The sequence below is a fragment of the Varanus komodoensis genome, unplaced genomic scaffold (assembly GCF_004798865.1).
Source record: "Varanus komodoensis strain SLA01 unplaced genomic scaffold, ASM479886v1 scaffold1, whole genome shotgun sequence".
NCBI classification, from domain to species: domain Eukaryota; kingdom Metazoa; phylum Chordata; class Lepidosauria; order Squamata; family Varanidae; genus Varanus; species Varanus komodoensis.
In genome coordinates this window covers 51,527,806-51,656,603 of record NW_025335268.1, presented here as the reverse complement: position 1 = coordinate 51,656,603, position 128,798 = coordinate 51,527,806, and the positions used below count along the sequence as shown (strand labels likewise).

Sequence of the window (128,798 nt, the reverse complement as noted above, 5' to 3'; positions counted from 1 at the left end):
CAGATCAGAAACAAAATGCCCCCGAGACTGAACTTTTGCAGCACCAAGCTCAGAAGGGAGTGCAGAGTACCCTGGTGTACCTTTTTCTTCCTGACGACCATAAGGAGTGTCTTCATGGCTTCTGTGGCATGCAACACCATTGTCTTTTCCTGAGGGTTCTCCAGCATCTTCCACAAGAGAAATCCAACAAGAGTGTGGTTTGCTGGATTACCACATTGTATGATTGCCTGCCATATCTGTTAGCATTCCATAAATGGATAAGTGAAGAGGAAAACTGCCATCTTCACCGAGTGACAACAATGGTAGGAGTAATAACATGATTCCTGTCCATTGTGCTCTGTCCTTTCACCTTGAGAAGGCCACTTCTATCTGTGCTTTGATCTTTCCCACCTTGCTCCTGACATGCTTGACAAGCCTTCTAAGCAGGGAGCAGATGGCAGAACACTCAGATGACATGGGTGTCAGCAGCTCCTCTAGACACTGTTCCGGAGGGGAAAGTATGTGTGAAAAACTCAGCAAGGTGCTGGCCTGAATGATGCTCAGTACAGCGTAGGAAGAGCTGAAGCATTTACAGGTGTCCCCATACAAATTGCTAGGCTCACGTGAAGCATAGCTCTGTCCCAAAAGGCAGCAGGAAAGTTTAGACATTTCTCCAGCTTCTGGTTGCTCTATGGTGGAACCCCAAAGTGCCCATCCTTGGCTTCTGTTATATGTTATACCATTGTCTTCTTCCGTGGGTTCTCCTGCATTTCCCAACTTCATCACTGTATTCAGTAAAGTGTATATCACCTTTGGCACAGGTGGTTTTGTTTTGTCCCTCCGCCCCCATATCTTTGAATCTAAAGCGAGATGCCATGGAAGGTCCAGGCCCACAAGGGTTAATGCCGTGGGGAAAGAAGGGTACCAACATACCATTGAGAAGCTGATCATCTGTCAGACTTATCATAGGTTCCTTGCACAACAACCAACCCACCATGGTTTATTGACATGTGAATATGCACTGTGTACGTGGGTTCAGAATTCTGTTTAGAAATGTAATCTTGTTCAAATTAAGGCAGGCCACCATGGCTTTTAGAAAGCAGATCTTTTCGCAGCCGGTACCTTCATCATTTCTTAAATATGGTCCACAATCTTTCATTATCGAGCATCAAAACTCAACTGCTGTGATAAACTGTTGTCCAATTACAAGTCTGTTCATATCATTACCCTTGGACACATACATTTATATCTGCAAGGCACAGAGCAGATTATGCAGCTCATTTCCCAAGAGTACCCTGTCAGCACCTGTGAGGAACCTGTTCAATCAATGAACAGGTAGCAGATCATGATAAACATCCCAAAACAGACAGGATGATTATTCATTTAAGACAAGGCCACGGGAAATGATTGGCTGTAGCTGTCTGCGAAACAGGCAAACACCACATCAGAAAGCCTACTGAGCACAGGACAGTAGTTAGAAAAGCTTTACCTTAGCCCTTAAGCTAAAGCTGGAGCTTCAGAACAATAGCCCAGTGATGTTTTTATACTCGTTTCTATGGAAGTGCATCACTCATAAGTAAACCAAGCCCAAATAGCCTGTAGAGATTATATCCTAATAAAACAAACTTGTCCATCATTCTGAAGCAGGCTGTTGTTATGGCTATGCTTGAATTTTGATATATCTGCAATTAATGTTCTACCATTACATGTTGGACATTAGCCAATTACACTGAATTCTGAAATGGAAGATAGCTCAGATTTCAGAAGCTGACATTTCTGAGAAAGTCAAAAACAGATGGGATACAGATTCAGATTACAAACTATGTTACAATCTGTTTTTGTGAAAGAAGGAATTATAGTGCTCAGCTCGGTAATTCCTTCATTATTTCCCTATGCCCCCTATTATTTCCTTTTCACACTATCACCCTTCTGAGTGTGATGATGTGAGCACTTGTTTCTGTTTTCCATCTATGGGCATTTTATGAGGCTTCAGCACTTCAGCCACACAACAAGCAAGCCGCACATTCGTAACAACTCAGCTTATCATGTTCTTATGTCTCACACATATTACAAAGCACCAGAGGAGATACACATCTGGCAATCACACAGACTTGCTTAATTGACTCTGACTTTTAATAAACCTTTTACCCAATAGATTTGATAAGAGGTTCATGAATATATTTAAATACATTTATCTCAAATTATATGACACCTTGCTTATTATTAAGAATAATCAAGCAATATTTATTTTATTTATTTATTTAGAAAATTTCTGTGCCGCCCCATTCGCCGAAGCCTCAGGGCATCTCACAAAACATCAATTAAAATATAATACACTAATGCAATCATTTTTAATACTGTACTCAGCTTGTGGAGTCATGCTTGTAGCTAATTAATCCCAGTTGGTTTGATATTCTCCAAAATTCAAAGGGAGAGAAATAATATGCACAATTCTCCCCCACCCCCCAATTCACCACCTTATGCTATTCCCTCCTTTGTCAGTGTGACTGAGGTGAAGCAGTGATTATATTAATTATCAAAGGATCTGTTTGGCTCTTCATCATACTAATCATTTAAAATGCATGTCTTTGTCTCTAATTGTACTTACACATGACATTGTAATTGCCTGTTCACTGCAGGGAGCAGTTTGGATGTGGAAATGCTTACCACGATATGGCTCTTGATCATCCAACTCGGGGATGCCATAAATAATCATTAACACTGAGGCCCTGACCTAGCTAAAATTACTTCTCACCATGTATCACTGACAGTGACTGACCTGTTTCACATTTTGGCTTTGTTTTGTTTTAGTAGAACATACAATGTAAAGGTGTGTATACTCAGAAGTGAATCCCACTGTGTAAAGTTAATGGGTGCATAGGATGGCACCATTAGTCTCAACTTTCACTGAACTGGGGTCTAGGATGTTCCATACAACTGATTTATTAATTCCTTACATTTACATGCCACCCAAAGCCAAAGCCCTCTGAACAGTTCACAGAAATAATAACCCACAAATAAAAGACAGTAATCTGAAGATACAGCATTCCAGGTACTCTTTTAGGAGTCTCAGCTGATAAGGCTCAGCTTATGGAATTGATCTACAATTCAGATACATTGCTAGATCAATCTTTAATTGTGAAATCTAAAGCAGCTCCTTGGTACAAATTAATCAAATCTGATCACTCTAAATAGAGCTATTTAGCCAATATCCCCAATTATAAGCTCAGAGGGTCCTTCACTGCTTTGCATTTTCAAACCATGCAAACAGTCCTTTGACAGGTTGTTATTCTCACACTCCAATAGAACATTGTCTATGTATTTGTGGTTCTCCTCTGCTAGAAAATCTTCCTCATTTTGTGATATCTTGTGATATCTAGCTCCAAGAGATACATAGAAATATAAAGCGAGTCAGAATGGGTCTCCCGGGCCATCTAGTCTGACCCCCAGCTCCAGCCGGCTCTGCTCACAACATGCCCACCATTTTTAGCTTGAATTTTATCTGCCATTTATGCATACTTGGAATCTGAGAAGCTTGTTTTTATGTTATCCAATAACAATGCTTACATATCCTATCGAGTGTCTCTGTTCACTTTGGCAGCTATGATCAAAGGTGGTATCAAAGAGGATAGCTAATTGATAGCGATTCAACTGGTTTTATTTTACTTTTATTTTTTTTTTCAATTTTAACATCTGTCATTAACTAATTTCCCTAACTTTTCACTGTTATCTTTTGGAAATTTTGTAACAACCTATGGCTAGATACAATAAAACTTGACTTGAATGCAATACAGTAAAAACACCATAAAAAGCTTTAACATGAAACATTTTTAAAATCTCAAAACAGTTCTAAAGGGGAAAAAGATATCAGGACTGATGAAAGAACTGGCATTCGTGCTAAATCATATGTTGTCAAATGCCAGGGCGTAGAGGAAAGCGTTAACTTGGCACCAAAACAGCAATGCTAGTAGATGCATGGCAATGCTAAACACACCTCCCCAAATTCAGTTGTCTCCTTTTTCTTATATCTGTTTAGGCCAAGCCTACCAATGGCAGTCCAAGGGTATATAAAACAGGGTGTCCTAGGAAATACCAGGAATAAGATTGGAGAGATTCTACTTGCAAATCATATGCGCTACCAATGGGCTCTGGCCAAATCAGTCCTTTAAACCATTACTTTTGAGGCATTTTGTTACTCTTGAAAACATAGTGCCTCTGTGATTGACAAGCCAATCAGCATTACGCAAATCTACCACCGGTTGCAAATTAGATTAGCAAGTCCCGGAGTTCAGTCTAGGATTAGGGTGAAAAGGCAGCTGGCTGTAAAACTGCACCACCCTCAATCCACAAAGAGGCCATGGAAAAGTAGCATCACAGCATGTAAACCACAGTCTTAAGCCTGCACCCTTGGAGTGAGTTCTGTTGAACTCAGTGGATTTCAGTGGTAGCAAGCGGGCTCAATCAGGCACAAGCTCAGCATGCAGTGACCCTGGGGTACTGCTGGACTTTCAGTGTCTTGATGGGGGCTCCTGCCAAGGCATGTCTGGTTCTCTCTTAAGTGACATTCTGATCTCATGACTGCCAGGCAGCTGGGCAAGGAAGAAGCCAGTTTAATTTTCCACACTGCCTCTGACGTCAGTTTGGAAATTAAAGTGGGGGCTCCATCAGTGTGTGGCTATGATCCACTAATGTTGCTACCATCAGCCAAGATCACGCAGGAGAGAGAGAACCAGAGGGGATTTTGCCGAGGACCCTCGCAAACCTGCAGCCTTGCCTTATTATCTTGCAGTCTTTCTTTTTCGTTTTTGCACAAAAAGAACTGAAAAAGTGCGATGAGACAGAAACAAAACCAAGACAGATACTTAGACACAATGTAAATGGAAAGCAGAAGCACATCAAACACATTTGCCATCCTTAACTTCTTTATAATATGCATAACCCTTTCTTTCCTCTACTCGCCCCCTATTGACTCATATCCTGCTTCTTATACACCACTGTTTTCCAAGGTTGTGTCTTTCAAGAACTTCATCTTCATGTAATCCTGATCTTTGACTGCTCTTATATAATTCTTTGCAAACACTGCACATCAGACACAAGCTGGGCTGAGTGAATTTATGGAAATTAGCTAGTGAAGAAAAATCTTGGCAAGAACATTAATACATCTGAGGAGGGGGGGGGAAGCATCAAGGAGGGGAAAAATCAGCTTGTCTCTAGGAGTTTGCTGAATATATTAAAAGGGAACGTGTGGAGGGGAGGGTGGGGCTTGCCAACGCATTATGGTAAAGCTAAACCAGCCTAAAGATGACTCAGATAGTGAAGTGGGATAGTGATGCTCAGCTGTATTACAAATCAAACACAATTTCCCCTAATGTTCTTCTGCTCAGAAGAATACAAAATGCATTACTCTTTCTGAAATTCTCATTATTTTATTTTTAACACACGTTTATCCGGTGCTTACAGTGGCTTGTATGAAATTGTGTGTGTGTGTGTGTGTGTGTGTGTAGAGAGAGAGAGCGAGTGAACGAGCACACATAAGGAAGTAATGGGGGTGGATGAGGAAAGCATTGAACCTCTCAGCCGGACTCAGGATGCGCTGCCTCTGCACATCAGGCTCGAATAGCTGGTAGTGGTGTCTGCTGTGGGTGAAGAGCTTTCACAAAGGAAGCCTTTCTGCAGAGCTGGTACAAAGCCGCTGCTCCCTCTCTTTCCTCCAGGGCTGGTACAAGCTCCCCCACCTCCTGCAGCACACATGCCTCTGCTGCATCTGCCCATCCCCTTTCCTCTGTCGCACAGTGTCTCCCTTGCGCACCTACCTCTGCCAGCCTCCTGCTGCATCTCCTATTCACCTGCTGCCATGTCTCCAGCCCCTCCTGCTGTGTTTCCCACTTACCCTCCAGAAGCCAAGGCATGATTTTCAGGGACAACCACTCTCATGAGGCCTGTCTCTGCGAAAAGTCCCATCAGAGCCAAGCACTTATCATAGAAGAGTTGGAAGGGGCCAAGGCCTTTGGGTCCACCCCACTGCTGTTGCACCATCTCACTTGGTCGACTCCGGTTTCGACTTGAATGTCTCTTGGGTGGGAGAGCCCATGCCTCTCTAGGCAATTGCTTCCACTGTCTTTTGCTCTGACAGTGAGGAAACTTTTCCTGATATCTAGCCTGCATTTGGTTTGTCACAGCTTGAGCTGATTATTCCGTGTCCTACACGCTGGGATGAGTGAGAAGAGATCTTGGCTCTGGCTGGCTCTCAACAAAGCTGCACTGGCCAATTTTGCAGCCAACAGGGCTCGTCAAAGAATAAGCCTGCCCACCTACCCAGGGGCTCACTCTGACAGAATTGACAGAGCCAGCCAGAGGATGGGTGGGATTGCCTGGAAGACTACCAGCAGCTGTTCTCCCACTTTGGTGTTTGCCACAGTGAGCAAATAAGAACAGCAGAGCTCCCTGGAGAAACTTCTGTAGCGTTACCAGATGGCACCTCTTGGCTCTACTCTGTGGCCATGGCAGACACCACAGCGGGAGAGAGGCTGGGGAAACTCTCCGGCACATCCACCTGCCCACCCAGGCACCTCTCTGCTGTCACTGTAGCTCATGGGATGATTGGCCCTGCTCATCTGTCTCTGATTACCATGAGCTTCATCAAGGGTGGTTGTGGCCCTCAAGAAGTCTTGGCCTACAACTCCTACAATCCCTCATGAGAGCCTCAGGTTGTAAGCTGGAGGGCAACACATGGCTCCCTGAACCACATGCCCCTAATCATGTAATCAAGCAGCCACTTGTCTGGCTAGTATCTGCTTGGGTATTTTCTTGTTTCTTGCAAATGCTGTATGCTTTCCCTCAATCATATCTAAAATCATTTCTTGTTCCCGGATGTGTTTGACCGGCTTTCTTCTGCAGAGCTGGTGCTGGGGACTGCCCAGGGAGTCCTGTGGGGAACTTTTGGGTGTGGTTAATAAATCCATTAAATAAAAAAATAACTATAATTCCCAGCAGATGATACAAATGGGGCTAACATGGATGTGCCCACATTGTAAAAAGGAAAGAACCCTTAGAAAATTGCTAGCATTTTCCAAACACTTGCTGAGAACTTGCAATTACTTTAGGAATAAGACAGGGTGGAGTGCCAGGGTGCGGCTATAACTTTTAAAAAATATGTTCTTATTTCTTTGCCACTTTATAATGCTGGCCCATTTTGTGCTCAGATCCTTTCATAAATATGTACAGAGGCATGGAAGTAGGAATGAGCTAATTTTGGAAGTGTATACTTAGAACAGATGCTTCAGTAAAGAAAATGTAATCTCTTCCTCCTGAAGCTGTGAACTTTATTTAATTGGCTCTGCTCTTCTCCCTGCTACTGTTAGCCTGACACTTAGAGATGCTAGATCAAAGCAGAACTCCTTTCAAGATCCTGGATCCTCTGAAAATGAAAGCTATAATCCTATGCCCTTTTACTTGAAAGTAAGCCTCACTGAATTCAGTGGGACTTACTTTCTAGAGAAAGAGGCAGGACAAGCTGAGGCTTCGCTGCAGGTGCAGTACTTCAGGATCTCTGTCTGGGCTGGGATCTGACGCAGGGCAGGGTACCTTCTGCAACACAGAAATGTATGTTTGCTCTTGTTTATGCATTGCTTATATTTTTGTATATCAAGCATATGGGTTTCTCTACATGAAGTTTTTGACTTACCACTTTAGTGAGGCTTCCACTTCTGGATTTTTGCAGGGATTAAGATTGGCTCCTTTACATGTGGGGGTGGGGGGCATTTCCCAGAATGTTTCTTCCTCTGCCTTTCCGTATGTTCTTTACATAATCAACAGTTGGTGATGTGGTACAGCAGGATTGCAAACATGATCAGGAGTGAAAAGCATTTTCAGATCATGCCCCACTATAAACCATGTTGCAGAAATGATTGGAAAACATGGGAGAGGCCCTGGAAGGTGATAATGTTGTGTAGCTCACCTGCAAATTACCATGAGTGAGGAATCAAAAACCCACAAGAAATGCCTAATGTAGAGAAGCCCCGAGTCTCCAGTGGTCTTTCTTTGAAATTATACCAAAGTTGCAATCCTCAACCTACTTACTTGGAAGGAAACAAGACTTACTGACTTCAGTGGGACTGATTTGGAGTAGTCACATATTGGATTGCAATGTAAACCAGAAGCTCTCTTCTTGAGTCTTCTTACCACAAAGAAGTGGGACAGTCCTAACAATATCCTGTTAAACTAACAAAGGAATTTTGTCTTTACTCATGGATTGTAGTTAATTCTGAAATAAGAGGATCCAGAACTGCTCAATGCTTCCCATAAGTCACATCCTGTGATCTTTAATCCCATTTCCTAATCTTGTGGGCTAAGATTAGTTACTGGTGAAACAGTTATGCACTGAGGTAATTTCAGACAATAGGACATAAATAAAATATGGTTAAATAAAATAAGACCGATTGGACTCAGTGGGTTTTAATTCTGAGTAAACATGCATGCATTCACTGTTAATAGTCTAACAGGGGACTGTCTCTTTAGAGTGAAAAGTGTATCATTTCATTTACCAACCTCATTACATTTGTGGGCCCCAAACTTCTGCCACAAACCTGATTTTGTGAGGCAAGGTCAATACACTCAAAATGAATACTATGCCTGAGATTGTATGCAAGATTCTATTAGAAGAGCCATACTGGATTGGACCAGTATTCAGTTCACACAGTGGGCAAGCAGCTGCCCATGGGAGAACCACAAGCAAGATGAGTGCAGCAGCACCCTCCCACCCAAGTTCCCCATAACCTGGTGTACACAGGTAAACTGCCCCTGATACTGGAGGTAGCACACAACCATCAGGACTAGTAACCACTGATAGCTCCTCAATAACTGTGTCCAGTCTCAGTTTAAAGCCGTCAACACCCACCTATCTATACGTGGCAAATATTTTCTAACATGCTTTGTTTCACAAATTTGCTGGGATGGCTATCTCTGCCAAGTTTATCGTGTCCAGGATGCATCTTCCAATTAAAGAAGGTGGATTTGGTTTTCTGGATCTCATTTTTGGCATTTTGAAATCCCCTTGTCTGATTCCTCTTTCTAAACAGATAGCATCAGCTTATGGTTGCCGATGTAAGGCATGCAATGTCACATCAATTACACTTTGGTCCATGTTTTCATGCTGAATTGATTTTATGGAGCAATCCAAATCTAAAAATTGGCAAAAAAGTGTTTTAGTGGCAGACATGGACAGATAAGGGAACTTTTACTTTGGTTTAACTGATGGGTGTTGGTGAGTTTTTGTCATTTTCTGTCCCATGTGTCAGGTATGACTTGCCATCTATGGCTGAGTGGCAATACCTGAAACTGCAGTCTTTGTTAGTTTCCAGGTTTGGCCTGGCTGCTTTTATTCTCTGTCATTATTGGAACATTTATTGAGGCTGGTCAGGCAAAGTCAACCATGTCTAAATATGTGTTATTGGTGAATTAATATACAGGATCTTAAGCAGGAAATGCATAGGGAATTGGATTGTCTCATTCTGCCCTCATTGGATTCTGGATTGCCACTTTGGCCATCTATACCTATTGTATTTATGACTCTTAGGTTGTTTCTCCTTCACCCCAAAAATAAAATAAAATAAAATCATTTGCTTTGTGTCCATTGCACAGTGCAAGACCCCTTGTATAGGGGATTGTTTAATTCATCTAACTGCTGGGAGTATATGCATCTAGTGCTTCTCTTCACCATATTTTGGCAATGTTGGGTAGGTGCTTCTTTTGAAGAGGAGGTTATTCGTAGGGAAAAATTTGCACTGAGATATCCTTTGATGGACACCACACTTTTAAATTATTTACCTGCTTTATGAAAAGGAAGGAATGTTCTGCTAAGATTCTTTGAGCATTTTGATAGCCAAAAATCTGTTATTACAATACTGGAAGGAAAAACATTCACAACCTACGACACAAGGGATTTGGACCTTACAACACACTCTGTATTTGAATAAATGGTATACAGAGGCTACCTTCAAATGGATAGTACTTTGGAGATCTGGAATCCTTTTGTTAAGGCCTGTGTATTTTGCTAAAAAGCTGCATTTATATATACATGCATTTCATATGTATTCATTGCTATGGATATAGATAAATGTTTGTCTAGATATTAAAGCAACAAGAACAACAACTTGTAAATATTGAGGCAAGCCAATCTTGCTAGATTGGAGCCTGGACTTTTGCCTGATTGCACCATAACTGGATTGTAAAGCTGCAGGCAGGAACCATACACTTGTTGACCTTTGCAGGCTGCTCTGGGAGCCTTCTTGCTAAAATGCCATAGTAGAAATCCTGCAAAAATAAATGCACTTTGCACTTACTTTCTCTGGGACTACAAGCTTTGATTGATAAATATATCAGGTGAATTAATCAATAATTTACCTTCTGACTGACTAAAAAGATGCCCTGAAAGGCAGTATTTGTATAAGGAAATTTTATAATTGTATTACAACTCCCCATGAAAACTGTTGCCAAATGGTAAGTTCCATCTTTAAAAGGTACATGCTACATTTCTTCTCACATAAGGACTGTTTCTCTTGGAAGATTAGGCTTGCTGTGACACATACACAACTGACACACACAAAAAATCTAAAATCAATATATGTTTACACTTCAGAACTATTGTTCCTCTTATATGAGAATTTAACCACTTAGCTGGACCAACCTCATTTGATTAAAGACCAGCATTCTGTGAATGTATACTCAGACGTCTGCACATAAAATCACTAAAGGTGCAATTCTAGACAGACAAGGAAACAACTGTAGACAGGAAAAAGTCCTACAGCTCCCAGCATTCCCCAGCCAGCTGGGAATTATAGGACTTTTTTCTGCCCGCGTTTGCAAAGCATGGCGCCCTGCCATAAATTAACGTAATGAAAGCCTTCATGATTACATGGCATGTCATGCCATTGACGGAACAGTCTCATCGCAGTTTGAACGCGGCAAGCCTGCGTTAAAAGACAGAGAAACCCAACCCAGTTCTTGCTCACGGGATCTAACGGATCCATCTTCCATTTGACATTGGACCAATTCCCTCTCGTTATCGCAGCGCCAGAGTACCTTCTCCCAACTCAAACTCCCGAGTATTTTAAATACTCTTCGTAACGCACTTCCGCCTGATCCCGCCCACAGACAAACAGGGATTTACTATTCGGCAGTCCTGGGGGCGAGCGGGGAAGAGAGAGAAAAGCAGCTCACAGTAAACCGGTCGCACGCAAGGCAAGGAAAGTTTAGGTCCCTCTGTGCTCGCCTTCTCCGTGCATTCAGGGGATCCAGCTTCGGTAGCATATGGATTTTTACAGCGCCCGCGCTGCAAGCAGAAACGCAGGGGCAGCCTGTAATCCCGTCCCCCTGAGGACCGGCGCGAAGGATTTCATAGGATCACCTAACGAAACCGCCGAGATCGAGTTCCCGCCTCCTCCTCCTCCGCCGCCGCCTCCTCTCCCCCTTCCTCATTCATCCCTATCGCCAGCCGCCTGGTACATTATGAGCGGCTCCTTCCTGGTTGTTCGCGAGATTGCCTCTTTGGACTTCCAGCGTCGGAGGCTTGCGAGCTAAGCGAGGCAAAGCCGGGAAGGGGAATCCCTTTGCTGCCAGCGCCTCCCGGGGCTACTCCATTCGTCCTCAAAACGTGTGGTAAGTCCAGGACGAGGGCTCGTCGCCCAGAAGCTGGCTCGAGTTAAAGTTTTCCCTTGCGGTCGGCTGTGCGCCGGCGCTACGTGCGGGTCCGGCGGGGCGCAAGGCTCGCGAACGGGGCTGCCAGCAAGAATGCCTTCCTTTCGCCCTGCCCGTCCAGGCTGTCGTTGCGCTCTCGCAGACCTGCTGAGCCCCCCCACGCACACGCCACCGGCGACTCGTGTCAAGTGCCTTAGCAGAAGAGTTCACGATTGCTCGCTCCCTTTCTCTCGGCGGCGAAAGCTTTCGCCACCCGAGCAAGGAACGACTTCCCCGGCGGAGGATTTCCTCCGTGCAAACGCGTTCGCGTGAAGAACGCTTCTGGGGTTCTTGCCTTAGATTCAAAGGCATTGGCGGTACTTTGGGATGGTCCACTCTCGGGAACTTGAGAGTTTGCGACACGGAAGCCTACAGGATGCCTGGCACGACCCGGAGGGTGGGGTCTCCTTTGCACTGTTGGGTTTTCTGTATGTGAGTGCGCGCGCACGTGTGAACCCTGGTAACATTGACTAGAAAGCAGAAGAGAGAGTCATTGTTAAATGGAAGGTATGATCTAACAGCAGGCGCTGGAAGGCAAATGCCCACCAAAGATTCTCCTATAAAATTCTGAGCTAAATCTCACAGGTGGCAAATTCTGACCACAGTCTCATACACGCTTATCCTAGAGCAGGTCCCACTGAATCTAGTGCGAATTTCTTTTGAGTAGACATTCCTAGGGTTGCACCATTCATATGTCACTGCCCCCTTTTGAGGGGCTCTTTGCAACTAACTGTTCTTTTCTTTATGCTTTTCTGGAGTGTAAAGTTGTTTTTCAATGCATCAACCCTGCAATATAGTTTTGGCTAAGAGATCATGTCTTGGCCAGGACCACGCTATTATCCTTTCAGCTTAATTTCTAGAATAATTGCCATGATCTTGTACTGTGTAAATGAGGAGTGTCATAATTTGTAAGTCTTATCAGCTGCCATCATTTGGTAGTAAAGGAAGAAGATTCTGCACATGACCAGAGGCACTCTTTTATTAAACAGGCTTTGTGATTTGGGTCTTGTTGAGCACCACAATGTAGCAGAGTTATGTAGTGCACTTGCTGATGGGTGAGCTGAAGAGTCCTGGTTGAAATTTCTTCTCTGCTATGTCCTTCCTAGCCAAATCACTGCTAACTTCCCTTCCATCATTGACAATATGGGGGGTATTAATAATGGCCTGCCTTGCAGGATTGTTGTTTGGATCACTGAATTGATTGCCAGAGCAAAGGCCTGTTGTCACCTTGGGCTGCCTTTTGCTTTCCTAGGTATGTAGTCAGACGTTTTCCAAGTCTTGCTACTACAGGCTAGTGTATTTTTCTCAGCCCACCTTGGTAATTTCTTGTAGAAATCATGTTGCACAAACTTTGGCTGTACAGTAGATGTGCTGCTAAGGGCTTTTTCACAGGGGGTGATGCAGATGAAGTAATCTTTTTTCAAGGGTAATTGCTCTTGTTTGGGGTGCTATTCCTCACAGGAAGGAAGCAGCTTTACAAAAAGTGCTGATGCTACTGACACATTCTTCTTTAACCAAGAAGATAAGTATGTACATACAAAGAAAAAAGAGTGCAGTTATCTTGATGCATTCAGTTGCACAGCTGGGGAGAAAAAGAGTTATATTGCCGTAAATGCTAATTGGTTGAATTCAGGTGGTCATCTGGCAGTGACGCTTGGGAAGGAAAGATGGCTTCGTTTTCTTGCAATGCTCTTTAAAGGAGAGCCTTCCCCAACTGGATACTTTCCAAATGTGTTTGACTGCTACTCCCATTATCCCCATCCAGCACTAAAATTGCAGTCCAATATATCTGGAGAGCACCAGGATGGGAAAGACTGCTTTAGGACCTGCCCGATTATTATGGGAGGAGTGAGACATCCCACTGTCTTGAAAACTCTCTAATGTGCAACCCAGAATGGAGGCAAGTTCTATTTATTGATTGTGAGCAAAAGGGAGTTTATTATTGGTCAACAACACTTCCTCTTTGGGCTTATTGCCCTTGTTCCATTCCAGGATCTGGCACAGAAATGCTTTCTGGCGTCTAACCAAATTACAAATGCCAACAGTGAATTCAGTTGTCACAATGGCACCTCCATGCACCCCCCCCCCACAAATTGCTCAAGTACCAAAATGACACCACACTCCTTTTTTTTAGGAGGCAACCTAAGGTAGGGGTTCTTTCCCCACTGAGAACTGAGCATGCTTAATGGACACAGAAAGCTAACTGACAGGAGTGTGTGTGAGACTGAAGAAGCAGGGTGGGATGGACTGTCTTATAAAAGAGCATGGCTGGCTGGCTAGAACCCTAAAAGAACACTCCATGCAACATTTTGCTACAAGTTCCTCTTTTATGTTAATTAAATAAATCTTCAATAAATAGTAATTCATCTTTAGGTAATATGTGAATTTGAGTTTCTTGTTTTCCTTTTGCCCTGTGGTGATTGTAGTCATGTAGGGTTTATAGCACCAAGGCAAGAGACCAGTCCATCCTGGTGTAAGTGCCCAGAGAGAAGCCTGGTTCTGCACCAAGCCTTCCCTGGCAGAGGAGGTGTGCACCTGCATTCCTCTTGAAAAGCACGTAGTGAGGAAAGAGCTGTTTGCTCAGCAAAGTTTGGATCATCATCAGTGTTTTCCATTGTAGAAATGGCAATGATATCATAACTTGATCTCTCAAATTCAAATAGTTCTTCTGTTCCGTGATCAGTGCAGTCAGAGGAAGCACATAATTCCCCATGTCTTGTTTACATAAGCTGTAAAATAACCCACAGGCTCACCATGGATACAGCACCTTTCCCCATAGCACAAAGTGCAGAACCTCAGAACTGAAAGGCAGATTTGGCCCTGCTGGATGCCTGGTCTAGCTATCAATGGTTCTCCAAATGATCGTTCCACCTAGTCCCAACCCTGTTCCCTCCAGCAGCTCCCCCCCTTCTCGGTGGGTGGGTGGTTTCTTGACTTTTATGCAGGATTTTCCCCTTTCTAAAAATGGAGAAAATTCTTTAGCTTGCTAGCAGGGAATGAGGAGCTTCAAGCTCCTCTTCCATGACTGAGTGAAAGGAGGAGCATTTTGGTCAGGGATTTGGGAGGTGCACAGCGACCTTACACAGGTGTACGTGAAGATCTGGTGCGGTGCCTGTGTCAATGGGAGGGAGTAGGGAGGAGGCAGGGCTCTTTCATTTGCTCTGAGGAGCTCTTGCACCTCCAGTGGATGGCTCAAGTCCAGGGTATTTCTTCAAAATGTGTTTTTAATTCAGAACGGCTGTCTTTCAAATAATGTGATTATTGGGCTATAATCTTCCAAGTCCAGTCTTTGGTGATGTGAAGTTTATCTCTTTCTTCTGGCTTACTGAATTTCTTCACATGGCAACTATGTTCAACATCATTTTTTAATTGAATGAGCGGGCAGACATTCAAGAGGTGCAGCATCTTTTAGCATGGGTGCTATGGTAATAGGAGAAATGGTGCATCTCTTAAATTTTTGCTTTTTCTGAGGCTGAAAGAAACACAAGAATACTTTCTCCTCAGTGGCTCCAAGTACAAATGTGCCCTGGATTACTTAGGAATAGTTCCCTTGCCACCCCTGCTCAAATATTAAAACAATAAATGCAAAAAAATCCTTTTGAACTTAGAGTGATGTCTTCTGGATTGTACCTTGAATAATGCATACCCCATTTTCCTTTTAACAAGTTATCATTGGTTTTTGTTCTTTACAAAGCAAATTTTAAACCAGAATTTTCACTTAATGTGAAATAATATACTGTGCTATCAGGTTTAGTTATTTCATGATAAACTTCGTATTTAGAGTCTACACATACACAGAGCAACTTGTTAATCTTATGTTCAAAGCCTGTTGAAGTTTATACAGTGCCCTGAGAATGTGAATATGTTCTGTTCAATCAGATGCCTTGGGGATGAAACTTCCCTTGACTTGGTTTTTATTTGAATTGCTAATGTTCCCTTTGAAAAGGCTAAGTCAAGTCACATGAGTATCTCTGTATGTTTTGACCTTAATGAAAAGCAGGATTGTAACAGATACAAGCACCTTAAAATATGCAAAGAATCCCCCTCTCCATCCCTCTACCCAAACTGATTTTTAAGGCAATGTAAAAACAAGTGATATGGGATATTTTACACCAACTTACAATGCAATCCTATGCATGTCCACTCAGAAGTAAGCCCCACTGAGTTCAGTGGGATGTGCTTTCAGGTAAGGCTGTATGCATGGATTGCAGTCTCAATCTTCTTAAATGAGTTGCAAACCCCCTAACAAAAATGTTATTTCTCTGAAATTCAGCATAATGAATGAATAATTGTGCCTTACAAAGTACTGCATTTAAAGCTGTGCTGCTTCTACAGAATGGGTGGTCATCATCCCCAATACAGCAAGGGCCACTTCCTGGGGCAGTGAACTATCCTCTGCATTGGACCACTGGTGTGCCACACCCTGCATATATTGCAGCATTTCCGCTTGCTCCCCCTTCTTGCCTTGAATGAACCCAGTTCTGTCTGTCTGTTGTATTCCACATTTCCTTAAGAAACCCAAGGTAGTTTCCAATTCGGAAGGCACATGGCACAATAAACTGGAATCTCCCCACTGAAAGCAGAGCTCAAATAATTAAAAGGCATTGAATAAAGGAAGGGTCAGGCAGAGGCATATCAAAACTGAACATCAGACATTTCACAGTAGAATAGAATGGCAAGCAGACTTATCAGTTTTTATGGCCAAAGAGCATTATTAAAAGGGATGCCTGTTGCATATGGTGGAAGATCATGTTGCTGAAGCATATTCATTTCATGTAAACAATTGAGAAAAAGCGTGGACATTTCAGAAAAAAATATTTAAGAATATTGAAAATTGCACATCCTTTCATGGGGGAATCTGAATTGTCCATATATGACAACATTAAAGAAAATCTGAAGACACAGACCTAATACATGGCTGGACATACTCAGTTTGTTTTTAACAGGATAGGTTTCAATACTCAGTGAGGATAAATTTAATTACATAGATAGGAAGACTGCCTAGACAGAAAAGCCTGAAAAGACCATGGTTTCACCACTTTAAAGGCAGTTTGTTTACATTAAAACCACATGAGCTATTTTGACAAATGTATTTTTCTTAATTTATATTGTAAATTTTGAAATATAAACAAAAAAAAGGAAAACGGGAAAATAAAATTAAATGTTGCCATTTTCTTACATGAAACTTAAGTATATCAATTAGAATGAATGCATATGTATTCTATGTCCTTAAATGCTGTATATGTAGAAAACATACCAGAGATAATTATGCATAAATGTCACCAAAGGCAGCCCAAATATCATTATATTTTCACATTTGCAAATTGCAAATATAATGAAAAACCATTAGTTCAAAAACAAACTAAAAATACTAGTTCAAAAGTTGAATGTTGCATTAAATCTTCTACTCCTGGTGCTGTTGTGGGGGGACATTTATACTTCAAATACCGTATGTACTATTAGTCATTTAACTGTTAAAGGGGCACAGAAAATCCATTTACATTGACCTTGTATTAAATTCCAAGAAACAGGTAGATAGTTAAGAAGGTGTTGCTGTTGTTGTTACTATGTCCCATCAAGTCATCTCTGACTTGTGGCAACCCTGGGAATGAAAACCCTCCAAAATGTACCATCCATTGCATCCATGATAAGCTGTTCCAAATTCAAGGCTGTGGCTTCCTTTATGGAGTCCATCCAGCTCTTCTTTGGTCTTCCTTTTCTTTTGTCTCCAATTTCCCCTAGCATGATGGTCTTCTCTAGTGAGTCTTCCCTTCTCATGGTGTGTCCAAAGTATAGCAGACTCAGTTTTGTCATTTTTGCTTCAAAGAAAATTTTGGATTGAGTTGATCTAGGACCCTCCGATTTGTCTTTCTGTTGATTCAGGGTATTTACAAAGCTGTCCTCCAGCATGCATATCCATAAATATGAAAGAACTTTCCATCACAAATTTTATTCATACATTAGCCCCTCCCAAAAGAAAGTAGCCATTTGGCATTTCCAGAACACATGGTTCAGAAAAATGTTAGCCGTGTACACCTTCAACACTTAGCTTGTTTAATTGTATTCAGTATATAAAAACATCCATTTTTGCTAAATTGAAAGTAACCTAACACCTATTATTCCCACCAAAAAGTACTCCATTGACTGGGAAAAACAGGATGCTCTGATTCATTATTCCATTCTTGTTTAAGACCCTGTGTTTCATATTAGTTTACCAACAACAGATGCTTGTAAACATGAATTATGGACTGAGCTTGCTCTTCAGCCTTGATCAATACTTGCAATAACAAAGGAAGCTCTGAAAATGTAAAAGTGGCAGGGCTGAGCCTTGATTTGAACAGATGTTGCCATGGTGTATATTGCCTTTCAGTAACAGCTGGGAAATCATATTTATCATTCTAAACAGAAAATGGTGGAAAGTTATCATCAGGACCTATTAACTGATCCAAATTAAAATCAGTCTGTCTAAGTCGTGTCTGTCTAAAAGTCTCTTACCAATTGTTAAGTCTGGATTTCTCCACTAAGTTAATTTTGAATGTGAAAATAAATTAAACTAATTAGCATGAAAATATCAACTACAAGTCTCCAGGTTCCATTTATTACCCTCCTCCTGGCTATTAGCACAGTCAGACATGCTGGTTTAGCACATCCACAGCCTCTGCTGATGGGTATCCAAAGAAGCAGAGCTGCATGACACCGGCAGACTGATGACAGCACACTCCAAAACTCCAGAGGACCCCACTGAGCCATTGTATGTAGATGTCAAAAAGAATGGGGAGCAAAACACACCCCTGAGGAACCCTATGGGGCTGAGCAGTGTTCTCCAAGGAGCACCCTCTGAAGTTGGTCAACCAGGTAGGAGCAGACCCATTAGATGCTGTACACCCCACTCCCATTCTCAGACAGACATGGCCAATGGTATCGAAAGTCACAGGTCCAGGGGTAGAAACAGGGACACTCTCCCCCTGGTTCTCTCCCAATGTAGGTCATCTTACAGGGTGACTAACGTTGTTTCCATGTCAAAATCTGGCCTGAATCCTGACTGAAACTGCACAAAATACATGCATTTTAGACACACTTTCTCCTAAAAGGCACATTTTCTGTGCATTTCCCCTATAATGTATTAGAAACCTTAGAAAGAAAGGGTTTTGGAACACAACTCTGTCTTGACTTGCGGAAAGATTCAGGAGATGCGTATGGGCTAAAAACAAGAAAGCAAGAGCAGCAGCAGCACAGCTCAGAGGAAATCTCACCCATCCTTATCACTGCACCGACAATTTGCATCAACATAACTCTAGGTAGTTGGTTTTGTTCCTGAATGACAGGCTAGTAGAATACTAACACACCAAACAAATAACCCTGTGCATCTGTCTGTTAAACATCATGAGTGCTGCATGAAATCCTATAACAAGCGAGAGCTTTCTGCATGTCTCATTTCTTGTACTTAAATTTGACCTTAATACTGCATCACTGTGCGACATTCAAGTGCATTACTGCTGTTGAGCTTCTCGTTTGTGATGTTCCTCTGAGATGTCTTAATATTTTGCTGCACTCACATTCTTGGATTTCCTTTAATGGTAGCAAAAGTAGTGTAGCTTTTCATTAAGAACCAAACTCTGCGTGGTGATAATTTTCCTAAATATTGTTGATAAAACCCTCAATAATGTATAGGCAGTTCCTGGGTTATGAATGAGTGCCATTCCTGAGAAATCTGAAATTTGTCTTTAAATTAAATTTGTATGTAAGTTGGATAATGCATAGTTGGCCCTCCACATTCACAGGAGCAGGAGGCATAGGACCCCTATGAAAGTGGAAGAACTGTGAATATCTAACCCTCCTGCACCCAAACTCACCAATACTGCCTCTTTGCAGCAAGGAAATGCCAGAAAGATTTCTCTCTCTGGACTGGCAGAGTAGATGACTATACTTTGGAGGCCCCCCCCCCGGCCCCCTGCTTTCTCTTTCCCTATGGTGATACTGATTTTCTGCATTAATTAATAGGTTGAATTTTTTTTTAGGTTGAAATTTTTTATTTAAATAAAAACATACTACAAAAATAATTAATTAATAGGCTTTATGGTAATCTGTTCATAAGAATGGGTTGTTTGTAATTCAGATGTTCATAACTCACAAGGAAAGAACCCAAAGCAGAGTTGTTAGAGTAGGGTCTTCCAATACAGCTATACCACTGGATCTGCTGGAAGTATCTTCAAGCCCCTTGTAGTGTGGCAGGTTTTGATAGCTGTCTAATTGGGTAAAAATGCTTTTTAATCAATTACTGGTCATTTGAAGCACTAAAAGAATGTGATTTCAAGCAATCCCAGTCAATTTAAATAGTAGCCAGTTCAGGAAGTTTCAATGCCAAACATCACTTGAGGCCCCATCGGTGCGGGTGTTCAAGGATAGGCTGGACGTCCACATGGTGGGCATGTCGTGAGCAGAGCCGGCTGGTGCCGGAGGTCAGACTAGATGGCCTGGGAGACCCCTTCTGACTCGCTCTGTTTTCTATGTTTCTATCACTTCCTTCCCTCTTGTTCAGTTAAAATAGCATGGAAGGATTTATAACCACTTAGCTGGTTATAAATACAATTGGGTGTTTTTAGGTGCACCATTGAGGACAACAGAATAATGCAGAGGCAGCCCCTTGGGTCTTAACACCCTCAGCATCCCAGAAATTGCCAGTAATCAAGCTCAGCTTTCTTTTTTCCTAAGTGTCAGAAGCATGACTTTTTATCCTAGTTATGGTGGTCTTGGTGCACCAGGTTCCCTCCCTCAGTTTCTCTTACAGTGGACTCTAAACCCCAAATTAAAAGGGATTTGCAAATTCATTTCATGGCTAATTTTACCTCCCCCAAAAAGGGGCACCCAAGAGTGTTAAATCTGTTTCAGCCTGACATTGTACCCTAAAACAGTGCTCACATGACAAATTTAAATTTGATTCTAACTTCCTTAAACTGGGACTGTCATCTCCTAGTCAAGGACTTTTGAGATTTTCAGTTCTATGAGGGGGAAAGGAAAGTCTTATCAAAGTTTTCCGAATAGTCTGTCACTGCTGCATTCCCAGAGGTATTTGGGAAATATCCATTAAACTGACTTAAATTTGATGCATAGAAGTACTTTGTTGTGACCCAACTACAATGAAATAAGCAAAGAGTTTTAGTTTGAAAGATGCAACATTTTGACTGGTGGGGAAAAAAGGAACTGTATAGGAAAGAAATACCATGAAATTTGTAAATCAAAATACAGACATATTTTATGTCTTGCCTTAAGAATAATGATAAAGAAAAATGAATATGAGATATTTTTTGCCCCCTCCCCAACACCTGGAAACTGTAATTTGAAATATCATGGAACTAGTAGTGACTGAAGAAATGTTGAGTTTTGAAATAGCCATAGAATCTAAAGTGCGCTACATTCCCATTTTGACTTCCACTTTTGTTCAGGTGTTTGCTTCAGGTTCTGCGTTTCTTTTCTGGAGTAAAACATTAGTCCATTCAGTTTTGGAAGTTATTATCTCTTCTGACAATACTCTTCATTCTCATTGTTCAGTGTCATTTCCAAGTTTTCCTTTTTGTCTACTTGAATAAAAGGAAGGAATACAGCCAAACAAAGGAGAGACTTTTGCTTTCTCTATTTTGAAACTTTGCCTTTTGATCACAAATCTTTGTTTATGGTTTATCAGCCAGATTAAAGCCATGTGACAGCAGGTGTAGCCAAGCTGATTAGAAGATTTGGAGAATGGCTTTTATAAGGCACTGAATCAGAAGCTTAACTGGACTAAAAAACAATGACCCGGCTCACATAAACTGACAGGCCATTATGGTTAACAGTAGGTTGTCGTGTTGTCCAAACTCTGATTACTAATTGTAAGATGCCTTTTTCAGCAGCAAGGCACAAAAAGGTTAAAAATATGGATACATTCATACAATTTTATGTGGCCAGAAAGTCATGAAAGAAATGTGAACCTAATTATGCATTTTGAAGACACTGAGATTTTATTTTTAGAAATGGCAAAGAAAGGGGAATTAGACAGCTGAGTAGGGAGGGTTCTGCTGTGAAGGATGCTGACTGGAGAACCGAGGGAGGGGGAGAACAAGTCATGGTAAGCCCAATCATCTGTCAGCTACACCATGGGTCGTTCCATGAACAACCCACCCTGTGTGGCTCATTGACCAGGTGGCTTAATGTGTGGTGTGAACCCATCCAATATATCTAATACTTTTCAATCTCCTGTTACTTTGACTGAATCAGGGAAATGTGCCAGAAACCCATTTGGTTAACTCTGGTGCTTTTGAAATCTTACATGTGTAGAGGTTTTTCTTTATATTTGAAGAAGGGAGTTGAAGTGCTTATGGTATGTTATGAAAGCAGGACTGCTTTTTTAGTTTTTCCATGTTAAAATGATGTACTCTTTCCTAGTTTTCTAGTTTTCTTGTATAATCTACTGATATCCCACCCCAAATCTTTCTCCCAGTTGCTTTGACTGAATGTCTTTGTGGTGGCTGCGTTGAGTACATTTTTACACTATGCTGATTTATTCAAAGAAAATTTCGTATCCGTTTGCTGAATTGTTGAGGTGACTGGCCATCATCCTCTTGGATCCAATGTTCATTAGGTTTTAAAGCCTTCCATTAGAAATGGCTACAAATGCCAGTTCAGAGCTAATGCCACAGTAATAAGCAAGGAAGCCACAGAAATACTTTGCTATAAACACTACACAGCCTGGCAGGTGTTGAGTGTGAATAAAGGAAATCACTGTATGACTAATGCTTTGTGTTTGAGTTGACGTCACTGGCAGCTATGTTACTGAGAGAGATCATGCCATAACAACACAGTCCAAAGTCAAAGTCAGGAGATGCACACATTCCCCAACATGTTGATTTCTGAGAATGATGCTGAAACTCTCTGCCTGAACCCCTTTACCCCGATGAATAATAATAAGAATCATGTTTAAACTGCAGATTCTGAACTATTTCCTGCAAGCCTTCAGAATAGAACTAGGAGCCAGTTCTAGATCTAGAATATTTAGTTATACAGCTGATGAAATATGAGTGAAAGTCACAAAGCTATCCAAGTTTCCATTCTTTCATAAGGGTTGACCTGGACAAGAAGCGGTAATATCCTAACGTGGTGTGTTGTTGTTAGCAAAGATTAACGCATGACCCAAGGACAGCTCTCATAAGTTTCCATCTTTGAGTGCTTTTCTCCTGTACTAAAGTGCTTTCTAGTGTTCAAGCTATGACATTAATAGTCTGTAGTCTTGAATTTTATATGTATAAGCATTGGGCACTTGCAGAAATTAAGATATAAGCTGTCAAGTTGCTAGCAGTTTCAGATTGTAAGACCTGTGTCTGCTTCAAGGGAAGGACATTCACAGAAAAAAGCTGTATTTAAGTTTCATTTCATTTCTTTTTAATTAGAAAAAGAGAACGAAGTTTGATATGTGGTAGGAGGAACACTTTCCTTTTTCATGTTCATAGCCCAGATCTTTGAAGAGAAAAACCAAAAATAGAGTCCATCATGTAAACAGGTCCTTTCGGTACTCCCAAGGTCAGCATCAAGAGTAGTCATTCTTGGGCGCCTACCAGGGGTCCAGGAACAAGGCCCCCTGGAGCTGCTCGTCCTCTTCAGTATTGGCACCTTCATGTTCTCCTGCTTCTTGTTCTGGACTAGCTACCGGTGGTTGTGAGAAGGATCAGAAGTACATGCTGCTGTTGACCTACTCTATCGCTCTGCCTGTCAAACAAGCAACTGATGAGAAAGAGAATGAGGAAACAGAGCAGCTGAGGCCAGTGGTGGTAAGAAGGTCTTCAACTCACTGAAGGAGGAACCCATTAAAGATGTCTTCTCCAAGAACTCTTAGGACCCTGGAGCATGGAATACTCTGGGTATCCCCAAAGACTTGGACATGCTTTTGACTTTTTCTTTTGTTAACACCCTTTCTAGCCACGTGAAAGATTTTGGAATTCATATCAGTAGCAAGGGAATGAATAGTGGTGGAGGTAACTGTTGGGAAAAAAGTATAAAATATTAGCAGAGTTGGTGCAATTGACAGTACAGCCCTGTGCTGGTGTACTTGGCTGCAAGTCACTATGTTTGTGACTGTTTAGGATAACAGTCTAATAGCACAAAGTTGTGCACATTGATTCAGAAGAAAGCCCAGCTGTGTTGAGTGGGGTTCCTCCCAGGTAAGCCTGCAAAGGATTGAAAAAATTGCATAGAATTGCACAGTAGGTATTTCAATTTCTGAACTGGATCCATAATTTAGAAATATAATTTCCTTGTTACAGTGGTGATAACAGTGAAAATTACAAGGTAGGGAGCCAGTAGTGCAGTACATAGACTGGGCTCACAATTAATGAATAACCCATGAATTGTTAACCATGGACATGATGGAAGTGTATGGGAGCGAGTGCATGTGTTGTTCTCTGTCCTTGGGCCAAAACTCTGGGTGGTTTCTCCCTCAGCAACCCATAGTTCCAGGTTTGTATTTCAGAGAGATCAACTAGTGAAGGATGTCTTTGAGTATATTGTGCAATGGAAATGAGGTTAGCATGCTCCCAGACAAGTCACTCTTTCCAGTGATGGGTTCCAGTGTGAACCAGGTCGTATTATAAACATACGGAACTGGCACTGGTTTCCCAAAACTTTACAAGCTGCACAGTTAGTTATGGTTTTCAGGTTTTTTGATTCTTCAAAACTCATTCTGATTCTTTGCAACCCATGTTTTTCTAATAAAAACAATCATGTTTTCTTTTCGTTTGTTTTCTCCCTGCATGACAAAATGCAGAATTTACATGAGAGTCATGAGCTGAATATTTATTATTGTGCGCTGTCATGAGTCATAAAAAGGAAGAGGTCAGCCAATTCTGGTTCTTTATTTGAATGCTGGCTTCAACAAAGTAGACCAAGTTCCTGCATAGCAGTTTCATGTTTTCCTTTTTAAAGTAGTACGATTGAAGCATAAGGCAGTTGTCCTAAGCTTGCATAAGTGTGCCAGTGTGGTATAGTGGCTGAAAGCATGGTACTGGGACTCAGGTGATGTGGGTTCTAGTCCCCATTTGGCCATGGAGCCAACTAGGTGACATTGAGCCAGTCCCAGACTCTCAGCCTAACCCACCTCACAGGGCTGTTACTGTGGGGATAAGATTGAGAGCAGCAAGAGGAGAATGATGTAAACTGCTTTGAGTTCTTTGAAAGAAAACAGGTGAGATACAAATGCAACAAATAAGTAATTGGCCATCAGAGATAAAATCAGTTAAAATCGTGAAGATGGAACAAACTGAAAAAGTGATAATTCATACTGAATTTTAAAGAGGAGATGATGATGATGAAATGGCTTCTGACAAGTACAGTCTAAAAAGAATGCTTGTTCTAGGTTTGATTCATAGTGGGATTTCTTCTGATGTTTGCACAGCAGAGTTTGTCTTCCTAGCTCAATGTTATTCCATTGCTTGCATGTTGTGAAATGTGGCAAAGTACACACACACTAATTCAAGTCCTTGAATCACAACTTTTATCATAGTTTGTTTTTAATATAGCAAATGGCTCTGTTTGTTCTATTGATAATGTCCTTTATCCAAAGTCTCAAGAAACAAAAAGTCCAGATATATATTGCGCGCATATAATGGATTGATTTCATACATAGATGGAAACACTCTAATGCCTTACTTTTGAGTAGCTTGCCCAGTTTCTACAACTATGCAAACTACCAATGTCTGCATTTTTCATATATCTAGCATGCTCTAGATCTTGCATTCTTATTTCCTACAGTTAGCACTGAGCATTCCTCAGAAGTAGAACTCATTGCATAAAGGATTCTGCACTTCTCTGCCCAGTCCTGTCCACCACTGCAGCCTTTTGCCTGTTGCTGGACAGACAGTGAAACATTTGCCTTCTGATATAGAGATACCCCAAACAAATCACCATGGCTTGAATAATGTAATACATAAGGTATAATGACATTTCATTTGTATGTTTTGAAAAGACCTTTCTCTTATGCGCTTAGGGCTTTTAGAAAAACATCAGCCAGATGTTTTTGTATGTGGAGAAGAGCAAATATAAAAAATTCAGCAGCACCGGTACTCTTGTTCTTTGCTCTTAACACACAGTCTTTAAAGGGCTTCTTAGAGTGGGAGAGTGCCCTGTAAGCTCATGCTAATGAAGTCTCTAGAGGAAATCGGAGTACTTTGCTAATCTCCTATTAGGATTTATTTAAGGCTGCCAGAAAGATGGATTGCATCTATTACTGATCTGGCCACAGTTACATAAGCAGGTGGAAAGCTCTGCCCCATTTCAAAGTTGTAGGGTACAGCTAGGTATTTTATAAAATGTAGTTGAATAAAACTGTCTGACATGTATATCAAAATAATAATAATATCATCATCATCATTGTTACTGTTATATTCCTCCTTTTTTCTTTTCTAAGAACTCAAAGTGGCTTATACCTCCTCCTGCTCTCAATCGTACTCCCCCAACAACAGCCCTGTGAGGCAGGTTGGGCTGAGAGTCTGTGACTGGCCCAAAGTCACCCAGTTGGCTCCATGGCTGTGTGGGGACTAGAACCCAGGTCGTCTGAGTCCCAGTCCTACACTCTTAACCGTTACACCACACTGGCTCTGAGGAGGTTATATCTGCCTCCCAATTCCTTAGAAATTTTCATAAAGCCTATTTGCCTTGGAGGAGTTTAAAAACTTTAAAGGATCTGTTGTGTTTGCACCTTGAATAGTATTTTCTGTTCTTGGCTTGTCAAAATGTTGTGAATGAACTGTATCAAGGCTCCCTTAAAAAAAACAACTTAGCACATTTCTGATCTATTTTTATTCTGCATGTTACTTTAGAGGTTTGGAATCCAAACAAACTTGAGAGAGATTACCAAGCAAATTATGCCACAGAATGTGCTATCGATGTGAATAGGATGCCTTCAGTGAGGAACAGGTGGCCTTGCTCTATCTCCATTCTTTTTGTTTGCTTTTTGAAGCTCCATTCCTATCTAATCCTTCCACATAGAAAGGACTGATCCAGATTCTGCTTTCAGTGTAAAATAATGGCTTTCAAGGACCTAGCTTCAAAAAAGGTAGAGGAAATCATATTGATTGGGGCCTCTACTGAATCATGGTGTATTGAAGTATGGCACGTCGATCCACTTTATGTTTTATGGTGGTTTCATTTTTTTTCTTTTGTAATAAACAATTTTAGAATTAGTTATGGAATTCATATGGAATGCCCATATGCTGATGCTCCAAGAGCCCAGATGAGGTGTAGGGCAGGATGGGAAGGGCATGAGATGCTCATGTTGGATAAGCATATTAGTGGATGAGAAAGAGGCCTTGCCTCCCCCCCAGGCTCCAGCAAACACCTACAGAAGGAAGGTAGTGCACCTGAGCTTTCTCCAGGTGGTGCGATTCCCACTGCCCAAGGATGGTGTGCAAGAGCTTTGACGAACAAGAAATGGTGCTGTCAAAGATGAGCGTGTGGCCTATCAGTCAGGATAACACCCTCTAGTTCAGTCTCAGGGCCCAGTCCCAAATTCAGCTGCCATGTCTTGAGCTGGTGGGTCAAAAGGAGCGCAGCAATCCTTGATCTCTATTTGTGCCCTGGCCTTCCTCACAAGGGGCCCAGGGCAGGCAGCAACCCATAAAAAAACAAGATGATGCATGAATACAGTTAAAATCAGAACTCTAGCATTAGGAATAAACATTAGTAAAATAGAACTGTACTGTACAGTACGCTAGAGCACCTGGGCTTGTGTATATCTGCATAGCTTGTTCAAGTACATCTTTGTTTATTCATTTATGTGAAATGGCAATCATGGCAGCTCAGTCTTTAACTGGTGCCTGAGTGTGTGTGTGTGTGGGGGGGGGGGAATCCTGCCATTGGAGTGCCACAACTGAGAAGCCTCTGCCACATGTGGTGATCCCACAGGCCACATTCCTCAAGAGCACAGCAAGCAGAGACTTTCTAGCTAATGTCCTCTTTTTTCCTGGCTCAAATCATTCTCCATTCTTCCCTTCAGTTTCCCTGCATAATTAATTGGGGTGTTGAGCATACCTGCCTGGTTTCATCTTCTGCAGTATCTTTTGGGAACAGGTACCTCCAGAGTAAGCAGTAGGGGAATAGGCTATGTTTCAGGGAAGGATCACCCCTGAGCTGCATATATCCACCTTAACTACAGATTCCCTGAACGAGTAGAATTAGTGGGAAGATAGGAACAAAGAAACAAATCTTCCCCCTTGTCAATTTTCACGTCTCTCTACTTGTGCATCAGACTAATTAAAAAGGAAAAATCGTGCTTTTAACAATATAAGTAAGGCTTAGATTTAAAAAAAAAATCCACAATGCTTTTCTGTGAGAGTTTTCACTAAAAGCATTATGTGCTGAGACATACAGATGTTTCTCTTATGCGCTGTTATGTTACACAGTTAATATTATTTTTCTTCCAAAATAGTTAGCACGTGCCCTGTAAAATACAACTTGGCCTGGTGTGCAGTATAGATCCCGTCTCACCCACCCCCCGCCCCCGTGCTGTGAGTGATGTCCTAGAAAAGAGGAGTAAGAAAGTTGCACCAACAGTTGAGCCACCTGGGTTGCTTGTCAGCTTTCAGTTCACTTCTGTCCCCTGTGTACTTGCTGAAGCAGGACCTCAGTGCTTCTTTTGCAGCATTGTCTGTGAAGCTAGGAAGTCCTATGTTCTACTTGGAGGATTCAGAAAGGTTCCTGATTAGTGGTGGTCTTCTTCAAAGCCCTGTCTTAAACTGTAAGTACATTGCTGTATATCAGTACATTAAGTGGCAGCTACACAATGAAGCAATTTGGGGACCTAGTTTTGTGCATATTTTTGTTGATACGGACTGCCAACTTATCACAGTGGCTCTTGGGTCAGAGAACAACAGCAGCAATAGTAGCTAAGAGAGCGTCAGGTCTTCAGTCCTCCGTGAGTCTTATACAATGGGCATGATCCATGCACACATACATCCCATTAATTCTCATGGGAAAGATGAGTAGGTGCTCAGCTTTCTGTATTGAAATGGATTGGACAGGCTTGATTTTGTTTTCCGCACAATTACCTTACAATTTGCCTCATTGCTTATTTTGGCATTGCTTATTCTGGTTCAAGAAATCAGATGTCTCTTAGTAAATTGTTCCCTACGTCACCACCTCACTCTCCTTTCTGCTCTGCTCTGCTTTTCGCTGCAGCTGTCTTTTTTGTAGGGTCTCACATAATCTGTTACAGAGCATCCAGCTTCCTTAAAGCATTGTTGAAGTGGTCAGCCAATTATGGGCCAGCTCATACATTTGTCCATTATGCATCTAAATGGAGGTTGTTCTGTGATGCATTTATCTTTAAGAACTTTAGTAGTAAATGCCAAAAGAATAATATGTAACAAAAAGCTTATACAGCAAAAGAGGAGGAAAATAAGCTTTTAGCTGTGGCCTGGAGTGACTCTTCTCTGTATATGTACTTGGAGAGTTTTCTGACTCGTAGTGGAATATAAGTTGAATAAATACATGAATATAAATATGTACTTGTTTTTTAAATGTGCATATAAAAGTCAAGCATCCTTACAAATTCAGCAGACTTATTGAGCCCTCTTTTGATGGGATATAATAAAAACTTGAGCAAAAGTTCTTCCCATAACGGAAAAATTGGCTCTCAATGTTTAAGAGTCATTGGTGTAAGTGGAGAGGGTTAACAATAGTAAAGTATGAAAAAAGAGAAGGTTGTGAATTCTTTGTTCCCCTAGTACCTTAAACTCTGTTCTTCCACATTTCCCATCACTTTTGTGGTTTGCTGGCCAGATCACAAATAGTTGGCAGAGTTTTGTATTCAAGAATGTAAGAACTGTGCTGATTCAGACCAAAGGCCTGAAAACCAACTCAACATCCTGTTTCCCACAGTGACCACCTCACAATATAAAAGAGGTCAGGGGCAGGGGACCCTGCAAATGTTAGTCAAAACATTTCTTTACAAAATAAACACAGTAATAAAATTGAATATAAATAGGTTAACAACCAAGTATTTCAGCTGGTGAACAGCAGCAGGACTACGTTTAGACTGAGTGATCAGGAAAGTCTTGGTTTGACTTGGGTTCTGTATGATGCCCATGAGAAGTGCCTCAGCATGACTTCCCTGATGTTACTGGTATTTGGAGGCATATTAAAAAAACAGTGCACAGCAGTTGGTGCTTCGTCGAAGCGCAGATTGTGGTTTCATAATTAAATGGACCTCTTTTTCAGTTTCCCAAACTTGGTTAGCTGAAGTAGAAGCAAACATCTAGGAAGTATATTTGAAGCCTGTTGTGATAAAGGGATGCTGCCACAGGGAAAGCCAAGATGGCCTCCAGTAAATCATAGTATGGCAGTTGCTGCATTGAGAGATTTGTCATGGCATCGGGGATGGAAAGCTGGCTCAGTGAGCTTGGCAGAGGCAGATGGTTCGTCTGGAGGTGCTGGCTTAGCTTGCAAAGGGCAGTGAAAAAGCCTGAAAGCAGGTGGATCACGAAAACACCAGAAAAGACTCAATCCTTTGTTAGTAAATTAACCTTGTAGTTAATGCAAAATATAACACTTCAGTGGAGGGACCTTAGGGAAATGGAAAAGTTTATGCAAACAGAGTTTGCCTCATTCTTGTGATCAAGAGGCAGTGCTGACGTACATGCTTCTTTGGAGAGGGGGAAGCCTTAATGTCCTGGCCAACCCAAGGCACAAACTGGGGGATGTTGAGATAGCAGCTGGTCACACCACCACTGGCCAGCCAAAGTGTCTGTCTCTGGACACTACCACCATCAGGGAATGACTGCACTGCAGCAGTGTACTTGCCTAGCTCTTTAAGACTTTTGTCCAAATTATTTTATTGAAATCCCCTTTTACTTTTGCCTTACCAGGCCAAGCCTTTTACTGATAGTGGAAGCAAAAATAGTTGAGTTAATATTGTGAGAGGACTGGTAAGGTTTCATTAGAACTCTGAAAGTTACCACGGTTGGTGTTCTACCCACCAGATTTTTACAGTGAAACTTGAGCAACCTTGTTAGGTGTTCACTCTTTTTGTCATACTCTCCACTTTTCCCAGTGGTGAACCAAATGTCTTCATCACTATTCCCAAGCTGCGCACCATACATTGTAAACTCCATTTGCATACTTAAGACAAAACTAGAACGGGCATCAGGAGAATGGTGATCAGTTTTTTTCACTGTTTTTAGAAGGCCCAATAGCAAGGAAGGGACACTGCAAATCCAGTTGGGAACTTGGCACTGCAGGAGGGCCATATTTCCAATGAAAATCTCTGGTCAGTTTTACAGGTATGTGATAGAATCCCTTGCTCTATGGTAAGTCACATGGAAATTTGTATATGACACCATTTGGTGTCTGGCTGTAGGTGGAAGATCTTGGCACTCTGTTAAAAAGCTAACTGGATCACACACACCTGAAGGCTGCCCGCCCCAGTCCAAAATGAATGTTAGAGACACTCTCCAACCAGAGTGGTTGGAGGTATAATTTTCCATGCTCTTTCTACCACAGCTTGAAGTATCCTACATTCTAGCTTAAGCTGGGTTCAAAAGAGTTGATGTTGCAAAATCTTTGTGAAAAGACGAAAGGAAACAAGAGAGGATTCAATAGTGAACTCATATGGCCAACTCATATTGGCCAGAAATGAAGCCAATCTGTGGCCATTGAGAAACAAGAGGGGGGACCCATTATGCTTGGAGGAACCCCATGGTTTGCAGAAGTAGAAAAGTTCTTAAACCCTGAGGGCAGGTAGGCTGCCCTCCTCATGTAGCCTGATGAGCACTGAGGACTGACAGCCTGAACTGACATACTCCTGTTTGCAATGGTGATACACTGCAACATTTTATTGCAGATCCCGCTGGTACTGTATTACCATGGAACAATGTTGTGAGCAAACCAAGGCAATGCAAAGCACATGCAAAATTGGGAAATGCTGAGCACACTCGTGAAATATAAAGCTAAGAAGCCAGAGGGTTAAAACCAAAGGGACGAATGAGTGGAATGTACGTTTATGACTCACCTTTCGGATTAGCAATATCCTATCAACCTATCTCTTCCCCTGCATTGTTCATATGTATGTGCAGGTGGAAGGCAGTGAGCCAGAGCACAAGGCAGCCCTGTGATTGAGATAAAATCGGCACTCGCTTCATTTAACTGTGTGCAAAGCAGTTGGAAACGGCACAGGCACCGCTGAGGCTGGGCTAAGTGACGCTTGCTTAATTGCATGTCAAGTGGAAGGCTGTCACTTAGCAGGCAACCACACTTACAAAATGACTTTCAAAAGCCAGAACTTTAAAGAAAGCATGATCATCCATTAAGGTATGGAGGAGAGGAAGGTATTTTTCAAGGGAGGAGGGTGTATTAATTACGGTGAGCAAAGCCATGCAGTTAAGATTTAACGGAGACTGGCCTTCAGATCTCTATTATCTGGAAGCAGCAGAATTACACTAAATGCCTCCTCTGTTGATTCTCTTGACAACACTTTTAAAATAAGAGTGAAAGTTTAATAAATAATTGCTACGATTCTTTATTTGCTTTGAGAGAGAGAAAAAGAAGAGATTAAAAATAGGGAGGGGGCATCAACTAATGTTCTGTTTTATAGCTGAGGGCCAGTGGCATCAGAAAGTATCTGCATGTGCTTCAGAAGGGCTTATGGTGGGAAGAGGTCGCCCTGTTGTTGGTGTCTGGTAGGTTAGGTGTCCTTCAGTGCCTCTGCAATGAGTCCATTAGCAGTGCAGTCTCTAACCCTGGCAGGCCCCACTGGGGCAAACATGCAAGAGGAGAGAGAGAACATCCTCTCTCATGGCAGGTGACTCTGAAGAAGGGAGCCTCCTCTGCCCTGGAAGCCAGGAAGGCTTGCCCTGTGAGGCAGAACACTGGAAAATCAGTAGATATGTCACCATGATGTAATCCTCTGTAGTGTCCAATCCCACAGAGCACGGAACTTGTTTCAATAGCATTTGAGTAAGAAGAGTGCTTATGAGCACAACATATTTTTAGAGTGGATATGGGTGCAATATGTATAAATCACATGACCACTTAGGTTAAAAGGTTATGTGGCAAATAACATCATACTGCAAGTAATCAATACAGCACTTTTACAAAACTGTATAATCAAAAATTCCTTCACTACCAAACATTAAGCCTAGTCACCGCTTTCAAGCTTATTCTGTTTTTTAGAAGGATATTTTTCTTGGGGCAACTCTCACTGGCACCAGTCACAATCCCATACTCTAGCAGTCGTAGTTCAGGTGTGCCACTTTACTTTGAGAGTAGTTATTGTCCCACAACCGCTTATAGCTGCTTCTAATTTTAGTTCTCCTTACACATAAATTTTAAAAGTATATAGTTCTGTTTCACATGTTTCACTTGCTAAGACTGGAAGATGTAAAACAGCCCTGAATCTTTCTGAGGCGCAGGGGAGAGGGGTACTCTCTAGTTTAATGTCTGCATTGAGCACACCTCTCATTCCAAGATCTTTGTGTGTGCAAGAGAGAGAGTGCACATGTATGTGTAACCTGCTTCTGAATATACTGTACAAAATTCTCCCTTGCATTCCTTGACCCTTCTGTGTACTTCTGTGGCTGCAGTACTAATGCACTTTATCCTGTTTGTATTATGATGCACGGGTTTGTAATCGTAATGAATGTATGTAAACATGGGAGTTGCTCAGAGGAGCTATTTGATTTCTGTTGAATGTGCTGGATGAGCAAGCATGCCTTGATAGTGGTAAAATGTATACACAGTGGCAGGCTTTGAAAAACAAACCAAAGCCCCCTCCAAGCTTCATTTGCCACTTTCCCACATTTCTTTAACAAGGCTAAATTTTGTTTAACTCTTCAGATTCCTCAGTCCAGATCAGTGCAGATTTAATATCCCTGTTCAGTGAAATCATATGCATGCTTGCATGCAGATTTACCAGTAAGTAGATTTTTATTGACTAATCTGGAAATTAGTAGTGTCATTATTAGTTAATCAGCAAGTGCTAGATCGACAAGGATGGATTGTACTAATTTTTGCAGAGTTGTTCTGGGACTGGGGCAGAGCTCTTCCACAGCCTGCTTGCTGTGAGCCAACAGCAATCCAGACTCACTAAAGTAGCAGCTCTATTTTCAATATTTGCATGAATTTGCCACATGGCAGAATGTGGACCTTAACAGTTTGAACATCCTTGTTCTTGGCAAAGAGAAGCATTTATTTATTTGAGCTTTTAACCTGCCTTTTGAAGTTGTACCATTCCAAAAGGATGTTATCATATTGCTTTTCTGAATGTGAGGATTTACTGTCTGCTGACTGGAACTCATTAATTTAGGGTAGAATCCTATGTATGTTTAGACAGAAAAAAGTCTTACAACTGTGGAAGCACAGGATTGCACCCTTGCTAAATTACCCCAGGTCAGTATTTTCATGCTGCTGACTGAAGGCTGCTTTTTGGGCATGCCACATGTAGAAATAAATGTTCTTGTTTTCCCCCCCTCGTTATTAGTTATAATAGAAACACAAAGCTCTCTACCATAATGATATTGCTCATTTCCTTCTCTCCCATTAGACTGGAAATGCAGGACTAAAAGTAGGGCGATGAAACAACCTTTTTTGTTACATTATTGAAGAAGCATGGATCATTCACTCTACGAAATGACACAGACATGGCCATGTGTGCAGCTAATTGCAGTAGATGAAGAAGCTTCCTTTTAAAGGCTGTGAGATATAAGCATATCTGAAGGAGGCAAGTGCCCTAAATTGGATCACACCAGATTTGTGTTGCTAAATATATTGCAAAACCTGAGAGTTTTTGGAGTGCATTAATAATACATTATCTAGAAAACAAATAGAGGGCCATGCACTGCCTCCTTTTCCTTATTTGATGAAGGCAAAATATTGTCATCTCTCTTGAAGTATTTTACCCTTCCCTAATGAGCACCCCAACATTGCAGGCTCATAAATATCTCCTGAGCTGGTGTTCCTGCTTTTGTGTGAAACTTTGGAAAACCAGTGCCTTTTTGTTTACCATTAAGTGCCTTCTTGTTTACACTTTTTATTGGCTTCCTTCATTGTTGTGCATAGTCTTCCCCTTCTAAATATTGCCAGAATTCTTCATTCTCACTTGGGTAAAATAAGATGGGTGTAGACTATTTCTGTCTTCTCCTTTGCAGTAACTTCATAGTTGGAATAGGAATATTATACTGCCAGTTTTTAATTGTCCAAATTCTATAGGACATCTTCCATACACTTTGAAGACAAGCATCCCATCTTTTCCCAAATTTGTATAGTACCTGTTTAACTTGATCAGTTCTATTAATGGTCATTACAATTGCTGGATAACCTTGCTTCTGCTAATAAGTAATGTTGTTAAACAACAATGCAATTTTGATTATAATTGCTGTTTCTAAAAACTGTGTTCATTGCAGTTATCAAAAGATAACACATTTCTTCTCCCTATATTAATATATATTTGCAATATTTTATGGCTATTTTTCGTTTCAGTATAATTGCATTTAAAGCAAAGACTGAAGAAAATTTAAAATGTTACAAATATCATACTTAAAGTATTATGACCTGCTATAGTATTTCTATTATTAAATTCTTAATATATGTTTGAATAGGAAACACTATTAATTGAAAATTATCTTCTCTGTATGCTGTAGAGTAACAATGCAATTGTGTGCATGCAACTCGGAAGGAAGTCTCACTGAGCTCAGTTATATTTAAAACCACAGAAGTGTGTATAGGATCTAATTTCAGTGGTTTGGTTACCAACTAGGACTTGTGTAATCATTGATGAACAATAAATCTTCTGCTTTCATTAATCCTGGTGATATCACTGCATGAAAATGAGCTTAACTTAATTTCCCTCTTTCATCCAGCTTCATTTTCATTGAGTCCACATTACAGTTTACATACCTATATATGGATATAATTGTTGTAGTTGGATAGGTTCTTGTAATTGACCTGCAGTACGTAGGCAGTTGTAGGTTGTCTGAAAGACCCTGGAGCGCAATAAACTTTGCTGCTGCTCTACTTCCAGCAAGCTTTATGTGTCTATTTATTGCATTTTCATCCCATCTTCTAGAAGCAGCTCACATCAGTAAAAAAAGGAAGCAAGAGGCCCTACTCTGTCTTACAAACTAAAATTATGAGACACACCAGGAAGTGGGAGTAGAGGGAAAGGGAAGAGAAGACCAAGGCCAGAGATATAAGCAAGCATTTAAATTTACAAACTAAATGCCAGGTTGGTTTTCCCCTTCTGGTGTTTTCCCCCTTCCTTCTGCACTCCTAGGGTAAACTGTCAGTTGCAGCCAAGAGCTCGTTCTGACTGGGGGAAATGATCCCCACACAATTGCTCCTTGTGTGTCCAGCGGATGAGCCAGATTGGTCTCCCAAAGGTTTTATTCTTGGGAGGCAGTGAATGCAGCCTCCCAGTGGTCCCAGATAGCCATGTTGAGACAGCTTGCCATCAGCCAGGGGAAAGATGTAAGAGCCGTGCTGGATCAGAGCAGTGGTCCATCGGGTCCAGCTTTTTGTGCACACAAGAGGCAGCCACCTGCTCATGGGATCCCCCACACAGGACATGAGTGCAACAGCACCCTCCTGCCCAAGTTCCCCAGCAGCTGGGGTACATGGGCATACTGCCTTGATACTGAAGGTAACATAGAGTCATGAGGACTAGTAACCACTGATAGCTGCCGCCACCTCCATGAATTTTCCCAGTCCCCCTTTAAAGCTTTCCAGATTGGTAGCCATCACTACATTTCATGGAAGTGAATTCCATAGTTTAAATATGTGCTATGTGAAGAAATACATCCTTTTGTCTATCCTGAATTTCCCACCAGTCAGCTTCCTAGGCTGACCCCATGTTCTAGTAGTGTGAAAAGAAAAAAAATATTTCCTTTGCTACATTTTCCACACAATGCATAACTTGCACAATTCTATTATGTGTATTTATATATTAAATTTATATCCCCCCATTTTCTTTTGGAAAATTGGAAAGTGGAAAGAATATTCTTCTTTCAACACAAGGCAGCTTATATAATTCTCTTCCTCCTGATCTCAATCTTATCCCCACAACAACAACCCTGTGAGGCAGGTTGGGCTGAAAGGCTGTGACTGACCCAGAGTCACTCAGCTGGTTCCATGACTGAGCAGGAATTAGAACCCAGATTGCCTGAGTCCCAATCCGTGCACTTAACCACTGCCCCACACTGGCTCCCCCCTTAGGTCTCCCCCACTTGCCATTTTTTAAAATTAAACAATCTCAGTAACCTTTACTCATAGGGGCAGTACTCCAAACCCTAGTTCATTTTAGTTGCACTTTTCTGCACTTTTCCCAACTCTGCTATTGCCACAAAGTTCATCATCTCTTGGATATCTTGAGAAAATCTATTTCTACTACATTCTGACTCCATAACTGCTTAACATAATTGACATACAGAGTCATTCAGCCTGGAAACCTTGTCGCAAAGGTTGCATACATATTAACAGTTCTCCTCAACCTTGCGAATGAGACATGAATGAAAAAAGCAGAGCGTTCTAGAGAACCCTGAACACTTTACTCTCCTGAGGATAAAATGGAATATGTGGAGGGGGAGGGGGATCATCGGTGACTTTGTGGCAGGACACAGAAGGGAAGAGTGACTGCCAGAGGTAACAGCCCCATGTTATCCTCGTGACAACTGCATCATGTACTTTAGTCTCCTGAAGGATAAGGCTATCATCAGCTCCTGGTTATGATGGCTGGACGCTGCCTCCAGTATTGGAAGCAGCGTGTTTACTTGTACGATTGCAGGGGCGCATGGGGCAGATGATGCTTTTGCATTCATGTCTTGCCATGCGCTGTCTATCAGGGATGTAGGTAGTTAACGTGAAAACAGGATACTGGACTTGATAGCCCTTTAGTTTGACCTAGAGGGGCTTATCTTAGGCTCTTCGTCCTGGGACTGCTCTCACAGGAGCCTGGTCAGCTCCATACTTGCCTACCAAACATTCAGATGAACACCAGGGAACTGACCTCACCCTAATGCATCTAAGATAAGATGGATGGGTTCATAAGACAGGGCAAAGAGGGCAAAGCTGGATCATTATGTAGTTCAAGCAGAAGGGTTTATAGTATACTTTTGTTGCTGTAACTGGTTATCTTTGCCTTGGCTTTAAAAATGGTTTAACAAAATTGTATAATTCCATTATTACTATTTTTATTATTAGCTGCCTGGGGTGGAGGAGTTCAAATGGAAAGGCACTAATATTTTTAATAACCCCACTCTGCAAAAAGAAAAATGGATTTGCATGGAATGTTTGTGAACCTGTTATTTTCTACCACTTCCAATACCTTGTGAAGGAAATCTTTAATTAGCTTTTTTGACATTTATGCTGCCAACCATGGCTAATTAAAGTACATGTAGCACATATTCAGTTTAGTATTGACAAATATATTCTATCTCTTTGATCCAAGGTGTTGTGAAATGCTCTTTTTGTCTATTTGTCTCAATTTGATTCCTTTACTGGCTAATAGCAGATAATATGTTGTCAACAACATTCAGCAGAATGGTCATCAATTATCTTTTTGGATGTTAAGATTTAGGGAGTTTGGGGTGGTAATGGAGAACAATGATCCATACAGTGGCCAAGCATCAGACATGACTGAATGGTTGACTACAATGGGGTGGTAATAAAGATGCTGTGCAATTGAAGTTGTGCGTTTTAGGAAGGAAGCTGTATATGCACAAATGTTAGAAAAGGGTGAGCAACCAATATTCTCCGTTCCTCATAGACATGCACCTGTGCCAGTGCTCCTTCACATTGACCTGGTTTTGGCTGACGTGACAACCCATCGTGGGTAACAAGGCATGGTGAGTTGTCATGTCATCCACGGCACCCATCTCTTTTCATTTCAAAGAAGACATCCTGAGAGCGCATAGAGTTCCTTTTAGGGTGTTGTGTCATCCAAAGCACAGGGACGGATCTCAGTGTGGGTAAAGTGAGCACAAGGCAGGAGCAATGCATGAAGCAAAAGTAGCGAGAAGCACTTGCCAGTTTTGCTGTTCTCTCCCACTGGCCCAGTTGCAATTGCCCTGTCAGAATATCCTTTTAAAGGGGACCTGGACTTTTCCCCTGAAAGAAGGGGGTGGGGTGCAGTTTTGCATTTTCCTAGGCAACTAGAGTCTTGGTAAAAGTACAAAATGCACATCACCCTGAGGGCAAAACAATAACATAGAATAAGCATCTCACAGTAAGAGATGTCATTCTTGCCACTGCCTCGTTGCAACATAAGCCTTTGCTTTCCCTTAACGGATTGCCTTTTGATCAGTATCAATGGAAAGCAAAGAGGGGGAAATACACCATTTGGAGTCTCCGCAGGTCAATGGACAGAGTTGGTGCCTGCTCTACTTTGGTAACAGGTACCCCCTCCCTCAGCTTTCCAGACCTATGAAAGCGCGCAAACTTGCACTTGTACAAGTCCGACTATCAAAAGAATTTTAAAAATTTCTGGAAAACTCACACGCATCTGAGGCGTGGCTTTTTTAAAGGGTGGCCAACTGGTGACAGCTCCATGGTGTGCCACTTGGGACACCTCAGAGAGGTCGTCACTGGCTGAAATCATGAAAGGAAATGCTTCCAAAAGAAGAAGAAAGGGGAAGATGCTGAGGTCAGCTGAAAAAGGGGCTTGTGATTGCCTTAGGGAGGAAGAGATGTTCATGCTGCTGCCATGTCTCCGGGGTTAATGGCTGGAGGACCAAGGGGGCAACAGGAAGAGAACGGCCTGTGGTGAGTCAGATCGTTGTTCACAAATCAGCCTACCAGCTGTGGCTTATTGCCAGGGTGGAATAGCATAAAGGTGCCCATTATGTTAATTTCACATGCACATTAAGAGACAAAACATGCAGTGTTGGGCTGCAACACATAACAATAACCTGCTGGGTAAGAAAATTTGTTGTTTCTATGGGAGCCAATGTTATGCAGTGGCCATTTTGGATTTTTAACCAGAGAACGAAGTCCAAAATTCCCCAGCTTCTTGAGTATTCGTAGACCACTCAAGAACCCAGATCCCTAGAGCACCCTTCAGGCATTCACCTGGATGTGCAAGGGTGTATAGGGAGACAGGGCTGCACAAACTGGTCTCAGTATAGGTATATATAACCCCATATAGCCCCAGCCTACTGCCCATGTGTGTCAGGAAAAAGAAGAAACCTGTGTAATTTATTCTGCACTTCTTGAAGACCAAGATGTCAAAAACTTGGCAATGCTTCCTGTAAGAGCACACACAGTTACAAGCTAATGGAAGCTCTATCCATGTTTTGAATAAGGGGATAAATGCCACAGCTGCCAAGTTCGCATATTAAGGGTCACAATTTCTTATAACAGTTTATTATAACACTCTGTTGTTATAAACAGATATTGGGGGAGGGGCAGTAGGTTCTGTGCCTTATACAGCAGGACCCCCCAATGTATATATATATAGGTTCCAAGCCTGAAACTGGAGATAATAGCAAACATTATATGCTTGGAACCTATATATATACATTTCTTTGTTCACAATTTCAGCGATAGAAGTTTAATTCATCCTAGCAACCTCAGCATATGATTTTTTCCCTTTCTCTATTAAATCAAAAATGTTTAGTTAAAGGAAGCACTGTATGACTTCTCTTTGGCACTTTACAGCTTATCTTTCGAACTGAGGTTGACTCAGGTTAAGTGAAAACACAGTAACTGAACCATCAGATATGGGCTCCTGCTGTGCTTGGAGAATGACTGAGAGGATTGGAAAGGGACAGTATGGGAAAGGTTGGCTTGAGGATGCTCCATACTAATTTTGAAGTAGAATGTATAGGAAATGGTGTATCTGTAGCAATTTAATTCTGGGGAAAGACTTCCAGCAGTTGGACAAATATTGTCAGTTTTTCTCCATAGACTTTGCTGGGGTTAAATTTACTGGCCAACTCCCTTAGTCTGTTATGCATCTTTGCAGAGAAGGTTTGTTGTGACAGGTCTTAGGAAAGCTCTATTTTGGGTCTGGCCTTGACCTCAACAGATGTAATTTCCCAGCATTGTGGAGTCACAATTTTTAAAGTAAAACCATTTAAAAAAACTTAATTGAACATGGACACTGCTGATGCCTGGAATTATGGAAGATACAGAAAACTAGTTGCTGTTTATTTGGCCTTCAGTGACATTTATACCTCTGGCTGTGTAGTTTTTGTGGAGGTGACCTTGGGGATTTCTATTGCATTGAGGCAGGTGGTGGTTATACTGGGATGGGCTTGATATAGGGATTCATGAGTTTAATTACGCAGCACTTGAGTAACAGCAGACTGGACTTTGCAAGTGGAAATGATTTATTACCTATCGATTCACAGGAGGCTAGGAATACTAAATGTGAAATGCTGACTGAGTAACCGTGCAGGTGCGATTATTTACAAAAGTCTTCATTTCTGAGGTAGAAACTCCCACAACTGGAAACATATTTGTGGGGTCTGAGCTTCTGCAGAAGATAAACTCCCCAATTGCTGGCCTGTTTGCTGACTTGCTATTTGGTTCTGTCCAAATGTGCTGTTCCATAAGTATCGTGAAATTGTAGCCCTGACGTTACATGAGAGGAGGAGAATTTTTTTATACATACATACATACATACATACATACATACATACTTTCATTTGTATGCTGTGTATTACCGTAATCTTGAGGTGGCATACAATAAGGATAAAGATAGAGGTTCGCTTGAGGATGCTTCATACCAATCTTGAAATAGAATGGGTAGGAAATGTTGTATCTATAGGAGTTTAATTCTGGAGAGTGACACATAAAATACATAATATAAAGATAAAAACAGATATGAAAGAAAAATAAAACTTCACTATCAAGATTTAAAACCTAACAGTAATAACCAAACAAAGCAGCAATGCAGGGGAGGGCAAGATCCATTACTAAAAAGATACTAAAAAGAAAACTTTTTGCCTACCGCTGAAAGTGTAATAGAGGCAGCAGCAGGAAACCATTCCAGGGGAGGCTATTCCAGAGGCAGGGAGCAGCCACCAAGAAGGCCCTTCTTCTGTTTGCCATACCGCTCACCTCTTTGAGGGATGACCCTTGCAGAAGGGCCTCCTGGCCTGATCTTAAGGGACAGGCAGGTTTGTAGGGGAGGAGGTGATCCTTCAGGATAAGAAAAACAAGTCAATGAAAAGGCTTCAGTGAAGGAAGGGATGTCTAATTCGTCTCTGAAATGAGAGCATTTGGCACTCAAATCCAACAGCAGCTTTAGTGGAGACTACAGACCAAAAAGAGTTAAGCACTATATTGAAAAAATAGTTTGGCAGCAAAGAAATGAGTTTCTTTCTAACTCACATCTTACTGCATGTGAAAAATGTAATTGGCCGTGTGTGTTTAAGCATTTGAAAGTACAGTATATCTGCGTGACGTCAACAGAGACGGGGTTCCTACACAGTGCAGAAAGCAGCTTAAGTTTGCTGCCCTAGTATATTGAACCATGTTACTGTCTATAACAAAGAATTCACTGCATTTGTAGCCCCCTTTTTGACTCAATTCATTCCTAAAATATAACAAGTTAAACAACAAAACCATGAGCAGCCATACAATAGTTTTTTTTTTTGCCTGCCTCTCTTCCTCTTGCACGCAGCAGCTGGTTTCCTTAGACGGCCACTGTGGTAGAGACGCCTGGGAGCACCCGGAGCAGACATGCAGTGGTTTGCCTGCTTCCCTCCCTTTCCTCTGCACAATTGCAAATGTGTGTGATAAAATAAGAGGACTGTATGACTGTGTGATGACATTTTTTGGAAAGTACTTTTTTTGGAAAACAGAATCCTGGAGAAAATAGCACTCTCTGATTATTTTGCAAAGGAAAGCTACTGCTAAAAAATATTGAAAATATCCCTATGTGTTCCATGTTTTTTTATCTCTCGGAAACGTGTTGGCATGTAGAAATGGTAAGAAATAAGTGTGCCACCAGAATAGTCTTCTCCAGCCTGCTCTCCTGGTGTGTTGGACTACAGCTCCCATCCATCTGCATGCTGACCGAGGATGCCGGGAGTTGTCATCCAAAACATCTGCAGAGTACCAGATTGGGGTAAGCTGCACTGAAAGGAAAAAAGATGTGATGGTAAATTATGTAATCCAACAGGAAGCATGAAAGTGGGATAGAACATTGCAGTCAGAATGCTCCTGTGCAGGGTGCCAGCCAGCCATGCCCTTCTCCAAGATACTCCATTGTATTCCCCTTCTTCCCTGGTTTGCCATTCTTCTCCTTCCCAAGACATCCAGCAGTCATCCAGCATTCTCTGTCCTCCCTGGGCTGTTTGGGAGGATCCCTTCTCTCTTAAGAGTGCTTTCTGACTAAATATTTTGAGCTTGGCAAATATTGGGATTTTGCCAAGCCTACTGATACTTTTATGTGTGTCAGAGCTTTTTCTGGATATAAAAGATCCTCATTCAGAGGAAGAGTGCATTATTACTATGTAGGATAGCAGCTGCCCCACCATAGAAGGGGAGCTGAAATTGGGGGAATCATATATAATTAGCAGTCCTCCTTTGCACAATATACACTACAATTAATCCTGATGGTTCTGTTCACATCTCTTCTGTTCACAGGGTTTGGATGCAGAAAGAAGGAAAGGGAAATGGAAGAGGGGATGGGCAGGGGGTGATGGAGGGAAGAGAGAAAGGATGCTGAGGAATGAGAAGCAAATCAAGAAACATTATCTGCAACCAAGTTATTTGCCTGCTATGTCCTTAGCAGAAAGAATAAGGAATAAGGAATGCAAAATAAGGAATCTTTTTTTTTAAAAAAAACCCAGTATTTTAATTGCATTGTACACAAGAACTCATGGGGGGATTCTTGCAGTCCCTTACCTCCAAGAAGTGTTTAAAAGACTGATCAATATCAGGTGTTCAGTGAAAGGTGATTAAGAAGTTCTATTAAATTAGATGACAAAATTAGATGACAAAATTAGATGACAAAAACTATAAATTAGATGACAAAACTATATTGGTAGTAGAAAAACATCCAAGCCCAGGGTAATAACAAGGCAGAAAGCAAGTTCTCTATATTCCTCATTCCACCCCTTTTGAAGTAATTGCACTCTCACTTTCTTTAAAGGCTTATATTCCATTTAGAAGAAGGTTGCAGAGGAAGGAGAGTTCTCTTCTGAGATTTTTATGTTGAATTGATTCCATATTGACCCTTTGGCACTTGTTTATATGATGGCTGAAACTAGCTCAGAATTAATGAATACTGAAAGCACTCTGTTCTGACCTTTGAGTTAGTGGAAGATGTCTTACAAAATCAAGTCCCTGAAGGTCCTGTTGCCATGATGGGCAACAGGGCCTGGAAATGTGGCCTTCCTCTCTTTGTAAAGCGAAGAGGAAGGCTGTGGCTAAACGGAACACAAGAAATGGCATTCTGTTGGGTCAGTGTACTGGTTCAGCAAGCCCTGCAGTGTCTACACTGACTAGCAGTGACTCTCCAGGGTTTCAGAGGGCTTTTCCCACCCCAGGAAATGAACTTGGGAGCATCTGGAAGCAAAGAATGTCCTCTAATACTCAGATAAAGGCTTTCCCAGTGATGTTCTTATGTTTTCCTTACCCTTTGGCAACGATAGCATCTTAAGCTGTACTGTAACATACAGTGCAAAACAATTCACGTTCCTTGGATGTTTCTGAGTTGTGTTGTGTCGCAGCCAGGAACTGTGCTGTGCTGTGAAGGTGCACAATGCTTTTACTTTAGCACAAAGTTAAGAAAACGAAAACAAACCGACACATGTTGGTTGCAAAAGTAAATCTCCGCCTTTGCAATGGCATGCCTGCAGAAGTCACATACCATACTGTAGGCACTTGGATGGAGTCCACCTGCATTCATGATATATAATTAGATTAAATACACCTGTTTCATGAAGGTACCACAGTTTGTTTGGAGATGGTATCTAAGCAAACTGCATCATGGATGCCAGGGAGCTAGCAAAGTAACTTTGGGATGAAGTTGTGCCGAAGCAACCAATCAGGGTTGGGTTATTTAAGAAAGTCCCAAATGATGAACTTTTCTCAGAGCACCGTTAACTTCATTGTGACAATATGGAAAGAATGGCTGAACCAGAATTCTGCCTAGGAAGACCATTGACCCAAACTTAGTGACTAGGTGAGGAGGGTATTAGTCAGAGAAGCAAGCAAGAAACCTAGTGGTAACTCTGAAGGATCTGGAGAATGCTGCACTGGTCTCTGTACCCATCCCCAAAATTCTGCTCCTGGGAGTGAGGGCGGGGGGAGGCCTTCTGAGAAGGGTGCATGGGTTACAGAGAAGTTTGTGGAAACTGATCCCTTTTAGGTTCACAGCAGCACAGGAGGATCCAGCCTCCTGTGTCTAAGTATGCAGTTCTGATTCTGCAATGCCTGGGAGCCAAGCAATGGTCAAAGGTTTGATTCTGACTAAACAGCTGAAGATGTGCAGCCACATCTGCTACAAGTTCCTACAGCAGAGGGCAAAAGTTGGGATGAACAGAGACAGAAGGTATAGGAATCTGGAATGCTCATTATCCAGATTCCAACACCCCAGATTACTCATACTACTTTATATAAAATGTTGGGTGCTTCCAGACAAGGCTTTTTTCTGGAACGATTGCCCTGCCTCAATCACAAATTTTTGTGGGGTTTCCATCCAAGGGACATGTTCTCCCTCCCATTGATCCTCCCACACTTTCCATCTTTTTTCTTCTTGCAAAAAATGTGTTAATGGTAGCAGCTCTGCTCCCATCTTGCCACACTGCTAGTTAAGGACCCAGTTCCAAGAGGTCTGTGGGCAAAGAAACTGTCGATATCAAAGCAGGATGTGATGTTTCTAGAACCTCCCAGAAGTGTCACTTGACCTGGAAATGACAAATAAGTCTATTTGTGGCCTAGGAAGACTGACAGGTAAAGAACAAGCACTGTGTCCCAGAAAGCAAGAAGGAATTATTAAAGCAACTGCTGTATGCTTACCTGCTTCTGTTGCTCTTATTTATTAGCAGCTTTCAATATTAGTAATGTTTTAGACTCCCTTTCAGGGTAAAACTTCTCTGCATGATTTGCATCTGTTGCATTTAGGGAACATCAGAAGCTTGGAGTCAGACCCTTGGTCTATCTAGTCCAATGTTGCCAACACTGACTGGCAGCCACTTTCCAGGGTTTTAGGCAGAAATTGTTCCTGCTGTACCTGGGGATGCCAAGTACTGAACCTGGGACCTTGAGTCATTGCCTTTCCCACATTGTCTGCCCCAGATAGCACATTTTCAAGTATGGTAATTAATGAGTTTATTCCTGGGTCCATTTACAAGTGAGAAATGTCACCTCACTGATTCTTGGGCTAAGAGCAGAGGACAATTATAAACTAACAAAAGAAGCAAAGTCTCTCCCCTGCCCCCAGGAAAAGGTAATGATTTTATCTGTAAAAATAATAATGATCTCAAGTTGTTTCTTGTGTCTATTGTTTGGAAATTGACCAGGGACTTCGCCTGAATCATTACATGCTTAAGATACCTAGTGATGGGTTAGGTTTAAAATATAGGTATAATGCTTTTGGCACTCACATTTTGGCTGTGTAGCTGCTCCTGGCATGGTGTAGTGAGCCTTGTACTCTTACTCCAAGCAGTACTTCTTCCTCATCTCTCAAGCCCAGCAAGTCAGCCTTGTCCTGGGGAAGGATTGATGGGGCTGAAGCATCCGGCAAACAGATGCCTGCTTGATGCTCCCTAGCTTGGCATAAAGGCCTGTCCAGCCCTGGGAAATAGGCTTTGTGAATGTAAGAATCGGGAAAGCTGCTTTTAAAGAGAAAAGGCCCATTATTCTGGCAGAACAGCTGGTACCAGCAAAGAGGTACAATCAGGATTATACAGTCTTGGACGGATGTTGGGCTTTTGTATGTAGTAAGGGTCTCTGTTTAGGTGACTCCATTTTGATGAAACAGACTTATAGAGCAGCTTCTTTATCTGTAGCACAGGCGGACAGCATACATTATTAAAAGGTGGAGTTGCCCTCAGTGAGTCATCATTTTAGAAGCGATGATAACAGGTGAAGAAATCTTTCCTTCAGCGAAATGTTAATGGGAACCATGTGAGTGTCAGGCTCTTGCATAATGTATTTTAAGAGCAGGCACGTTCCAAGTGCAGCTCAGAACAGCAAAACCTGCAGCAATAATACAGCTTTGGACTGAAGCCCTTTCTCTCCAGTCCTACAATGGATATGTTTACCTGCTTTTGTATTGTGTTTGTTATGGTGCAGCTGCTGTCATGCTCTTCACAAGGGGCAGGGACTAAGGCAATGGTCATAACACTTAAAGGTCAGAAGGAACGAAATGCTACATGGGGATGGAGGAATCAGGAGTTCAAGGAAGCCTGGATGAGAGAAAGGCTGTGTGGTCCAAAGCCACCCAGGGTTCAGTTCCAGAGCAGGCAGACCAGCATCCAAAGGGCCAGAGGCAGATAACAGGGTTAAAGATGGGCCCAGACAAGAGGAGCCTCTTCAGCAACCTTGACCCATAGAGCTTAGTCTGTTGGACTTGCTGAAGAGCCAGGACCCCGGGGGGGGGGGGGGGGGGGACTGTCTAAAGGGTACCATAGACTGCCTGGGGGGTGGGGGGGTTCCCCTGGTTTCAGCTGCCCGGCCACTATATTACGCTGGCCAAGAAATCAACTGGCTAAAGGAAGTGGGGCAAAGGAGACAATGGGCTGAGAAAGAGTTGTGCAAGAAGACCAGAGGTGCTGGAGAGATCAGCTTACAATAAGGATAAGGAGCCAGGGAGAAGGTAGAAACTTCCCAGGGTGCCAGCAACAGGAGGGGTTCTGCACCCTTGAGAGGAAACAGGAAAGCAAGCAAGAAGAGGTTGCAGGTGGGTGATTGTGGCAGTTTCTGTGGCCTCCTGTATAGACTGGCAGGACTGCTGTTCTTCTAAGACAGGGCTGCAGGAGCTCTGTCAGCCCCGTTTCCATTTTAGAGAAGCTCTGGTGGGCAGTGTCACGCACAAAAGAGAACCTTGCAGGGCTATAGAGCAGTATAGATAGATAAATAAACTGGGAAGTGGTATGGGTGAGAGCTCTGTTTGAAATATTAAGCCTTGCTGATCCCCTGGATTGCAGTGTATCTGTAAGATGTCCATAGGTGTAGTTGCCCTCCTTTGTCCCATTCTCTCAGAAGTTGATTCTCTTGATTCATTTTGTTTTTTGTATATATGAAAAACAAATGAAGACAGCCTCTCAACTGGATTTCAGGATAGTAGCAAAAACATTTGCAGCCAAAACTGTTCAGTAGGTCTGTAAGGCAACGCTTGACAAATGTCCTTGTAAAAGAAAGTTATAAGAGCCAGGTACTAGAAGCGGATAAATGAACAGCCTGAACCATCATTGTATTATTTATTTCAGTGTTTATAGATATAGTTCACATTCCTCTTCCTCTGAAAGCAAAAAGTGTTCTTTTCCAGAGGGCATTTGTCTTGCTGCAACACTAACATTGCTACTATGCTTTTAATGGTTGCAGGGTTTTAGGGCATGATTTAATTCTTGTCTAGTATTTATCGTCATGTACCATTACAACTGGTTTAGTGTGAAATCTTTTGGCAGTGCTGGTACCTGAAGCTGTGTATAGACAAGAAAATAAGTCACTGAATTCTTCCATGGAGCAAAGATGGCAAGCCACCCTTTCAGCAGGTTCAGCCAGGAACAAATTTCTTGTACATGGCCTTATTCAACAAATTTCTTGTTCAGTGGTCACCCACTGAACTCCATGGCTAAAGCATGGATACGAATGCAGGTTTCCCTGTGGAAACTTCAACAGGAGTGTGGTGAGGTGATTTTAGACTTTGGACTCAGTACTAAGCGCCTCAGTAACTGGTGTACGCATGCATGCCAGCTCTGCTAAAGGAGGTAGCACGTAGCTAGCAAGGCTGAGAACCTGATCATCTTGGGGGGGACTATCCTTGACTTGATCTTGACCAACAGGGAGGAGCTGATAGATGGGGTGCAGATTAGGGGAGCTCTGGATGCGAGTGATCACTCCATCCTTTGCTTTGAGATCAGGGAAATGAGGACGAGCAGCAGGTCGAGCACTAGAAGCTGGGACTTCAAGAGGGCCAACTTTGGCCAACTGAAGGGCAGACTGGGGAAAGTCTTCTGGGGGAGGATACCGGAAGGCAAGGGAGTTCAGGAGGGGTGCGTGGCACTCAAGGGAGGTCTTGGAGGCACAAGCCTTGGTGATACTGTTAGTTAGCAAGGCATACTGTTAGTTGGCAAGGCTGTTAGTTAACAAGGAAGAGAGCACCACCATGGCTGTGGTAAGAGGGATTAGACATAAGAGGACCCTCCATAGGAAATGGGCACTGGGGCAAGTAGACAAAAGGGTATACTGGGAGGAGGAGGCCTGTTGCAAAAGGATTCTTTGCAAGACTGAGGCTGATTATGAGCTGAGACTTGCAAAGAATATCAGGAGCAACAAAAGGGGCTTCTATCAACATGTAAATAGCAAGAGGAAAGGGAGACAGGCAGAGGGACTGCTTAATAAGGAAGAAGAGGATTCAGTGACTGATGTGAGGGAACAGGCACAGATGCTAAATGATTATTTTGCCTCTGTGTTCTCTTCAAAGCAGGACAGGGGAGATCTACATGGGAGACCAGATGAGGGCAGGGATTTAGGGGCACAGGTTAGAGTCAGCCCCCTAGAAGTTGAGGTGCTTCTTGGGTCACTGAACATTACAAGGGTGACAGGCCCTGACAGATTACACCAGAGGGTATTTTGGGAGTTGCTGGGGGTACTCTCGCACCCGTTGGCTTCCATTTTTGAGGCCTTGTGGAGAATGGGTGAGGTTCCAGAGGATTGGAGGGTGGTGTCAGTGGTCGCAATTTTCAAAAAGGTTAGTAAAAGGGAGATGGGGAATTACAGACTGGTTAGCCTTACGTCCATTGTAGGAAAGACAATGGAAAGGGTCATAATAGCAAGAGATCTAGTAACTCTAGATAGGGAAGGGAGGGTGGCAGCCACGCAACACGGCTTCCGCAAAAACAGGTCCTGCCAGACAAACCTTGTGGAATTCTATGGCAAGGTTTCAAGGCGGCTAGATGGAGGGGATGCAGTGGATGTGGTTTACCTGGATTTCAGCAAGGCCTTTGACAAAGTGCCACATGATACCCTGGTTGAGAAATTGAGGAGTTTTGGGATAGACCAATGCACTGTCCAATGGATTAGAGGGTCACTTTTATTGGAGAATCATTGAGATTACAGCCAGTGATGAGTGGGGGTCCCTCAGGGCTCTGTCCTGAGACCGATCCTATCAGTGACCTGGATGAAGGGGTGACCTGCCTGCTGATCATATTTGCAGATGATACTAAAGTGTGGATGATGGCACAACTGAGGAGCAGATACTCCAGATCCAGAAGGATCTGGACAGACTATAGAAGTGGGCAGGGAATAACAGGATGGCATTCAATGTGGATAAGTGCAAGGTCTTGCACTTGGGGCATAGGAATGGGTGCCAAAAGTACAGGTTAGGGGACAAGTGACAAGTCAGTAGACCTCAGTTTTGCTTTAGTACATGATAACTAATGCTACCTATTAGTTTAAAGGCACATTTTTCCCAGCAAATGAATCCATAGACCTTTTCTATAAAGATCTTTTGTCTGGTCTTTCTCATTGCTTTCTCCCAAAGGGGATGTGGACATATTAGTGTATGCAGTCTTGACTCAGTTGTTAGCTGCAGTTCATAAGTTGGAAAAACAATGGTCAAAAGGAGCAATTAGGATGGCACTCTCCATAATTCCCTTTGCATGCAGTTACGCTCCTATAAAACTGAATGGAAGTTTTGCAGTTCATTTAAATAAATCTTAATGGTGGAGTGTTGAAGCACCTCTCTGATTTTATTAGAAAATTGAAGTGCGGGCAGTTCAGGAAAAAAGGTCTGCTTTCTGTGATCTTTTAGTTGTTGGTGCTAAACGTTTTAAAATGTGGGTTTTTAGTAGGAAAAGGAACTGCAACACTGATATTTCTTTGCACGTCATATAATATTTTGCGAGGTGCATAAAGAACTGGAAAAGCCAGAATAACACAGAAGCTGTAGGAGGTATTAGTTTCTGTTCCCATATCTAAACCCCACTTCTTCTATGTGGGCTTCCTTGTTGCTCAGCTTCTGAAATACTGAGCAAAGCTGACAGTATCAGTTTTGACATGAAAGCCCTGAAGAACTTAGGGCCAATATTATCTTCCCTTATAAAGACCTGTTAGATGACTATGATCTTCAAGGAAGGCCTTGCTGTCTGTTGACCTGCCTGGCAGCAACACAGCAATGGGCCTTCCTTTTCCTTTCCACCCTCCCTCTGGAATGACCCTGTGACAGACCAGGGACACAGGATCATGTGTCTGTGATGATCATTAAAAACTTCCTTGGTTACCCTGACTTTTCCCAAGCATTAATTTGTCTAACTGTAATTGTGCTTGTATAATGATGCACCTTTAAAATGGTTTGTCCACCGCTTTGAGATTTTTGAAATATATTTTTTTTAAAAATAAATATTACAGTCTCTGAGCCCTACTGACTCTTTAGCTCAGCCTTCTCACAAGAACTTAAGAAGAGCCCTGTTGAGGTCTATCCAGGTCTATCCAGTCCAGCATTCTGTTCACACTGTGGCCAAGCAGCTGCCCTTTGGGAACCCACCAGCAGGATAAATGCAGCCGTTCACTCTTCCAAAAGTTCCCCAGCAACTGGTGTACACAAGCACACTGCCTCTGATGGCAGGGTTACCACACAGCGATCAAGATGAGTAGCCACTGAAAACTTCTCCATTGATTTGTCTAAATCTCCTTTTAGAGCTGTCCCAATGGGTGGCCATCACTATTACCGTGGCAGTAAATTCTATAGTTTTAACTGCATGCTGCATGAAGAAGTACTTTCTTTTCTCTGTCCCACAGTCAGTTCCATGGAGTAACTCCGGGTTCTGGTATTATGGGAGAAAGAGAAAAATCCCTCCCTCTCCACTTTTTCCACACCATGCAAAATTTTCAACTCCTCCGTCATGTATCCCTTTACCTGTTCTTTTTTCTAAGCTGCAGCCACTTGATCATTTTTATTATCTTCCCCTGTACTTTTTCCAATGAAATAATGTTATTTTTCAGGTGCAGCAAGAGGACTATACACAATATTTGCACCAAACATTTGCACCAAAGTGCATTTGGACCCAAGATTTGTATAAGGGGAAATTTAATTTTGGAAATTTAATTTTCTGTTTTCCTAATTATGCCTCATGTGGGGTTTCTCTTTCTTATAGTAGCTGTGCAGTGTATTGACATTTTCATCAAGCTGTCCACTACAACCCTCAAATCTTTTTGCCAATCAGTCACTACTACCTGAGATCCCATCAGTTTACACCTGAAGTTGGAACTTTCTGCCCCAATAAGTGTTATTTTATATGCAGTTGCCATTTTGATGCCCATTCTCCTCACTTGGAGAGATTTTTCTGGAGCTCCTAACAATCTCTTTTGAATCTAACCACTGGAAGTAGTTTGGTGTCCTTAGCAAACTTGCCCTTTCACTGCTCACTCCTAATTGCAGCTCATTTATGAATAGATCAAAAAGCATTGGTCCCAATACAGAACCCTGTAGGACCTCACTATTTACATCTCTCCATTCAGAAAAAATATAATTTATTCCCACTGTCTGCTTTCTATTCTTTAATAAGTAACCAGTCCATAACAAGATCCCCCCTCTTATTTCATGACTGCTAAATTTGTGTTGTTTTTAATGAGAGACTTTACCAAAAGCTTTCTGGAAGCCCAAGTACCCAGTTCTCCAAGATCACACCTGTCCATTTTAAATATATAAATAAACCAAAGTTCAGACTCAAGACTATGGCTTGTGTCCCAAATGGTCAGGCAGGAAGCCATCCCATTCCAGCTTTTCCCCACCTTCTCAACAGTATTGCTAGATGCCATCTCAGATAGTGGCTTATGTGAATCACATTCCAAGCTCTTGTCTCTTAGTGCAGATGAAATGCAAAAATTGTGCCCATACTACAGTTTGGTGGATGATGTCAGTACAGAAATAATGACCAGCTATAATTCAGTATGACATCTCGACTGTCTCTTGGTATTATTCAGTAGCCTACCATGTTAGCTCAGAGTTTCAATTAGTCTGCAGAAGTTTATAGCCCACTTGAAAAAATGCCTCTGCACACTTTATATTAATAACTTTTGACACACCCAAAACCTGGGGTTGGGAGATAGGGATTACAGATAGGCTTTAGGTACCCTCCCTAAATCGAGAGATAAGCCATACCTGAAAGAAGGAGCCATATTGGCCTGCAGCCAATTTCCAGTTTTCTAACATATTATTTTTCAGGATCATCTGAACAGAGTATGAAAATATGTCAATGAAAAAGGTAAACATAAATGGCACTGTTGTTTCTACTGGTGCACTCTATATAGTAAGGGTTTTTTTCTTTTGCAGATACCTTGCATATGAGTTTAATACATGGTGTCATTTCATCTATTTCCAGTGGCAGTTTTTTCTGTGGTCAGATTAACATGCAGGATTCATTTTTTGGTTTTCACTTAAGATGCCTACCCATCTGCTTTCATATTTAGATATATTTTTGTAAAATAGATCTCCCATCTTTCTGCCTGGCAGGCCTCCAGTGTGGGTTACAACAGAAGAAAATGAGTACTAAAATTAACATTTAAATAATCCTTGTAAGTCTTTTTAAAAAGCAGTGGCAATGGAAAGGATACTTTTTTTTTAATGGCTCCTGTCAAAGAAATCATTCACTCAGTTTTAAGAGATAGTCCATCAGACCTTGATTCTGCAGCTGATCAGACTGCAGGGAGAGAACATAACACCACATTTGCAGGAGAAGCCTGGAGTAGCTTGTTTCTCTTACATAAACAAAGCACATATGTTTATAGGATGTAGCATTAAAAAGCAGAAATGAAAGCAGCATAACTGGCTTACAGCTTGCCTTCTTGTCTAGACTCCCACTGTGAAAACTATCTTACTTCCTTATTTTTGAGATAACTTTTTATAACTTCCTTCCAATACCTCTTCACTTCCTTGTCCTGCTGTTCTTACTGAGGCTTAACTTTACCATTTAGGCCTTAGCATGACTTTTAATATCTATTTAAGTGAGCTTTAAGATGATTTATACTTACTTATCTAAACTAATACCAACAGAAGAGCATGTCCTAGCCATGGAAGATGAGAAAATCACTCAATGGAAGAGTGGTTTTTTTCTGCTTTATAGGATGAACAATTGGGAAGCTTGAGTTCGAGAAAAGAATTAATTGCAAAAAGATCAATGAAAGAACAAATATGACATAATATAGGTGCAAATACAGTAGATTTCCTTTTCCACTAGAATATATATTTCATTAATTTATGGTATTATGATTTAGAAAAAGCTTCATGGCTGTCCAAATAATTAAAAGAAATTGAACAATTTACTGTAAAAGGCCCTAAAAAAGATAATCCTAGAAAGGCTTTCCTTCAATATAGTGATCTTAGCTTGTTTAGAGAAAGAACATCCTGTTGAAGGAAAGCTTTCTGGAGTGGATCCAGAGAGCAGAAGAACCAGATCAGCAGCTGTTTGCCTGAACTGAACATATTTATACCTGCAAGTTTTAATTTAAATGAAGGTAGAACTCAGAGTACAGGTAGTCCCTGGGTTAAAAAGTTCTATTCCTGAGAATGTCCTTAAGTCAAATTTGGATGTAAGTTGGATCATGTGAATAAGCCAAATGTTTGTCTTAGTATATTTTTCTATGCATATAAAACACTTAAACATGTCCATATTCACTAAAACATTTTAAATATAGTACATTTAAAATATATTACATAATACAGTACTGTAATAATGATAATAATACAGTGATAATAAAGTAATTAGAGGTACTGAAGAGAGAAGGTGAAAACATTTGGTCGAAGAGAATGGGTTTCTGTGACTATCTAGGAAACTATGTGGCCACTGAGAGATGCATTGCCAAATACATTCCATAGTTCCCTGGAATTATTCATGGCTTAATGCTAGAGATACTCATATAAGCTTTATGGCAGTCTGTGTGTTTGTAAGTATGGGATGTTTGTAACCTCGACATTCGTAATCCGGGAACTAGCTGCATAGCTCTTAGAGTGACTTAGTTGACAAACTTAAAAGATGCGTGCAACTTCTTAGAAAGGTGCATTAAAACAGGGGCACTGAGGAACCTTCAAAGAAATTTACAGATGGCACCAGCTCCAGTGGGTGCTAGAGATCTGAGTAGGACTGGTTCATAGGAGGTATTTTTCCAGCTGAAATGAATGTTCTCAATGTGGGGCCATAGGATCCCCAGGGGTCGTGTCATATTTCTAAGGGGCCACAATAAGTTTCCAGCGGGGCTACCCAAGCTTAACTGCAGGTGTGTGATCATTTTGTCATAATCTTCACTTTGCATTCTCTCTGCTAATTTCAACAGCATAAATATTGAAAATTACTGAAGTTTACAATACAACTACATTACATTACAACTTAATGAAAAAAGTGGTATGTAATAAATGAAAATTTATATTCATTAGAAACCACCCATAATGTTGTAAATGCTTTGAGGTGGAAAAACCTGGCAACTAGATGGTAAAGTGTCTTTTTCTAGCTAGCAGTGACTATGAGGAGAGTCACAGAGGTAAAGGAGGCTCAGAAGGAGGCCATGAGCAAAATAGAAAGGTTGAGAACCCCTGACCTAGAGCAAGCATTGCAGCCATCTGGCAGTTTCCAAGCAACTCTTACAAGTCCTTCAACTGGGGTGACCACAGGCTGAATCATAAAGTATTTAATCCTCTAGCCAATGGCAACATAAATGCCATTTATTCTTCCTTTAAATTGTTTTCTTTCTTCTACAGAGAGCAGGTACTTCACATTTCTCATACCATAGCAACTAGGAATAGTGAAGAAAATCAGTGCTTGAAAGACAAAAGCAATTCTGATTTTTGTAGTCGTTTATTCCTTAGTAAGTGCTGTGTGCCTCATTTTGTAAAAGAACTAGAACACCCTGAGCGTTTCCCCTTGCAGATAAGAGCAATTATATCAAAATATGTGATACTGTGAAACGAGGGTATCTATCTTGCTAGCTAAAGTAGATAGATAACATTAAGTAACAAGGCTAGAGGCCTCAAAGGGGGCAATGTAGAAGAAAATGTATATAATACCAGCTTAAAGCTCTGTTATTTCAAGTGTTATTAATTTTTTTGTACCGTCCTCAGTGCCCTTCCACACACATAACACGCACACACTCACATGCTTAATTTTACCCTTGGAACTGAAGCCAGCTATTTTGGGCAGCAGGATAATCTGTTGTGTTGGTGTTATGTGCCATAACAGTGACCCTGGAAATGAAAACACTCCAAAATGCCCATCCATGACACCCCTGCTCAACCCTTGTAAATTCAAGGTTGTGGCTTCCTTTATGAGGCCAGTTCATCTCATATTTGGCCTTCCTTTCCTTCTTCTACCTTGAACTGTCCCTAGCATGGTGCTCTTCTCCAAGGAGTTTTGCCTTCTCATGATGTGCCCAAGGTATGACAGCCTCAGTTTTGTCAAGTTTGCTTCTGCGGAAAGTTCTAGCTTGCTTTGAGGTAGGACCCACTTGTTTGTCTTTCTGTTAGCCCAGGGTACTCGCACAGCTCTCTGTGACTTCCATTTATTCCTAACAGCGTTGATGATTCAGGGTGCAATCCAGTGCCCTTCACTTAATAGACGCTTAAGTCTCCTAATTCAGGGGCTTACATGAATCCAGTGCACGGAGTATGGCCCAATAGCAAACACCACCACTTCGACATTTGCACCATCTATTGTATCTTGAGAGTCATGTTCGGACATCCAGATCAATTGCTAGGGAGGCAAGTGGGAGAACGGGAGGCTAGGGTGTCAAGAGGAATTGGCAGAAGCCATCAGCCCCAGCACACCTTCACTCAGAGAGGCAGTCGGCACAGTGTTTTCTTTGCCACCTATGAGTGAGGCAGGGCCAAGGCTCAGCTTTTGGAGTTCAAGGTCCAAGGTCTCAGGACATCAGAGCTGAGTCTCCAAATAGTCCAGTGACTTCCCAGATAATGTCCAGAAGCTGTAGGTTTGTCCCCTGAAGCAGTACTGAGTCAGTGATGCTACATGCCTGCTCCCCAGTAGTAAGCCAATTAACTTCGGGCCAATCTTGGTTGAGACTGATTATCTGGATCTATTTCAGTCAGGTTCAGGCCTGGTTGTGGCACAGAAGCAGACTTGGTCATCTTGAAAGATCATCTATGCTGGGACTGAGACAGGGGGAATACAGCCCTGTATTTTCTTACACCCTCCTGGACCTCTCATCAGCTTTTGATACCCTCAACCATGGTATCCTTCTGGGGTGACTGAGTTGGAAGTGAGGGGCACTCACTGTGGTGGTTCCAGTCTTATTTGGAGGACTGTCTCCAAAAGATAGTCAGCCCCATGGATTCTCCAGCAAGGAATTCTCCAGGGGTCTGTTCTGACCCCCATGTTGTTTAACATCTAATTGGAGCTGCGGAGTGGGTCATCTGGAGTTTTGGAGTGTATTGTCATCAGTATACTGATGACACACAGCTGTACCTCTCTTTTTCATTGTCATCAGGTGAGGCTGTGGATGTAGTAAACAGGTGCCTGGCTGTGACAATGGACTAGACGAGGGCTAACAAGCTGAAACTCAATCCAGACAAGACTGAGATGCTGTTGGTGGCTGGTACTTGTGACCGGATGGAGGGTGCTCAACCTGTTCTAGATGGGGTTGCACTTCCCCTGAAGGAACAGGTTCATAGCTTGGGGGGTACTGCTTGATTCATCTTTGTCACTTGAGGCCCAGGTGGCCTCAGTGGCTCAGAGTGCTTTCTACCAGCTTTGGCTGGTGGTCCAGCTACCTCCCTCTCTGGACAGCTATAGCCTAACTTTAGTAATCTATACACTGGTAATCTCTAAACTAGATTACTGCAATGCACTCTCTGTGGGGTTGCCCTTGAAGCTGGTTCAGAAGCTGTAGCTGGTGCAGAACATGGCAGCCAGATTAATAACTGAGACGCACAGGTCTGAACACATAAGACCAGTTCTGGTCTGCTTGCACTGGCTGCTTGTATGCTTCCAGGCCAAAACAAGGTGCTGGTTTTAACCTGAAAAGCCTTACCTGGCTTAGGACTGTGATACCTGCCAGATTCCTCCTCCCAGCCATGGACTATTCAGATGCTATGCTCAAACTCTGGGGCCTTCCTCCAATTGCCAACTCCAAGGGAAATGTGGAGGGTGGCAAAAAGGGCTTTCTTGGTAGTGGCCCCTCACTTATGAAAGCCTCCCCTCTGTGGCCCGACTGGTGACAAATTTGTCATCTTTTTGGCACCAGGTTAAGATAGCCCTTTTAGCTATTTTAAACTTTTAATGTTTCAAGCTTTGTAATGTTTTCCTGATTTTATATATTTTATTATATTGCCTGTTTTATGGATTTTGTAAGCTGTCCAGAGAGCTTTGGCTGTGGGGCAGTATCAGAATGAAAATAATAATAAACAGCAGCAGCCTAGGGAGCTTTTTAGATATTGTGGGCCTCAGCTTCTGTAATTCCTGTCCACTGTTCATACTGGCAGTGCCTTCAAGGAGCCAAAGTCCAAGATATCTGAATGTTGTCTATCCCTGCCTTAGATACTACCTATTTGCCCTTACAAAGAAAAAAAGAAATGATCTAAAGCATGGGCCCGCAAACGACGGCCTGCGAGCCGGATCCAGCCTGCCACGCTCATTTATCTTCCATAGATGTTTTGGACTTGCCGCGCACATGCGTGCGGCGAGGCAGCGGCTTGCTCCTGTGGAGATCGTTTTGGACTTGCTTGGAGAAAATGATCCCTGCGCGTGCCCGCCCTTGTCCCACCGTGCTCATGCCACCTGCCCCAGCCTGTGCCCTCCCCCACCCGCAACGCCTTGGCAGCCCGCGCCCATCGCCGGCACCTTTCAACTGGCCCCCTGTTGAAAAAGTTTGAGGACCCCTGATCTAAAGTCACTACAATAGTTGTTTATCCTAAATCAATACTTTCATATCCTGTTGATTCTGTGCAGGTTATGTTACTTGCATTCTTTTATAAACAGTTGTCATCACTGAATCTTTTCTCAGCACTTGTTGGTGGCTGGTTTGCAGGGGATGGGGTATGAGGCGAGACTGAGGGAACTGGGTCTCTTCAGCCTGGAGAAGGAGACTCAGAGGGGATATGTTGGTGACATACAGGTATGTGAGGGGATGTCACACGGAGATGAGTAGGGACCTGTTCTCCCCTGCAGAGGAAGGCAGGACGTGCTCCAACGAAGCAAAGCCCAGGGAACCAAGGTTCCATTTAGATGCCAGGAAGCACTTCCTGACAGTCAGGACCCCGAGGGTGTGGAATGGGCTTCCGCTGGAGGTGGTTGAGGCCCCATCGGAGAGGGTTTTCAAGGATAGGCTGGACGTGCACATGGTGGGCATGTCGTGAATGGAGCTGGCTGGAGCCGGGGGTCAGACTAGATGGCACGGGAGATCCCTTCTGACTCGCTCTGTTTCTATGTTTCTATGGTTATGCTAGATGAATTCTAGTTCAAGATCTCTCTCTCTCTCTCTCTCTCTCTCTCTCTCTCTCTCTCTCTCTCTCAATACCTGATGTACAAATTTGACTAAACAGTTGGAGGGGGGTCATGGAGAGGACAGTTAATGCCATTAAAGATGCATCTCAGATGTTGGTGTCACTTATTTTCCCCATCTTCCATCCTTAAATATGCATAGATTCCAGGCTTTTAAAATATAGATGCTTTATTATTCCATTAGTAAGCTGCATAGCAGGACTATTCCGGAAGAAAGATACATATAAGATGGCAAAGAGACCTCTAAGGATAATTAAGAGAATACGTATATGCATTATAGAAAATGAAGTTATAGGGAAAGGCAAACAGTGTTGACCAGTTTATTTGGAAAAAATATAGACACAGTACCAGAAGTGCAATTTGCAGCAAAGTAGAGGATCTGGTCTGAAGGGGACCCAAGACTGACATAAACCATAAAAATGAATGTAGAAGAAACAGAACAATAAATTTAGATGGAGGGAAGAGGAGAACCATAATTACAAAATCAAAAGAAAACTAATAGACAAAATTGGAAGGTGAAATTACTGTAATGACAGGAAGAGAAGAAAGACGTGATAATTGAAATAACTGAGTATACTACCACATGCCAAATGACTGTAATAAACAGTTCAGCAAGCTCCTGATAAAGTAAATATGAAATTGGCCTTTTAAGGAAAGAAACAAGGGAGAGAGTTTTGGATTTGTCTGGGTGATAAAGAACGGAAAACTAGATGTTTGCCTTGCCTAATTTGCTTGGATAGGAGGAGGCAGGAAATGGGTAAGTTTGCATAACAACCCACCTTGATAGGCAGCATGGGTTGTTTGTAAAACAACCCATGGTGTGCCAAAGAGATGATCAGGCCCACCAAGGGTCGTCCCCAGTCCTTCTCCTGCCTCTCATAGATATCCCAGAGACCTGTGGTGGTCCCCACCTTGTCTCCTTCCCCTGTTGTGATCTCCAGATTGGAAAGCCAATGACAGCCCCTCCAAAGTGCCCAAGTAGAACACTGGAGCAGCCTTCAGTGGTTTACCACCTACTGTTACTATTATGGCAGCAGATAGGTGTGCAGATGACAAGTGAAAGAAAGCAAAGTTGTAAGAACTTCAATTGCAGAGGGAGATTATGAATGGATGGGATCGTAGTGGGACCCTCTCCAGGTTTTAAGTGTGGACCTGAGAGTTGTCCACATACTCCTTCTTTTCCACTTTCCCATGACTCTGGATGTTCAGGAAGGTAGAAGAGTGCAGCTTGTCCCATGTATAAGAGTGTACAAAGGGGGCTCAGCTCTAGTATGTTACAGACTGTTCAGACAGGTTTGTCCAGTTCTGAGGAGGTAGCAGATGGACAGAATTAGGGCAATTCACAGCAAAGTAGAGGTATCCTTGCAGTTTCAAGGTTACCTAGTGAACATTCTCAGACAGAGCATGAGAACCAGCCTGCATCGGAAAAGAAGGGAGATGTTTCAGAATTGGGGTGTGGGGGGGGGCAGATTTGGAGGGTGTTCCTTGACCTCATTGGGAAATGCATGTGAAATGAGAAGACTAATTAAGAAGTGCCCAGCATTCCTGCTGTCTAGTTCCGAAGCAGCAGAAGCCACACTGACAGTGCAGCCAAAAGCTTTTTGGAAAAGGAGGGGAGGAGGGGAAGTTTCAATTCTTTACATAGGCATCTCAAAGGGAACTCCAAATTGATTTATAATATTTTGTTACTGTTAAAACTTTAGAAGCACTGTCCTTTTATTAAAACTTATCTGAGCCTGCTGGAGTGAAAAAGAGGGAGGGAGAATCCTGCACATGAGTCGGAGCACTTGCATTTGACAGCTGTCAAGACTTCCACAGCTCTGAACTACCAACCACCCTTTAAAAAAAACCAAATATTTGTGCATACTTCTGGTATAACTAAAAAAGTATAGATGGTGAACCAGAATTGCAATGGTCCCTCCAATGCATGAACTTCAGAGATCACAAAATGTTATCTCCCCCTCAAAAAAAAAAAGGTGGGGGGAGAATGGGGAAGCTGCAGCTACCACAAATGGGGTTGCAGTCACAACAAGGAAAGTGAACTGCTGATGTTCCAAAGTGCTGCTTGGGCCCTTGATGGAGCAGCTGTCACCAGAGGCAGCCTGAGTCAATTTGCTGCTGAATCCATGGTAGGATTAGTATGCTGGGTTCAGATGACACATGACCCTTTGTGGCTCCAGCAACCTGTACAATAAGCCATGGAGTTTGAGGGTGGCTTGTTGCTCCACGAAGTACCCAGCATTGTGTGATGCAGTCCAGGTTTTTATGATACAGTGACCCACTGTAACTACTTACCAAAAGCAGCGTGAGGGCAGAAATAACAAACTAGCATATTTGTGATGCTCAGCACAAAAGAGAGCTAGGCAAGTTCAATCTACTATGCAGAGGAAAGGGCACTGATGCTCAGTGAATGCAGCTGTGGATCTTTAGAATGCAGCTGATACAAATTCAGGTAATGCCAAGAGTATATTAATTGTCCCAAATATCTAAGCACATGTCCCTCTGTGCTCACTTTCTCTTCCTCAGTTGTTTGGCAAGCACAGGCAGGAAATGTACGGTCAGAAAGCTGCAAAACATGGAAAGGAAAACAGAAAAACCCACTACCACTGTTGAGTGCATCATGTTCCTGGGACAGTGAGAAGGCAAAGGCTATTTCAATGTGGAGTGAAGGGTCATTATGATGGCAGCAGCCAACCTTCTCAACCCTTTTTGACAATTTAGTGCTCAGTCCAAAACCCAAGTTATACTTTCAGAAATGCCCATGAGCATGTCAGAGTAGGCAAACCTTGTAAGCCACTTGGATTCCTTGCACAAATGCTGCAGCAGCAGCAAGTATAGACTAGAGATGACATTTATTGTATGAATGCACTTAACTCACACACATTTCTTAAAATTTTAGGCAGTCATCTTGAGTAGCATTAGGAATACACCAGCTGGAGGGAAAATTAAAACTTTTCCCTTTTCAGTGGTACTGATGAAAATTTTATCCTGAAGTTGCTGTTTGCACTGAGAAAGAAACCTCCATCCTTGCTAATGGTTTGCATATGGAATGACTGGAGGGAGCAAAACCCTTCTGAAATAGCAACTCAGTTCCACCCAGCTGTGGTTTGTAGGATCAGGAGCAGCACACTGGCGCCTCATCTCATTCAATGCTTCTGAGGACTGCTAGCAGAGGTGAGGAGACTGACAGAGAGATGGCAACCATCTCTCTCTCTCTCTCTCTGTCTCTCTCTCTCTCTGTCTGTCTCTCTCTCTCTCTGTGTGTGTGTGTCTGTTGCACTTATGCCTAAGTGGGCTAGTTGGGGAGGACTGACTGAACAGGGCCTTTTCCCCTTGCATCCCCATGGCAACAATGTAGTTTAGCTCCTGTGAGGCAAGTCCTTTTTAGTTGTGATAAAAGCCTGATCTGGAAGTCCCCTCCAAGACAGCTGCCACCACCCCTGGAAAAGTGGATTCCATTTGAAATAGGCCCATGCATCTTTACGGAGGTGAATAGAGTCTTTGTCGTATAGCAGAATTACTAAATGAACACAGGGCAAATCTGCAAACTGTCCACACAGGATCATGTCTCTGCTGCAGCCTATTATTATTGCAATACACAAACATCACATCAGCTGTTAGACAGACATTCCATTGCTTGCAGAGGTAGACTGAGCTGAGTTATCCAGATTTGCTCTGTATTTCTTGCACAATGGACTGCAGGATGTTTAGCAGGTAACCCTAAACCATGGGTCCTCAAACTATGGCCCATAGGCTGGATACAGCCCACCATGCCCACTTATCCAGCCCACCTAAGAGGTTTTGGACTCACTCAGAGAAAATGATCTCTGAGCAAGTCCAAAAGCTCTGAGCTGGCGCAGGCGTACTCAGTGGGAAGATGGTAGAGATCACGATCATGCTCCTGCAGGGAAGATGGGCATGATTGCGGTCGTGCATGGGGGGGGTGAGATGGCCGCGATCGCGCCCTCATTCCTTGCACGAGCGCACCCATGATCGTGCCCACCTTCCCTGCATGATCATGCAGGGGAGGGGCGTAGGGCGATAGCCGCAGTTGGGGTCATGCTCGTGCAGAGAAGATGGGTGCAATCGCGGTCGTGCTCGGGGCGGGAGATGGCTGCAATTGCGCACGCCTTCCCTGCATGAGCACGATCGCGCCCATCTCTTCCCTCCCCACCAGCAGGCTCATGGACATTGTAGCTACGTCCCTTGAATATTGACATGCTCTTCCTCACCTCATCTTGGGCTTCTGCTGCAGCCCAAGCAAGTGGAGCAAACATTTTTTAATTATTTTTTAAATTTGTAATTAATTTGTAATTTATTTTAATTTTAATTACTTTTTTAAATGTATTTTAATTTTAATTAATTTTAATGTGCAGTGTACATAGGAATTTGTTCATATTTTTTTCAAACTATAGTCTGGCCCCCCAACAGTCTGAGGGACAGTGAACTGGCCCCCTGTTTAAAAAGTTTGAGGACCCCTGCCGTAAACTCTCCAGATGCAAAACTTTTAAATTCATATATTGGGAGCTAAAAGCTATCTGGATATATGTGACTTCATTTACCAGACCCTGTGCAGACTGAATTAATAATAAACTTACTTTGAATTAGAGTTAAAGTTTGATCCATTTGGGCAGGAGACAAATTTTCCTGTTTAGAATTTCATTTTAATGATCAAAGCAAGTCAGCATTATGGAGATGAAGCTGAGGTCGTGTATTATTACAATACAAAAGAGAGATGAGATTATATGTGATGAGCACCTATGCCATGTGTGGAAAAATCCAGCAAATGCCATGTTGACATAAAATGCATCTATATGTTATGATTTCATGCTAAATAAAAATGTATTCAGGTTATTTCAGCAATTTCCATGAGATGGGGACAACCAGCATTACATTTTCTTAACTCAGTGGCATAAATGTTAGCAAATGTTAAGATTTCAGAAATCTAGCAATGCTTATTTTCTCCACACAACTATTTGGTATGTACAAGGAAAAAAACTCACTTTTAAATACAGTGAAGCCTGAACGTGTTGATTCCAGGAATGTAGACCAAGACACAGAGGCCCACTTTTCCTTGGCAGAAGCTGGCCTCTTTCAATTCATTGCAACTACAGAAATGGATTTAGTTGTCATTTTAAGGAGTCTCTTCACACTAATTTTTTTCATGTGGTAATGCAACTCAAGGACATCGTGGGTATGTGTGTATGCTACACTTACTTGCAATCAGTCCTTCGGCATTTATTTCTAAATAAACATGCTCAAAATCATAATGCAACTGTCACCAAGATATGATTCATTTTTCATTTCTTTGCCTCAGTAGTGCACAAACTCTGGGCCACATTATGGTTTTGTGAAGTGCTTTACAGAGTACAAATTGTAGAGTTGAAAAAAAATCTATTTATGAGATAATTTAATGTTCTCTGCTTCTAAATGTACACTTAAAGCACTTCAGCTAAACCCTGAAACATCTGAAGTGTGAATGCGACAAACATGTGCTCATGTGTTTAACAGAAATGCATTTCTCTGGGAGCTGATTGGCTGTAACTCCTTGTTTAGCATCACTCCATAGCAACCATCCAGGTAATATGTGAAATTTCCTAGAAATTAACTGGCACTTGGGTTTTTTCTTTTTGTCTCCAAGGAGTTTTGTTGCACACCTACAAATGTACATTCCTTACCAAAATACAGAACCTCTTAAATTATCTTTTTTTTAATAGACCAGCACAATAGCCACATGGCTCTCTGGATGGTTAACACAACTGAAACTATCAACAAAACATAAACAACAACAGATCAGGAATAAAACATCAGTGCAAATAAAAACTTCAATTCCAGCAGCAGGAGCAGCAACCATGTTGGACAACATCTTATAAATAACAGATTGGACAACATCTTATAACAATTAAAATGTTAATATTCATCTGTTAAAAATATTATCTTGTTTACTCAGATCCCTCCAGGTGCCAAGGTAGTGCCTGCTCATACATTTGAGTGAATATCCTTATTAGATGTGCAATGTGATATTTTCTGCCATTTTATCTTAGTCAACTCTTACAATCTTTTTATAAAGGAACAATTAAGTGAAATCTTCTAGATAACTTCAACAAGAATGCTTTGTGCAAGCCTAGAAAATATTACGGTGACCAAAAAAAGTATCTTTATCAAAAATATCTTTAAAAGGGCAACCAAGTCAGCTTGACATGAGAAGATCTGATAATCAGGTTCAGTAGAGAGCAGTTCAGTTCTGCTGGAAGGTGAAGTTTTGGTGATGGCCTTTATGCCTTTGATATGCCTTCTTTGATAGTCACTTTAGGAGTGTGATGGTTCAGACATGAGTCAAGTATCATTAATAAGAAATAATGAACCAATGGATGAATGGCATTAAAAAGTTGAAATGTGTTGGCATTTGTTTCTGAATAGAATCACAAAGGATTCTGATCTTTCTTTTACTGGACTATCTATATCACCAAGGTAGAATAACCCCTCAACTGGACAGGCTTCTTGTCCAGGAAGCTCTATCTGGGTCTTGTTCAGAGCTGCCATGAGGGCAGCTGTTGAATGTTACTTCTAGAGGTTTGCAGTTTTGCATGGGGGCCACTGTCAGTCTCCAAATATCTTGTCCCTGCTGCTGTGCCTCCCTGTTGCCTCTGGTTGCCCAGTTGCTGTCAGCTGCAGACAGTGGCAAGTGTAAGGAGAAAGAACAGCATCCGCCCTTGACTTGTGCTTTCTCCTGGGGCAGTTGTTGTATAGGTTGGGTTCCAGAGGGACAGGGCAAGTGAACCGGGTGTTGCGATTGTAACACCGCCTCAGGGCATCTTGCTGTAGCTGAGTCTTGTAGTTCAGTGGTAGGACCTGCACTTTGCCTGCAGAAGGTTTTATACTCAGATGGGGTAGAACAGACTCCAGCCTGAAATCCTTGAGAGCCACTGACAGTCAATGGCACCCCACCATGGCTTGTGTTGTGCAAACCCAGAACAGCTTTGTCATCACTTTATCTCTTGGAGCTAATTTAAGTGTTGATGAGACCCTTGTTGCTGTTCAGTGCCACCCAAAAGTCCATGGTGGAACTCTATGAAACTGCTGTAATGTGGAAGAGGTTTTACCCTGTGTTGGCCAACCCATATGCATGCAGCTGCTGCATGCCATCGCACAGGAAAGAGTTTTCCCCAATATTACAGCAGCTGAATAGAACAGCCACCAATCTGGTGACATTGCAAGCAACTTGGATCATATATAAAGCCTACAGTTCAGGGTAAGATAGTCCATTAGTAACAGGTATGCATGTCAGAAGGTACAAATCCCTTGGTTTAAAGAAAAAAAATAGGGAGGTGACTATTTTACCCGTGCTAATTACATTGCTGTATTTTAATCATAAAGTATATCCTTAAAATACACTTCAGACTCCTTTTGAATATATGGAAGACTTTAAATTAATCCAATAATTTCACTCCAATGAAATATGAAATGTTTGTTCTAACATATTACGCAAATCCTGCCTTTCCCATATGTAAATATTGACTTCTCTTTAAGGGGTCAAGAAGAGTGCATCATCCTTAGTGCAGAGAAGGATTTCAATAAGGACCGGAGCAATAAAAAAAGAACAAGTCATGATGTGTTTCCTTTCAAGCTTCCTCTGTAAAATGGAAGCATTTGAGCTGTATGACATTTCCCAAGGAGTTGTTTCCTTTCCCAGTTGCATTTTTATCAGTCCGTTCCCACCAGCAGTGTTTGTGAGACAGAAGGAGAGGGTGGGGTTGACAATGTATGTCAAACTTCTCCAAGCAGGGGAAGAGAGGGGGGTGCCCTGAGATTAAAACCTTTAGCGAAGAACTCTCCAGCCCAGCCCTCTATGAACAATTTTGGGTCCTGAGATTTCGAGTGCTTCCAGACAGATGAATTCTTGTTTTACCAATGAAAAGGTTCTGTTAGATGTCCGGTGGTAAGAAAAAAGACAGAAGAGGGAGTGGGAAAATGTGGCATAGTTACAAGGGCTATCCAGTGTTGACTGGGCTTCCGGGGCAAGTTAGTAAATGAGGCAGGATGACTGCACAAGAACAACCTCAGCCCAAACACCTTGTAAGCTGAAAATTTCAGTAAGCTGGAAATGAATTTGCTTGCTGTTGCAGTTCAGACAACATAACCCACACTCAAGTGCTCACTGAGGAATTGGGTTGCTGTTGAAGTATGAGTTACTGTGTTGTCTGAACCCAGATAATCCATGGTGAATCACCCACAGTTCACAACCAAACAAAAGGCATGTGTCCTCTATGGGTTGCTTGTGAGTAACAGGGCATGTCTCTTTACCGCAGCACAATAGCCTATGGGTCAACAACAGCCCTTGGTTCAACAGCAATCCACACTCTCAGGCCTCTCAGACATTGCTTGTTTTGCTTATTGCCTGAACCCAGTCAGTGCCTGATACTTTTATTCAGCTGAGGAAATACGTAGTATCCTTGCCCCAGTGCTAATGACATTGCACTAGTTAAACCAGTAACATAACTGCAAAGTTGATTTGCAAAGCTCAGTGGTGAATTACTGGGTTTTTCCCCTGTTGCAGTAGTCACATGGTGCATGCATTGGTTTTCATCAGTGCAGTGCTGCTGCTCACACTGGGTCATGATTGCACACTGCTCAGATAGTGCCAAAAATTCTGGAAAAGAAACAGCAATCCAGTCCTCCTTATTATATCCGTGCCATAATTCAACCTGTGTTTTGAGCCACTGTGGGATCAAAAAGAAATGGTAACCCAAATGTGGATGTGGACAGTTTACTGGAAATGCTGGCCTTGCTACTCTGCACTTGGAAAATACATATTTTAGCTCCTGGAAAGTTTGAGAACTCAAACAGCTGACAGTGAATTCTTAAGCATTTATCTTTATGACTCACAGCTTGACAGAAAATCCCCCTTTTTAATGATCCTGTTCTGAAAATCCTTGCAGTGGTGTCTGTATGTGCCAACATGTTAAAATTCCAAAGACAAATAAAAAGCATGCATTTATATTGATGACAACTTAACCAATATATTATTTTGAGGATTTATTAATGCTTTAATTGACAAGCTATTAAAGATTGTCCAGTTGTGCCCAAGTTCATCAGTACTATGATTGTGTGAAATTATTACCACCTTTTAAAATGGCAGTGAAAATTGTGTGAGCCAAATAAAACTGATTTTCCTGATAAAAGGTACAGGAATGAAACAAGAACTCCTTCACTGCAAGCAGACCATAACCACAAGCTAACAGAATCAAGAAAATATTATATACAAATTACATGTGTAATATATAAATAAAATTATATGTTATATTCATAATTGCATGCTGTAGTAGTTAAGTCAAATCTTATGTCAGAAAATTGTAACACATTTAGTTTAGTTTATGTTTTTAATTTGCTTTGATTTATTGCAATCCCCATTTTTTAAAAAATGGGAAAATAGAAGAAAAATATGTTACTATGACACCAGCTTACAAATATTAATAACTTTATAGCAAAGAAAGATCCTGAATGGAGTTATGCTAGTTCCTGTTCCTATTTACTGCCCATCAGCTCCTTTCTCCCATGAGAATGTAGAGTGCTTAGAATAGTGATGCAATATTTACCATTTCTATCTTTATTTTGCCTTTATTTTCAACTGCTAAAGTGCCACTGTTCCACAGGGCTATTGACTCAAGTTTTTTCCCATTACTTAGTAATCTTACTTTTAACATAGTGATTGATTAGACCAGTTGAAATCAACAGTAATCATAATCCACATCTTGATTGCCTTTTCCGGAAATAGGTTTCAGGTGCTGACTGACTGCTTGCTGGATTAGGTTGGTTGTCAAAGCTGTCAGCTCTGTACCGGTCCCCTCTTGGGAGGGGGTGAATCGAATTCAGGACTCCTTTCTACCTCACACCCACTCCCATTTCATCACTGAAGATGTTGAAGCCCAGCTAGAGTGACCTACAAATCAATCAGTGTGGTTTCTTTATCCAAGTGATATTTAATTAAGATAGGATATTGTATACCAGAATAGTGCATGCAATAATGGCTTGGATCCCAACTTTCCTGATGTGAATGGCTCAAGGACTTTCCCACCACATGCCTAACCAGGAATGAATCCACTCCTGGGGGTTGGAGGACTCTTGGGATTAGGATGGGACATGGTGTGTGTGTGCTTGTGTTGAAAGAGAGCAGAGAGTTGGCAAATTTGTCCCCTGATTTTTGTGAGGCACAAGCAACCTAAGAGCCAGACCAATACATGGTTGAGGAAATCTTTTATTTCTTCTAATAGTGAACTCCTGTGAGCAAAAAGCCTTCAAGTCTGTCCTGGGGCCATGGAGAAACAAGAGGAAACTAGTCGTATCCTTGGGGGAACAAAAAATATTTTTAAATGAAAACCCAAATTATACTCCTTTCCTTGTATGGATGTGGTCTGCCTTCAGCTCTGATATCTACTGCTGCCACCAGGAATTCAATTCCAATCCTATTAATTAACCTTCCAGAGTATTATGCCACAGCTGTAAGGCTCCTTCATTGAACTGTGTGGTCATGAGGATGAGACTCTAGTATACCCAACAGCCTATGATGCTGAATTTAACACTAATCAAAATAAAATTTATCTGTACAATAAACAATGGTTTCAAGATGTTCAATAACTTCTTTTTTGGTAAATAAAACAATGTATAGTAATAATGTCTGACTGAGATATTTCATTCTTTGTCTTCATAAACACTCCTCACACAGAGATCCTCCTTTCCCTTCTGCACTCAGGTCTCTGTCAGCTTTTCTCTCCCACCCTTGACAATATTAGGTTTGGATGCTCCCTAGTCACTAATAAGTGTTCTAAGTATTCTACTTCCTTCCTTTCCTTTTGACTCTTAAATGCTTTTCACAGCACTACATTGGATCCTAATGAGAAGGCTGCCTCTGCTGACAACCCACAACTGCTGACAGATCACACTTGACTATAACTGCTTGACAGACCACAACTCTCTTGTAACTCTCTCTGACCACAACCCTGACAAACCGCTCTTTGCACACTTCCAGGCTCTGCTCACATACACTCAGTCACCAACTAATCATCTCACTCATGCATCCCCCTCTTACCCCACACCTGGTCTCTGAATCTTACAAACATTTAAAGGAAGACAGTTGAATAGCACTTTAAATCATTACACCAAGGAATACAAAAAGCAAACACCAAACCAGTGAAGATTACACACAATCAGTAGCCACAGGATATGAAAACAGGGCCAGAGACAGTGATGGGGCTATTGTAATTCTCTCCTTGGAGACAATGGCTGGCTGGAACCTGGTGCAAAGTTAACCCTTTTAGGAGGTGGGATTGCTGCAGTATTTTATTGATGGTGCTAGACATGGCTCCTTATTAGAACACCATTCAGGACTGAACATTCTCATCAAGGGAATGCCTCTAGTTTTAAATCCAAAAGAAAACATTCATTACTGATCAGCACATAATGAACGGGTCCCTCATTTATGTCAATTAAACAATGAGGATGGTTCTTTGTGGTCAGACAATCATGGAATGGCAGCTGTCTGGCCTTCCTGCTTTTCATGGCCATCTCAAATAGTAGCTCAAGTGTTTCATCACCTGTTTAGCCATTTAGATCATTTTTTGCCTTTGTGTGTATGCCTGTGTGCGTATACATAAAGCACATAATACTTTACCTTCACACTTCCATCAGAATAGGATCTAGTCCACACTATTTGTATCACAGTAAATCTGTTAATCTTGAGAATGCAGCTAAGGAACATAAAACCTGTTGTGCCAATTCCGGTATGTCAAGTGCCCGCAGCTGGCAAGCTACTTGATCTCAGTGACATACATTTGAAACAAAGCATCCTTTTTGCATCTCTTTCAAATTGTGGAAAGGTTTTGTTTCCGTATGAAAATAATACATGAAATATTCCTCTGAGATACACTCAGATTGTCAGCATTCTTCCTACTGATTTGTGTAAAAATCCCACAAAATGCACAGAAAGAAGCTGTTCACACAAAAATGTCAATTCTCAGGAAGTCTCTGGGTGCGTCTCTTTCTATTATTCATTCATGCAGAAAATCATATATTATGCCTACTTAATCTTGGTGGTTGCAATACCAACAGAAACTAAAGCACAAAATAAAAAATGTACAGTGAATAGATTCTTGGGATAAAGTTTCAGCAGTGGTTCATTGAAACCTCTGACATTTACCAAGAAACGACTGGTTCGGTGCTTCCTTCAGCCGATTGACATTTTGGCTTTTAAAAGACCAACTGCCTTGCTCTGTTGAAAAGCAGGTTTGCTTTGTGTTCTGACACCAGACTTCAGAAGCTGAGAATCTTCCTTGTATTCTGTGGTTTTCAGTAGATGTTGCTATGAAGAAAGAAGCCAGAGATGACTGAGGTGGAGCCCGTGGTCACGGATTTTGCAGCATCAGGAAGGGCAGGCCGCCGAAATGCCTTACCGGATATTCTGGGTTCTTCTGCTGGGGCTGGAACATCGGACCTGCCACACAAATTAGCAGAGCTTTCTGTGTCAAAAGGTGATGACTTGCAAATATTTGAGAATGAGGCATTGTGCATCCTTGATAACTAAGGGCTTTATCATTTAGCCACTTTGAGAAATTGTATTTGAAGAGCGATATATAAAAAAATTCCTAGTGACTCTTAAAATTGTATTTGAAGCCAACACTCAACATTTGTTTAATTTGTATCTTTGTGACAGCAGTAAAAAAGAACATATTACCTTTGATGGATCACATGATATAATCACTGTTTGTTCGTTGTTCTCCTGAGTGGTTCTGTAGTGTACATTGGATAATGGAAGTGATACTATTATCCAAAGCTTATTATAGAACTTCACAAATTGTTGGAATTCTGAGCAGTGCAAGATATGTAAACTCAAAATTCTGAAAATAATAAGCTCAGGCGATAATTTTATTTCTGTATCATCCAATAACCAAAGTTCTCTGGGCAGTTTACAGCAATTGATCAGCATATCTACAATGATAAAAATTCAAAAACAAATAACATATACATTCTAATATAAAACAGTTTATTTTCATTTTTATACCACCCAATAGCCAAGGCTCTCTGGACAGTTAACAAAACATGAAACAAAATCATTTCAATAAAAACTAGATCTGTTAAAACAGCTGATATGACACATCACATGCCATTAAATGCCTATGAGTAGAGGGTGTTTTTAACCTGATGCCTAAAAGGAGACAATACTGAAACCAAGCAGGCCTCAGTGAGGAAATAATTTCATAATTCGGGGGCCACAACTGAGAAGCCCCCCTCCTTGTTGCCACCTTCGAGGCCTCCCTTAGAGGTGGCAATCAGAAGATACAGAATGTAGTATTTTGATTAACTATTCAGCATAAATCTAATACGTTGTTTCTTATGTACACATTTCTTTAGATGAAGGAGCTGAAGGTGGAGGAACACCATCATCTGACACCACAATGGGAAATCAAGGAACAGAAGGAAAGGGTGTAGATTCCTAATGTTAATGAAATGTTTACTTTTTGGTGATGACGAATAGATATGATTCCCTGTGTGTACAGGACTCTGACTTATTCAATGCTTTTAGCTGGGTGACATGAATAAGGGGCTATTGAATGTTTTCAGTGGTATTACCTAATCAGTCAGATAATAAGTTTTATATCAACCTCAGACCATAGCTACAGAATGCATGTAAAGCTGCAGACTTGTTTTCAGCCTTGTAACAAAATTAGCTCGACCGTGTCCATTTGGATAACATAAATAATCCAGTGCAACAAATGCACTGCAGTTTAATTAATCGCTTGAGGCTTCACAGATAATAAATATAAATCCTCTGATCCTGAGGTGGACATACACTATAGCAGCAAAATGTGCATAGGTTTTTTCTTGGGGCATAGCAGCTTGGTGAGAGGTGCCCTGAAAGAATGGGTGTGTCTAAAAGGACAAAAGTTGCACAATGGTAGAGCACTGATGGAGTTGGAGATAGCCTCTCACCACAACACATTCTTTGTGTTGAGAGCTTGGCCTGGCCTACCATTAAGCAGAGTAAAAGTTGTTGCTCTGGCAGATGACATCTGTGAAGTGATCAACAGACCCCTGCAGCTGTTCCCTTCTTTTGGAGGACAGGAGCTGCATGTTCCCCACAGCCTATCTGCAGCGGCTGAACTAGCTTGCTTCTCTCAGGTGAGGTGGAGGATGCTGTTCCCATCACCTTTGTGGCAGTTAGATTGACTGGCTAGTCCTGTCAGCTTCTCAGGTAGCAAAGTGTCTTGGACAGGCCTTGGTTAAGAGGTTCATGATAACCCCCCACACCAGCAGGAACCCTCAATTCTAAAAATGTATCTGACTTCTAGAAGCTCCCCAAGGCCTTGGGCACAGATCCTCAATGTATATATCCTACCGCATCTTCACAAAATGTTTCAGGCATGGAGGTACAACAAGGACATCACTGGCACAATGTGGTAGGCATGAATGATTCCCATACAGTCACATGCCACAGAAAAAGCAAAATGGCAGATGCACACTTTTACATCAAGGAAGTAGTGAAGGCTGAATTCTGGGTATGTGGCCCTCCTTGAAATGGAGAAAAGATCCCCTAGATCCCCCATGACAGCTTCACATGCATTGTGTTATTGCAACAGCCCTACTTTTTGGATTTGAGAATAACATTTTTTTTGTTCATGGCTATATAAGACCCAATATATTTCTAACACAGCACAGTGTTTGATCTTGAAAGCAAATGGAATGGAAGGTCATCTGTCTATAACCTCATGAGGCCCTTTTGAAGTTGGAAAGTACAGAGAAAAAATGAAAAATGTTATTTCCTCACGCCTTCAAAATGTCAAGATGCGCTGAGATCACCTAAGACTTTAAAATCCCTTTGAGTGCATTGTGTGTCCCCACTTTCTTAAATCTGCCTTCCGTGGTCTCAACATTTTCATGCGTTCTTAACTTTTGGAGGTAAACTTGTGGTATTTGTAACTGATTTAAAATTTTAAGTTCAGCATGAAAAATTGAATTGGCTATCATTTTTTGGTCTTATAGTAGCTTTTTGCAACCAGGTACCCTCCAGATACATTGGATTACAAATCCCATAATTCTCAACTGGCATACTGTCTAGGAATATGGGGGTTGTAGTAGCTGTACCCTCAACATACCTGAACAGGTTGGAATCAGCTGGCTATTGTGTCTTTCACCAATTTTTAACAAATACAGGAAACAAGTTTTTCATTTGAGGTGGGTTTAAGTTTATCAGCTCATAACTGAATCTGATAAAATCATGATTGTTAAAGCATTTTCCCTATATATTTTGCCAGTACCAAAGGATTGATTCATGTTTTATAATACAAACTGTATTATTTAAAATAAACTATATATATTATTTGTATGATGATTCCATGACCCAGTTATGTAAGTTCTTGCATCAAGAATAATGGGTTGCATCCATACTAGAGTAGACCCACTGAAATTGATGGAATTTAATTCATGAGTGACTTATTCCATGGATTTTTAGGATCTATTCTAAGTATTGTAGAAACCTTGTGATGTAGTGGTTAGAGTGTGGGACTGGGAACCTGGGAAAAACCCGGGAACCTGGGAAATCTGGGTTCCAATCCCTATTCAGCCAGAAGCTCACTGGGTGACTTTAGGCTAGCCATAAACTCTCAGCATAACCTACCTACTTGGTGTCCTGCAGCAGCAGGGGTTTGGACCCGATGACCTTCATGGCCCCTTCCAACTCTACTATTCTATGATTCTATACCTCACAGGGTTGTTGTAAGGATGAAATGGAGAGTGCGAGCTTGTAAACCACCTTGTATTACTTGTAAGAGGAATAAAGGTGGTGTGTATATGTATTGTAATAATAATATTACAAAGCTTGGCTCCAGCTATATCTATCTGTCCAGAAAGACAGACAGACTGATTGATCTAGATAGATATCGGTGCGCAGCAACAACTGTATCAGCCAGAACTCCCTGGTTTTGTTCAGCCTCAGAAGTTGGCTTAAGGAACCACAGTTGCAAAATATGATGGACTGGGCAATTGTGCCAGAAATGACCACCCCTGTTACACATCAGGAGCATCACAAAAACCCATTACACAGTACCCAAACTGGTGAGATCTACCCCATCATTCTCTGTTCAGTGAACTTTGAACCTTGAACAGAATGTCTACACTGGCTAAGTAGTGACGGCACATGGTTGGCATGTTGTGTGTGGAGCTGGCTGAAGCTGGGGGTCAGACTAGATTGCCCAGGAGGATCCTCCTTACTCACTCTGTTTCTATGCTTGTTATGATGGGTCAGAATGTTCCTGCTTGTCACGCCAGGCCACTGGTCCTCAGCCCTGCCATACTCTGTCAGCCATCACCTGATACCAGGATTGCATCGCATCACGCAGCTCCCACTCACCGCCTGCCTTTGCTGCCCAGCCGTGCCCTACAGAGGTGCTTCCTCTTTCAGCACACAGGCGATGCATTCAGTCGCTGGCATTCACCACCACAGCTCTGACAATCCATACCAAAAAACTGCTAAGAGTGTCTTCTCTTTCATTGTTGCTGTTTTAAATAGGTGTGTGTTTGTAAGACACAAAAAGATTAAGGTCTTTGGCTGTCCTTATGGTCTTTGGCTGTCCTAGATAATACTTATCATTCAGCTGCAAAGGTCCCATTTCGTTCAAAGTACTTAGAATGAATCCCATGTAATTTAATCTGATGATGTGGAAATGAGTGACTGTTTTTATGTATTTTCTAGGGCAAACTGTTATGAACTGGAGCATATAAATATGGAGTCTTAATACTGTTGGATATAGTCTTGCATCATTATTTCCTGGTTTCCATCATTCCATAATGTCTTACTGATCCAAGAAATAGTGAAGAGCTGCAGAGAACAGCTGGATTTTATATTTTCACGAGTGAGAGATCACTCCTACTTTGCTCCGTCATCACTACAACCCTTGGACAGTCCTTGGTGCAACCAGAAACACGCTCAGGCCACGCAAGGACCTCATCTGAATGGCTTGCAGCCTTCTCCCCACTTCCATCATCAGTCTGCATGTAGCGAGCCTCCATGGATGCCACCCACTTTTTGGTTTACTGTTGCAGCACCTTGATAAAAGTACGTAATACAGATTTTTGGAATTGGCCTTGCAGCCAGTGTGGTCACTCTTGCATTGCTCAGTGAAACCAGGAGGTGGCACTATGCTTCCATTTGCTGTGAGTCAGCCTGTAATGCCAGTCTCTTTCAAGGCTTAGGCTGAAATGAATGGAGCTTGTGCTAGCTGAGGTTTTGGGCGAGCGAATCCTGCAATGGATAGGGGCCTGTTGAGACTCCTTAACTGCCACAGTGCTGGTTAATGTACGTAGCCCATTCCCATGGTGGAATAAACATGTAGAGAAATGCACTCCACTGATTTTTCTACTGTGGGGAAGCCAATCCAGGAGGAGATAACACAGGTGTCATAACACAGAATATGCATACATGTACACATGGAACAGCTCTTGGATGTCTTCTAGACAATTTTCGCAGCCCACCTTAAAGCTCTGGTCTAACTCATTTCTTTGTTGCTGAAAATTCTACTTCACAACCAATTGTTCCTTACAGTATTTTACAGAAAATAAGAATAATCTGAATAAGTTTAACACTAGAGATAAAAAGGCTCATCCATTCCAAATCTGATTTGGCATGTTTGGACATTAAAACAATGCCAGTAGTTACCAGCATGAAGCAGTGTGGGCCTGTGTTTTCACCCCAGAAGGAATCCTCATGCATTCAGTGGGGTAGGCAAGATGCAGCACTCACGGTCTTCCTTGTGTCCGCTATGTTTGGTTGCCCCCTGCCTTCAACTTCCAGGCCTCAGCAGCTGTGCAAGGTGTCCCATTTTCCTAACCATAACCCTAGCTCCTAGCTTGAGATTTCCCCTGCAGTAATTCCAGGCCATTCTATAGCACGGAAAGTGACGGAAGTGCCAAAGTGGATGTCTCTGGCTCTCCCTTTCGAACGCACATCCTCTGTGACCTTTCTAGAGCATTTGCAGATGCCAGAAGCAGGACGAGAGAGCATGGTTTTGCATCTGCATGCGCAGCCTTAACTCTCTTCTTAAATCTCACCCAAGAAGGAAGTCCCATGCATTCAGTGGGACAGGCCAGATGCTGCACTCACAGTCTTCCTCGTGTCTGCAGTGTGTCCCGTTCTCCAAAACGTAACCCTACAATGAGATTTTCCCTGCAATAATTCCAGGTCATTCTACAGAATGGAAAGCAACAGAAGTGCAAAAGTGCATGTATCAGGTTCTCCCTCCATCCCCTCTCTAGAGCATTTGGAGGTCCCGGAAGCAGGACGAGAGGGGAGGCTTTCTCATCTCGATCCTTCTCCCTAGATCTATGGTAAATCTTGCCCAATACAGATTTCCCATACATTCAGTAGAGCAGGAAAGGTGTGGCACTCACCATCTTCTTTGGATGTGCTGTTTGGCTGCCCTCTGCTGTTCATTACATGGCCTCAGGTGCTCTGCAAAGAACCTCAGTTTCCACAATCTAAACCTAGCCTGAGATTGTACCTGCAGTAATTCCAGGACATGCTAGAGCATGGAAAGTGACAGAAGTGGGAAAAATGGATGTAACTGGCTCTCCCTTGCGATTGCTCAACCTCCATGCCCATTCTTGGTCACAGAAGCTGTAGGAGGGGGCACGAATTGGCATATGCAGTCTTGGCCAGAACTCCTTGTAAATATGGCAAACTACAAAATTCCTGTTCATTCAGGGGAAAAGCCCAAATGCAGGACTCAAAACACTAACTCCAACCCATCTGTTAACTGCAATCCTAATTCAGCCATGCAATAGCCACACATCAAGCTGCATTTTCAAAATTCCTAATTTGAGCTGATTGCTTTTCATTCATGGTTTCTGGCCACTCTGAACATGTTCCAAGACTTGGTTTATGTTCCAAGACTTGGCCCTAGATTGCAAACCCCTAACCCTAACCTGGTGGTTAATAATAGCCCTAATTCGGTTGCTCAATACCCACACCTCAAATTGGTTTTAATGACTCAGAATTGAACTGATTTTCTTCACTCCTCATGGAATCAGGTCATCTGAAATATTTTCAAGCCATTCTTTGTCAAGGGGTGTCTAGTTTTCAAAAGCCTAACCCTAAGCCGGATGCTAACCGCAACACTAATTTAGCCTTGAAATACCCATACATCAAGGTGGATTTTTAAAGTCCCACTTTGAGGGGGATTTTTCTTCACTGCTCATGGTTTCTTGCAACACCAAAAGGGTTCCAAGCGTCTGTTTGTCCCTGGAAAGCCTGGTTTTCAAAACCCTAACCCTAGCCTGAATGCTAACAGTAGCCTCCTATTTCACCATACACTATGCACACCTCAAGCTGAATGCTCAAAATTCCTCATTTGACCTGATTTTTGTTTACTACTCACATAAGCAGACCACTCTGAACATGTGTGAAACTGAGGAAACCACTCTGAAACTGACCACTCTGAAACTGAGGAAAGCCTCGGTTTTTCCATGGAGAACTTAGTTTTCAAAACCCCAACCCTAACCCGGATCTTAAGTGTAACCCTAATTTCGTCTACCTCAAGGTGGATTTTCAAAACTCATTTCAGCCGGTTTTTCTTTACCTCTCAGATAATCAGGCCTCTCTGAATACTTGCCTAGAATTTGTTTTACCATGGAGAGCTTGTTTTCAAAATCCAAAACCTAACCCAGTTCTTATTTGGCCATGCAATAGCTACACCAAAAGGTGGATTTCCAAAATTCCTCATTTGAGGGGATCATTTTAACTGCTTATGGTTTCTGGCCACTCAGAAAGCACCCCAAGAATCCGTTGGTCCATGGAGAGCCTGGTTTTCAAAACAATAATCCTAAAGTGGATGCTAACCATACCCTACTGTGCCCATACATCGAGGTGAAATTTCAAAATTCCTAATTTGAGCTGCTTTCCCCACCCCCCACTACTCATGATTTCTGCCCACTTGGAAAACATTCCCAGCATCTGTTTGTCCCAGGGGAACCTACTTCTCAAAACCTGAACCCTAACCCGCATGGCAACCCTAACCCTAATTTTGCCATTGATTACACTGGTCTACAAGGAGAAAGCCTTGGAAATGAAAATGGCAAAATTTTACCAGAATTGGGTCAGTAATAAAGGAAAATTAAGTCCTGAGTATTGGCTCAAGTTTCCAAGATACAGCTTCAGGTCAAAATTGCATCAAAATAGTTCAAAATTACAAGGGGGTCATGAAATTATGCTCCTTAACTTTTCTGCAAAATGTGATATAGCAATGAGAATGTTGCCACACCATTCATTATAAATTTATCTTTTCATTGATACCAATAACATAACTTTCCATTCATTTATTGGTTTTTCATGTAACATTTTCATGCATTTTGTATGAAAAACAGACAAGCTCTAACATCAGATTAAACGACAAGGTTCTATCTTTATTCAGTATCTAAACTGAACTTTTTGGCTTTTCTCTTTTGAACTGCACTAGTATCATCTCTAGAGAGATTCCAGCAGTAATCAGCAAGCATGGACAGACTCCATTTCCCTTGGCATCTTTTCTCCATGCCTGCGATATCCTGGTGGAATCTCTCCCCATGCTCATCACTCACTGCCCCACAGTTCAAAGGGAAATGGTCTAAATGCGAGTATAAGAAGTGAATTTTCAGTGACATGTTTGCACCAAGTGCTTTATAGGACCTTGAGATCCCTTTTGCAATTGGGGGAATCATGCAAAAATAGCAGTTGCTACTATGATTGGTGGGTTCCCCCCACACCATGGGGAGTGCAAAAGGCACGGACTTTTTCTTCTTGTTTAGCCAATGATGCAGATAAGTTGCACAAGTAATGCAACAATAATGAGGGGGCCAACTCTTGTCCTGATCCTGTTTTGCATCCAAAATATAGGTGGTACGTCTTTTTTACCCCTGCCGTCATACTGCACTTTTGAGATGCAAATGTAACCTTGCCACAAATGTAGCAGAAGTTATCTGTGCTGTTTACACAGTTTTGAAGCATCTCGGCTTCTGAGGGAAAATATCACGCTCTTGTTCCTTGGAAATGTTAGGCAATGACACTTTCACACAGATGTAACTGTATGATGTGTAGTTTGACCAAGACAAATGTACCTTGCAATAAAAAACAATAAATTACAGTTAGGAAACAATCTTTAGTATCAAAGAGAAGTTAAATTTATATACTTCCATATGGTACCATTTTCATTGTTCTATGTACTTTGTCAAGAAGTTACGAGGCACCATGATGATCAGACACCTCCCTCCCTTGTAGGCTAATATACTCACCTGTGTATAAATCTTTACTGTGAAATACCTTGACAATTTTAGCCAACCAGCACCTTTATCTAATTTATCTAATCAAAATATGTAAGAATTAACAAATGTTAGCAAATATCTCAGAGGTCGATAATTTCCCAAAATTTGTAGACCACTGCTACCCATACATCAAGGTGGATTCTCAAAACTCATTTGGGCTGCTTTTTTTTCACTGCTCATAGTTTCTGGCCACTCGAAAAGTGTTCCCAGCCTCTGATTGTCCCTGGGGAGGCTAGTTTCAAGCAGCCAAACCCTAACCTGGATGCTAACCATACCCTACTATGCCCAATAAATACCCATACATCGAGGTGGATTTTCAAAATTCCTCATTTGAACTGCTTTTTCTTCACTGCTCATGGTTTCTGGCCACTTGGAAAGCATTTGAAGCATCTGTTTGTCCCTGGGGAGCCTAGCTTTCAAAACCATAACCCCAACCCGGCTCTGAACAAGAACTCTAATTTGGGCATACACTAGCCCCACATCAAGGTGGCTTTTCAAAATTCTTCATTTGAGCCGCTTTTCCTTCATTGCTTATGGTTTCTGGCCACTCCGAGAGTGTTACAAGCATCTGTGTGTACCCAGGGAACCTAGTTCTCAAAAGCCAAACCCTAACCCAGATGGTAACCCTAACCCTAATTTTGCCTTTAGTAACCCATACATCGAGGTGGATTTTCAAAGTTCCAATTTGACCTGCTTTTTACTGCTCATTGTTTCTGGCCACTCCATGAGCATTCCAAACTTCTGTTTGTCCCTGGCGAGTATAGTTCTCAAAACCCAGCCCTAACCCAGATGCTAACTGTAAACCTAATGTGCCCATGAAATACCCATACATCAAGGTGGATTTTCAAAATTCCTCATCTGAGATGAGATTTCTTCATTACTCATGGTTTCTGGCCACTCTAAATGCGTCCCAAGCATCCATTTCTCCCTGGGGAGCCTAGCTTTAAAAACCCTAACACAGCTCTTAACAATTACCCTAATTTGGCCATATATAGCCCACCTCAGGGTGGATTTTCAAATTCCTCATTTGAACTGATTGCACAGCCAGATCATCACTTACTGGGAAGACTTTACAAAGTGTTATTACATGATGACAGTGAAAGTCATCAAGATAAGAAACCATGACAATCTGGAAGCAGAATCTTGGTAAAGAAATGCCATCTGGTCAGTGGGAAGGTCTTTGGAAGAAAAGTATTAAATTCACTGCTAGTGAAGCATTAAGAGAATATGTTTTATCAGTGTTGTATTACTCCAAAAGATATTGGGAAAATAGATAAGAATTGTAACATGTTGGAAATGTAACTGGGTAGACAGGACCGTCTATCAGATGTGGTGGAATTAGAAATTAAGGCAAAAAATCTGGAAATTGATACATGCAGAAAATCTTTAAAATTAAGTTTCCTATGAGTCCCAAGAACAAGCTTTTGAATATCGTGCCAGAGACCCTTCAAAAATATGCCAGAGTTACTTAAGTATATGACAATGGCAGCAAGAATCACAAGAGCTTCAAAATGGAAATCATTGGAGCCCCCAAACATTGAAGAATGGAGAAATAGATTAACTCAAAACACAATGATGGCAAACCCAACTAATTATGTAAATAGAAGAACATGAGAGGAATTTAATGGCAAATGGAAATTTTATTGTGTTTGGCATGGTTAAGGGAAGTTCATGTTTAGCATGATTAAGGGAGTTTGGGAGGGGAAAAGGAAAGCATTAGAGTTTGAACTGGTTAGAAAATCTGTTGATCTATAGAATAATGATTTTTTTTGTCTTTTTTGCAAACTTTTTGCAAATAGATAATGGGAAGATATGAGAGAATTCGTTCTGGGAACTGCAGTATATGGGCTGTGTTTGTTTGTAATTCTCTTAGCAGCTTTGTTTTCTTTGTTCACTTTAGTTTGTTCTGTCTATCTTGATTTTTTCTCTGTTATATATTTTTCTTCTATGTAATAGTAATTAATAAAAATTAATTTTAAAAAGTCTGATTCACCTTGTCAACAGGAAGACTGACAGCTGTCAAACCTTCATGGTCCTGTAAAAGCAGCAGCTTCAAGTTTTACACAAACACAGGCAGCCTTAGCAGAGGGTACAGAAGTCACAATTAGACCACAATCCAATGCACGTTTATATAGAAGAATCATGACCTGAGAATTCCCTAAATTATTTTCTTCCTCTTCTAGGCTTGTTGACAGCAGCTCACCTATAAACCAAAGCTCATTCTTTTTTGTGGAGCACCTTATCTTTATGAGCAAATTCAAGATGTTATTGTCTAGTCTTTCATGGCCATGGAATTTCACCAGATCCATGGAATTTCACCCAGTCAGATACTTAAACAGATTTGGAGTGGGCCATAGGTTTGGAAGCTTCTCAGACTGACATATTAAGATAGAGTTTGGAAGTTCATTTATGCTCACTTATAGGGTGGCCACTTGGCATTAGTATAAATGGGAACAAAAACACACACATAAGTTTGAGTGCTAGTTCTTACTTTAAGTCACATCACTTGCAAATTTAAATACAGCTATTATAATTTAAGTCAGGGGTCCTCAAACATTTTCAGCATGGGGCCAGTTGAAAGGCAGTGGAGACAGGCACAGGCTGGTGAGGTGGGGGTGCCTGGGGGTGCGGGCCAGTGAGGCGGCGGCAGACACACGCGAGGCAGCGACGGGTGTGCACAGCAGTGGCTTGCTCACTTGGAGATCTTCCAGTGAGTCCAAAACCATCTCCGAGTGAGCAAGCCACCACCTCCCCACCCACGCAGCAAGGCAGCGGCGAGCGTGTGTGCGCAAGGCAGGCGGCAACGGGCGCGGGAAATCCAAAACCTCTCAGGTGGGTCAGATAAATGGGCATGGTGGGCCAGATCCAGCCCGCGGGCCAGAGTTTGAGGACACATGATTTAAACCATCGTACCATAATGAGGAAGTCAGTGACAAAGTGATCTCATTCCACTGTCGAGCTGCTAATCTTGATGGGCCACTTCCAAGTCCCCACTCTCCTTTATGGTTCTTGTTCTTTAACCTGGATTTGAACTGGAGAGCCCTTCAAATAGAGGACAGTCCTCTTTGAAATAGGACACATGCCACTCTCTGAAAAAGCTGCTTAATTAGTGCTATTGATCCATGTGTCTTTCACTGACTATCTCATGATGCTTTCTCATATGTTGCCCCAAACTGTTTCCAGGAAACTTAGTTCTTTTTCTACCCTCTTCTTGAAGGATTACACAATCCATGATCCACAATCTTTCTATCTGAGCCAGAGAAAGCTTGAGGGTAGCAAGTGGGCTTCTCTCTCACTCAGTAGAGTCTGTTCAAGGAGGTGGAATTGGCTGATTCAAGGTTACCTACTGAAGTTTCTCAGGCAGCATGTGGAATCTCCCTGCCTGGTAAAAGGAGGAAGGGTTTTTGGGGCAGGGGAGGCAGTTGCAACAGGAACTCCTTGACCAAGTCATTTGGTGGCAGGAGAAACAAGCAGTCCAATAGCAAGGTCTCAGGCATGCCCTCTATCTAGCTCTCAAGTAGCAAGGGCCACCATGAGGGTTGAGTCAGAAAACGAGGGCCAGAGGGGAAATTGCAGTTTGGAGTCAACTCTTCACACCAGCAGATACTTGTCCCTTAACTTTAGGAGGCTATTTAGAGTTCATACTCTTGTGTAAGCAGTTTCAATAAAAGTATTTCACTTCAAAGGTTTCATTTTGAGTTTGGTACACAATGAAAAGAGGGAAGGGTCCAGCTGAAAACAAACAGTACTGATCCACTGGGCTTCAGCTTCCCTTCTGGAGCATGAGGTTTGAACTACTGGCCCCTTTTCACTTCTGCAGGAGTGGGAGATTTATTAGGATGATCCACCCCAGGAGATGGATAGATCCAGAGGACTTCCAGAGGGCTCTTGAGAATTTCCCAGTTGATATGGTAGGTGCTCCTGTTGAAGCCCAGGTCTCCTTATAGAATAAGGAAATGACCTGGGTGGTTGACACAGTCACACCTAAGCATCCTCTCTTTCTGGAAGAGCCCAGACAGCACTTTGGTATACACCAGAATGAAGGTCAATGAAGGAGGACTAGAGAGCAAGTGGAGGAAATATCACAATGAGTCTGACCAAACACAACTTAGAGCTCATTACTGTACCTAAACCATTGCAATAAAGTTGGCAAAATGTCAGTATTTCACCACCTGTATTGGTTCCTCACACTGCTGCCCAGTTGAACTGTTCCGGGTAGTCCAGAGGCCTCCTACAATCTCATTCTCCAAATGAGAGCCTGGGCCCTTTGGTGGCTCTCTGTGACAAATTTGCTGAGCACTGGAAAGGAAAAATTGCCCAGATCCACCATGATCCACAGTTATAATACAGCTCAGTCTCAAGATGTGTCCAGTGCAGCACTCTTTGGTCCTTTAATGGATGAGTTTCAGTTGCTGGGACTCAAGGATGCAGACAAGGTACTTCACTCTGTCCATCCTACCACTTGTTCACTTGACCCTTGGCCCATTGTGGCTTATTGAAAGATCTATAGAGGCTGTTTGTTCCTGGGTCCAGGAGGCTGTCAACACCTCTTTAAGAGAGGGAGTGGTCCCAGCATCCTTGAAAGAGGCTGTGATAAGGCCACTCCTAAAACAGCCAAACCTGGATTTGGTCATCAACGATTGTTAGGTACCAAGCTACCGTTTTTGGGCATTAGGGCAGATGGTGGCTGGGCGGCTCCAGGCACTCTTGGTTGAAATGGATTTTCTAGATCCCTTTCAATTGGGTTTCAAGCCAGGGTTTGGGATGAAGGCTGCCTTGGTCACCCTCCTTTGTCACCTTTGCCAGGAGAGAGACAGGGGGAGTGCGACCTTAATGATTCTCAGCAGACTTTGATGCCATTTGTCATGGTGTCCTTCTGGACAGGCTGGCTGGGATGGGCTGGCTGACCATGTTCAGAAGGTGGTGCTGGGAGATAGTTGCTTTGCCCCATGGCACAACTGCAGGGCTCTGTATTATCCCCTATGCTAACATGTACATGAAGCCCCTGGGAGAGGTCATCAGGGGGTTTGGGCTGACGTGCCAGCAGTATGCTGATGATACTCAGCTCTGCCTCTCATTCACATCTGATCTAGGTGAGGCACTCTCTGCCCTAACTTGGTACCTGAACTCAGTAATGGACTGGATGAGGGTCAATAAACTGAGATAAACAATAAACCATTAAATTGTGGGTGGGCTGCTGCTCTGGCAGGCTGGAGAGCCATTACCCTGTCCTAAATGGGGTCACACTCCCCCTGAAGGACAGGGTCTGCAGCTTGGGGGTGCTCCTGGACCAGGACTATCACTTGAGGCCCAGATGGTCTCAGAGGCCAGGGGCACCTTCCTTCAGCTGCAGCAATTATGTCAACTTCACCCCTACTTGAAGAGATAGAGCCTGGCCACAATCACACATCATCATCATCATCATCATCATCATCATCATCATCATCATCATTATTACATTTCTATGCCGCCCCTTGCCGAAGCCTCGGGGTGGCTTACAACACAATAAGATACATTGAAATACAATAGAACATAATAAATTACCACTAAATACAAAATACAAAAAATACACTGAGATACAATAATATAAAATTAAAATTAACAGTATAAAATAAGTAAATAAAGAATATAGGAGGAGAAAAGAGAAGGAAGAAGAAGTTGCCCTGGCCAGATCATATATTTTAACAATTAAAATGAGGTTTAAATAAAAAGGTCTTTACCTGGCGCCGAAAAACCAGTAACGACGGTGCCAGGCGGACCTCTTTGGGGAGTGAATTCCATAGGTTGGGCGCCACCGCAGAGAAAGCCCTCCTCCGGGTACTTACTCTCCTAATTTCTTTCATGGAGGGTTCCCGGAGAAGGGACATGCACTGATAGCATCCAGGTTAGATTACTGCAATGTGCTTTAGGTGGGGCAGTCATTGAAGACAGTTTGGCAAATTCATCTAGTCCAAATTCAGGTCATGTGGTTGGTGGCAGGTGTTAACACGCAAGTTCATATAACACCGGTTTTGTAGAAATTGCTCTAGTTACTAGCTGTAGCCCAGGCCCAATTTAAAGTGCATGTTTTGACATATAAATCCCTAAATGGCTTAGGATCTGGCTACATGAAGGACCATCTGCTCCCATATATACCTATCCACCCTTTAGTATTTGGGCAAGAGGCCCTTCTTGGTGGCTGCCCCTTGTCTAGATCAAGATCCCCAAAGAAATTTGCCTGGTGGCAACCTTGTTTTAATTTCAATGCCAGGTGAAGCTGTTCCTTTTCTCTGAATATTTTCAAGGAGAATCTTACATTTATTATTGCTTATTGGTATAACTTATTGATATAAAAATGTGATTTTATTGGTTGGTTTATATGATTTATTGGTTTCGGTTTTATTGCTGTTTTTAGTATTTTATTGTAAACTGCCTAGATAATCCATCTGGATTAGTGGGTGTCATACAAACAAACAAACAAACACACAATCACGTATGTACCTGGGTAGAAGGCAGAATGGGAGGTATAGCCTGGGCTGTTGGGAAATGACATAAACCATGTCATTGAGCTTTTTTCTGGTCTTGTGGCTACAGCACTTCTCTCTTTGTAGGTCTGCTACTTTTCCTGTTCCCCATCTAAAACAATGACTGTTTCCTCTGGTTTCCCAAGGTTAAAGAGCAGTTTTGTCAGTCCAGCGAAAGTGCAATTAGTAAGTGAGGAAAAAGTTAAGAGCACTATCATTAGTTCAGCAAAAGGGCAGTCCAAAATTGGGGTCTTATGAGGACACTTTAGCACAAGAGTTGCATCCAAGAAGTCGCAAAGCCAAGGCACCAAGTCTGTAAGGTACTAGAAGCTAAAAGAAGGATGATGTTCCAGCAGCTTAGAGGTGTCAGCTGAAGGTCTAAATGGCCAGGTTTCCCAGCAGACACCCAGGCAAGTGTTTAGCCTAACTTAGGGCCTTCCTACTTTTGAGGAGTCCTTGCTCTTGACTAGACCTTGACTTTAAAACATTCTGGTTGATTGGGACTTGAAGCACATGCTTTGCCTTTGAGTAGCCCGTATCTACACATTCTGGCACTGCTGCTCAGTGTGGATTGGATAGTCCTTTGAGAAGAAGACAATTGACCATTCTTTCTGTAAAGTGGACTTGGACCAGATAGTCCTTCAAACAGGAGATGCTTCTGAATAGAGGGTTATCCTTTGTAAAGCAGAGCATCTGGCCACCTAGGTCATTCATAGTGGTTTTCTATTTAGCTGTCTGGTGTGGAGTTTAAGAGCTGGGGGAAGATGTTGATTTTTGTTTGTTGGGGGGGGGGCTATACTATAAAAACCAAAATAAATAAGAGTATGCAAATACCAGTAAGTGCATCATTTCAATGTTCTTGCAGTAAGCCATATCACAGAGTACCACAGTTTCCCTCTCTCTGCTATGAGATCAGTAATCTTAAAATACAATATACAACATACACGGCAGCTGCTTTCTAGATCTCTTGAGTCCTTTGGCTACTTGAAGAGGCTACTAAATACTCAATTTAGTAACACAAATATAATGCTATAAAGAATATATTTGCATGAGCAGGAGATGCCATTTAATGTAGACTTGCCAAACTGCCTGCCTGCTGCATATTGAACACTGTCAGTTTTAACACGTCGCAAACCTATGGATATGTTCGAGTTTCCAATTGCAAGTTTAAATGTATTGCATGCACAGCACTATGCAGCATTTTTGCAACTAGGATTGAATTAAAGAAAATGCCTTGCTTTCTTCCTCAACAGTCTCCATTTTGTCTGGAAGGGTGCCTCCATATATGGGGTCTCCATAAGCAAGATCCAGTGTTTTAATGCTCTCCCTATTTCACTTCTGTTAGGGGGTGGTGGAGGATATTCATAAATGCTTTTCTGCACTTTTCTATTCTCATGTTTAGGGGATAAAGGCCTAACAATTGGGTTGATTCTGGTTTTTGCTTCTAACAAGGAGAATAAGGGAGCAACATCTTTTTAAAATTGTTACTAGTGTAGAGTTTCCACGGAAATGAATCTGAATGCCTTATTGTATGGCTCTCCTTTTGAAGCTGCAGTGGCCCTTGCCAAGTTTTCAAACAGAACTTAAAAGCCCCTCACACGTTTTCGCATTCCCCTCACTCACAAAAAGGCCTGTCTGTCTCCCTCCTCTACATTTCCCAGGCTGAATAGGATGACTAGTCCAACCAGCTCTGCAGACACAGTGGCCTGATCCAATCGTCAGAAAGAAAATCTGCCCCCTCCCACCCTCGCCTCAGAGGAGCAATGGGAAGTGTTGGGAGGAGTCAGCCATTTAATTTGGGGTTTGCATGCCTCTTCTCCCAGTGAAGAAGGGGCTGAGCTCAGAGAAAGTCCAGGATTGTAACACAGGACTGGAAATAGTAACAGCTACTCTCACACGAGCTTCTCTTTAGCTGCTTGTCTCATCCAACACTTAAGATGGTTGATGCGTTTTGTGCTACCTGGAAGTTGATTGACAGCCAGAACTTTGATGAGTACATGAAGGCACTAGGTATGTAGAAGGAGCTGCAGTGGAAAGTTATTCTGACAGTGGCAGAATTTTCAATGGCAATTTTGACCATTTTTCTTTAGCACAATGTTAATAGTCAGACAGGTGGGGATTTTGGAGGAACTAATTTGATTGAAAACAAACAAACCCAAAACCAATGTTATGATTTTAAGACATGTGAATTAGTTCATATCAGTCTAAATTACAGTGTACAAGATAGTTAAGCCAAATTGATGGCTTCTAAATGGATGTTGATTCAGAGCCTAAATATGCTTGCAAAGAAGCAAGTTTCATGAAAACCTTTGTGACTTAGGACACAATCATATTCATATTTAGGCAGAAAGAAATCCATCAGTTTCCATAGTTCCTTAGCCAATAGTACTAGCTGGGAAACATTGGGAGTTGTAGGGATTTTTTCTGCCTAAACTTGCATAGGATTGCACCCTAAATTAGAACAAAGTTTTGACCTTAAGTGTGCTTGCTTGAAATTGAAGTTAATATAAACCAAATGAACTTGCCTCAAACTACATATATTTGGATTGGGATATAAATGTACTTAGCATTAAACTGATAGTGTTCTTTAAATGTTTTAAACCTCTAAAAAACTTCTCAGAAATCATAGCCTAATAATATAATCTTAAAACCACTTTCCTCAAAATGTCATTGAAAATAAATGGACTGGAAATAAATTAAAAGACTCTCATTTTAAATGTGATCATTCCTGAATTACAATACCAAATCTAGAACAATATGACAGAAATAATTTGCATAATGACTGAGTTTTGTGAGTTTAAAAGGAAAGTCACTGAGGAAAGTGCCTTGCTCAAGTTTGTACAGCTTTACTATTTATGAGAAATAAATGACACCTGTTTTGATAACATAGGCTGGTACAAGTCTGGGTGGAACAGAGAAATATGTGCTCAATGTTTGCAAAGAGGTAGCTGTCAGCACAGATGCTGGGCCCAGAGTCCTTTAGCCTCATTGTTTCAATCTGGCTAGTTCAACAGTATTGGAAGAGGGAGAATCTTCATGTCAATAGAAAAAGCAAACACTGAGCTGAAAGGTGGGTAATTCATGCCGCTTTATCTTTGACTGTTTACTTGCATCGAAGTCCTGCTGAGTTCTAGTGGTTTGCTCCCATGCAATTGAGCATAGGAGTGCAGCCTTAAAATGCCTATCATTTTATCATGATTCCAGGTTTGATCCAGATGTATGATGGATCAACTGAGTTCCTCAGACCCTGAAAAGCTTTTCCTGCTGAATGGAGTGAGCGCTGGTGTGGGTAGTGGGGATGCTGAGAAATCAAGTGGAGGATGCTTATTCTTGCGAAAGTCAGATCCTGGATCCAACTTCTGGTGTTAGTACTGTGTGCAGTGATGATTTTGTTAGCTCTTGAATATACCAAGGGAGCACCCCTCCAAGAGGGGGATGTAAATAAGATAAAGAAGTGAAATAAATGTTTCTTAGGTGAAAAGGTATTTGGTAGACAGGATTTTCTCCTTTCTTTTAAACTTGGAAACCCAATATATCAAATAATCCAGGTATATTCCTTTAATTAAAAACAAATGCTTAGGAGTCGGCTTTGCTACCCGCCAAGTGGGAAATGTAACCAAACCAACAGTGATCATCAGCCAAGAGGGAGAAATATATGTCATCAGGACCCAGAGCACCTTCAAAAACACAGAAATCAAATTCAAGCTGGGAGAGGAATTTGATGAAACTACTGCAGATGATAGGAACTGCAGGGTAAGCAAGGAAAAGCTCATGTGCTTTTTATTTAGCTTTAAGCTGAACACTTCAGTGTTGATAGGAAGGAAAAAGAATATGATTGCATCTGAAGCTGTTTTAAACAAAAGAATATGGTTGCACTAAGCTTTTATAAACAGAAGAAATAACTTTACACATACAAGCAATGAAGGAGAATGTTGTAATGATATGACTTGCAATTTAACTTATGACACCACCTATTTGGAAGGCGATTCAAACCAATAGGACTTCGTTCTAACTTAAAGCATTTAGGACAGGGATATTAACCTGTGATAATACACTGACATCATCTTCTCCAAGGCCTCAGAGTACCCACACCATCACCCCTTCTGTATGATAGAAGCCACTGGCCATATGAGGTGGGCATGGTGCACTCAAATAACACCCATAGACCCATTATGTCCCTTTCCGTTTCTGGAGAAGTCCAGAATCTGCTAGATAATAGTGGGTCATGTTTCTGCCCTGACCACAGCCCATATGACAAAACTGCAGCTTCATATTTAGGCACATTAATGAAGGATTTCCATCAAAGATAGAATCCAATTCAGTGAAATAGGTAAAGGGCCTTTACATCAGGTCAAATATTTGGATAAAATAAACAATTTTATGAATTATAAATACATATTGGGTTATATCCAGTATTAATCTACTGTAAGTCCCATTCATTCAAAGGGATTTATTCTAAGTAGGTGTAACACTGCATACAACTCATTTGTGCAAGGTTATTTTATCTAACTACAAACAAAAGAATATATTTAGCTTTTACATTTGCTTCAGTTCTTTGAAATGCAGTTTGTCTGAAACTAAGTTAGTTCATACTTCTACTCATAATCAAGGGATTCGAAAGCATTGCATTTTGCTCAATTATCTGTGTAATTATGATGATAATCGTGCATTCATTTGGGTGTGTGTTTTATGCCCACAGTCAGTGGTGACCATGGATGGAGATAAATTAGTTCATGTACAGAAATGGGATGGCAAGGAAACAAGCTTTGTTAGAGAAATTAAAGATGGTAAAATGGTCATGGTAAGTAGAAAAAGTTTCTTGAGGCTGTATATGTGCATGACTCAAGCATGCTGAGAGCACTTTTTTCTGAAATGAGCAGTTAAACTGTCTAAAGAGTATTTTTAGCAGGGGAACAATTCTACTGTTCCTAATAAAGCATAGAGATAGTGATTTTAACGAGTTACAAATATTTATGTAACAACATATATGTATAATAAATGCTGATGATGGTCATTTTAATTAATTGCGGTTACATGCCATTTTCTCTGACTTATGACTATGCATGGATGCCCTCCAACATGCTCCATCCTTGACAGCCCTATTCAACTCTTGTTAACTCAGGGTTGTGGCTTCCTTTATGAAATTGACCTGTTTCAACCACATTAATGCTACCTTGCTTGGGAACTTGCTTTTTCTTGTAGCAAATCCATATTTTCAGAAAATCTGTAGGTACAAAATCAGTGGGGTTTTTGCACATCAAATGATTGTGATTTCTCAACATACATCCCTTAGGGCACAATCCAGTGAGGTTGCCTACAACTTTCCAAATTTGGATTATCATGGGCATTCTATGCAGGATAGAAGGAATGTAAGCAACAATGTTTGTCTCTATGCCCTTCTGCTCTGCAAAGCAGTTTAGTTGTCTAACTGCAGGACTTCCAAGTGGCAGACAGGAGGGTGAAGCACTACCAGGAAGAGTCATAGCTTGGGAGTACTGATATCCTCCCCTTCCTGCCCTCTAAACCTCTTCTCTGAGGTCACTCCAAATACTTTAGAGATGTAGCCAATGTGGCTCTTTCCACAATGGCAATGAGGGGAGCAGAGAACTCTGAGCACAGATCTCCAGCGCCAAAGTCAGAGCTATTGTCCAACCCTGGAGCTGGAAATCAGAAGAATACTATGGTCCTTCAGATGCCTGTCTGGCACCAATAGGATCACTCTGCCCTTCTCTCTCGCATTTTGTTCCCTACCTTATATCAAAGCCAACACCTTCAGCTGTTCATAGATTTTTCTGCATTGTTTCCTAGCCATTAATACATGTTTCTTTACTAGAACATATCATGCAACTCACTGATGAAATGTGTTGAAATAAGGTCATACTGCAGAAAAGTGCACTACACTGATGGTGCATTTTTATAAGGTAGAAGGTAACTATAGCTAGATATTCACCTGCCACCTTACTAATATTTTAAAAGCATGTAAGGAACAATCAGAATTCACATTGCTGGCATGAAGGCACAGAAACCAAATTGCAAATTCAAGATCACACTGCCAGTGATTAATCTCCTACAACTGTTGTGAAAATGCTATATCTAACTTTATAACTTATGACTGCTTCACAGTTTTGGGATGCTAGATATGAACTTGCCAATTAGTTTTATGCTGTTAACACTGAGGATTGTTGAGTAGGCTATACACGGTAAATATGGAGTGCTCTTTAAGCTGATGTTCACTATGTTGGCCATCTTTGCTTATTGGTACATTATTGCAGAAATCTGGTAGCAAGTCCCAAATTGCTTAGTGAAATTTAAATTCTGCAACAATTGCTTGCTGAAAATCACAAAATGCATAGAGGAGGTATTCATCCTAATTGATCAGTTTCTCATTAACTTTGCAGACTCTCACCTTTGGTGATATTGTTGCTGTTCGCCAGTATGAAAAAGCATAAAATTTGTCGGTGTCCTGTCTGAATTTTTAATACTACTGAATGAAATGAAGAACAGTCCTAAGTTGACCATCTCTGAAATGAACTTTGCTGACAAAGAAGGAATCCAAGTGCTAGTTTGTTTTTTAACTGTATACCATCAAGTTGGCACACACTTGCTTTGTAAATTGCCACAAGTAAAACTGCAATACAACTCTGAAACACTTGCCTATCTTCTTAAGAGTTTGCCAATAACACTGTACATTTTATAACATTCTAACTAAACTGCAATCAAGGTATTGTTATGGCTTAATAGTAATGGTGTGGTGATTCAGTGAAAACAGATTATATACAATACACCTTTTACTCAATATTTAGTCACAGCAAGGAAGAAATGACATGTTATCCATCCTTCCCTTACTTTTCTCTTGCATATGTACACATTCATGTTTTCTGCTGCCCTCACACACATGCAACCATCAGTCTCTCCATCCTAGTCTTCCCAACTCTTATCTCCATTTGTACTCCGATTCTCACTCTGTGGATATATCCATTTAGAAATGATTCACAGTTAATTTATTATGTTGCCGAGATCCCAAAGCTTGTGGCACATAGGATAGTGCCCAAAGCTGCCCTTTTGCTAGCAAGAATGACCCCCATCACAATGCATTTCTGGTTGCATTATGGCATGCAAGCTTCTGGCAGCTGATTCTGTTAGTACAACATATTTAGCACTGGCGGCCACCCATGCCAGTCAGTTCAAGTCATATTGCTTCAGGCACAAACTACTTCAAAGTAGAAAGCCACTTCAGAAAGTCCAGGTCTTCAAGCTTCTCTTATTTATTTATTTATTTATTTATTCATTTAAAACATTTTTATGCCGCCCCCATCGCAAAAAAGCCTCGGGGCAGCTCACAGCAAGAACAAAATTATACAATAAAAATATTAAAACCCGGTGCATGATAGTCAATTCTCTTGATTGACTATCATGGGGATATGATACAACATGGGATCTATCCATAAACAGCTCTTGAACAGAATTTGATTAAATCTGCAGGTAAAGCAGCCACTCCTACATAAATGGAGTGTGCCAAATTTCAGAAAAATGGCTGCAGCAGCCTTTCCCAACTTGGGGCCTTCTGTACATTTTGGACTACCATTCTGACCCATACTGGGCCATTGGTCATGTTGGCTGGGACTGATGAGAACTGAAATCAAAAATAACTGGAGGGCCCCCGGTTGATGAAGGCTGAACTTCTGCCTTCTTTATTCTAGGTGCCTTTAAAGTTTTTTTAGTCACTTTGTTTAAGCAAGGCAAACATAATAGTAGAGATGTCTCTTAGTTAGTTACCTGGAAAAATCCCTGGCAAAGAATAGATGCAGCAGGTAAGGAACCATGATAATTTAAAATATATATTAAAACTTGTTGGGGAAGAACTGATTGTAAATTACCATAATGATCTTTTTGCATCCTTGTTCGTGTGGAGGGCACTTTAGTGAGTGTGCATTATTCATTTAGAAGTGCCTATGAAGAGTGTAACAAACAATGTGCATGTGCAACCCACTCATGTAGCACAAACACCAGAAGTAATGGCAAGACTATTATTGTGCAGTTGTCCTTGGCCATAGACAACATTGCCTCATGTATTTTCCCACAGATTCCTTTTTCTTATCAGAACAAGATAAATAAAAGTGGAAAAACCTGGCAGACTAGCTGCTTCATACTGTCTTTTTAATGTAGCCCATCTCTGATGCCCTTATAGTCAGATAGATGCAGCATGAAATTACACTATAACTTATTCACAAATACAAAAGGGCTCATTAAATGTAAATCAAATATATGGAATTAGAGGCAGTGTGTGTCTAGTGGGGGCAGGTGGGGGAGGGAAGTGACTTAGCTAGGTAAAAATACTCAAGACAGAATGGAAACAAACAGGAATATTTTTAAACATTAAAATTGGGTTTTTAAAATGGATTCTTCCATATGACTTGACAGAAAATTCAAAAACATTGGTCTGGATAATGGGAAGGATTGTCACAAGCCAGCATCAGATACCAGCAACTACCGCACCAAACTCTTTCAGCATTACTCTTACGAGTGAAGAACTAGCAAACTTTTTGAATGCATTAATTCAATATCCCCTCTGCCCCTCAGAACTTCTGGTGAAGTAAATTCCAGGTTTGAGGCTAGAGCACTCAGTCACGAAACACATCTTCTGTTCTGCTTCTCACCTCTGCCTGGCAGTTACCTTTTATGGAAAGCTTGTGGAAGGAAGGTGTAGCAATTCTCATCTGTCTTGTTCCAGACCTTTATGCCTTTCTGCATCTCCAGAGCAGGTCAGAAGCTTTTGGAGCAATCCAGTTCAGTTTTGTCTGCTTCAGAGAAAGGCCACAATTCTTTGGATGAACCCCAAATCTCTGCAAAGTGCCCAACCTCAGTTCTCATTTCAGGCTTTGTCTGAATGCGATGCACATCCCTGCAACAAGGCCTCATAATTGCTTACAATTCACTTCACAGTGAGTATTTAGAAGGCTTTATTCTAGTACAGAATTTATCTGTGTAATAACCGCCTCCAAAAAGATGCAACTTCTGGATATTGCGAAAATGTATGCATAAAAGCAGCATTCACTGCATTGCCCTGCCAGCAATTAGCAGACATAGACAACCCCTACCGTGGGGTAGGTTAGGCTGAGAGTGAGTGACTGCCCCAAAGTCACCCAGTGAACTTCATGACTGAGAGGGGACTAGAACCCAGAGCTCCAAAATTCCTAGTCCAGCACTATAAACACAACACCATGCTGGCTTGAAAAAAGATTATGGTGTCCCATAGACATGTCTAATATCAATAGACACAACAAGTAGCAGCCAAAGTGGTGATGCACTGATTAGACACTCAGTTTCTTAACAGTTTCTCACATTTCCAAATAAGCTCTAAAATGGTCAGGATCCCTTGTAACCGATTCACTTGGTTATCACTGCAATCCAGATAAAAGCATAGCATGCTCCCAGAAAGATTGCTTCCTTGGAAGTACTAATCAAAAACATTGTGCGGCAATTCCATTTTCCTGTGATTTCTTGTGGTAAGAAATAAGACAGAGGAAGTCATGGGAAACTGTGTAAGGTAACAAAAGAAAGACAAACCATTTCTGCATCTCTGGTAAAATTCCACGAATGAGGCAGGGAAACTGCACAATAAAAGACTCCTGTGGAAGCACCCAAAGCAGCCTCGAGATGAAATGCCCTATGAAGAATAGATGAAAGTGTTGAAGTAGCACCTGCTCCTTGTCACACAGTTTTTGTAAATAAATAAATAAATATCCTGAATTTATTCAGGAATTGTGTATGGCTACTGTGCCCGTGTCCTTCCTTACTAACTCCTAACACTAAATTAGTAAATGAACATTTAATCAGTTTAACAAGCAAACTGGAATTATTATTAATAATAATTATATCATTATCATCATCATCAATAATAATAATAATAAAAAATTACATTTCTATACTGCCAATACCCAAAGCTCTCTGGGCAGTTCATAGCATTTAAGCCACCCATCCAGATTTCAACCAGGCCTAACCCTGCTTAGCTTTCAAGATCCAAGAATAATGGCCATTTTAATTTTGTTTGATCAAATGTATGTGGACTACACAAAAACAAGAGTGATCATAGTAAGTATGCTCTGCTAACATACTTTGAGGCAGAGGGCTTCTAGTGCTACCAATCAAAAGAAATATAAATATTCTGCATTTTCCTCCTTGAAGGGTGGTTTTTGTTTTTGTTTTGGTGGAAATTAGAAAACCAGAACTAGTGTGAAAAATCAGGATTACAAATTAAAGACAGTGAAATCTGGATTTCCTATAACATTCTATAAATGAGGCCTAGGGATACCATAATAAACCCAGATGCAATTAATTTTGCTGGCATGAAGCGAACGTTTCTTCTATGTCACACAGACTGAAATTGCATGCTATGCCAACCTATTGTGGGTGACATCTGGTTTTCTGTGATCTGGCCAACCAGTAATAAGTTCTTGGGCATTGGACATCCAATGTGTTTCTTGGACATTTTGGAAAGGCTGCCACTCACTCTAAATTCAGACAGTGTTCTTTGTAGTCTCCCAACTTTTTAAAGGGGGTTGGGGTAAAGGGAAAAAAACCCAGAGCAACCCAAAAAAGTTTGCAAGTTTGCAAAGTTTGCAGTATGAGGGAGAGGGAACAAGACAGCCCTGCTGTGGTGTCCCCTGGAATTCACGTGGGAGGACCAAGAGGGAAGGTGGGGGACAACTCATGGTGAGTCTGATCATTTGTCAATCACTGTGTTAGTTGTCCAGGAACCAACCAATCCATCATGGTTTATTGCTGGACTGAGTTAGCCTGAAACCTGAATCTGCTCAGATAACTGCATGTTGTAGGAAGTAATTATTACACAGAAACAGTTCCTACTCCCAACCCCTTTAATTCACCCTCCTGCCACAGGTCACACTCTAACTGCTGCTGCACTGCTGAAGTTATTGAGAGAACATGCGTAAAACACTTTCCACATTTTGAAATGCTATATTCCTTCATTCCCTGAAATACGCAGTGAAGAATCCTCTGGCAGTCCTGTATATTAGGTTTCTAGAAATTTCTCTATATAGACAGATGTTATAAGCAAAATCAGACTGCTCCCTGACATATAAACTATTGCATTGTATCTGATGGTTCTATGCTGGGAGTTGGCATTGCTGGTGCACTGGAACAGTATTCATGGAACACTGGACTTCCATTTAGCTCAGAAAATGTATACAATGCTGATGTGGCAGGAAGCTCAGCCAGCACTAGTTTTTTGGGAATTGCAGTACTGGTACAAACAAAGAATCATGATCTCTGTGTGTGAATCTTTGCAAGACTGTAGCCTATTTGTGTAACCTTATAATAATCCTCTACAGAACTTGCAATGTTTTGTCACTGCAGTATGGTAATACACATTGTGTCCGTAATCCATTAATACAACTCACATCGCTGCTGTCTGGTTTGTGCACTCAAAGTAGATAACTGCCTTTCCCAGGCCTCCTATTCTATGAGTTGTGAGAACAAGGTTGTTGACTTCATCTCCATGGAAAAAGCTATTCGAACGGTGTTAATTTCCATGGAAACTGATTTATGGCGGTACCAATTCAAAGAAAAAGGCAATTAGGTTCTTGGTGGGAAGGAGAGAAGAAATGGCTGAAATGGATAGTCGGTTTAAATGATAAATAAATATCTGACAATACTCTTCTTCTTTTGTGTGATGTCCTTCGTACACATCACAAACACACTCAAAATGAACGATTGTTTTCTCCCCTTTTTCATCCTACACATAGCAGCAATGCAATAACATTTTATTGACCTGTCACTTAAATACAATAAAAGGGTACATCAAAGTACCAAGAATATTGCTACATTTTACATCTTTTAGAATGTTTTGTAGCCAGTGCAAAAAACTTAGACTCCATGTGTGGCTTATGCTTGCAGATGCAGCCTGTAGTTAAAACATAGGCAACAGAAACTTCAAATTTTATACATATGAGGAAATCAATGAATTTTGGGAATGAGAGAATATTACTGGTCTGAGTAAACTTACAATGAAAACGTAATTGATTCATTTTTTTCCCATTCTCATGGTTTTCTGGAAAATCTTTATCTTTAGAACCTGTATGAATTAGGAATAAAATTAGCAAGTGAAGATGTTTGACCCATGAAGTGATTAAAAAAATAATTTGCTAAATGTCTATCAGATAGAATAGGGCCTCTCCCATTTTAGTAGTAAATTGGGCATCACCCCAAAGTGACTCTATTTCTTCCTTGCCTTTCTCTTGACAGCTGTCAAAAAGTGAACTGTCAAGACAAAGCAAAGCTGCAAGTGATATTTGATCACCTGTTCTGTGACTAGTTTTCCATCTTTTTTCTTACCTGACTGTCCTCAGAGTGCTGCACATTGTACATTTTCCCTCTGATACTCTGCCAATTCAAGAAAGTGCAAAAGTGCACCCAATCCCCTTATCAGATAAACAATCTATTTATTTATTCAAAACATTTGTATGCCATCCTTTATGACAATCATCTCAGGGCGGCTTACAGCGAATAAAAACAGTCAATAAAACAATACAATAAAATGATTTATAACCAATAAAATAAATCAAAGTGACTGTTAATAAAATTACTAAATTTTAAAATAATGTTTAAATAAAAAGGTTTTAACCTGGCTCCAAAAAGAATATAGGCTTGGTGCCAGGCGAACCTCTCTGGGGAGCGCATTGCACAATCTAGGTGTCACCGCAGAGAAGGCCCTCCTCTGAGTAGATGTCCTTTTTACCTCCTCCAGGGAGGGTTCCTGGAGTAGGGCCTCTCCCACAGATCTTAAGGGGCATGAGGGCATATAAGGACGGAGACATTTCTTCAGGTATCCTGTTCCCAAGCCGTTTAAGGCTTCATAGGTCAAAAACAGCACCTTAAATTGGGCCCGGACTTCAACTGGAAGCCAATGGAGGTGGTAGAGGACCGGCGTTATATGAGAATAATGGCTGGTCCTTGTCAGCAGCCTGGCAGCTCTATTTTGTACCAGCTGAAGTATCCAGACCGTTTTCAAGGGCAGCCCCACACAGAGCACATTACAGTAATCCAACTGGGAAGTTACCAGAGCTGCCAAAATTCAGTTTCTTTTAAAACAGGGTTTTGTTAGGGCAATGCATGTTTTTTGACAGAGAATATGCATCCATATGTCCTTGTCAAAAACCACTCACTGATCTGTCAACATACTGCATTAAACAGACGCAGCTAGCTGTCAAAAGTGCTTTTCCCTGAAAAGGGGATTGAATACACTTTTCCACTTTCCTGATCATTTAGGCTCTTGAGGGCAAATGCAAAATTTTCAGTACTGTACAGAGAATCAAAGCAGAAAAGAAAAAGAAAAAAACAGGATCCCATCATGTAGGAGTAATTTATTGGCCACCCCTATTCATGACTGAAGATTACTCGTGCCTCTGTTTCCATTAACAGCTATCAAGAGAAGGCCAAGCAAAGACAACTGCAGTCAGTCTCTTTGGGGCAAGGCCCAGAGCTACTCCCTGCAGCAGATTGACAACAGACACCCCTTCAGGACATAGACTCAGCTGAGATGTCAAATTTCTGCACTCATGAAACTATGCAATTTTGCTTTGTGCAAGTGCAGCTATTTTTTTAGTGAAAACAATTGGGCATATTGTGGGCATAATATTATTTACGTGTCTGCCAACCATTGACAGCCCCTCCAATGTGCTCTTTGGGCATTCTGAAAGGTTTCAAAAATGGATGTCACATACAGTGGCTGTCCAGCTGGAGATCACAGTCTCTGGAAGGAGAAAACAAAGGTTAAGGACTAAACAAGGATGGTGAGCAAAAAGTGTTCATGATCACAGTGGGAAACATCCAGCCAATACCAATCCCTACAAAGTGCTGTTTGCGTGGGGTGGCTTGCCCAGGTGAGCTTGGCAATAACAGCTAGGGGATTTCACTGCTCTTGCCAAGTGGCCCAGAAGGCTGCCCAAGTTCAGACAACCTGACAACCCATCATAGGTACTGCTTTGGCACTGTGGCCTGTCACTCATGAATGGCTGTCCTGTTGTGAAACTCCAGTGTTGCTGACCCTATGCCCAAAGCAGGCAACTAACATTTTCTTCACTATCTGGAAGTAGGAGAAATGCTCGGATTCAAATTAATCAGCACACAAAAGGTAATCAGAAGTTATTCCGAATTAATCAACTTAGATCATGAAGGTGAAATTGCATGTTCATTCCCCACTAGCAGAATTCCGTTCTTAAAACAGCTGCCACGCAGGTAGAAAAGCAGCAGGTGGAACTTTTCCTTTGAAAAGGCTGGCAGCAATTGAAAGCCAGTAGGGGGAGAAACTCTACCTGTTGAGTTTCTGCCCCTCACGGAATCCCACGGGATTGCGCGGAATGTGCCTTTCTTAGTCCGAATACATGCGGCGCCACTTCCTGAGCTTTTCTGCTTGCTGATTTATGATGCCTTGGCTCGCTTCCAAGTTCCTCCAAGTTCGGAATGGCGAAACAACCACAATAAGGAGCAACCGCCCAGTCGCGTCTCCTGATTGCAAAGAGACGTTCCTGCACTCTGGACTCCCCGCGGTAATCTAAGGGGAGAAGGACGGTATCGGGGCTCCAGCAGCGCACCCCTCGCTTGCGGGAGGGGGGGAGGGAAGCCGCTTTGCGAATTCCCCCGTCCACTTTGTGAGTCACATGAGAGAACTTCGCCCAGGAGGACCGAGGTGCGGCTAAGCTGAGCATGGGAAGGCCGCGGGCCGCTCGCGCCCTCGCCCTCGGGCCGTGGGGGCGGCTGCTGCTGCTGCGGCTGCTGCTGCTGGGCGACGAGCTGCTCCGGGACCCCGCCAGCGCGGCCCCGGCCCGCGAACGTGGCGAGCTGGCGCCGACTGCGGGTGAGTGTGGCTCTTGCCGCGCGCTGCGTGAATCCCGGGCCCAGAGGCTGGGCGCGCGAAGGCGTCGGTTGCCAAGAGCGAGGCGAGAGAAACCACGTCTCCCCCTTCCCGCCCAAAAAGAGAGAGGGAGCACAAAACAAAAGTAGGTCGAGGGGCCGCCCCAGTTGGCGAGGAGACGCGAGGAGGACACGGGCGGACGGCCTGGCGCGCCGTAGGCGGCCCAGGCTAAAACAGCCTCCCCGAACGTGGGGGAGAATTGCCGTAGAAACCGCAAGGCGGGAGCGCCAGCCTGCCGGCTGGGAGGAATTCCCTATACCCTGCAGTGCAGCGCAATTTAGCCCCTCGTAGGCTGTGCTCTCCTGTTGTCATGTATTGGAGCACTGCGTAGAAACGGCACAACCTTCTCTTAGTTCCATTAATCTCCCATCTACTTGTACATATGAGTGTTTGTACATTATAGATCTTTCATGCACCTAAAAGGATGGCAAACATTATGCTGAAAGATGCATGTGATTACATAGTTTGACTTCAACGTAAAATTCAATTGATTTAAGTGGGGCTTTTTACTATGGAACTGGGTATGGGATTGCAGTTCCCATACCCAGTTTAAGTCTGAGCATGACTTCAGGCGTTGCAGCAAGTGCCCTTCTCAGTTGCAATTTGAAAGTGAAAGTTACATGCAGCTGGTATTTGAAAATCGAAAGGAAAGGCTTTCACACAGTGCAGATGAGAGGTGTGTAAATCTCACCAACTGTACAAGCCTAATTTTACTGGAACCAAGATAGGGGATTATGCCTATATGGTGAAAAAACATCAAGCAGGATAGTTATCAACACTTTCCTAAAGAAGTTTAGCTGTGTGAGCATTTGTAACACCAGTCCTTGTCCCATTGCTTGCTTGCTCGTTGCAAAGTCACGTCCAACCCATCGCAACCCCATGGACAGCACTCCTTCAGGCCTTCCTGTCCTCCACCATCCCCCAGAGTCCACTTAAGCTCACACTGACTGCTTCAGTGACACCATCTAGCCACATCATCATCTGCCATCCCCTTCTTTTGCCATCAATTGTTCCCAGCATTAGGGCCTTCTCCAATGAGACCCTCCTCATTAGGTGGCCAAAGTATTTGAATTTCTTCTTCAGTATCTGGCCTTCTAAAGAGCAGTCAGGGTTGATCTCTAGGACTGACTGGTTTGATCGCCTTGCAGTCCAAGGGACTTGCAGGAGTCTTCTGCAGCACCAAAATTCAAAGGCCTCAATTCTTTGACGCTCAGCCTTCCTTATTGGTCCACCTTTCACAGCCATACATTGCAACTGGGAAAACCATAGCCTTGACTATACGAACTTTTGCCGATAGCATGAGGTCTCTGCTTTTTAGTATGCTGTCTAGGTTTGCCATAGCTTTCCTCCCCAGGAGCAAGCAACTTTTAATTTCTTGGCTGCAGTCCCTTTCTGCGGTGATCTTGGAGCCCAGGAAAATAAAATCTGTCACAACATCCATTTCTTCCCCATCTATTTGCCAGGAAGTGAGAGGACCGGATGCCATGATCTTAGTTTTCTTAATGTTCAGTTTCAAGCCAACTTTTGCACTCTCCTCCTTCACCTGCATCAAGAGGCTCTTTAGTTCCTCTTCAGTTTCTGCCATTAGAGTGGTATCATTTGCATATCTGAGGTTGTTGATATTTCTCCCAGCAATCTTAATTCCAACTGGTGATTCATCTAACCTGGTCTTTCTCATGATGTGCTCTGCATATAAGTTAAATAGGCAGGGCGACAGTATACAGCCTTGCTGAACTCCTTTTCAATTTTGAACCAATCAGTGGTTCCATGTCCAGTTCTCACTGTTGCTTCTTGATAGGTTTCTCAAGAGACAAATAAGCTTGTCTGGTACTCCAGTCTCTTTAAGAACTTGCCACAATTTGTTGTGATCTGCACAATCAAAGGCTTTGGCATAGTCAATGAAGCAGAAGTAGATGTTTTTCTGGAACTCCCTAGCTTTCTTCATGATCCAGTGTATGTTGACAATTTGATCTCTAGTTCCTCTGCCTCTTCGAAATCCTGCCTGTATTTCTGGTAGTTCTCGGTCCACATACTGCTGGAGCCTAGCTGGTAGGATTTTGCACATAACTTCGCTAGCATGTGAAATGAGTGCAATGGTGCAGTAGTTTCTTGGCATTGCCCTTCTTTGGAATCAGAATTTAAACTGACCTTTTCCAATCCTGTGCACAATGTTGAATTTTCCAGATTTGCTGGCATATTGAGTGTGGCACTTTTACTGCATTGTTTTTTAGGATTTTGAATAGCTCAGCTGGAATACTGTCGCCTTCACTAGCTTTGTTGTTGCTCAGACTTCCTAAGGCCCATTTGGCTTCACATTCCAGGATGTATGGCTTGGTTATCAGGGACGTTAAGCTCTTTCTTGTGTAGTTCCTCTGCGTAATCTTGCCACCTCTTCTTAATCTCTTCTGCCTTTGTTAGGTTCCGGTGATTTTTGTCCTTTATCATACCCATCTTTGCATGAAACATAGGTCCAATTTTCTTGAAGAGATCTCTAGTCTTCCCTGTTCTGTTGTTTTCTTCTGTTTCTTTACATTGTTCATTTAAGAAGCCATTCTTATCTCTTCTAGCTATCCTTTGGAATTCTGCATTCACTTGGGTGAATCTTTCTCTTTCTCCCTTGGCTTTCACTTCCCTTCTTTCCTCAGCTATTTGTAAAGCTTCTTCAGACAGCCATTTTGCTTTCTTGCATTTCTTTTTCTTTGGGATGGTTTAGTTGCTGCCTCTTGTTGCGATCTTCCATCCATAGTTCTTCAGGCACTCTGTCAGATCTAATTCCTTAAATCTTTTTGTCACCTCCACTGTATATTCATCAGGGATATGATTTAGATCACACCTGAGTGGCCTAGTGCTTTTCCCTACTTTCTGCAATTTAAGCCTAAATTTTGCAACAAGCAGCTCATGATCTGAGCCACAGTCAACTCCTGGTCTAGCTTTTACTGACTGTATAGAGCTTCTCCATCTTTGGCTGCAGAACACATAGTTAATCTGATGTCTGTGTTGAGTGATGGCATTCATCAACAGGCTTTGCATATGACAGGGATGTCATACATGGTGGATGAGATCTTAACATTTTGCCTTCAGCAGTGGCTGTTGAAGTACTCTTGATGAATTCAGTGTTATCTGAGAATAGTGTAACTGTACATTTAAATGAACAGTTATAATTCATAGGTGCTTTGATTATTATTATGAATAATTTGCATAGTTTTGTATCTAATCCTTCCTAAGAGCATTTTAAACATTTAGCCATTGCCTGACTACACAGTTGCACATTCCATAAGTTTGTTAAGGGCATAATCTCATATACTTTTTTCTGTCTAAACCTGCATAGGATTGTGCCCTTAATTATTATGTGAAGATGTACACTGGACTATCTTTCCTGACCCTACTGTCTTTTCATTGCATATCCTTGATCTCTATTATTTTGAGGCAAAATCTATTTTTCCATGGTGTTCATAACTGTGGAGCGGTATAGAAATGAAATAAATATAAATAAATAAGTACTGGAGTTTCTGGGCCTGTCATAGCTACACAACAAAAAATTCTGTTACATTTTAATAGTTTGCATATTTCTTTTTTAATAGTTTGCATATTTCTGTTAATGATTTAATTAAATAAGTTTTTAGTGTTGTAAGCTGCCTTGAGTCCCAGTATTTATTTATTTCAAACTTTTATATGCCATCCCTTATGCATGGCATCTCAGGACAGCTTACAGTCTTTAAAATCAAATACAATAAAATGATCCATGTCTATATATATAATAAATAACATATTACCAGTAAAAAAATTAAATCAAAAGTGACTGTAAAAATGTTAAAATGCTAATTTTTAAAATAATGATTAAATAAAAAGGTTTTGACCTGGCACCGTAAGGAGTATAAACTCGGCACCAGACAAACCTCTCTGGGGAGCGCATTCCACAATTGGTGCCACCGCAGAGAAGGCCCTGCTCTGGGTAGATGTCCTTTTTACCTCTTTCAGGGAGGTTCCTGGAGCAGGGCCTCTCCCGCAGATCTTGAGGGGTGTGAGGGTGTATAAGGAAGGAGGTGTTCTTTCAGTTATCCCAGTCCCAAGCCATTCAGGGCTTTATAGGTCAAAATCAGCACCTTAAATTGGGCTTGGACTTCAACTGGAAGCCAGTGGAGTTGGTATAGTACTGAGAATAGGTAGAGTATAAATAAAAATAATATCAATAATACAGATGAAGGGCTAGTTGACCCATGAAAATGAGGTGGTAAAACTGTTTCTGGATTCCATCACCTTGGACAGGAGATGACAGGCCAGATGTAAACCGTCAGCAATGGATAGTACGAATGCCAGGCTTGAGATGGCTGATCACAAAGACCAGCATCCCTTTGTTTTGAGATTTGTAAAACATGTGCTATAGAAACACTCTGTGCAGTGAAACAGAAGCACTTAGGTGAAGATGAAGTAACTGCCATCTTTAAAAAAAAAGTTTATTGTACATTTCAACAAAACAAAACGATAAGAAAATAAATGCACTTTTCTTACATAACTTGAAATCAACCATTACAAAACCTGCACATATGTTTATGGGTCTCTGTGTATGTATGAAAACACAGCTATCAGTGTGTGTGTGTCCACTCACAGTTGGCATCTAAATACTACCCTTTCAAATGTTGAAAGTGTCATTAGGCCCTCAATCCATTATTTCTAGCAGGTGAGTGTTATCTGTCTAGTGTTGTAATGTTAGTCTTTTAGCTGTCAAAAGGCCACAAAAACCCATCTATGTAGTTTCTGTGCTACATTCCAAGCAACAGGTAAATTTAAGAAAGCATGCACATCAGTAAATATGAAAGAGCAGTCCAATACTAAGTTTATCTGTATTATGACCTCCTCCCAAAAGAGTCAGGTATTGGACATGGCCAAAATATATGAGTAAGAGAAGCATTACACCTCCAGCAGTTACCATACTTAGACAAGATGGTGAGTATATCATCATCTTGATTTCCTCCAAATGCCTTGGATTCCTCTGTGTTGGCTTTCTTGGGAAATGAGGATGGCGATTACAGCAGCCAGTTCAGCAGGTGCTTTTCTTTTCAGTGATGGCCTGAGTACTGCTCACCATTGCTGCAGCTTGCCTGCAAAGCTTACCAGAGGCTGCACCAGGATGATGCAGGATATTTTGTTCAGGTCACCCTCAGGGGGGCCCTGCTCCCCTGTGTCCCACACTGTGTGAAAGATTTTTATACATTGGATGCTAAGGTCAGCATAGAGCAGGAGTGGGGAAGATGGCAGTCCAGATGTTGCATTGAAACTCCCAGCATCTAGCCAATATAGTGAATGCTACAAGTTCCATAAGAGCTTGTAAGTGTGCTTGACTGAATTCAGTTCCAGACATTTGTGATCGGGAAGCCTAGCAAGGCTTACAAGCATCCTTTTCAGGCATTCTTGCCAGATATGCAAAGGTCTAAGTGGCAGTTATGCATACTGGGATATGGGGTTTATAAATGTGCTACTTTAGCTTTACAGGTGAGCAAGCTGTTGCCTGCATAAGATATACATGAGTCTACACATAGAATGCTCCTGTATCAGCAGAGAAAAAAGGTGGGGGAGATTGGAATTGATAGCTCAGAGGAGTGGAAAGTAGACTGGAGGAGGAAATTAGGACTGGGGGGGATACCTTGTCCATCAGTCAAAACATATTTCCCCCTTCCCATTAGATCATTGAAAAAATGTAGGCAGTTCTCTAATCCCATAGCTTGGCAGGAGAAAGTCTGGGGAAGAAGGAAAGTGTCCTTTTCCTCTTCCATTCTTTTGATGCTGTCCCCTAGCCACCTCAAAATCTGCTCTGAACAGCTCTACAAAAGCCCCTTCTATAACCCGGCTAGAGCTCTGAATAGCACTCCTATTATGGGGTGGGGCTGAGATGTATAAAACATTCCCACAGCTTCTGACTAGCTTGTTTCTCTTTTTTGAACAGGTGTGCCTATGACTCACCTGACTGAGGGAGAGAAAACAGTGGCTTTATAGACAGTTTTATAAATCTCAGCTGAGTGTCTTTGGGCTTCAAAGATGAATTTACAGGTTATAGTCCCTGAAGTGCCCCTCAAGCCAGACAACACAAAGTAGTACCAGAAAATCTATGTTTATTGCTTAAATCTACAGAATAACATAACTTTGCAATGATAGAACAAGTGAAACACATCACTAAATACCCCACAAATTAGGTTGATTAGAAGCACAGTAGAAATAGTGGCTAGCATATTACTTGTTAACATTGAAGTCTTACTCCTCTCAGTCACTGATATAATTAAGATCTTATGTTACCTGTCTGGCAAGTCGTAACATAAGCAGATATCATTAAGATCTTACGTATGTTACCTGTCTGGTAGGCATGGCTGGCAGAGCTTAGGTAATCATGTTTGGTAGGCTTTTCATTCTCCCAGGATCTCTCTGCCATGTTAAAACCTTGCTATTTATAACATTCTAATTTCACATTAGCTCCAGTACTTTATCTTAAACACTGTACCTTGACTTAAATAGGAACTCAGGTCCTAGTCATAGCTCCTAGGTCCATAGCTTCATAGAATAGTAGAGTTGGAAGGGACCAAGGAGACCATTGGGTCCAACCCCCTGATGGTGCAGGATGCCAAGTCACACTATCCCACTCAGATGACTGCCCAGTTTCGCCTTGAATGTTTCTAGTGTGGGAAAGCCCATGACCTCTGTGGGCAACTGACTTCACTGTTGTTTTGCTCTGATAGATAGGAAGTTTTTCCTGGTGTCTAGCCTGAATCTGGTATGCTGCAGTTTAAATTCGTTGTTCCATGTCCTATACTCAGGGATACGTGAGAAGATACTTTTTCCTCCTCCTTTGTGACAGCTTTTGAGATACCTGTGCTACCATAACCCCTTGTAGTGTTGTAGTGTTCTCTCTTTAAGGCTGAACCTGCCCAGCTCTCTCAGCTTCTCATCATAGGGCTTAGTTTCCATACCCTGGGTCATCTTTGTTGCCTTCCTCTGAACTCTTTCTATTTCTTCTGCATCTTTTTTTAAACCTGGGTGCCCAGAACTGAACACAGTATTCCAGGTGAGAGATCTGGCTAGTGCAGAGCAAAGGAGAACTTGTACATCTCTTGCTCTGGAAGTGATGCTTCCATTTATGCATCCCAAAATAGTGTTTGACCTTTTGGCGGCTGCATTGGATTGCTCGCTCATATTTAGCTTGTGGTCCACAACTCCAAGGTCTTTTTCCTTTTCAGTTCTGTTGAGCGAAGTATTTCCCATCTTCTATCAATGCATTTTTCCCTAAAGTGGAGAACAAGGCATTTGTGCTTGTTGAATTTTACCCTGTGGCTTTCTGCCCAGCATTCTAGCTTGTCTAGATCATCCTGGATCTTCTTCTTGTCTTCCAGGCTGTTAGCTATTCTGGCCAGTTTTGTGTTGTCTGCAAAATTAATTATTGTTCCTTTTACTGTAGTTCCCTAGATCATTAATAAAGATGTTATTGGTCCCAGGAATGAGCCCTGTAGCACCCCACTCATTGCTCCAGCTTGAGAAGGTACCATTGATCACTCGCTGTGACTGATTTTGTAACCAGTTGCGATCCACCTAATAGTAGTCCTGTCGAGGCTACTTTTTGCTAGTTTGTTTAACAGGATGTCATGAGCCTCTTTGTCGAATGCTTTGCTGAAGTCTAGGTAAATCATGCCCATGGTATTTCTGCTGTCCATTTGGGTGGTTACCCAGTCAAAAATGAGATTAGGTTAGCTTGGCATGATTTATTCTTAAGAAAGCTGTGTTGGCTTCTGTCCATCACTGCATTTTCTTTAAGCTGCTTGCAAACAGATTTTTTAAATAATTTGCTCCAGTTTTTTTCCCAGGGATTGATTTTAGACTGACTGGGCTATAGTTCTCAGGTTCATCTTCTTCCCCCCTTTTGTTTTTGTAAATGGGGACCAACATCAGCTCATCTTCAGTTCTCTGACACTTCCCCTATTTTCCAAGATTTCTCAGCACCGCTTTTGTACAGTACACTAAAATGGCTTTTTCTTAACACAGCCTGGTTTACAGCTGACTTTAGAAGCACCAAATCTCCTGAATCATGAAGGTTTTGCTTGGAAGGATTGCTTTAGTCCACCTGTGACATGTTCTTGTGTCCCCATTCCAAAAACACATTCTGTACTTAAAGCTGGTTTATAGCATATGTAGCTAGTCCTTCTAAATTTAGAATTAGCATATGCAGCTTATAATGAAAAACATTTTCATGAAATACAATGAATTCTTATCTCAATATATGTTACATTCATACTTTGTGAGAGGGATTGCTGGGATGCTGTGCTACAGGTTCCATTTTTAACAATAACACTTCACTACTCTTCCATGTTTGGGATTTTATTTATCTATCAGTGTGGAGGATCATTCAGTGATATAAGCTTATAGTCTGAATTGGTAGCATTCTGGACCATATCATCTGGGGGTTTTTGGACTGTACTTTTGCCAGATTAGAGGTAACAATACATCTTCAATTTTTGCTTATCACAGAGGTATTAAAGGTGCAGTGAAGCATCGTCTTATACAAGGAAAAATACGGTAATTTAGAACTTGTTCTTACTGAGGCCAAGTTTTCTGGGCTAATGACTAAATGCATTTCAGGCATTGACCAGGACCAGTGACCCTTAATATAATTTTAGGATTATTGAAAAGGAGTAGCTTTTACTTTTTTCTAGGAAAATATACATTTAATGTGTGTGTGTGTGTGTGTGTGTGTTTGTTTCCTCACTAAAAACAGGTCAGTTCTGGCATATCTCTGATTTACACTTGGACCCCACCTACCACATCACAACCAATCGCACTAAAGTTTGTGCCTCTTCCAAAGGAGCAAATGTCTCCAACCCTGGCCCATTTGGGGATTTTATGTGTGACTCGCCATATCAGCTTATTTTATCAGCTCTCAAGTACATGAAAGATTCTGGTCAAAAGGCATCCTTCATGATATGGACAGGGTAAGTAAGGAAGACACCACTGTAGATATAAAACTACTTTAAAGGTTCTAGTAAATATATGAAAAACCACAGCATGTTTGTTTGTGGCACAAACTTTTAAGGACAAATTTGCACATTCTGTTTGGGTTTGTCTTCTGAAACCCTGGGAGATAACTTCTGAATGCACCTTACTTCTTCCAAGGTATTGTGGAGATTTTCACTTTTCAAGGTATTGAGAATTCACTAAAAGGGAGTTATACTTTTTCACAGGACAACTTCTTGGATTTCTCTCAGGAGAAATCATGCACATTTGTTAAACCTGTTTAGTGTGTGCCTGTGAGTTCTGACATGTGGAAGGTACATGACATTCAGCCATTAGGAAATGGTGTTTACATGGCAGCTAATCAGATGATGACCTGGACACGCGAGCTTGCAATTTTCTCGTAGTTGCAGGAACAGTGAAATTACACATGAGATGAATGGTCTTTTCTGTGTCCCCTTCTGAAGTGCCCTCATGTTCTCAAGTGGTTTCTCCTTCACTGCTGAGTGGGTGGAGAATGGAGTGGGAGCTGTTGTTTAACTTGTCTCTGGGGTTTACAGCAGAGGCAGATGGTGGGGAGGTATGCTAGGCAAGATGGAAACCGTATGAGATTCTGCTTGTTGGAACATAGGATGATTAAGCTGGTTCATAGAAACTGCTATATACTTCCTTGTACTAGTCCTTTCCATCTCTGCAAACCCTGGGAGGGGATAATGGGTTAGGAACATTGCTTGCTGTAGGTTGGATGCTAGAGATTGATAGTCGTCAATTGTCTTGAAAGGTTCTTTTCTTCTTTTGAATTCGGTGACCAGCCATAAAACAATCTATGTAATGCATGAAAACATTTCATGCTAATTCCATCCTCCACCCAACCCAATTATAACTTTGATCACTTTCAATATGAAATATGGCAGGACTGCTAAAATATTGCATTGAAAGCAATGTTTGATTTGTTAGAAAATCAAGCTGTATTTTTTTCTTTTTCTTAGAGACAGTCCTCCTCATGTTCCAGTAAAAGAACTCTCCACGAAAATTGTTATTGATATTATTGGTAACATGACTTCTACCATAAAAAGCTTCTTTCCAGATCTGCAAGTTTTCCCTGCATTGGGGAATCATGACTACTGGCCACAGGTAAGACAAAATTCTCAAAAGATTGAACATTTGGTAGCCTGATGCTTTGCTTGTACACTTATAAGTCCTACTGAATTCAGTGAAACCTAATCCTAAGTAAGGGTGCACAGTAACCTGAACTTTTCATAGTGTTATAGCTAGGATTTAATAATCTGCTCTTTTAAAATGTACATGTTTTTACATTCTAATAAATGAAGTATAGCTTTCTTGTTTTGTGTTTTGTTGTCCTGAAACAAAATGCCGGTATTCAAATATTTTGACTGCTTGACAAACACTTTGACTGCTTGATTATGAACCAAACAGTGTAAGCACAGGATCTGGGACAGCCCTTGGACTTCAGGATATCCTCACTTGATTCTCTAACCTGGAACAGAAAGGAGAATTTTCACATTGCGTCTATGTGAGGTACCCAAGAAAGTCAAAGAGAATGGAAGCACTGTAGGGGCAGGTGACCTCTTTGTAGTCTTTGCTCCGTAGCAAATGCCCAAACATGTCACCATGCAGCTGACCTTGTAATTAAGTTATCAAGACTACATTGCACCTATGTATTATTTTTTTGTAGGAAAATTGCATACATACTTTAGCAGGTGTCAAATGCATGTCTGTGTTTTGTGTTTTCTGAAACAATGATCTGTGCAATTATCCATTGTAAAACAGATGTTTAAACTTGCTGAAAGCACATAAAGGATCAAATATTCTTTTAGAATCAAAGAATAGTCAGTGGTGACTATTCTGGTTTTTATTTCATGCAGTTTTTATACACAAGTAATATAAAGAAATTGTGTTGTGAGGAGAAGCTCTGTGTTGCTGGGGGTTCTGTGTTCAAGCACAATTTAGTTGGATATTATCTACCTTTAAACAATTGTAAGTGTAATAAAAAGAGACTAACAGTGCAATCCTATGCATGTCTACTTGGAAGTAAGTCCCATTAAGACTTAGGATTATAGCTGAATGCTCCCGTCTTTGTTTAACTCTGAAGTCTTGTTGTCCCAAAATGAATTCAACTGTTTATAGAACTGGGGTGTTCCCTGTGCAGAGGTACAAAAAAAAAAAAAAAAAGCAGCCTCATAAAGCAAGACACTCTGCATGTGCACAGAATAAACTGACAAACACTTGCTAAAATCTCCTGTTTCACTAATTGGGAGACTGGGGAGGGTTGCCTTTGAAAGTGGGCTTTATTCTTAAGCCTTCGAACAGAAGAAATATGAACCTTTTGTGACAATGCATTATCTTTATGGCACACAAAACTATCTAAACCTATTGTGTAAGATTCTTTTTGAAGCTTAGAATTGGTTTTTGATAGAAACTTTTCTGTATTATGTTATTTTACTCATCAAATAAAATCATATTTGGTAATAAAATTGCTCAATGGAAAAGTAAATTTATATTTTAAATTCTGTAGATTTTGGATTCCAGCTTGGATTCCATCCAAGATCTTTAACACTGGCATATTAATTGTTCATATCTGGTGGTGTAAGCCAGTGGGTTTCAACCATTTTACAGCTGGGGACTGGCAAAAATAGGACATTTTTTTCAAGAACCGCTGAGGAAAAAATAAAAAGCATAAATATAGTATTTTGTGTATTAGTTTTTAAATATGATACCAAAAATGATAATTCTCTAAAATAACCAGAAACTGGGCAATAAAAATTCTAATAAAAGAATAAAATATTGAAATTAAATGTAATCAAATACAACTGAAATTTTTAGAGAGCAATATTTAATTCAGAGAAGACTAATGTGAAATCTACTGTTGCTTCTTTTCAAGAATACTTGATAGTCGTGGCTGCAGTGTTGTTCCTGAGAGACGAAACACTGCCATTCTGTTTCTCAGTTTGGTTTTTATCAGTGACAGGGCTGAAAAACTCTTTTCACACAAATACGTATTAGAAAATGCAAGTAACAATTTAATAGCTCTGTCGTTTAGAGATGGATATTCTTTTCCAGTGATATCCAAACCTGTGACAATGATTGCATTTATGTTTGGACATCAGAGTAACACCACAGCTCTTTCCTACCTCCTGCTAGGATCAGCTGGGTTCCCCTGGTGAAGGCAGCAGCGCTGAGTGAGCAGGAAGAGCGGGCTGAGCACGAGTCACTGCCCATATATGCAGCTCTGAGGCTGCCGCTGCCGCCCCCTCAGTGAACTGTGCAAGTGGTCCCAAGCTGCCTGACTCCGGTCTTGCACCACCTGACAAGGAGCTACGATCAGCAGGCACACCTGGAAGATGGCCGTGCTGCTTGCCTTGTCAGGTGGCGCAGGACCAGAACTGGGCAGCTGGGGCCACTTGCACGGCATGCTGTGGGGGGGGGGGCAGTGGCGGCGGCGGCGGTTTTCTCAGATGCATATAGGGGCAGCAACCCACACTCAACCTGCTCTTCCTGCTGGCTCAGGGCTGCTGCCATCGCCAGGGGGACTGAGCAGATTGTAGCAGGAGGAGGGAAAGAGCTGGCGTGGACCAGTTCTCCTGGCGAAGGCAGCAACCCTGAACGAGCAGGAAGAGTGGGAACTGAGCTTCAGTTGCTGCTCTTATATGCCGCCCCTCTGCAGCAGCTCCTCATGGCTTTTTCATGGACCAGCAGGAAATCTCTGGTGTGCAGACTGGCAGTTCAAAACCACTGGTGTAATCCATTGAAGTGCCTCCCTGTGGACCAATTTGCCTGACCCTAAAAGTATACAGAATTCAGATCCTGTAAACTTTGGACAGAGAGCCAGACACATTTGTATGCTGCTTTTGGCTCGTTTTCATGTTTTGATATTTTCACCAGGTGGCATCACATGCTAGCCACCTTTTCTGAAGCCTGTGTTTGTTCATCATCCCTTGTAAACTGCATCAAGGACACTTACAGCTTTTTGAGCATACAAATAAAGCATACATTTGGAGCTGTTTCCTTTAACCATCCCATTTACCTGTGATTATGGGAGAATGCTTCGTATACACATGGAACACAATTAGGTAGTAGAATCCTTAGACGTGGAATCAATTGAGCTATTGAGAATGCAGGTAGGGGAAATGGAATTGAGCATTGTGCCACCAGCAGTTTATATATTGATACATGGAAGACTACTACACAAAAGCGTTTTTATTGTGGCGCCATTGAGTTTTTGAAGAGAGGATCCATTTATAGTATTGATTGCAGTTAAAACAGCTTCACACATAAGGCCCTTGCTGAAAGAGCTAGGATCCCTACAAGCCAATGGATAGGGCAAGCATCTAATTGGTTGCTTCTGGGGGGAAAAAAACTTTGTACGTGCGTTTTTGTAACTAACTCGGAAGAGAGTATACACCCTTTTTCAATATAGCAAAAAATTACAATAATTTTATGAATGAAATTTATAGCAATAATATGCAATGATTTTTATGAATGTAATTTCTTAGCATTTTGAGAAGCAGATCTCTCATTTTATTTGGAAGGAAGAAAATCTGTTTTTCTCTTGCTTTCTTTGGTCTGCACTTACCCTTACTATGGGATTTAGGCCTGCGATTGCAAGATCCTGTTCCTCTATACAGCAGAACTAAATCTGCAACTCTTCAATCCACATGTTAGCATTTTCCCCCCCAGGGACTCATGGATGGGGTCAAAAGTACTCAAACATTCTATCCATCTTTAGTGTTAAATATTCATTATTAGATTTCATTGATTTGAAACACTGGCTCTTCAATTCCAAATCACTAGCTAAGCACGGATTAGGTATATTGCATATTATATTGTATCTATTAAATATGCCGCTGTATGTCATACGGCACCACTTTACATCTTAGTGGTTGTATCTGAAGTACAGATTTAAGGAGATGTCTGTATTTAAAGGATCAGCTGCCTGTATCAGACAGTGAAGTTTACAATGCTGTAGCAGATTTCTGGAAACCTTGGCTCACTGATGAAGCTGTCAGCACCTTAAGAAAAGGTACAATGAACTTTAAAAGAGCATGGATTTAATAGATTTCTCAATTTCAATTTGTTATGCTAGATATAGATTAAATTAGCTCAGTAATATTCCTAAACTTGGGGGTGGGGGTGTTGTAAGGGGAAAATGTTCCTTACTTCGAAGCACTATTGGAACTGGAAGCCTAAATGTGCTACTGATGAACTAAGTACAATAATTATTGATGGAAAACCCCCATGATTTTGAATATTTGGTGTGTCTTTGATGGTTAGTGTGGTTATTTCCTGGAATTGTTTAAACTCTGTTATGTAAATTATTTCGAGAAACAAGAAAGTCTAACGCAAGATGTCAACTTCCCTTTTTCAAAGCAGTCAAAAAGAGTCAATTATTTATTTAGTGTTATATAAGTATTCAAATGATAACATTCAGAGGCAGTTTAGGCCAGTGTGAATCTGAAGGAAATGAAAATTAGTTCTTCCTTTGGTTTATCCTTCATTTGCAAATTAAAAGCTAATCAAACCTTAGCTCATGTGTTTTTGGCCAGTAAATAATAAAAAAAAAATGTGCAAACTCCAAAATGCTGAAGTTCAACAAATTATTATCCATTACTTTGCTATACCCCTCATTCATTCTTCTGATTAAATTGTATCTGTGCAACATCTTGAAGAATCCTGCAGTGCCACAACATTTTTGTGAAGTTGGCCAGTTGCATACGTGTCTGTCTGCTAGCTTCATGAAACCGCCACCTCTAACTCTAACCAGGGAAGAAAATCCTGAGCTCCAAGACAATTATCTGTCAGGAGATGTAGAGACCAGCTAGAATCCCTTTGTTGCTCGGTCAAGGCAGCTTGGTTTCTTCTTATATCCCGTTAGGCTCAAGTGGACAGACACCAATAAATCCAATGGGCTGGACAGTTGGGAAGAACAGCTGCTGTTGGTTTGTCAGAACCTTATTCTCCAATCTCTGCCCCAGATTGAAAGGAATATAGTAAGAGATACAAAGATATAGTAAATGGTATTTTATTTTGTATTTTGCTGCTGTAACCTGCTCAGGGAGCCATATGGCTAATGGGGCAGGATAGAGATTTAATAAATAAATGAATAAATAATAAAAGCAGAATTGGTATTTATAAACAAGCATACAATAGAAGAAAGAGGAAAAGCTTGCTAGTCTGTGCTTAAACCCTTGGAGGTGAAATCAGTGTAGAAGTCACCTGGGTTGTTTTACCACAGCATCTTCAGATGGTCAACAGAAATGAGGTAACCAGAGTGGCAAAAGAATACACTATGTTCCAGTTTTATTCACTTGAGCGAGGAGAAAAGTTGTGCATATTTCACCAATCAAAGGAGTGGCACATGTGGAGAAAGACCCTCATGACTAGGAGATGGACTAAAACAAACCTGCTGTTTTCTCCCTTATTTAAGAGAAAATTGGTTTGACTATCCGTAGTAGACTTGATATAGAAATAGCTTCCTTTTATGTGGATCTGAAAGCCCCAGGAAAGTCAAATGGTATTCCATATGGGCCATGGATGTCAGCATCCTGGTCAAGGAAGCTCTTAGCTTTAGAAGCTTTACTAAGCTTTAATTGACATGGAAGGCAGCTTAGTATCACATTGCTACCCAACATGAATATGCATATCAGATTTTACCACAGAAAGGATAACTTAATAATGTTCTATAATGAGTCCCTGTAATTTATTCAGATTCTGAAGAAGCCTTATTGATATCCATTGATTTCTCCAGGAAAAAAACGATGAGAACTGAAGACATGTATCTTGTCTTCTTCCTTATAGGTGGCTTTTATACACAAACATTTCGGTCCAACTTGACTGCTCAACCTCTTAGGATAATCAGTTTAAATACAGTCTTATACTATTCACCCAACCATGTGACTGAGAATATGACTGATCCAGCAAACCAGTTTGAATGGTTGGAACATGTGTTGGAGGCAGCACATCAGAACAAGGAAAAGGTAGGGATTATGGTGATGATTTTGTACCTAACAGCTTGAAAAAACCTAACTGTTTATTTAAAGAAAGATAGCAGTAGCTAGCTTCCTTTGGTGAGAGCTTAGAAGATGGACTCTATTCCTTGAGCATCCAGTGCTGTATCTGATGATCCAGATAAGCAAACCTGTGCCATGTGTTTATACTCTCAGGACTTCCCCCATATCATGGATACAGTTAATGCACCAAAACCATATTTTGTCTTCCAGGTTAATCCCTTTTTCAGATAACTGCAAAGTCTTCCTATTTAAGAATGGGGTGGAGGCAGTACTTGAGTTTAAATCCGGCAGAATAAGACATGAATCACACATAATGCCAACCCATAGTATGGATTGAGTATGGATTGTTGTTGAGCCATTCGCTGTTACATGCAAACCCTGCACTGTGGTTTAAATGAAAAAAACACATAGCTTGTTGTTAGTTGGTGGACTCTGAATTCTTCATGATTAACAATGCCAAATTAAGCCATAGTACAGGTTTTGGACATAATGACAACCCATCAAATAAACGTAAACCTGCATTTCATACGTTTTCATTCTGAACAGAAATCAAGAAGTTGTACTAGTGTTCTCCATACAGAAAGCAACCTGAATGACAGAGGTTACAAACAATTTTTCTCTAAATCAATAAGCTACTAAGCAGTACTTTTTTTGTAAGAAAAAAGGTGCCAGAACTCATGAAATTATTTACCTTTCGCGCTTAGTCAATCACTGTACACACACCCACACACATCAGTTGTGTAACGAAACCTAACGGTAACTGCCTGCAGTAAGCACTCAGCGCGCGACCACACGACCAATCACAAGCCGAGCAGCACCATCACAACCAGCGCGGACAAAGTACGCATGCATCAGATTCGACACACAAGCAGCCCGCATGCACCATTTTAATGATTTTGCCGCTGACCTGCTACGCTCGACAGGGCGATCCAAATCCACATGGACCAAACATCAAATTTTCAAAAGTTACTTTTAAAATTTGGAAAATCTGTTGAAAAAAAGGTGCTGGAACGCTGTTCTGGTGCGTTCTATGACAAAAAAAGCACTGCTACTAAGTACCTACAATACTTGACTGAACATAAAAAAGACTTTTGTGATGCTTATATTCTGCTCCCCTAGGTGTATGTGATAGGACATGTGCCAGTAGGCTATCTGCCTTTTGCACGAAGTACTCCAGCCATGAGGAAACACTACAATGAGAGGCTGATACACATTTTTCGCAGGCACAGCAGTGTAATTGCTGGACAGTTTTTTGGACATACTCACAGAGACAGCGTTATGGTTCTTCTGGATAAAAGGGGTAATGATGTTTATGGAAGATGAGTTTCTTGGGTGGCTTCACCGTTTAAAACAACAGGAAAATGATTGGGGATTTGCAGATACTCAGATGATAATGTAATTGTTTTCAACAAGTGTCCATTTTGTTGCGTAAAAATCACACTGTATAATTTCGGGTTTCAGATTGTTATAAATGATCTAGCATAACTAAAACTTTTAATTTGTTCTTAGTTTAATCATTAAGGGATTACCATCCCTTTGTAATTTAGGCCATATTCTTAAAAGTACCTAATGGGGTAAACTAATTCTCAAGAATGTTCAAACAATTGAAATTGATAAATCTGGGTGGGGTATAGTATGCAAAAGGTAAAAAAATTCCCACTTTTGTTGTAGGTTTATGATGCATCCTTACAGTTTCTTAATCTGATAAACTGATAAATCTGATAAACTGATAAAATTAAAATACAAAAATGACAACCAATGCAAAAACTGCTGATAATTCTACTTTGAATGCTGTTGTGAAAGATTAACAACTGTTAATACAAATTAACCATTTTGTGATTTTAAAAATGTTTTATGAATGGATGGGCAAAAGTAAAGGACTAACTAATCATATTAAGTGAAAATGTTTCCCAGTTATTTTAAAATTTGTACTGATATGGTATGTTAGGTATTCTTCCAATTGCTATTCTATTGAAAAAGGTATGCTAGTTCATATGCTTAAGCTGCATAAGCAGTGTGCTTGCTTATGCAACCCATAATAATTATTTGTTAGGCTTTGCCATTTAATTTCATAAATTACATTGCTTATAGCACCCAAAAGCCAAGCTCTGGGTTCTCTGACAGGTTTAAAACAAAAACAACCCACTCCCTGAGAGATATCTGTTCGTTTGTTAGATTTATATCCAGAGCAACAGGAACTCACCCCGTTGTGCAGATTCGAACAGGCGAGCTTTCGATCAGCCAGCCCAGCAGCACAGCAGTTTAAACCACTACAGTATACTGCACTATAATTATTATTATCGACACATTTGTGCAGTTTTCTGGGGCCATGTTTCTGATTTTTATTTTTTAAAGGTGACAAACAGTAGTGCTGCTCCAAAGTGCTACTTGGGCATCCATGGTGAGCTGACACTGGAGGGGTCAACAGTGAGATCACACAGAACAGTGGTGGGTTGGGGCAGGGGATTTTGTGCTTGCTGAGTGGCTTACTAGCCAGTTCCCATAACCTATGATAGAATAATTCTTCTGGGTTCTGATGACGTAACAATCCATTGTGGACTGAACAACCCCTACAACAAGCCATGCAGTGTCAGAGGAGCATGTTGCCAAAAATAAACCATCCTGACAGAAATAAACCCCTCTATGGGAAGGAATCTAGGCTTGGAGAATGTGAGAACTCCTTGTGGTCAGTTACCCACCACAGACTGTCATCTTATGTGAACCAGAAAAGTGGCTAGGTTTGCATGACTGGAGAAACAAAAAGAAGCCATGGTGGTTTCTTTCTTTCCTTGGCCCTGCACGGGCTGGTCATGTTTCTCCTCATGCCCATAGTTTCCCTTGCCAGGTGTAGGTTGCTGAATTGTCTGAATCTGGTAAAGCTTCCAGCACCTGCCCTTTCCTGGTTCAGGCAGCACAGCAACCTGTGCCTGATGAGGGCAATTACAGAAATAAGGCAGCACATGACCAGCTTTCATGGGACAGGGAAAAGAAGTACTGTCGCTTATTTTCCTTCCTTGATTTTGCAGACCCCTTCAATGTGTCAGAAGGAATGTTCTTAATCTGGCTTGACACACTCAGATGTTCTGAGTGCTCCCTGCATCATTTCTGTGCCTCTGTACTGGGTTTCCTGCTGTTTCAAGATAATTACGACAGGGCAGAGAAAGGGGAAACAAAGCCTTTGAGCCTACATCTTACCTGGTGTTGGAAATGAGACAGCATTCAGCTTTTAAGATTATACACTGCCTTCTACAATTGTTTCACCTGAAAACACTTTAAAATCTATTTAAATGCTGCTATGCATTAAATCCATTAAAATCCAAAAACCATAAAATAATGTCAAAGTATGTAATGGAATACATAAATTTCATAGAGAAGGGGTTAGAGCAATAATAGATAACGTTATTCTTCCCCTTTTTATTGCTATACTTCCTGCTACCCCATCTGCTCCCAGTTGTTAACAAGACAAACTTACAGTCACAGAATAAGCAGCTATCTTAAATAATCCAGTTCCAAATCCCTGCTCATCCATGAATGCCTTTGGGTGGCTGACAAGCACCCTGTTCATTTCTCCTGATCTGTCACCACTCATAGACAAGGGAATTCACAAATAAATTTTATTTGTAAGATAACCAGGAAAGCTGTTGAAAGCTTTGGAAAGACCTGGATTAGATGAGATTTCACAAAATGTGAAATAAGTAACAGTATTTAGGATTTTATATAGTGTTGAATTTTAAACAACTTCACATGTATCCTATACATATTGATTCAGAAATAAATCTTATTGAATATAATAGGACTTACTTTCACTTAAGTGTGTATAGCTTTTCAGCCTCAAAGTACTTGTGCTGGTGCTCCAAGTTCTAGGACTAGGTTTTTAGAGTTTGTCTATTGTTAGAGTTTGGCTTTTCTTCAGTAATGAAGTTAGAATGCTTACATTCTATGGGGCTGTCTTTCTCTGAGGCTCTTGAATGAACAGGAGAGTTTGTCTTAAAATAATCCATGATTTAATAAACAAAAGCCACTGTTCTTTGCTAGGCGAAAAAAGTACGCCTTCATCAAATTTCATAATAACTCCTCTTAGAACAAGTAAGTCTGCACATTTTAATTGCTTTAGAAATTAATTGACTTAAATTTAAGTTGACTAATTTCTAAATTCTAATGTTAAACCGATGAAGGTACACATCATTTATCTCTTTAAAGTTGCTTTGGTTTTCATATGTTGCTGTAAAAGGGGGGGGGAAACCCCCAGTCTTTCCTTCTAACAGTGAGAGACAGCTTAGTTTTATTAATAAAACATAATTTATCTTACACATGCATTATCTCAGTGAGACACTCTGTTAACATTCTGGTCCATATTTAATCAAACATTTGAAAAGCAGATACTTAAATATCTTTTTAGTTGGATAAAACCCCTACTAATATACCAAACTTACTTCAGAAGTAGGTTAGTTTAGTGCCTGTATTTTAGAATATCTAGATTTGAGATAGTGATTAGAACTAACAACATTCTGTTTCAGTTGTCTGTAGGTTATATTATTGAAAGGAAAAGCATAATAATTTTGCACAGAAAAGCTGGTTGGATATACCAACAATAAGTTCTTTCTTACCCTTTTATAATATTTGGTACAGGCAGAAGAAAATCCACTGTCTCGGTTTGCTTGTTGATTAATTGGTGATTGATGAACTCTTTAGTTTGGTTTATTAGTAATACAGTAAATCAGTGTGTAGTGAAATTCTGTGCACGTTTACATGGAAATAAGCCTCTGATTTCTCTGGGAAAGAAAGTGTGAGCAGGATTGCAACCAAAAGCTTGGGAAGCTAGTCAATATGTTTAGAAACTTGCATTTCATAAGTAGAAATTTGATTAACCTAATTAGTGATGTAAATTCTTAAGCAGTTTGGTTATGTTTTAAAGAAGCTTACCACTGTTACAAATATTATATATTCCAAATATATAGATATTGATGGCTCACAGGTGTACAAGATAATCCCATCCATGTTTAATCAACCTGGAGTCCTAAATGCACTCACTAGGGAGCAAGCCCCATTGAATACAGTGGGACTTACTTCTGGGTAAATACTGCACATTTCTTTGAAGAAGGTCAAAAACTAAATAAAATTAGTTTACATTTTTACATACTGGTCCAAATTATTGTTTTTTCCTTGACATAACTTTGCTAGCTGGAACATAAAATTGCCGTATGGGTCTTACAATTAGAGTTATTGCACAAAGGTTTTCAATAATATGCTAGTGAAAGGGCAGGTCCCAGTGTAATAAAGATAAAGGTAGATTTAGATACCTTCACTTACTCAAGCTCTCCATTCCCTGTCATCTTTAATTATTCAGGGAAGCCAATAAATTCTGTGTTCGTGGTGCCTGCTGTGACACCAGTGAAGCATTTATTTGTGGAAGATTCAAACAATCCTGGAGTGAGGCTATATCAATATGATCCTTTTTCATATAATCTCCTGGTAAGTAAAAATTAAACATATTGGTTTTACTTGTGACATTACTTTCCCTGTGAGTGGTAGAAGTAGAAAAGGCAGAATGTGCAACATGCCACCTTCCCTGCTTCAATATACTAATTTCCCATATTTCTGTAGTTGTTTGTTAGTCTGTAATTTATACAAAACGAACTGAAGACAATCGCTGAGTATGTAAAAGATGGTCGAAAAAATCTACACCTTTTGAATCTTTACCTGCCTTCTAATTTTCATAGCATTTTTAGCCCTTTATTAGTTGTCTCCACTCTACTTACACCTATGCATGTACGTGCACATTCCCATCCTACTCTGCCCTTCCCCGATTGCAAGTATTATAAATGTTTATAAAGTATTATAAACACAGAAAAAATGTTTTAAATTTGGACCCACTTTGTTCATTGCTGGACAGTGTTCTCTTAAGCTACCTGCTTTACATTGGCAGTGTAATCCTGTGGCCTCTTGACAGTGTCTAGCCAGCCATAGGACTTTGGGCAATCCCAGCTTCAAGATCAGCAAACTGATGCATCCTCATAGCTGGCATGCATACTTAAATCCTTGTCCTGCTGGAGCCCAGCTTAAAAAGAAGTGTATCACCTGCTTCTTTGACGTTGCAAGAGGGTATCCTAGCAGCACCTCAGCCTCCTTCCATCCCATCTGAGGTGCAGAGTGAGAGGAGCACGGATACCACCTTAGTCTCCATGTCTCTCCCGCCCTGTATAAGATGCCTTTAATCCTTTGAGTTCAGCCTAGAGCATTCAGAGTAGCCAGGATCCCCACTTTGTGAACTGGGCCTGAAGGTAAACATGAAGGCAGTGCAGTTCAGTGAGACACAGAACAATCTATCCCCACCCCTGTGTTTTTCTGAAGTTAAGCATTTTTCACTGACTGCTGCTTCTTCAAAGGCAGCCAACTGGAGAGTGCACTGCAGTAGTTCAAATGGGATGTTACTAAACATGATGACTGAGCCCCTAGAAACTCTGTCTGGAAGAAGTGGCAGAAGCCACTTCCTCAGCCTAGGCAGGCAAAGTAGCGCTCCTGACCAGCAGCACCGGCAGAGGATTAAGTATTGCAGAGGTATCCTGGGCCACCCCAAGGCTCTAAAAAACCTTTACCATTGAGGTGTGCCGGGTTTTCTGCCAGTTCTGAGCTGACCCATCAACATCCTATGTTTGTACCTAGAATCAACTTGTTTTTTAGCCTTCCCCCAGCACATAAATACATTGGGGCAATAGTTCAAGGAATCCATTTTTTCTTGTATATTTGCTGGAAAAGGAAAAACACAGCTGCATGATGAGTGACACAGCACTCGAGCTTGCTGAACAGCTTTCCTAGCAGCTGCATCAAGATGTTAAAAACACTGGGGCCAAGATGGAACCTTTTGGTATCTCATGGACCAATCCCAGGGGGTAAAGCACCAGTGACCCAGCTGCAGGATAAGAGTAGAACTTCTGCAAAATCGTCTCAGTTTGTCCAGCTGGTTTCAAGTAGCATGGACATACTTGAGCATCAATAGTATTGAATGCCATTGAGAGGTTTAAAAGAATAAGCAGGAAGACTTCCCTTCTTCCTCTAGAAAGCTGATGATAAACTAGGTCAGCCAAGATGATTTCAGTTCCAAACTCTGCTCAGAGCATCAGCCACTACCACTGCTTGATCGCCTTGCTCAGAAAAGCAGTTTTGCTATTGTTTTATAATTATTAAAATAATCTAGCTATCATGGGAAAATCATGTGAGTATGATTAGCATCATCCTGTCAAACCCGTAGCCTGGTGAATGAATGGATGAAATCTGTACGAAATAATTTGGTCTGCCTCAGCTCTCTCCACACTTCCTGGTCTTGTTGTATCCCAGCAATTCCAGGTCACAATGCTACAAAAGCAGAAGGCAATTGGGATTTGGTGGGATTCCTCTTCTGTGCAAGTCTCAACATTACTGTTAAAGTTAAGATTATATCCCTAACAACTCTGTCATTTTCACAGTGTGACCCACTGTAGCCTGTCTATTTCCTTCCTACCAGTAGGGTATGGCCCTTCCTATCCTAAGCCTATTCTTAAGTTTCAGACCCTATTTTCTTCAGTGTTGCCTCCATCCATCTTTGGTTTTTGAATATGTGTTCTCCATGCAAACAAAGGTGAAATTCTGTGAGTGTGCAAGCCAAGTCCTGCACCAAGAAAAACTGACCCCTGTGACCAATATAAAAAATGCAGATGGATCCAATTTCCATTAATTTTCTCTTATTTTGTGCAGTAGTTTCTATAATATTTACTGGGGTTCTGAAATTGCGCTACACTGATTAAGAATCTGTTTGAAATATATTTCTCTTTTATTTCCTTCATAAGTTGAAGTTTTGATTTTTAGGAAGCTATCCTATGCCCAGTTCCATATTTGCAGTGCTCAACACAATTGTGGGATACTGGTGTGCATTGTCTGTGGGTGAGATACATTGTTTGTCTTATACGCAGGCAGTCTCCATGAGTATACTGTCTGTCTCTTTCTTCCCATCCTTTCCCCAAGTATTAGCATATAACAAAACTGAGCTGGTTTATGAGGCCATGTCTTGTGGTGGGGCATGACCCTTCTTTTGAGTTGTGAATAACAGGCAGTGACGGCTTCTTAATCAATACATCACTCTAGAAACCTAATGAAGCAGGGGACACAATTGTGCACCCTTTGTTTTATTTTGTTTTGTTTTAATCCTAGGATCTTTGGCAGTTCTACTTGAACCTCACAGAAGCCAACATGAAAAATGAATCAGTCTGGAAACTTGAATATGTTATGACCAAAGCTTATGAGATTAAGGATTTAACACCAGAAAGCTTATATGAAATGGCACAGAAGTTCAGTGTACCTCACAGCAAATTGTTCCAAAAATATTATAGCTACTACTTCGTGAGTTATGATGATGCAAGCTTGTTCTGTGAAGAGGAGTGTAAGATCAGCCAACTTTGTGCAATCCAGTGTTTAGACCACCCCTGCTATGCAGATTGTATTAAACACAAAGGGAAATTACAAAAGGGGTAAAAGGTTAATATTCACTCTAACCAATGGTATCCTCTAAGGCCTAGTCTAGATATAACTGGTTTGGCTAAATAAACCATGGGTTATTAGGCTAAAATTAAGTAGTGTGTTCACATACTTCCCCTCATTCTTCTTTTGGCGTCTTGTACCAGCTTCACTGCTTCCGTTGTGGGTTGTTTAAGCCCCAATTTTTGTTGCATTCAAACTGATTCTGGTACCATATTTTTGTAAGTGACCAATATTAGTTTTCCAGTTTGAATGTAATGGGAAACTAGTTTAAACAAAACATATTAAAAGTACTGAAGTCAGGGTATGAGAGGAGAGGGATCACATGGAAGGGGAACACAGAGGCATAAAGGTCATTCTTGGTGTAATTAAACCATGGTTTATTGAGTTGAGATTGTTATATCTGAGTCTAGCTAAATATAAACTCCAGAGAACAGTTAATTCATTCCTTATGCTATAATGTCAGATATGCAGTTTGGAAAATAAATGAAATCCTGTGCAGCGTGAAACTTTATCTCTGACAGAACTCCTAAATACCCAGGGATTTAGCTGCAGGTCCAAAGGCTGTCAAGCAATGTTTCTTGTGTGTCTTAGTCATTTAAACGTGACATTTGTTCATGGGCAAGGGTGCAACTTAAAGGGCTATTACTTACCAGTAAAACTAATAGCTTTGGCACAAAACAGTCAAGAATTGTAAACTATCTGTATATATGAAATTATATGTTTTCCCTTTGCCTAAGCTTACAAAGACTTGTGAACTAAAGGATACCTGAGAGTGCATGAGGCCATAAAATAATTGCTTTTTCCTAATAACATTCTGTTGATTTGATTTTTAGTATCAGACTTGCACATTTCTTTTTATACATGATTCTTCTGTACAAGTATTTGTGTTATGATTTTCATCTTCTCTGTTACTAATTACTTGAAGATCTCATTAAACTGTAGCTTTACAGGACTGGATGCTAAGTTGCTCCTCTGTTCACATAAGAAAGGATTTCCACTAAACTTCTCCTTTCATCTATAACCCCTACTTAGTCCCACACTACCCACATCTGATCTCCAAAAGTCAGGATTAGATTTTCTACAGTTGCAGGGGCCTGCAGGTTGAGGTGTTAGTGATTAGTAACTGGCTTTGAGAAGGGGGAAAAAAGATTGATCTTGCAGGATTTATTCATAATAAACAAATGTTGTTGCATTTGCTAATCACTGCATTGTTATTTAAATGCTTACAACCTGAGTCCTTTATTAATCGGTCCTAGTATTTTCCTAGATATCAAAGAAAGTTCGACAGGTCCGTTGTTTCCAGATAATTTCCTTTTCCCTTTTTGAAGAATGTCTGGGACACTTGCTTAGCTGTAGTGATGTGGCACATCACTCTTTCTCAAGAGTTTCTCAAAGATGTTAGAGAAGACTATGCAAGTGAACCAGCAATTGCCCCAGAATGCATTTCTTGGTACCCTAGAATGCAATTGACCATATTCTGAAGATGAAACCATTTAGCATAGCTGGATAGTTTGTGACCAACTTGTTATCAGGTCTGGCTGTCAACTGTGACCAGTTATACCACAGAGGTGAAATTGTGCACTGTTCTCATTTTGAAAGAAGGCAGGCATAAAATAGGAGTTTAGCAGTTCTGCCACCTAATTGTTGCCTGGTGGCCTTTCATCCTTGGTAACAAGCCTACCAGTGTTGCTAGTCTGTACAGATCAAGGATGGGTAACATCTGGGCTTCCAATGTTGTTGGATTGCAGTTCCTGTCATTGGCACCTAGCTAGGGCTGATGGAAGTTGCAATCTACCCACTTCTAGAGAGCCATGTGTTCCCCACTGCTGGTATAGACAGTACTGAGATAGGTAGGGTAATGGTCTGACCCCATATAAAGTAGCTTCATGGGCGCCCAGAGTTACATGGGAACACCAGTAATGAAAGTTGCTGCTATACAGTAAAGCAGTCACTAGTGTTGGTTTAGTGAATAATAGTATTCACTAATAGGGGAATAGTAATTAACAGTGGGAGAATTTGCATGTGGCAAAACATAGGGTATTTGCACCATTTACATAGTGGTAGCATGGACAGAGATTTAATTTGCTGCCAGGAATTTTTAGGAACACTGCTCTCAGTTAATCCTTCAAATGGTCATGCAAGAATGCAGTGAATTGGATCT

At 41.4% G+C, this 128,798-nt stretch overlaps 3 protein-coding genes across 6 annotated transcripts; all 3 read left to right on the top strand.

Annotated features, from left to right (window-relative positions):
* Positions 1-11,461: 11,461 nt before the first annotated feature.
* On the top strand, positions 11,462-74,713 carry PKIB (cAMP-dependent protein kinase inhibitor beta). 2 transcript variants are annotated; one of them, XM_044425527.1, is made up of 3 exons: positions 11,462-11,634; positions 71,689-71,863; positions 72,744-74,713. In XM_044425527.1, exons 2-3 carry the CDS (start codon positions 71,716-71,718, stop codon positions 72,827-72,829), a joined length of 234 nt encoding a protein of 77 aa, XP_044281462.1. In that variant the 5' UTR covers positions 11,462-11,634; positions 71,689-71,715; the 3' UTR covers positions 72,830-74,713. The 2 variants fall into 2 exon arrangements, with proteins under 2 accessions (XP_044281462.1, XP_044281470.1); XM_044425535.1 differs by having other exon boundaries at positions 71,686-71,863.
* Positions 74,714-75,036: 323 nt separating this feature from the next.
* FABP7 (fatty acid binding protein 7) lies at positions 75,037-93,807 on the top strand. Of its 2 annotated transcripts, none has more exons than XM_044425506.1 (4): positions 75,037-76,443; positions 90,762-90,934; positions 91,881-91,982; positions 93,580-93,807. In XM_044425506.1, the coding sequence occupies exons 1-4, from the start codon at positions 76,341-76,343 to the stop codon at positions 93,628-93,630; spliced, it is 429 nt and encodes a 142-aa protein (XP_044281441.1). In that variant the 5' UTR covers positions 75,037-76,340; the 3' UTR covers positions 93,631-93,807. The 2 variants fall into 2 exon arrangements, with proteins under 2 accessions (XP_044281441.1, XP_044281448.1); XM_044425513.1 differs by lacking the exon at positions 75,037-76,443 and adding an exon at positions 89,119-89,191.
* Positions 93,808-101,663: 7,856 nt separating this feature from the next.
* Positions 101,664-127,589, top strand: SMPDL3A (sphingomyelin phosphodiesterase acid like 3A). Of its 2 annotated transcripts, none has more exons than XM_044425494.1 (8): positions 101,664-101,748; positions 110,866-111,079; positions 112,088-112,232; positions 116,043-116,139; positions 117,915-118,093; positions 119,246-119,426; positions 123,474-123,598; positions 126,311-127,589. In XM_044425494.1, exons 2-8 carry the CDS (start codon positions 110,991-110,993, stop codon positions 126,629-126,631), a joined length of 1,137 nt encoding a protein of 378 aa, XP_044281429.1. In that variant the 5' UTR covers positions 101,664-101,748; positions 110,866-110,990; the 3' UTR covers positions 126,632-127,589. The 2 variants fall into 2 exon arrangements, with proteins under 2 accessions (XP_044281429.1, XP_044281422.1); XM_044425487.1 differs by having other exon boundaries at positions 101,672-102,056.
* The last annotated feature ends 1,209 nt before the right edge of the window (positions 127,590-128,798 follow it).

Excerpts from the sequence above, each read along its gene's own strand:
- PKIB (XM_044425527.1), top strand. The coding sequence starts at position 71,716 with ATGACTGAGGTGGAGCCCGTGGTCACGGATTTTGCAGCATCAGGAAGG. Across the intron at positions 71,864-72,743 it reads AGAGCTTTCTGTGTCAAAAG|ATGAAGGAGCTGAAGGTGGA; the intron begins GTGATGACTTGC and ends ACATTTCTTTAG.
- FABP7 (XM_044425506.1), top strand. The coding sequence starts at position 76,341 with ATGGCTTGCAGCCTTCTCCCCACTTCCATCATCAGTCTGCATGTAGCG. Across the intron at positions 76,444-90,761 it reads GTTGCAGCACCTTGATAAAA|GAGTCGGCTTTGCTACCCGC; the intron begins GTACGTAATACA and ends ACAAATGCTTAG. Across the intron at positions 91,983-93,579 it reads AAGATGGTAAAATGGTCATG|ACTCTCACCTTTGGTGATAT; the intron begins GTAAGTAGAAAA and ends TTAACTTTGCAG.
- SMPDL3A (XM_044425487.1), top strand. The coding sequence starts at position 101,906 with ATGGGAAGGCCGCGGGCCGCTCGCGCCCTCGCCCTCGGGCCGTGGGGG. Across the intron at positions 102,057-110,865 it reads CGAGCTGGCGCCGACTGCGG|GTCAGTTCTGGCATATCTCT; the intron begins GTGAGTGTGGCT and ends CACTAAAAACAG. Across the intron at positions 118,094-119,245 it reads CACATCAGAACAAGGAAAAG|GTGTATGTGATAGGACATGT; the intron begins GTAGGGATTATG and ends CTGCTCCCCTAG.